The 144,179-nt window shown below is 32.4% G+C and overlaps 2 protein-coding genes across 2 annotated transcripts; both read right to left on the reverse strand.

The window, feature by feature from the left end:
- Positions 1-365: 365 nt before the first annotated feature.
- LOC129961729 (elongation of very long chain fatty acids protein 4-like) lies at positions 366-66,835 on the reverse strand. The gene is made up of 8 exons (XM_056075277.1): positions 66,783-66,835; positions 40,581-40,637; positions 37,203-37,384; positions 35,987-36,061; positions 25,834-25,893; positions 16,653-16,761; positions 8,400-8,536; positions 366-603 (listed from the first exon to the last, which is right to left on the reverse strand). Exons 2-8 carry the CDS (start codon positions 40,618-40,620, stop codon positions 442-444), a joined length of 765 nt encoding a protein of 254 aa, XP_055931252.1. The 5' UTR covers positions 40,621-40,637; positions 66,783-66,835; the 3' UTR covers positions 366-441.
- A 13,942-nt stretch (positions 66,836-80,777) lies between these two features.
- Positions 80,778-133,429, reverse strand: LOC129960727 (elongation of very long chain fatty acids protein 4-like). The gene is made up of 8 exons (XM_056074328.1): positions 133,339-133,429; positions 113,008-113,064; positions 110,622-110,803; positions 109,223-109,297; positions 105,306-105,365; positions 100,878-100,986; positions 85,269-85,405; positions 80,778-81,320 (listed from the first exon to the last, which is right to left on the reverse strand). The coding sequence occupies exons 2-8, from the start codon at positions 113,045-113,047 to the stop codon at positions 81,159-81,161; spliced, it is 765 nt and encodes a 254-aa protein (XP_055930303.1). The 5' UTR covers positions 113,048-113,064; positions 133,339-133,429; the 3' UTR covers positions 80,778-81,158.
- Positions 133,430-144,179: the final 10,750 nt, after the last annotated feature.

A 144,179-nucleotide genomic window follows, 5' to 3' on the forward strand; every position in this document is an offset into this window, starting at 1 on the left:
TGAATTTTTATTGCACTTACATCTAAGCTGTAACTGTACAAATAACAAGTGGAGGAAAATTTCTAAATTTCAAACTTTTTAAAGATTGTTACTCTTTGCTGTCATAAAATGAGTTCTATAAAAATACATCATCCATCTTATTGCTTAGAATTTATTTTCGTTTTGTCGTTAACTGAATTTTATTTTGAATCAGAGAAATTTTTCTTGAGTAATTTTGAATCGAAGAATCTAAGCTTAAAAATTCTCATTTGATAATTCTAAATGAACATTGTTATCAACATTATTATTAATTATTATCAACATTATTATTTAACATTTGTTAACTAATATGAAATAAGTTCGAATGAAAAATGAATAAATATATTCAGAAGGAATTTATTTAAGGAAATGGAAAGTTTTTATCAGGGATGATTTAATTGAGTAACATATTTATTGGTGTTGTCATTCAAGCTTCATTCTCTTGAAGGATTTTTGATAAAAGTTGATAAAGAGCACAAGCATGGTGATGACGAAAGCCGAATAAACAACTTCTAGAGTCTTCACCTTCTCGCAGCCGGTTCCAAAGGATATCGTCATATACGAAAGTACTAGAAGAAATTGCACCTGAAAAAAAAAAAAAAAGAGATTTCTTTCATTTTTGAAACACATTAAACACTTGACACTTTTCGAATATTAGCAACATCAAAACACTAAGTCTATAAGAATTATTTCACATTCTGTCTGAAGAATATGAAATAATTCTTAGATGTGTGGCGGAATGACGATCATTATGATCCGTGCAATGGAAGCAAGAGGACGTATGTTTTCGGGAACATTTCTTTAACGATCACATTTCACACAAACAAGAAAGACATGACAATTTATTAACGCGCGCACACCTTAACAACACAGAATCTCATCTCATTAATTACAATCGCAATGCACTGTCTGATGCGTACCTAATCAGACATCGCCATCTATTATCCAAAAGAGAAGATAAAGTAATGCAACTGCTGCATATGAAAGAAAATTGCATGTTCGTTCTGCTATATGTTTATTTGTATTTTACGAGGGACGATTTGTTTTTCAAGCTCAGATGACTGACTATAAAAAGAAGACAAAAATAGAGAATAAAATGAATTCAGCATTAAAAGTTATGCCAAAACAAAGTTAATAATTGGCATAGTCGTTATGAACATTGAGGCATTTGTCATTTCCAGGAATCAGTCACTGCAATGAGATACGAGGCTTCAGTCTTCTTTAAAGCTACTCCTTAGTCAGGAATTATTTCAAATTAAGATTGAGATGAAGACCACTGTGTTTTAAATCGTATTTTCCGTGAAGGGGGAAAGCAGGGAACAAAAACTTAAGTCCGTTGCATTAGGAGATCTTGTCCAACGAATTTCTCCTTCGAAGATGCTGAAATCCCAAGCAAAGAATCTTTGAAGTGTGACTGTTTAGACATTGCTGGGCACTATTTCTTCCTTCAAAGAAAATTCAAACCATCTCTAGACTAAGGAGGGTCTTCAAAGAAAATTTGAAACATATGTATGAAAGTATCAATATTTGGGCGAATCTTTTGATAATAGGGCCATTTTTTAATCCACGTATTTTTGTATTTTTTTTTAATCAATCGTAGCTTGAAATCATTATTCTCTTTTAAGGGGACAGTGGACATAGAAACAAGCAAAAATTATACGAAAACGTATAATTATCACCAAAGTGTATGTTTTTGTTCAACTAAAATAGTGTTATAAAAATGTATTGTTCTATAAAGCAGTTGCTTGAAGGATTAAGAATAAAAAAGTATATCTTAATGACTTTTCTCAAAATTATATTGTAATTAGATTTAAATATCTTTGAAATATTCCAGATGTCTTAATTTTTGAACGAAAATTGAATTCAGGAAAACATAATTCCTATGAAAATTCAGTAAGTGTGCATAAAAATATTTCTAAAAAATTAGCTTTTAATTGGAATTACAAAATCATATATAGTTTTGTTCCAGAAATTTACATTGGGTAATAATAATAAAAAAATAGAAAAAAATTAAAAATTTAAGTCGCCTGGAATATTTTAAAATTTTAAAAAAGTATATATCTTTTGCATTTTTAAAAATAATATATTTCATTTTAAAATGTTTTTTTTTAAATTTGACTTATTTACATTTTAATCGATATGCATAAGACTTTCATAACCCTAACTGAATAATTCCCAAAAGTGTCTAATAGAGTCAGTCCACTGTCCCCTTTATGCAAACAAGGTTAGCTTTCGGATAAAAGATTTATTTAATTCTGTATTAATTAAATTGTTGCATTTGTTCTACTGCCCCTTTACAGTGGAATTTCATTATCCAACATTCCGTTTTAATTATCTTTTGATAACATATTTAGAAATCATAGAAAAGCAGGTTTTCGTTAGATCATCGACTATTTAGTGCAGAGGTGGGCATGCTTTTACAGGGTACTTGCTACTTCTAATTTTTGCAAGGTGTTGTGGTCCACCCAATCGCGTAGCGGCTGTGAGCTGAAAAAAAATAAAAAGGTCTACAATATTTATTATAACTTAAAAATGATTACGTAATAAGTGTTTATCTACATAACTACAAACATAATAATAATAGCCACAAATATAATAATATCAAATGATGCATTTAATATCAAATAATTCAAAATACATTAGAAAATAAATCATTTTCATCTAAAGTTAATTCTTGTAGCTATAGTTAGTAGAATACTAAGTCTCCATTCTGTCCGCCAGTCTTGAATATCTCGGTATATAATTACTAACTGCCAATCTTGCACTAGATTCTAAATGGTCGTCTGTGAGACGGGAACCATTTGTTGTCTTTATTATATTCATCGTTGAAACTACAGATTCACACAGGTAGGTAGCACTAAACAACAATTAGATTCTAGATTAGATAGAACAATTAGATTAGAAACATTAGATTCCAAGAGTTATTCTTAGGTTCTGAACTTCGTGCTTTTAAAATTATCTTATTTTGAAGGAGAAAACTTAGTTTTTAACAAGAGATAGATAATATATAATATACTATATCAGTGTATATAATTTATATATGTGTATAACTTACATCAGTGTTCCATAAATATGTTTCCTTTAGTATGCGCGTCTAAGATCTTATTAAAGGCGGTCTCTCCAAAAAGTCTTGATGGTCCAGCGGTCGATCGCTATTGATTTATTTCCCACTCCTGATTTAGTGAGTGGTTGCTTTGACATTAGCAAGAAATGAAAATTTAATGGCACGCGATAACCTAGGAGGTGTATGGCAAGTGCCACTGGAGATGATTGATTTATTTCCCACTCCTGATTTAGTGAGTGGTTGCTTTGAGATTAGCAAGAAATGAAAATTTAATGGCACGCGATAACCTAGGAGGTGTATGGCAAGTGCCACTGGAGATGATTGATTTATTTCCCACTCCTGATTTAGTGAGTGGTTGCTTTGACATTAGCAAAAAAGGAAAATTTAATGGCACGCGATAACCTAGGAGGTGTATGGCAAGTGCCACTGGAGATTCCAAACGTATGAAATCACTATGGTAGGGAATATAGGTTTGATGGGTAGAATTCTTTCATACTTGAGAGATATGAGGACGCTGCACAGGAAGAGGCTGATGAATAAAGGAATCAATGAAATACTTGAACTTGTAAACAGCAGTAGGGATAAGTGTGAGGGCGCTGCTGATGATTAGAATCAGAAAACGAACTGAAGGGAAGAGTGGGAAGAAGGAGAATCGTGGGAGAGACGGTGCCGAGAGAAAAAAAGATGGATGTTCGGAGCTCTATGATGTTCTCGTGCTAAATTTTGTTATAGTGTTCCTGTGTGTTATGTTTCGTCCTACGTCAATTAAATGTTGTCAAAAAAAATTTAAATATGGTGTCATACCAATTATTTTCGTTTACATTTACTTACTAAAAGGGCAGTCTTTGCCTTATTAATTTTTCTGATGAGAAATAAAAATTAAAAAAGCTCGGCAGCGCCGACAATAAGCTTAAAGAAGAATCAAGTAACTTTAATGATGATATAACGGCTTATGAATATATACTAAACAGGACTGAAGCTGACTTGAAATATACTAAAGAGCAAGAAGAAGTAACAAATAAAAATCTGGTACATTCCTTGATACAGCCTGATGTAGCAGCAAGAAAACATTAATCTGCGGGTAAATAAATTATTATCTCAAAAGTTAAGTCATTTGTATTATATCTTACATGCTTTATTATATATCTGCTACTTCATACATGAAGTATAAAAAGAGAAATTATAGTAAATGGGAAAAATTCGATCTCCAAATTTTTCCAAATGTATCTGTCTCAGATCTAACTGATTTTGTAAAATACATTTTTTTTAATTATGTTTTGCTGCCTGTGAACACATTAACTCAAAAATGCTTTGAGATAGACAGATGAAATTCAGAATGTGGACATTGCAAAATATTTATCGATTTTTCTCAAACTATTTGTCTTAGAAGATCACCTTGTTCATCTAAATCATTTACTCTTTAGAGTATTAAATACTAATGAGGAAAACATATTTTTTTAAAAAAATTCAACTTGTTATCCGGTAAGACTGAAAGTCCTGAATTTTATTGTATCAGTCAAAACAAGTTATAACACATGCATATTAAAAGCTGCATATACTACGAAAGAAAAGAGATGGTAAAATCCTACTTTGGAATAAATCACTAAAGGACTTTCACTTTCAGGTATATGAAAATATGGAGAAAGTATTGTAATCGCCAAAATATTTGAATCTGAGATTTCGACGAATCACCAAGTTTTAGACCTCTCAGAATTCGAAAAACATATTTTTGAAAAATGTCGATATATCCGTTTATCTATCTATCTGTGACAAAAAAAAATGCTTTGAGGTAGATGGATGAAATTTAATATATGGTCTTTACAATAAATTTTTGAATTTCTGTCAAATTTTAAGAAAATATCTGTCTGTATCGGGCTGTCCCGAATGAAAGTTAGCTTTTTTATATACAGTACACACCCGAGTATCTGGTCTAATGTGGCGGAAGGGCAGACCGGATAACAAAAAGGTAGGATATGCTGTAGTTCTATGAGCTCATTTTTTTGCCCACCAATGCCAGAAGACAAAGTTTTTATACCAAGACACTCGGTTGTAATATATATTCTCACACTTATTGAATACTAAGCCCACCATTTTCCTCAAGCAAAGTAGAATTTGAACATGGCCAGGTAAGTCATTGAAGCAAGTACTGGTTTTGCTGTTATACCAGAATCTATTCACTGTATAACGCGTAATTTCTCCTCCAAAGTCATTGCAACTTTTTTTCTTTTGTTTATTACCCATTTTAAAACTTTCACTGTGGTACACTTAAAAAAAACATTAAGACACTGCGAGAACAATTTACGACTGTTGAACGCACTGTGCATCTATAATCGGGAACAGCGGCAGCAATTAAAATCCATTACACACTGACGAAATAATAACCAACCAGCCGAACGCTGCTCTTTTCTCGTCACAACTTGTATTTTGCGCACGACTCATAGGAGGATCGTAACAGACACCCGTTTCCAATGCCTTGACGAAGTTGTAAATGAAAATCTTGCCCTCCTCATTTGATTACAATAAAGGAAAACGAGGCTGGATAGTACGGAAGCCGGATAATCACGAACGGGATACTCGAGATTCTGAGATAAATCTATTCACAAGAAGTTTATCTGTTTATCCGAATGCACATCAACACGATAATAACATAAATCAAATGGCTAGGCAATGAACATTTTTTGCAGAATTTTATCATCTGAATTATAAATTTTTATCGAATTTTGAATCAAATCTATCTAGGGGTTGATCGTTTGTCGATCTGTACATTGGCATTCCTGTAATGCAGTAACTCAAAAATGCAAACGACTTATATAAATGAAATTCGGTAGACGGTCTTGCAACTAAAATTATAATTTTGCATCAAATTTTGGTTTAAAAAAAATTTCAGTGGGAAAAAATGTGTATTCGATTTTCTTCAATGTGGTATGATGCACGCGTGAGTCGGAAAATAAAAGTTTTAGCATTCGTGACCTTCAAGCATTGCTCAAAGTCCATGATTTCTATGCAGTAGGAGAAAAGCTGGATGATGCCTTCATCTGGGGGAATGTGAACAAGTTCTGGAGAAACAAAACTATCCAATGAAAACCTTATTACGTTCCTTAGATTTTACTTTCTTTTATACGAAATAAATAAATTAAACATTAGCATCCGCTGTTTCTAAAAGTGAATAATCTTTTAAAGATAGATGTCATGATAATAACTGAGAATGTTTGGGCTTTTATATAATCATTTAATATATTTAGTCTAGAATTCATTAATAGGAAGATTCGAGGAAGTTGGGAGTTAAAACGTCACTTATTTTACACACTTTTGATTAACTTGACTTATTTCATGTTTACAGAAATAAAATTTTGTAAATGGTTTTTCACTTTCTTTCTAATTTGTTGAAGCTTTGAAATCTTGTGCAGATGTGTGTTCCTGCTATTAATGCAATATTTTAATATTTTTATAAATTAAAATAATATTTTTACAAATAATATCTGTATAATATATTTTATAAATATTTTTACAAATAACATTTTAATATTTTTACAAATAATATTTCAATATTTTTATAAATAATGTTTTAATATTTTTACAAATAATAATAAATCAGCTAAACAATTGATTTTAATAAAGTTTTGTTTCTATGCAGAGGCGCCATCTGCAAGCGAATTTAGAAAAAAATTGTTTAGAACATTCTCTAATAATTGAAAGTATGAATTAGGTAATATATTAGTAGCTAATATGGCTGAGCATTAAAGAAAAAAAAAATGTATTTTTCTCTGAAAAATCTGAAAAAAAACTTTAATGACTACAAGAATGGAAACATGAAAGCATCCATTGAAAATTTAATTTCATTATTAATGAAATTATAATTCCAATTTACTGAATGATTTTTGAGATCCCTACCACTTTCACTTTTCTTTCAACCTCAGATTAAGGCACACATATACCTTCTACTTTTGTGTATTTTCTATTTTTCATTGCACTAACAGAAGCGCGTTTTTATTAAACATTTCATTGTCTTGAAATTCCATCACAATCAGTTATCTGTCTGTTGAAGACATTTATTATACATCACATGTAGGACATTCTAAATTTGATTCTACATATTAATTTTGTGTATTTATCTTAACCATTAAAATCCTTCTTTTATATTCTACCTAGTCATTCTTTGCAAACAGCTGAATTCATTGCGGTAACGGACTGCTGAGATAGAATCCCTTTCGAACACGGGGAGGTCGGCAAACGTGTTCACTGCTATGTCTGCCCAGATAAGTAAATCACCATCTTTGTAACGGTCCCTTTCGACGTTGTTTGGATCCCGATAGCGTGTGCCTGACTCTCGCCATATCATTGCCCTTCGGGAATCGTTCTGGATGTTAAATCGAGACTCTTCCGTAAAGAGTACGTGGTCCCACCGCGAACTGTGGCCAACTGTGACGGCCCAATGCAACCGCACTCTGAAGTGCGCTGGGGACAAAAGCACACAAATGAGAGGTCATCGTGCAAACATAAGCTTTCATGGAGTCTGTGCGGCACACTTTGGTGCAATATGGCCTTACTACAGCAGGCGAGAGCTGCGACGCCAGCTGTCGCACTGTTATTGTCCTCCGGCGCCTGACGCATTGCAACAGGTAGCGATCGTCTGACGATATGATGTTGTCCGATGAACAGACATATGTCTTCAACTGGTGTTTTGATCCCTTTGATAATGCTTTTACAGTCTATGGATGGCACTACGAGGCACATTCAGCTCTCTTGCAACGGCAGATTGTCTTACACCAGCTTGCAACAAACTAACAGCCCCCCCCGCATCTCATTAGGCAATTATTTCTTCTATCCATGATTTCTTCTTTAGTTATATCGTATTTCTGGGAATTGTCTCTGCTTGTGAACTGAAACATACGTCCGACAATCCCCTTTTTAAGGTGTTAAGGTGTGACTGCGGGATTGCGTTTTAAGTTAATTTTGATTACTCATTTTCATTCGGCGATGCAACCTCTATCTCACATGTAAATTGTGTGTGTTTTATTCACTGATTTGCTTGTGTACCTCATTTTTTCGTGTTTGTTCCTTATTGTTTGAGCAGGAGTGTACATTGCATCGATCGGCATTTTCAAAGACGAAAATTGTAAAGCGCCAATGAGCTACCAGGCATGTTTTGACAAGTTGTTTTTAAGGTTCATGAAACTCAAGTGATTAAACTATTCTAATAGTAAAACTAATGATCGATTCATGTTAATGAAGAGTATTATTTTATCAATCAAACTCAACACGTTTCTTTAAAAATCAAATACATTAATGAATATAAATATATCTTGGAGACACTTACGATTTGTATTAGTGTGAGATATCTTTTCCACCACAAATATTTCTTTATGGACTCCCCAAAAGCTGATAAGCCATAATAAAAGTACATGATAACGTGTACCAACGTATTCAGAAGTATGGTGATGAGGATAAAGAATGCTGAAATGAAAAGATGAGCAATTATCACTATATTGTGCGGACTACTACAATTTTTAGTTATTAATTCTTACATCCCTTTGAAGCGTAATACAGCATCAACGACAAGAAAAGCTTAATGCAAAAGGCAATACATGCTATAAATATGAGACAAATTCAGAATATTAATAATTTTGAATTCTCAAAACACTGTCCAGAAATTCATGTTCCACAGTGCATCGAAAAGCATTCAGGCAATTGCTTCTTATTCCGAAATTAATTGCCGCACAATAAAATCGTTAATTCCTGTCACTTAGAAATATATTTTCTATAAGTGTGCGAAATTTATTTCCATGGAATCATTTCCATACTTAGATTTATTCAAACTCAATTAATTTCGAACTGTAACAACCAATTTTGATTCCATATCTAAATGCATATAAAAATTTACAGCGTTAAATAAATTGTTGATAAGTTATAAGCAATAGAAAATTTAATTTTTAACGTTAAATGAGAGCTTCCATTTTTTAGATATTATTACAGAAAATGTAATCTGAAATCTGCAAAATTAACGGTAGAATGGAATGGTTGTACGGTGAAACATTTGAACAAAGAACGGTCCTTTATTCTATAGAAAGACACGAGCGCAAAGACAACAAAACACAGCAGAATCGTACAATAGAACAGAGCTTAAATTAGCAGCAATTCGATAGTAAACAACTATAACAGTACAAAGCACTCAGAAAAAACTCAACTACTCTCTCTTGTTACAACTTCTCCAGACTACATGACTCATCGCCTAACTCAATATAGTTTAGTGGCTCAATACGCGACTCGATGCAATCTCAGTAATTGACCGACTTCAGCTGTCTTTCCCAAATTTTTATAGTTTTCGTGACAGAACAAAGAAGATTTTAAAAAGACTATTTGTCATCGCTTCTTAATGGACCTACGCCAAAATTATTTCAGATCTTGGAATCTGAAAATCGCCAAGTTTGCCTCCAAGGCCAGGAATTATTGCTTCCGCATGATTTCAGCATCTATCAAAACTATCCCTAAACCTGTTTTTCTTACTGTGCTGAGAAGTAACATTATATATTCGTAATAATATAAGTACATTTTATATTTCTCAAAGATTTTTGAACTCGCACTTTAAAAAGTTTTAAACAAAAATTCACAAAAGTTTTTTTTTTTTTTTTTTTGCTAATTAAAGGAGGAAGACCTAAAGTTCTATTATTCCAAATTTTGGCCATTTTCATCTAAGTTTTTAAGATATATAGTGTTCAGTACTTTGCTACCAACGCGCCAAGTTGGCAAGCGACCATTCTAGGGTTGCTCCTTTTCGTAACTGCGCGGGTCATGACCCACCAGAACTGTTTTGGTTAGAACTTGGAACGCGATGCTTACCGTTGGTAGCGGGGTGACTCCATGCTCCTTCTCATAGAAATAAATCGCATTTTATTGAAGCATCGTTTCATCTCTTATAGATACACTGCAATTCCTTAGTGTATTTTAATTAGTTACACCGCATTATTTAGTTTATTTCCCAATCTCAATTGTGGAGCCATCATCGGCCTCCAAAACATTTTTGGTCCGTCGAAGCCGAGCGCACTGGATTTCAATTTGATATCCATCCAAATTAGTTATGGCAAGTGATTTAGTTGTCTTGAATAGAAAAAAAGGAAGTATTAGAGGACAGTTGACAAAACTGCGAACATTCATTGAAAGGAGAAAATTTAACTAAATCGACAGTGATTACCCAACTGGATATTCTTTCGAGAACAAGTACAAGATTTGAAGAACTGAGAAACGAATATTATAGGACTGTGTCGGACAATGACTTCGATCAAGTGGAATCTAGTCTATCCGAACTAGAGGATGAAATTTTAAAAACAGAGGCAAGCCTCAAATCCATTTTACATGATCTCAAATCTACTTCTGTTTCTAATTCTACAAATGGTGCTATTTTTAAAGAGTCCATAGATAAAGCTATTTCAATTAGATTACCAGAAATACCTCTTCCATTGTTTAACGGTAAAATGGAAGAATGGAATTCCTTTAAGCAACAATTCCTAAATTTAATAAATGATAATCCCAATTTAACTGAAAACCAAGAGTGATGCTGTTTACATTCATGTTTGAGAAATGATGCAAAATAGATAGAAAATTCTGAAGATACATATGATTCCCTTCTTAAAGCTTTAGTAGAAATATTGGAAAATAAACGCGTAATTGTAGACACCCACATCAAAAATATAATTAATCAAGAAAAAAAATTGTTCATGAATCCGCGATGGACTTACGCAATTTAATAGATTGTATTCTTAAGAATTTAAGAACATTAAATGTTTTAAAATGTGTACGTAATGAATTCTCAGATGCTATTTTAATAAATATAATTTTGCAAAAGTTAGACCGCGAATCTCGAAAGCTGTTCGAACTTTTCTTAGTAAACAAGGAAGTTCCTGATTTTGATGATTTCATAGAATTTTTAGAAAGAAGATATCAAGTTTTAAATGCCATTGGACACAATATTCCAAACAAATCTAAATATTCGGATGTTAGTGAACAGAAAAATAAAGCACGATGTCTATTTGTTAAGTCATCGGATAATCCCAAGTGTTGTATACTGTGTAGAAACGCCGATCATCCATTGTATAAATGTGATCAGTTTTTGCAATTCTCCCCGAAAAGGCGATATGAAACTGTACGAGAAAAACATTTATGTTTAAATTGCTTAGGTTCTCACATAATTGCTCAATACAAATCGAAACACTCTTGTTTCACTTGCCAAGCAAAGCATCATACTTTATTACACCGGATGTAGGTGTCGACAGAAAATGATGACTCATCTTCAATGAATTCAAGGCCGACTCCAACAGTCTCAAATTCTGACCCCTCTTCGTTGTGCAACCCTTTCCCCCTGACATCCTGTTTCGTTACGCAAAAGAAAAGAGTGATTCTAGCTACGGCACTTTTTATGTTTTGGATCATTTCGGAACTGTCAGAAAGGGTAGGGCTTCATTGGACTCTGGAAGCATGTGTAATTTGATGACATCTGATTTCACTAATGCACTTCGTTTAAAGAAAGAAAAAAATAAATGTTCCAGTATCGGGGATTTCCGATACTACTCTTAATGTGAAAAGAAAAAGTACCTCCACTATTTTGAACTCTGATGTTTCTTCTACTGCAACGCTAGATTTCTTAGTCATTCCGAAAATCACAGATCTAATCCACATCTATTGATTTAGAAGGAATAGAAATTTCGCCATACATCAAATTATCAGATCCGGAATTCTTTTCCCCCCAAAAAGTGGATATATTAATAGGGGCAGAAATATTCTTAAGTATCTTAAAAGAAAATAGATTTGATATAAATAATTAGTTAATTTTGCAAGAAACTGTATTTGGGCATACACTAAGTGGAGCAATTCAAGGTAAACAAGAATCACAGCATTGTGGTTCAATTTCTCAAATCGATAATTTAGATAATTTGTTAAAGAAATTTTGGGAAGTCGAAAATATTATAGATACACCTATATCTAAAAATAAAGAAGAATTAGCATGCGAAGAAAATTTCGTGCAAACTTATCGTAGGGATGAGCAAGGTAAATATATTGTTAACCTTATTCTTAGTAAGAATATGCAATTAGGCAATTCCATTCAAACTGCAAAATGAAATTTTATGAAAGATTATGAACAATTGGGTCATATGCAAAAATTAGATAATAGTGACAATGTAAAATATGTCATGCCTCATCACGGCGTTTACAAAGCTGATAGTAGTACAACAAAGTTAAGTGTAGTTTTCGATGCCTCTGCTGCATCTACTTCAGGTGTATCCTTGAATAACTGTTTGCTAAAAGGAGGTGTTGTTCAAGATGACTTGTTTTCAATCTTATTGAGATTCCGAAAGCATAAGGTTGCATTTACTGCTGATGTCAAGAAAATGTACGGGCAGATTTGGATTAATCCTGAGCAGTGTAATTTTCAGTGCATTCTTTGGAAAACTGGGAGTTTTTAGTAACCTTCATTTTATAAGCTTTTTACAATTACATACGGCACCAAATCTGCTCTCTACTTAGCTACGAGAGTACTAAACCAATTAGCAATAGATGAACAACACAAATTTCCTTTTGCATTTGCTGTAACTTTAAAAGATTTCTATGTTGATGATGTTCTGTCTGGTGCAGATGATGTTTCTACTGCAATAAAATTACAGCAAGAATTGATTTCTCTTCTAAAAGCTGGTGGCATGAATTTGTACAAATGGTGCGCAAACAATCAAATGCTTTTAGAATCTATTCCATCTGAAGATCAAGGTTATCAGTTTGGTGATTTTGATAAAAATATAATTAAAGCACTTGGTTTGAGATGGAACCCAAAAGAAGATTGTTTTAGTTTCAATGTCACTCCATCAACTAGCATTCCTACAAAGCGAGCTTTTTGACCCACTTGGTCTTCTAGGATCAGTGATAGTAAAGGCAACGATCTTCCTCCAGAGATTGTGGCTACACAAAATTGAATGGGATCAAGAATTAACACATCAGGAAAAACGCGAATGGGGCATATTCAGATATTGTTTAGGGGATATTACAAAAATGCAAATTCCACGTTGCATTCTAACTGATTCCATCAAGGAAGTTGAACTAAATTGTTTTGTTGACGCATCGAAAGATGCTTATGGTGCAGTCATCTATCTTCGTTGTGTTACTATACTCAATCATGTGAAAGTTTCCCTACTATGCAGCAAATCAAAAGTCGCTCCAATGAAGGTGATGACAATACCTCGTCTTGAGGTTTGCACTGCTGAGGTTCTTGCTAAGTTCGCTTCTAAAACTGTGTCATCTCTTAACCTGAAAATATATCAAATTTGCCTCTACTCAGATTCGACTATAAGGCTTGCCTGGATTAATACTTCATCGCATCTGCTTAAGGTGTTTGTGTCAAATAGAATTTCCCGCATCCAAGAGCTGACGAACGAATTTTACTGGCATCATGTAAAAACTTGTGAAAATCCTGCTGATATTATTTCACGTGGTATGACTCCTCATGAACTTATGAACAATCATTTGTGGTTTAATGGTCCACAGTTTCTTCAACAAGTTACTGTTGAACTTAGTGATGAAAGTAACATTCTTACTGATGAGGAATATTTTCATGAACTGAAAGGAGAGACTAATAAGACTCTGACTTAAAGTGTGGATGCTACATTTTTTAGATTTACTTTCATGTATTACTAACAAATATTCTAAGTTAATTCGTATTGTATGTTTTCTTTTTAGGTTTTGTAACAATTTAATAAATCCTAAGAATAGGTTGCATAGACCTCTTTCTACAGTAGAATTACAAAGAGGTAAATCATTCTTGTTTAAAACTGTGCAAGAAATTGCATTTCAGGGTGATATAAAGTTACTTCTTTACGGAAAACAACCCACAGGTAAGATTAAAAATCGAAATCCCTTTATTGATGAAGATGGAATTTTGAGAGTAGGAGGTCGTATTCAACACAGCAGTGTAAATTTTGACCAGAGACATCCAGTTATTTTACCTGACAAAAGTAATTTAACAAAAATTTTTGTTATGTATTTTCATTTGAAAAATTTGCATATTAGCCTCAAAATTTATTGTATTGTTCTCTAGAGAATTCTGGCCCTTAAATGGAAAGAATATTTGTTGAAAAATTGCTCACAGTTGTATTACCTGTTTCAAAGCAAAACCTTTGACTAATTAAAAAATTATGGGCAATTTGCCAAAAGAGCGTGTGAATGTAAATTCGCCTTTTAACTGCACAGGTATCGACTTCTGTGGACCATTTTTCATAAAGTATAAAGGTCAAAGGGAAGGTTCATATAAAATTTATATTTTTATATTTATCTGTATGGTTACTAAAGGTATTCACTTAGATATTGTTTCTGATCTAACTTCCGAATTATTCATTGCATGCCTCAAAAGGTTCTTTTCAAGACGAGGTAAATCGCAATTTAGTGATAATGGTAAGAATTTTGTAAGTGGTAATTCTGAATTAAAGAGATTAGCTCTTATGGTAACTAAACATGATGAATATTTATCTAATTTTTTTATCGGAGGAGAGCATTCAATGGAAATATCTTCCCCCCAGAGCACCTAACTTTGGTGGCTTATGGGAGGCAGGTGTCAAATCCTTCAAATACCATTTCAAACGTGTTGTTGGAGTTTCAAAGTTAACATATGAGGAATTTTTTACTATTCTGCATCAGATAGAAGGAATTTTGAATTCCCGTCCTATTACTCCTTTGTCTAGTGACATGGACGATCTGGAAATTCTGACACCAGGACATTTTCTCATTGCTCGGCCAATCACATATATTATTGAACCTAATTTAACAAACACGGAAAATAATAGATTGAATTTATGGCAAAAAACATCAAAAATGGTACAAGTTATATGGAAAAGGTGGCAAAATAACTATTTAAATACTTTGCAACAAAGATATAAATGCATAATTAAGAACCAAAATTTAAAAATTGGTGACATGGTTTTGCTTAAAGAAGAAAATCTGCCATGTTGTAAATGGATTTTAGGTAGAATTGTAAATGTATTTTATGGTAAAAACAATGTAGTAAGAGTAGTAAATGTTAAAACTCATTCTGGTATCTAATTCGATCCATTTCTGAAATTGCACTTTTGCCATTGGAAATCTAATTTCTCCTTACAAGATTAATTTATAAATGTGTACCGTGAAATCTGTAAGATTCTCTTTAATACATGTGGTGAATCTTATGTCTGAAAACTGCAATGTTAATTGTTATTTATTTTATTTGTATTTTCTTTTTCAGTGCTACTGCAACTAATTGTATTTGTTAAGACTTATTAATGTCATTTTGTTATTTTCATTTATTTACTGCATTAATTGTTTCCCTTGTTTTTATAAAAAAAATGTAATGATGTAATTGTTGAAATGTATATTTCAACGGGAGCGGCATGTTCAGAACTTTGCTACCAACGCGCCAAGTTGGCAAGCTCCCATTCTAGGGTTGCTTCTTTTTGTAACTGCTCAGGTCATGACCAGCCAGAACTGTTTTGGTTAGAAATCGGAACGCGATGTTTACCGTTGGTAGCGGGGTGACTCCATGCCTCTTCTCATAGAAATAAATCCCATTTTATAGAAGCATCGTTTCATCACTTATAGCTACACCTCAATTCCTTAGTTTATTTTAATTAGTTACACCGCATTATTTAATTCATTTCCCAATCTCAATTGTGGAAACATCATCGGCCTCCACAACATATAGCAATACCGAAAAGCTTTCAGAACAGCTTGATTTTCACTTTTTTTAAAGGACTCTCTAAAGATTTCTTTAAAGGAAGCCTAAGGCTCTTTCCAGAGGCTGACTATTCTAAAATTATTCATATTCGGAGTTTCATAACTTAGATTTGGTTTCTGAAAATTGAAAAGTTTTTTGATTTAAAAAGTTATATTGCATAGCGAATAATTTACTGAATTTGATTCATAGGGCAAAAGTACTTTTAGGCTTCATTTTTTTTAGAAAATTTAGACTAGATAATTTTTTAGATATGGATTTATTGAGTGAAAAAATAAAATATTATTTCATAATTTCTTCAAAAACTCATTTATTGATTGAAATAAAATAAAATATTATTTATGTCATTTAGAAAAATTTTTCATCTGAAAGTAGTTCTGAACAGTTTACTATTGGAACTATTTGAAATGATCTAAAAATATTTTTATTCTGCTCTAATTTTAAAGTCTTGGCGGAAGAAATACAGAATTTAACTTATTTTAATTCATTAGAATTCTAATCAAATTTTTAAAAAAAACTGTCTCATAAATGCCCATTCCCATCTTCCAAAGTACATATGTTTCTAGGTAATTCACTCTAGGTAAAATGTTTTTGTCCGTAGGGAACAGACACATACTCGCATTCATCGTTAATATTAGCAGACCTTGGAAATGTTTATGTAAGGTTTGAAACCAATTTAAGATTTTTGGAACACATTTTGACTTTCTAGTTGAGGCGAAGACATTTGGCTTATTCATGGAAATAAAAACAAATTATACCATAAACAAAATGCTGGATATCAGATTAAATGTAAGAATGATGAGACAAAGAAAACTGAAAGGGTTAAAAGAGTACCTGGGTCAGGAATTGTCACAAACCAAAGAGTTATACAAGCCGTGGCGACGTGGTGGAAAACGTGAAGAAATGATACCTGATTTTGTTTCTTACGTAGCACGAAGAAAATCTGAAAAATGGTATATTTCGATTATTTCATGTATTGGTTGGAGTAAAAATCAATATCAGTCATACTATAACAACCATATCTATTTTTTAAACCAGAAAAAAGGACTGCACATTAGTTTAATTTGTCTATTTGTTATAAAATACACCGAAAATATCGAAAAATAAGTAAAATAAAACTTACAGGACATAAACCAATTATGTCCATCATTAGAATGAAATCACAAAAGAGTTTTGTGAAAGTCTAGAAACTACAACGCTTTTAAAGACGACATTTACTTCATTAATTTTTATTGCTACTATGTATGACCTGCTGCTATTATGTATTGTAAGCAAGAAAGAACTGATTACGAGTTCCCATAATAATTATAGTGATGAAGAATGAAATGCACTATCAGTTATCCCTCTACATATACTGACTTCCATTCCAACTGAAGGCGGAAAATTGGATTTTTATTTTTTAACATCGTTTTTATTGAAAATATTACTATAAGAATATTAATATTAATATAAGAGTCTATAAACTACGAAAACTCAGTCTATATATACAATAATTAATTATATGTATATTAATATATGTTGTTATTGATGAGTCATTATTTGATGGAGTCAATTCATAAATGGATTTTTTGCAACTAACTAATAGTGAAACAAAAGCCCTGCTCCCCAGAACGACAGAAAAGGAATGCCAGTCTTGATACTATATTTCTTGAATAATATGCCCTCTTATTCTGATAAAATAAGAATCTAAATTCTTAACATGACATGCTTGCCGGGATTAGAGCTTATGCTTTAAAAATATGTATGATATATATTGAGAATATTGAATAATATATTGAATTTTGATTATATTACAGCACACTTAGTATCCGCGCTAATGTGGCGTAAGGACAGGCCGAATAGCAAAAAAAAAAAAAAAAAAAAAAAAGCCCCAGAAGCTGGATTTCTATGAATTCATTTTTTTGCCCACCAACACCAGTAGACAAAGTTTATATATCAAAACTCACTATTACAATACATATTTTCTCATTTCTTATTGAGTACTAATCCCTTCATTCATCTCAAGCCACGTAGAATGTGAACATGTCCGGGGCCCGGTGAAACATAGAAGCAGTTGCTGATAATGTGCCGAGTTAAAAAGAAGGCTCTGTACTGGTAGTTTAGTTATGTTAAGTGAAGTATATGTTAGTTTTCAGTGAAGTATATGTTAATACACTTCACTGAAAAAAATTATTAGAAAAGTAAGTTAAAGGATGTAAACTGTTTACATTTTAACGTAAATTCTATTCATTTCACTGTAGTGTACTTAAAAAAAACATTACGAATACCGAAAAAAAAACAGTTTTCGAATCCTGAGCGTACTGTGCAATTAACAGCAACAACAATCGAGGTTCGTTACACACTGAAGAAACAATGAAAAACGAGCAGAACGCTGCTCTTTTAATGTCACAACTTGTATTTTGCACACGACACGTAGGAGGACCGTAGCAGACGCCCGCTTCAAATGCTTTTGCCAATGTTTCCAATCCAATACCTTGCCTTCCTGGATGAATTACGATAAAGAACACTAGGTCGGATGGTATGGAAGCCAGATTGTCACGAACCGGATACTCGGGAGTGCACTGTATTTATAGCTGCATTAAAAATAGCTCATGAAAATGCTGAACACATTTATTTATTAAAAAGTGCAATTTTATGAACTTCAGTCATTAAACTTATTAATAAAATTGATTCTGAAATTCTGAGAAATGAAGAAATTGAAACTGAACCTTATATAAAACAATGAAACGAAAAATTCGAATCTTTTAAGTTGGTGGATTTGAATATAGAAAAGTTATTAGATCCCAAAGATATAGACGAAGAATGCCGTGAAAAGATCATTACGTGTAGAGTCAAAGCAAAGAAATACTGAAGGAATTTGAATCAAAATGAGAGAATTCACGAACCCCCCACCAAACCATTAGATGCATGAATCGAACCCCACATTTCCATCTCTGAATGTTAAATTACCTAAGATTGCAATTACTAAATTTTCTGGAATTATAAATGAAGGGCTAACATTGTGGAACACCTTTGAAACTTCAATACATAAAAATAAATCTTTAGATGAAATTAGCAAATTCAGTTACTTGAAAGCCCATTTATCTGGAAGAGCTTTGGAAACAATAGAAGGTTTCGCGAATTCTACCGAAAATTATAACAAAGCTGTTACGCTGTTATCTGAAAGCCCATTTATCTGGAATAGCTTTGGAAACAATAGAAGGTTTCGCGAATTCTACCGAAAATTATAACAAAGCTGTTACGCTGTTATCTGAAAGCCCATTTATCTGGAATAGCTTTGGAAACAATAGAAGGTTTCGCGAATTCTACCGAAAATTATAACAAAGCTGTTACACTGTTATCTGAAAGCCCATTTATCTGGAATAGATTTGGAAACAATAGAAGGTTTCGCGAATTCTACCGAAAATTATAACAAAGCTGTTACGCTGTTATCTGAAAGCCCATTTATCTGGAATAGCTTTGGAAACAATAGAAGGTTTCGCGAATTCTACCGAAAATTATAACAAAGCTGTTACGCTGTTATCTGAAAGCCCATTTATCTGGAATAGCTTTGGAAACAATAGAAGGTTTCGCGAATTCTACCGAAAATTATAACAAAGCTGTTACGCTGTTATCTGAAAGACCATTTATCTGGAAGAGCTTTGGAAACAATAGAAGGTTTCGCAATTTTTAGTGAAAATTGTAACAAATCTGTTACGTTGTTACTGAAAGCCTATTCATCTGGACGAGCTTTGGAAACAATAGAAGGTTTCACTATTTCTAGCTAAAATTTTGATAAAGCTGTTACGCTGCTAGAACAGAGATTCGGCAGAAAAGAAATCTTGTTAAATACTCATATGAATCGGTTATTAAAAATTCCCCTATTTAAACGCTCTAGTGATGCAAAAGTTAACAGTAGTTATTCAGTAAAATTCAATCACATGTTAGAAACTTAAAGTCATTAAGAATTAACTTAGATACTTAAAGCATTTTATTATATCCTGTAGTTTTAAAGTCACTCGCAAGCGATTTAATGCTTGAATTTAAAAAAAAAATTTGGAGAGGATTATTTTATTAGAGATTAATTGATTTTCTACAAAATCAATTGATCCCGAAGAAAAAAAACGAAACTTAGTTTCGTTCGCGAGAATAACGAGCTAGCATCTCTGCCATTAACCCTCTAAGGGTTCCACACGTATTTCAACGTAGCCCCATAGATGTCTTTAAAGTGCACTGCACGCATTTTAACGTAGGGTAAAGAGCGATGCATATTCGCTTTGGACGGAAAATCACGTAGGGGTTATACTGAACCGAAAATGGTGTCGACGTATTTTAACGTAGTTCTTTCCCCCTACAAGTTTCGACATCTTGATGAATTGGAGGAGAGACAACACAATGAAGTTTTACGGCCATTTAAGGATGTCACAGGATCTGAGAGCCCGAAGATTCCTTTAGGCATAGGGCATTGTGATGGTGCCGGCGTTATGGAGGAATGAGGGATGAGAAAGGAAAGGGCTCGCCCAAGAAAGAGGAACATGAATATTTCCCCAATTGTGTCTCCCATAATGGCTCTATGTAGCCTTAAATTTAAATTGCTTTTTGTTTCAATAGTTTTTGTTTGATATCGATAGGGATAGGATTTCTTTGATCTAAGCGTTGCCTCAAAGTTCCATTGAGTTATTTTTTCTTAATGCAGTTTTGTGCTTACTTGCGATTAAACATCACATTGAAGTACTAGCAACTCGAAAGGGATATATTTGAAAAATTGCTATCGATATATAGTTAAAATATTAAATATATTTTTCATTCTTAGTTCAACTATTATTATGATTTAAATTTATATTTTTATGCTAATCTCTACCTCCAATTATTTTTCACAAAGTAAACAGATGCAAATGAATTTTGCGTTTTAAAGCAGTCTAAATTTCAAAGACTATAATAAAATAGATTATTATATTGTTTTTCTTATCTTGTAAAAATTTGGAATAATGTGTCGTTTTTTATAATGCGACTCCTTTTCAAAGTTTTTTTAAAGAACTGAATAGCATAATTTCATTCAAATTCATAAAAGAAACAATAAAAACATTTTTTAAGAATTATGTCTATTCAGAAAATTATTAATATTTAGTCTTAATATACATTGATGTAGATGAAAGCAAATAGTAAAATAAATTTAATTTAGGGTTTGATTTATTTTGTTAGGAATATTAAGAAACGAATCACATTGTAAAAGTCCTAACATCGTAAACTATCTGAAGATATTTTTTCAATTTTATCAAATGAGATATATTTCTTAGATAAAATTATAGATATCTAAACACTTCTAAAAAATAAGTAGTTAGTTCAAAAATTATATTCTTATTTTACAGTTCTTTGAAGCAGTATTTTTTTGTTAATATGCTAATGAGAATTCTTCATTAAAGTCTAAAATCTGAGTGGATAAATGAGATAGCTTTTGATGAATCTTATGCAAAGTGCAGCAAGATTTTTAATTACATGTTTTTAAAGACGTTCTAATGCAAAATAATGCATATAAAGGCTTCAGTGGTGCACAGACAATAAATTATTTTTGAATATTTAAAAGTGTAACTTTCATAGTTATACCTTGAAATCACAACCTGTTATTTACTTGTGAAAAATAAAGGATTATACATTACTTCACTCAGATTTGTTACTGATGGGTGTGTTACTTATGGAACAAAATTTCATAAACTGCACACATTGGAGCAAGATGAACCTTAAAAGTTGTGGAGTCCAAATTGGAAAACAATTTTTATCAATACTTTATTATTATTATTGTTGTTAAAAGCAATCTAAGGATTTGCAATCAAGGTAAAGATCAATGCTATTATTTACCTCTCTACTTTCTCCTATGCATATGCTTATGAGTGCAGCGGTATCAGTATTTCTTCGCACATTTGAATAGATTCAAGTATGAATTATGTACGTCTTCCTATCCTTTTAGATTGGAGCAAAAATTCGATACATATTTGTAATAATGATGTCAAAGCAAAGAACCAAATTTCATTTATCTATTTTTATTTCTTGTAATTTAAATGATTAATCAAACACTCACGAATAGACAGACTCACGGATAATCAATCCTTTTACAAATTATATTCAAAAAAATTAATATAAATCTACATTTTGATAAAATTGCATGATACATTTAACTGATCTAGTTGCTTTTGTTTTCGGGTATCATGTTTACACATTCACGGTCAGATAGATTTCCCATCAGCCAGTTTCATCTAATATTTGAGATAAGACTATATTTAAGTTAATTGCAATTAATTTAAAAGTTCTCTCAAATACTTTGACTGGAATGATTCCAAGGGTACATGCTCTGCCTTTTTAACCCTAGCTATTGAATTGAGAGGAGGTTGAAAAAGGTTAATAAAGGGGTTTAAGTGGTTAAAAAACGGGGTTAAGCCATATCCAGTATGCTATATTAATTTGAAACTTCAGAAACAATTGTTTGTTTTTTAAGTCAATTATATAAATAAATACTTGTTATGCAAATTTTCCAAACATTTTAACAAGTTTCTAAAAAAGGCTGAATTTTTTAATCTACGTTATTACGTTTAAATATTACAAATTTTTAATTCTTAATCTGTTTTTTAATGTTTTTTTAAATTGCATTTAATTCCCATACATATTTCTTAATACATTTAAAGTCTAGTGTTTATAGCTTTTTGAATCTCAAATGTGTTTAACTTTTAAATTCCCAGTTCATATTGCAATATTTTCATAGTTCGGTGTTAAAAGAATTTTTTTTTAAATTTTTTCTTTTGTATAAAATTCTATTTAATCGGATTTTTTTTCTGTAGTGAACATTTACTTTATATAAATAAATATATAAAAGTCTACTGACTATGTTAGAAATTTTTTATACTTTCAAATCCGCTAATAACTAGATTTCCGCATGATTTCAAAATTTCACCGACGTATATATATATATAATTCCAATCAGCGCCAACTTCAACCACAAGACCAATTTCATTCATTTTTGCTTTATATGAGAGCTTATAAGCAAAAATACATCATCATCAGAGATCGCATTTCTCTCATCACCTTCCTTCAACAGAAATATTAAATATATATATATTTCTTCGCTGTATATTCACTAGATACGTCATATGGCGGAAATTTAAAATTCCTTTTCAAACCTTTTCCAAAACCTTTTTTTGATCAAGCTGCCCCAACCATTCGACCGATTCTGCCAATTTTTATTTCATATTAAAACTTTTATCCATTAGATATGTCATCAATGATCGCCTTCTCTCTATGATTTCCCAATTTCGAAATAATAATAATGATGATGATAAACGTTTGTGGATTATATTGTGGGTGGATATTATTTGTTTTCTTTCAGCATTTCTTTATAATTCCGTTTCTCTGAGTGCTGGGAAATATATGAATACATAATTTCTAACACTTTCGAATAAATTTTTTACATCAAATTTTGGTGATAAATCTGCGAAAACCAGTTGTGTGATACGTGTAATTTATAAATATCGTACAGTAGAAGATATCTTGAATTATTAAGTTTAAAACTTCTTAAATGAAAAGTATCAAACTAGTTTTTCAGATTAGACGAAAATTAGAAACAAAAATATATTTATGTACATTGTATTTTTTAAAAGAAAATTCTAAACATTATAAACGTATCGAAATTTATGAGAAATAAAATACAACTGCTTAATATCTTAAAAGAATTGTTTGTTTGTTTTAGCTGCCTTTGAATGTTTTTGTAGACGACAATATCATTGAATGTTAACATAAAATGGTGGAAATAGATGAAGGAAAATATTGTAATAAATGTCGATAGTTTTAAATTTCACTATCGCTTTAAAATCACTAGAACAGTATACAACTTCAAAACTAAATTTTAAATAAAAAATATTTGATATGCACTTACACTGGTGCAATTCATAAGGTTTTAAATTGTATATTTCATTATTTTGAATAATTTAAAAACGAAGATGCCACTATTTTTCAATAAGAAATAATAATTATAAACAATCTTGAATTCTGATAAAACTGCTACGAGATGTTTTAGGGCCTGGATAACTAATACCTAAGTAGCCAATTATGTGGCTCTAAAATAATATATTTTTTCAGCTGTCCAACCAATTTGCTGATTTGCACTCAAAAATTGTATGTTTTATTATAATAGAAGATGATGCCATTTCTTCTAAAATATAGTACATCAGTTCTATATTGTTATTTATGCATTTCAGTTAACAGAACTATTTATGATTAACTCTAATTTTAGACATATGCTACCATATTGCAAATGTTGATTGCTCGATACAAAAATATTGCAATGATTTATTTAAAAGAATAATAAGGGAATATGAAGAAAATTTTATCCTACATTGACTGCTCTGTCTCTCTCTTTATATATATATATATATATATATATATATATATATATATATAATGAAATGAGACCGAATATATAATGAAATTTTTATTCAACGATTCTGCTGTGCAAGGATTCGTAAAGTGTTATATCAGCGATCGGGGTTAAAAAGAAACTGAAGTCTCCCCATTCACTATTCTTAGAAACCCTCTGATTTTTGTAGCCGTACAATATAAACGAAAGCAATAAAATTTGACTTGAATGAGCGGGAACTTGTTCCTACCCTTAGGGACTCTTGACCACACATGACGTTTGGGGGAAAGCAAAAATTCGGCTAACGCTTTCAGTGCATCTCGTTTGGAAAACCGATGCGCTTTTACGACACATTACTAGTCTGACATCTCGCGCTTTTCAAAAGTTTCACACGTAAAATGAAACCACCCAGAGGGTTAAACACTAGTATTTCCATATGGCCCAGAAAAAAATAAAATAGAACACAATCAAGTTAGAAACACAATTCTAGCAAGTTATGCTTTCATAATGCCATTTCAAAGCCGAAGATTTTTTTTTTCTCTGGTGAAGCGTCTCATACAAATACAAATTACGCATATATGGGAGAGGCTTCTACAGAAAAAAAGAAATCTATACTGACTAAAAATGGTTCTTGTTTTCGTTGTATTAAGCCTGGGCATGTACGCTATTTTTGTAAATCAAAAGTTAAATGTACAATATGTGGTAGAAGATATTTAGATATAATGTGTTCCGAAGAAAACAAAAATCTCAATAAAAGCAGTTGGTATTATATTATTGTAACTTATTGGAAGTTATATAATGATAACTTATGTTTACCTTATAATAATCTAAAGAAAAATAATTGAATATCTTGATTATCAGCAACTTTCATTCTACATAAAACAAATTAGTTCACATACCAATGCATTTTCTGCTTTTATTCATTGCGCACTTGTTTGTGCATGGAACTAATTTATGTATTATGTAATATTTAATTCCTTAAACTTAGAACAAATTAAGTTGACGAATTTAAAGTTGATTAATATAATTGAATTAATACAAACCATAAGATATTCGTATCAGCTGATTACCTTAGGCGGATAGTATTTAACCCTTAACTGGGGACGTGCGGTCTGTGAGACCGCTAGCGATGGATTTTCTGTCACCCCCATTCTATTTTTAGCTCAATTGAATGAATTGATCCTGTAGCTTCCTGTTTTGTGACCTTCAATACACGTGCACTTTTTCAACCGATTTCAGCAGCTGTTTTTTTAAATAATTCAGCTGTTTCTTCGAGCGCGGTCTCAAAGACCGCATCTCCCTGTTAGTGTCTCAGTGATAAACAAGGCTTAGCAGATGGCGCTAAAATTTGGACCAGTTTTTGAAAATTTAATTTCTTGCTATTTTGGTAACTTAGTTTGTAGAGGCAAAGAAAATTCTAGCATTTTTCCATTTCTTCTTCCTTTCTATCTTTCATACACTATCCTGGGGCCCCATATTGTCTTATGGTGCCATTGGGCAATATATCACATATCTTCCTTGTAGTTTTTAAAAATTAAAGGGAATAAAAATTGTCAGATTACTTCTTTCAGGGACTGTGCAGAATGAAAACATTACAGTCATTAATAATATAATTTTGAAAATATGAATACTTACCGTATCCAACAATGAGAAATATTTTTCAAAAATTATATTCCATTGGATATACTTTTCACTCTGGAAATAAAAATTGGAGAACATTTTTATTTCGAAAACTGTATTAATGAAAATAATTGTTCTGATCACTTGGACTGGTTCATTAAGGAAACATTTGCGTTATAAAAACATTATCAAGCGTAACTATGATGAATTGTATTTTATTGCTGAGTTTTGAATACTTAAACATTGGGAAGCAATATTGCGCAATTCAGATTAATTGTAGTACAAGCGTCTGAGTTTTATTATTGTTTAAATGTATTAGTAGTAATGTAAAACATGCATTAGATCTTATCAGTCACAGTTACCAATCTATATAAAAAAGTTATTGAATTATAAAAGGTATATCACTTTATAAAGGTAATCTATAGGGATAGCGCAAGCGACCGACGTACGAAATATCACCCGGCTTTAGTAAACCCTTCCCGAAAGGTTTACATCTTTAACTAATAGTGCGCACGACAAGTATGCGTTCCTTCCTAAGGTGTAAGAATCAGAGGGTATGTTCCCAGAGTTGATTTTAATCTATTAACACATAATAAATACTTATTATTATTATTTTTTTTGTTACTGGGCATGATCCTTTTCCTTTTCATTTATATAGATTTAATATAATAACGAGTCCATTCTGCATCTACGGTGGTCTGGGGAATGCCGACCACTTCGCTTTAGGATGTACACTCACTAATCTTTATGACTTCACCCGCCCCTCTAGCGAATCCAAACACCATTGGTATCTTAGTGAACGCAGGAATGAGTCTTCTTTAAGAATGATGGGGAAGATTTATGAAGAAAGAAATTTGTGAGGAAATTCAAAGGAGGCTAGGATCACGGATCTGTGGACGGTTGTCTTGGGTTGTTTGCAGTCCTGTCTTAATGGATTCTTTATTTATGCAATTATTCTGGCACAGCTTCTATTTTTTTTTTTTTTTTTATGTAGGATTATAGCTATTAAAAACTGTACGTTTCTGCACATATTCTTGATTTACCTTCTAGTAATACTTTTTTTATGTGTTTATCATTCTAGATATGTTTTCTATTTCCACTTTGTATTTGTGTCGTTCACCTATTTTTCACCTAATATAATGAATAGATATGTGATTTTTGATATTGGTACATAGTTTGATATTGTTATATAACTATGTCCACTGTACTATATCTACTCTATATTCCATCTTTGGACATTGTGATATTTTTTATATGCTTATGCGCGTTACTCCCTTCTCTATGTACTTTTCAACTTAATCTCCTATATCCAGAATAGGTTTGCTAACTATTTAATTTTAAATATTTTATTTTAGTCAAATGAATTTATTTTTGTCAATTTTAGTCAATGTATACCCTTATTTACGGCCCACATTCTGGCGATGACTGTAAACCTTTTAATAAATTAATGGTTCTCTCTCCGGCGACCTCCAAGGTCTTACACCCTCTCAGGTAGGCCGGTCGTCGTGGGGTAGATCCAGACCAAGTATGCATTTCTTATAGTTAACTTTTTATGAAAAAAAAAATGTGATTGGTATCTTTAAAATGAAGTATTTATATATAATTTATACAAACAAAAATATTTCTGTAGTTAAAAAAAAATGAAACTATTGCGAAGTGAAAAGATTTTTTTTTATTGTTTAAGAACTAGTTTAACGATAAAATTTTAATTTTTTCGAATAATGCTGATTTTTTTCTCTTTTGGAGAAGAAGAATAACTGAACTCTTTAGAAGTTTCATAGTAAGGTGCGCAGTATTCCAATTCTCTTTTAAAGTATCCCTCCCGCCTCCCTTTTTTGAAGCAATAAACATTGCAAAATCATTATATATAGGGATTGCAATATTGGACAAAACATTCAATACCGGTATTCGGTATTTTTCAGATCTTAATACCGGTAGTAGAAATTTTAGGAAAAGAAAGAAAACACAGGCGTTTCTTTGTTTAACTTTCCAGTTTTAATAAAGAGTGCAAATATTACGAAAAATAATCTATAACTTATAAATTATAACAGTATATAAAGAATCACAAAAAAGTAAAGGAACATCTTACTTTATTAAATCACAAAAAAGTGTAAATATCACTATTCAGTCTGTGGTACTATTACAAAATTTTGAAATGTGATCTTATAAACATAATGCATTAATTGCACTGTCATTAAGGCTGGAACGTAATTTTGTGCAAACATTACCACCTGTCGAAAACACTCTTTCGGCATCTACTCTAATTGATGATACTGTTAGCAATGCGCGATATACTTTTTCCAAGTATTTACCTCTAAATCCCTCATCTTCAAATAAATCGATTTCTCGTCGGACGGTTTTGGATATAGCTGATTTCTGTATTGTATTTTGGTTCGTTGAAATTTTTGTATTTATCATTAATTCTAATTTTTGTTCAACAGACAATTCCTTTTCACTATCGACATTAGTGTCATCATAATCTTCGATAACCGAACCCAATTCTTCTAAATGTGGATAGGTTTGTAGGTAAAATTTTTTTAAAAAATTTACTCTAAACTGAATCAGATTTGAATTGTTTAGTTTCTTTTCTTCTTTTTCATTTTAATAATAATTATAATTATTTAAATACCATAAGACATTTTCTATTTCGGTATGCCTTTCTTCTGTGTGATTTTTCAATTTAATATATAATTCTTCAGATAGTGATGGGTGCTGCTGTTTCACGGACTGCAACAGGAAATTTATTGTTGCATTAGCTGTTAATAAATGAGAATCTCTCCGACATAATGCATCAATAGTCAGTTTTATTGGAAGTAGAGCGGATATAGTTCTGGATATTAAGTCGAATTCACTATCTCAAAAATTAATTTACAGATTTAAGTCGATTATTGTTTTTTGGATTGGATTTCTCAGTTTCAAAAATCGTTCCATTATTAGGTGTAAAAAACAGAAATTTTAAATTTATTCTTCATAATTTAATGTTTATGTCCCTTATATTAAATAAAAATTGCTCTGAAATATTTTACTGTGCATTAGTACAATACAAATTCTCAACTTCCTGAACCCTTTATCGTCCTAGGTGACATGAATGGTCACAGTCCACTCTGGGGTAATGAAGATGTTAATACCCGAGGCTTACAGATTGAAAAGATTTTAAATGATTTCAATCTCTGTTTATTAAATAACGATCAATGCACTTATTTTCATGAACCGACCAGAACGTTTCACTCTGTTGATCTTGTTATATGCAGTCCACCCCTCATGCCCTATTTTTCCTTACAAGTTGACAAGTACCTTCACAATAGCTATCATTTTCCTTTGATTATATCTGATAACAGACGACAAACCCCATCTGCCAGTCACACTTCAAGATATCATTTTAAAGCAGCAAATTGGTTTAAATTTCAATCTATGGCAAACATAAAAAAGGAAATAGTAATTAATAATAGTATAGATGCTGCAGTTAAAAATATCACCGATATCTTAATTGCCGCAGCCGATAATTCAATACCTAAAATCTCAAATAATTTCAGAAAACATAGGAAGGTTTGGTGGAATGATGATTGCCGAAAAGCATACAAGAGACAACGGAAAGCTTGGGACCTTTTTCGACGCAGTCCAACAACTTCGAATTTGGTCAGTTATAAGCAAGCTAAGGCTTATTCAAGAAGGATACAACGGCGCAGTAAACGAGAATCATGGAAACAATATATCAGCAGTATACACTCCTCTATATCCAGTAAAAAGTTATGGGAAAGAGTGGAAAACACATGCGGCATATTTAAATCTTCAAATATCAAAATATTGTACAATAATGGACTTCCAGTTTCATTTCTACAAGATATCGCTAACTGTATTGCATCTGCATTAGCTCATACCTCAAATAGCAATAATTATTCTACTCTTTTTTCACATCACAAAAGTGCAGCAGAAAAGCAAACACTTAATTTTAACGCTTCCTTTTACGCCCCAACACAGATTTCACGTTATTTGAACTAAAACAGTGTCTTTCCCAAATGAATAAAACCTCTCCAGGTCCTGACAACATTAGTTACATTATGATAAATCATCTTTCTAATACATCTTTGCACAATTTATTATTGCTTTATAACAGAATTTGGAATGAACACTCTTTTCCCTCCTCATGGCAACATGCTATTATAGTGCCAATTCTCAAACCAGGAAAAGAACCGTCAAATCCTTGCAACTACCGACCCATTGCTCTCACTAGCTGCCTTTGTAAACTCCTTGAAAAAATGGTTAATAAGCGTCTAATTTATTATTTGGAAACCAATAAAGTTTTTAGCCCCTTTCAGAGCGGGTTTAGACAGGGACGCTCCACAACTGATAATTTGTTTGCTTTGGAGACTGAAATACGTAATTCTTTTATTCGTAGACAGCACACAGTATCTATCTTCTTCGATATTGAACAAAGCCTATGATCGCGCTTGGCGATTGGGCATTCTTCGCGATCTCTATAACTGTAATCTACGTGGTAACCTGCCCCTTTTCATACAAAAATTTTTAGAACTTAGAAAATTTAGAGTCAGAATTGGAGATCAGTTATCCGACTATTTTATTCAAGAGGAAAGCGTACCTCAGGGCAGTGTTCTCAGCGTAACACTCTTTGCTTTAAAAATAAACGATATTTTGAATCATCTTCCAACTTCTGTGAAAGGTTTTCTTTATGTTGACGACTTGTGCATTTCATGTACAGGGGATAATATGAGTTTTATTGAAAGACAACTGCAGTTAGCAGTAAATAAGATACAAAAATGGTCCAACTTTAAAGGATTTAATTTTTCTACATCTAAAACCACATGTGTGCACTTTTGTCGTAAGCGACGACTTCATCCGGAACCTGAGATTAAGATGGACGGTCAACCCATCAGTGTTGTAAATGAGGTTAAATTCCTAGGATTGATTTTTGATAAAAAACTTACTTTCCGTCCTCATATTTTACATCTACGTAAGAAACTTTAAAGAGCTTTGAACATCTTGAAAGTCCTTTCAAATACGTCTTGGGGGGCTTCCAGAACATCATTACTTCGAGTCTACAGAACAGCCATACTCTCTAAGATCGATTATGGATGTGTGGTTTATGGTTCCGCAAAACAAAGTGTGCTAAAAAGATTGGACCCTGTTCATCATTCAGCTCTCAGACTTTGCAGTGGGGCCTTTCGCACTTCTCCTGTCGAAAGCTTGTGCGTTGAGTGTTGTGAGCCTTCTCTACATCACAGAAGGAAAGTTTTGACGCTTCACTATTATTTTAAAATTTCATCTCTTCCATCACATCCATTTTTTAACTACAAACAAAGTCGTTTCATACATTGCTTGCAAAATGCTAGACCAACAATAATTCCTTCATTTTTCTCAAGAGCTACAAACATTCTCAATAGCTTAGGTATGACTAATATTCATGTTATGCCGATTTTAAAACATCATCTCATCCCATGGAAATCATATGGTATAACGTATCTAAATCCATTCAAAACTTTTGACAAATCTAATACGACTCCTACAGCTTACCAACAACTTTTTGCGCACCACAGGGAAGAATATATGAATTTTATTCTATTTTTACAGACGGTTCAAAATGCTCTTCTAATATTTCTTTTGCATGTGTTTTTATCAATTCCAGTATCTCATTCCAACTTCATCCATCATGCTCTGTCTTTACTGCTGAGGCCACTGCTATTCTTCATGCTTTATCTCTACTTTCTAATAGTCCTCCTGATAATTATATCATATATTCAGATTCCTTAAGTGTCCTTGAGTCACTGACATTGCTACATCACTTAAGTCACCCTTTGACCTTTAATATTCTCGAACTGCACGAACATCTTACATATCAAGGATTCTCTATTCTCCTTTGCTGGGTTCCCTCTCATGTCGGGATAGCTGGCAATGAACAAGCTGACAGTTTAGCAAAATATGCCACTTCTGTTTTAAATTGTCCTGTCCCTTTCAATGATATAAAAAAATATGTTAAAATCAAGCTCCACTCAAAATGGCAAAGTCAATGGGACTTCTAGAATACAAATAAACTCCATTCAATTAAACACATTATTGATCACTGGCCCAGTCTACCTAACAGAAAGAATGATACAACTCTTACTCGTTTAAGAATAGGTCACACTCTACTCACGCACAAGCATTTCTTGCTGGGAGAACCCGCCCCTCAGTGTACAGAATGCCAATGCCCATTGTCAGTTCAACATATTCTAACTGATTGCCCACAATTCATTTCACAACGCACCCGTTGCTTTCAGTCTTCCTCTATCATTTTGAAAGACATTCTTCATAAAATGAATCATCCAAATCTTTTCACATTCTTAAAAATGATCGGTTTTTACCATTTGATCTAATTAAAAATGGTTCAATTATAAGTTGTTGTTTTTTTTCTGTTTACATAAACATTGACAAATCATGACAAATATTACGAAGTTTATGATTATATATTATTATTATGATTAGCTTATGATTATGTTTCAGTTTATTAACAATGTTACAATCAATACCAAACGTTTGGCGCAGCATAATCAAAAATGGCTTTTGCGCCACAAAACTCCACTAAATCAAATCAAATCAATCATTTCAAGTATATAAACCATAAAAAAAAAAAAAAACTGGGAGGCTTTAACTTGTTACACTTGCTATACTTAACAGTCACTTTACTTTAAAAAACATAGCCAAAAAATTAAAACCAATTATAAAGGAGAAGAAGCGAAATTATTTAAAATTCTTAGCTTCAAATCGAAACTCTCAAGAAAAAAAATCTCATCCATTACCCAATGCTGTCTTTAATATACTGTACAACACTCCATATGGACAATTGCTGCAAAACCCAGATTAAATCACTGCACAGACTACAAAATATGGCGGTTATTCAAAATAGCAACATGCCGCATTTGCCGAAGTAATGATAATCAAGAAGGCTAAATGTGTCAGCACTTAACGACTTTCATAAGAAATTGGCCACTCGGTTCTTTGAAAAATTGGACAAAAACGACAACGTCACTATTAAGGAAATTTACCCTATTACTAATTACTATCTCAGTAGAAGAACTTTCACTTCTGTTATTTTTTCGTCATTTTTAATTTGCAGAAAATAAATTCATTGAATTCATGTTTTTAATCGCATCAAACGACAAGGCGAAATTTTAAAAAAATCCATATTAATCCATCAACACCTTAAAAAGTCAATAATCTGAACGAACAAATTGGCGAGTTTAATATAAAACAATTACGCGTTTGTGCACAATAGTGTTAGGCAAAGTTGTATATATTTTAAAGTAATTTAATTGGAAATTTTTTGGGAATTTGGGAGTAATTTAATTGGGAATAGAGTTTTAATTCGAAATGGACCTAGCAATTTTTAAAAACTTAGTTGAGTGATTAGCAAAACATTTGCTCCAGCATCTTGTTTTTGAGGTTTCTATGCCATACTAACGAAAAGAATTGATGTACGCTAAACCTTCATACATTTCCGATGTTAAAGAGTATTGATCCCGAACCTTCTATCATCGGGTAATAAAACCCAAAGGTCATCCACTCAGACATTCCTAGTAAGGTGAAAAGAGTATGAATGTTAGGTGACTTGCGCCTTTACGTTTGACGTTAATCTAAAGCATAGCGTCAATCATATGCCACTAAAAGCTGACCCATAAACTTATCAGTTTGACATCAATGGTGGTAAAAAAAAAAAAAAAAAAAAAAAAATTCTTCAATTCTCCTATCAGTAATTTGTTTATTCTTGATCCAAACTCATGAAAAGGGGGAAGTGGATTCCATTCAATATGATGGTTATCGTTTTTTTTTTGGATGAAAGAATGGTGTTGAATTTATCGCCAATAATGGAACGTACTTCCCTTCAGGAGGGTGTGTGCGTGGGCCAATAATTGCTGTTTTGTGACAGCTCATAGTATCCATGCAACTCTTTGAGGTGAAATATTCATTAAAATTTATGGAGAAATTCCGATTGGACGAGAATATTATTTAACACATTACTTTGCTTTTGATTCATTCCTGTTCAGGTTTTAAAAATTTAAAAAGGATGGGATAGCCTGTTTGGTAAGGCGTTGAATTCGCATCTCTTGGGTTGTGAGTTCGAGCCCCGCCACCTGAAGACACTCCGTGTACATAGTGGCTGGTGCACGTATAAAACTCTTGTAGCCACAAAGTTCACCAAGTCGGGGAAAATGCCACTAGGAATACTGGAAAAGAGATGTTCGTTCTCTGATTCAGGTCTAAATTACGAAGTATAGATGAGTGAATGAAGTCTGAACCGTGAAAAGGGCTATGACTAGGGATTGCAATACCGGTATACCGAATACCGGTATTTGGAGCCATTTGTACAATTTTGTAATACCGGTATTCACAAGCTTAAATACCGGTTTTTCGGTATTTGCTAAAAATTTTAAAAATTGTCTCCACTATATGTTCAGGGATCGCGAACATGGCACAATAGTATAGGATTTTTTTATGTCTCCCTAACGGGCGAAATTAATTAGCTAATGAATGGTTTAATTAATTGCTTAAATCTAAATTAGTGAAACATGGATTATAACTGGAAGAAGATATTGTATCCATAACGACTGATAACAGTTATGAAAAAAAGTTGGAAAGTTGTTTGGTGCAAATCAGCAATTGTGTTATGCACATGAAATTCAATTAGGAGTAATAGATGCATTATACCAAAAAATAAAGAAGAGAAGAATCCAAATACTGTGGATATAGAAGCTTCGGATTCCAACTTTGAAGAGAGTAAGAGTAAGAGTGATATTGACAATGAAGATAATGACAATGTAATTGTTGAAGATATTGCTAATGAGGATGAAATATTAACCCATCAAGAATTGCTTCCCATAATTTATAAAGTTCGAAAAAATGTTCAGATATTTAAACGTTCCCCTATAAAAAATGACATATCAATAAAATATATACTAACTGAAAATAAAACAGAATATATGTTAATATTAAATTCTAAAACACGTTGAAACAGTTTACTCCTAATGATGGAACTATTTTTGAAACTGAGAAATCCAATCCAAAAAGCAATAATCGACTTCAACCTGTAAATGAATTTTTCAGATAGTGAATTCGACTTATTATCCAGAACTGTATCAGCTCTACTTCCAACTGGCTGTTAAGGCATTAGGTCGGAGAGATTCTCATTTATTAACAGCTAATGCAACAATACATTTCATGTTGCAGCCACTGAAAGAACAGCACACATCACTATCTGAAGAATTATATATTACATTGAAAAATCGCACAGAAGAAAGGGCATACCGAAATAGAAAATGTCTTATGGTATATTTACAAAATTATAATTATTTTAAAAATGAAAATGAAAAATAAAAGAAAATAACCAATTCAAATCTGATTAAGTTTAAATAAATTTTCTTAAAATTTCTTACCCACAAACCTATCCACATTCAGAAGAATTCAGTTAAGTTATCGAAGATTATGATGACACTAATGTCAATAGTGAAAAGGATTTGTCTCTTGAATAAAAATTAGAATTAGCGATAAATAAAAAAATTTCAACGAACCAAAATGCAATACAGAAATCAGCTATATCCAAAACCATCCACGAGAAATCGATTTATTTGAAGATGACGGATTTAGAGGTAAATACTTGGAAAAAGTATTTATAATTTATAAGTTACAAATTATTTTTTGTGATATTTACACTCTCTAATAAAACTGGCAAATAAAAAAAAAGAAACACCTGTATTTTCTTCCCTTTTCTAAAATTTCTAATACCGGTATTAAAACCGGTATCCCGGTATTAAGATCTAAAAATAACTAATACCGGTATTGAAATTTTGGTCCGATATTTCAATCCCTAGCTATGACGTTTGAGTAGCTAAGCCTTTTAGATGCTTTAGATTACGCTATTGAAACAAGAGACGCTTAAAATCGGTGACTTCGTCAGTGGGCTGGTCTATGACAAGTGCCACAAGCAACAGTAATTTTTTTTTTAAAATTATAACGCGTTTAATCTGGAAGCTCTGAGATGTGAAAATTCTTCAAAATCTGGAATTCTAATTTTTGAACGTTTACATTACTTTCTCATTGTTTAGTTTTATGATACAAAATAAAAATGAATGTAGCTTTAATAATAGACAAGAAAAAAATTTCATACTTTTCAAAATCTTACCTGAACCCTTTGAAGATACTCTGGAGTACCTCTTTGACATCTCACATCCCAGTTACCTGAAAGCGTTTTGTACAGCTGAAAGGAGAAAAAGTCGGAAAAAGGATTTTAAAAACATTTAAATGGATCAAGAAGCATATGTGTTACAACATGTCGCTGCACATTCATGGGTGTTGCACTGCGATATTTTGAGCTTTTCTTCTACAATAACAAAAGGAGAATCCCATTGTATAAAATAGTAAAGTAGTTGAAAATGTTTCGTATAATTTATAATTAGTATTTTTCAAAATATTATCCTATTATATTCTGAATGTTAAATGCAATATTTTTAAACCCATTGTTTAATGGTCAGTCCATGTCCAAACCGAAATCCAGTGGGCAAGTCTATAAAAACTGGAATTGTTTTTGTAACTTCCAACACGTCCTTTTCCACGCAACTTTTTTAATGGTCGTTTTGCGCCACAGTTGTGGATGGATTGAAGAATGGAATGTTCTTGCCAAGCGTTAATCGAAGAATTTAAGCTGAAGCTTGCTTCATGTTTCTGAGGTACCGGTTGGAACATTGGATTAATAAAAAGAAATTTTACAGAGTACCACCATTCTGCTGCCGGAATATAAAATGATCTTAAACGTTATAAAAATTTGATGCGCCTTATTGTACATCATTCATAAATCTATCGCTTAATGTAAGTAGAAGCTTTTCCTCTAAGACAATTCCATATCAAGAAGAAATGTAAGGATGGAATAAAGCAGAACTGATAATTCCATCGTCTTGTGAATCTATGCTGTGAACCCTACCATCACTGGCATTATCCTATGATCATTATCATAAACACATGCTATAAACTTTTACCTCTCAACAAAATTCGCATATCTTATTAAAATTAACATATTATTTGAACATTAACACGAACACATCCGCTAAACAATAATATATACACATATTAATATCAACATAGCGTATTAATTTTAACAGAAACATATCTTATGAGAATGAGCATGAACATAACCTATGAATATGAACATTAACATCTACTGGAACATATTCTATGGACATTTACATATTCTACGAATATTAAAATGGACATAACCCAGGAACATTAACACAATTATATCCTATTAACGGGATCATATCCTACGAATTGAAATTGAAAATTTCCACTGAACATTAAGCATATACTCTTAGTAGTCAAAATAGAATCATTGCGTTCATACTCACTTGATACACCAAAATTAAATTGAAGGCTGACGTAAAAAGATTGTACACGATCATTGGTATTTTTAAGTCGAACGGCTTCCGGGTTCTCATCCAGAAAGGGCCGAGCCACATCACGAAAAGGAGGTATACAACCAATATGCAATAACATTGATACTCATTTTCGTTCAAATATATTCCTATAGCTATAAAAGAATTCACATGTTACTAACACGAATATATTGTTTCAAATTTAATTTAAAAAATACAAGTTCTATGGATCGCCTTGGAAGGGGCTATAGGAAAGGATGACAGTAACTAACTTCAATCATTCTCAACCTCGAAGTTTCCGTAATATTAGCAGACAATTATAAGCAAAGTCATCCTTATGGAAATAACCAAGCTTAACGTAAACCCTAGAAAGCGAGTGTTTCGATTGATACTTCTTAGACGCTGCAGTAGGAGGATAGCCACAAGTCAGGTTGTTATACTGGGGTCTATCCGTTTAAAAGATTGCGCTGCACGTTCAATCCTTGGGATTTTAATTGTTAAACAGAAACGAGAAGTAAATAGAATGACAGCAGCTAGAGAACTCTGCCATTTGGTTCGAAGATTAGCTGACAGAAAATAAAGGCAGAAGAGGGAAAAGAGTGTTTGACACTAAAGAAATTAGGCACACGAAGACTAATAGATATACTAAGGAATTAATTGAATACAGCAGTCTTAGGTCTAATAAAACCGATATTTTTACTCACAATTTTTGTACAAATATCGTTTATTTTTTATTTTGACGGGGCCGCATCAAAACATTTCGATTTTGGCCAAATTCAGCTCATGACGGACTTTTGTAAAACTTACAAGTACTTTGTAATCTTACAAGTTAATCCTTCGAGAAATTAAGAGAAAGTGATACCCTGAGCATATCGCTGATATCTGTTTTACGGAAACCAGATTTCACAGGTTAATTAACTAGTACATTCCTGGTTTTCAATTTTATAAATAAACAATTTGAATTAAATAAGGGATTATAAAGTTTTTAAAAAAGAATATTTTATATTTAGAATCGGTTAAATGAAGTTAAATTTTCGAAAATATAGCTGCTGATTAATTTCTGTTATCTATTGTGCTTAAAAAAAATGTGCTTTAAGACGATACACCTGAGGAAAAAATAAGAAATGCTAGAAAAATTATGCTTTCTATGCCTTCGTACCTTTATAAAAAATTTCAAATACTTTTCCGTTTCATTAGATTTGAATTATTTTATTTTACTGATTTATCCGCATACTTTTGAAATCGGTTAATATTCTTTTCAATTTTCCTTAGAAGACGCCGGTATTCGATACTTCTCATTAAATTTGATTTGTTTAGCTTTAGTATAAATTTACGCAGGAATTAAATAAAAAAGATAATTGACTATCAAAAAATAATTTACATTTAATCCAATGTTTTGTTTGGGTATGAAAAGTAATTCATCTTTCTTGGTATTTCTAATTTTAATATAAAGAAGTCTCGAATCCTTTTCCCGAACATTGCAATATTATAATGTCTTAAGATCGATTCATCATCTTTCTGTTTCTAGTGAAAAGTAGCTCTTAATGATGGCTAAGAGGCTGTTTGAAAAAGAAATGTATAAATACCAACGAGACAATATACACTGAAGAGCCAAAACTTTATGATTATTATCTCGCCTGGTGAACTCGTCTGAATGAAGTGGAGAGCGTGTGATTAAGAGGGAATGACATTTTATTGCTGTTGAGAATGTAAGGAAGCATTCTTGCACTACACTTGTGTGAGGGATGTGAAAGGTTGCTGATGTAAGCGAATTTGATGGAGAACAGATTGTAATGGCCTAGAGACTCGGATCGAGTATTTCCGAAACTGCACGATTGGTTGGTTGTTCACGAGCTGCCGTTGTTAACATTTATGCAAATTGGATAAATGATACTGAAACCTACAGTAGACGCCAAAGTGTTAACATCCAGGAATCAACGAAGAAAAAAGACGGCGGAGACTGTGAAGCTGGGTAAAGCAAAATCGTCCCCAGACAGTGATTTAGTTGGCAGTTCAATACAACTCACTAACGAGCGTTGTATTGAATTGCAAGTGTGTGTTTCGAATGACACAGTTCGAAGTGAATGTGTTTCGAATGCAGTTCAGCAGATGCTGTTCAATATGGGACTGAGCAGGACTCGCCCCACTCGTGTTCTTCTGAACAAGCGTCATCGTTAACTACGCATACAGTGGGCCCGGAAACATCGAAACTGGACCATCGATAAGTGAAAAAGAGTTGCCTGCATGGATGAATCACGATTTCTCTTTCATTGCGTTGATGGTCGTGTCAGTGTATGCCGTCTTCCAAGTGAACAGTTGCTTTTCTCATGTACAGCAGATAATACACAGGTTGGTGGTGAAAAGGCTTTGCGGAATAGTATTATGCTTTAGGCGACTCTGGAACCTGGAGCTGTAATAAAATAAACATTGAAAGCTGTCGACAATCTGAACCAATTGCAGATCAGTTGTACCCTTACAAGACGTCTGTCCTCCAAATTAGAAATTTTCCAGCAGAATAAAGCACTATATCACAAGGCACTAATTTTGTTGGAGTGGCTCGAGGTGCATAGTGAATAAATCTAATTAATGTCCAGACAACCTACCTCGATGCTTTATCTCATTAAAATCCGATAAATTCGCTGTTCGATTGGATATTAATCCGATAGAGCACATGAGCAATTTTTGGAAAGGCAGCTCATACAAGCACCATATATCAAACACTTGAATTTGTGTGACCGCTTCGTAGACATTTGGTGCAATTTGTCTCCGGTGATCTACTAAGGACTTGCGGCATCTATGCGAAAGGGAATTGCAGCCATCCTGCGAGCCAGAGATAGCGACACGCTGTATTGAGTAGGTGGTCATAATGGTTTGGCTCTTAAGTGTAAAGCATTGCTGTAAAGTACGTCTAAAATATTTTGAAATATTTATTAAAATTATTGAAAATTTTTAGCGCAAATAAAGTTAGTATGAAAGAAAAGATAATTTTAAAAATTGTAAACAGGAGTGAAAGGGGATTATATGTAATAAAATGCTTCGAAGATTTTGCTAAAAACTTTGAGTACAAATTTAATAGCTTTGATTTAGCAATCTATCTTTTGAACGAACTTTTCATTACAAAAAGAAGCTTAACATGTCAAACAAATATATAGATAGCATTAAGTCTGAAAGATGCATTAAGAACAAAAGGCAAAATTTGAATATACATTTTATTTGTTTCTTGAGCTATTGATAAATAAAAGATAGTCAGATAAAATATATTAGTTCACGTTTATAAAAGACATTCTAATAGATTACTAATAAAAACTGTGAAAAATCAAGACAAAAATTGACATTATTATTGAAACTTACGGTTCAACCAGATAAAGTCGTATATCCTATCAATTAACATGGTGCTCAAAAGTGATTCTGCAATAAGTAAAAGTAATTATTCAAAACAGCAGCAAATACTTCACAATGAATCATTAATTTTTTCAGGTATGAAATAACATGGAAATTCATTCAATTTATAATCATAAGAATAAAATGTTTCTTTGAAATTAAAATGAAGAAACATTTCTAAGATGGATCTTGATTCAGTATTTTAAAACTATTTTTAGTAAAAAAAATGATTTAAGGATAAGTAGCAAATAAGTACAACACAGTCACTCTGAGAAATTTGTGTGCTTGCCAAACGACAAGCGAAGAATTATCTTGAAAAGGATTTGCAGCGTCTGGTATATGAAATAAAAACTGGGGAATTGTAACTTATATTAAATGGCACCAAATTTGTTTGAAAGTTGTTTGACGTTTTCTTGTAAAGTCTGAGAAAGAAGTAAGTAATAAGTGGTAGATTATTTTCCGCATTATCAGTTCTCTTTCTTATTTTATTTTCCGCATTATCAGTTCTCTTTCTTATTTTATTTTCCGCATTATCAGTTTTCTTTGTTTTTTTTTCTTTTAGAAAGAAAGAGAAAAAATTTTATGGGTTTGTCATTCTAGATATGCTTTGTTTTTCACATTGTATTTGTGTCCTTCACCTATTTTTCACTTTATATAATGGGATAGATATATGATTTTAGATATTGGTGCATTGTTTGATATTGTTGTACAGTATACTCTATCTTCCATCCTTTGGATATTGTAATATTATTTTTATCTTATGTGTGTTAGTGCTGTCTCTATGTACTTTTCAACTTAGTCTCTTGTATCCAGAATTGGTTTGCTAACTATTTAATTTTAAATATTTTATTTTTGTCAGATGAACAATAATGTATACCCTTATTTATGGCCCAAATTCTGGCAATGACTGTAAGCCTTTTAATAAATTAATGGTTCTCTTCCCGGCGACCTTCAAGGTCTTACACCATTTCCTACAGGCGGGTCGTCGTGGTGTAAACCAAGACCAAAAATAAATTCTTGTGTAAGGGAAGAAATATTATCTTAGTATATAAATACCATAAATTTTATTGATGGAATAGTATTTAAATATAAATAAAATAACTAAACTAAAATAAAATAACTTGTTTAATTTCACAACAATTTTATGTGATCATATAATATGATCCATTTATTAAATATATCTTTCACATTCCTAACAGGAAATCCACCTATTGCCAGTGGTTCTCATGGGAAGATTTCCGGAAATGTTATGCATTTCTGAATCGACCATGGCCCCTAAAATCAAAAACCATCCCGAGTTCAAACATTTATACATATACTAGCAGACCCGGCCACTCGTTGCTGTGGCTAAGGTTTTTGTTATATTACATAGTAGTAAACTATTCAAGGGAAACAGTAGGAGAACACGGTCATGGGGACCACCATGCTTTTTTTACACAGATGCCATTTGTAAAAAAACATGGGGACCTCCATGATTGATTTTCTACTACCGTTGATATTGAGCAAAAATCAATACAAAAAAAAATTTAAATTTCTTTATTTTTTGTATTCAAGTTTGTAACAAATGAGTACATTACAAAGTTGTTAGTAAAAAACACGCAACACTTAAACTTATAAATGAAGTAGGTAGGGCAGATGGTTTTAAATCCTTGACAATAATGTTTATTATTTTGAATTATAAATACTTTTAATTTCAATTTAATTTAGCACTAATCGATGCACAATATTTTTGGTTAACCTGTCTTTAGATAACACAAATAGATTTGACGGTTTTCCTACACGTGAACATGCAACATATAGTTGCCCATGAGAAAAACATGGATTTTCCAAATCTAAATCACAAATGGACATTGTTTAGCCTTGAGATTTATTTATAGACATGGCAAAAGCTAAACGAATTGGAAACTGTAACATTTTGAAGGGTATCGTAGATTCTTATGGTATCATCGGAATACGTGGCAACAGGACCACTTCTCCTTTAAACTTTCCAGTTAAAATGGTAGCTTCAAGTATATTTCCGGTGATCTTTTTGATGACCAAACGCGTACCGTTGCATAATCGTGGTGGATTCAAATTACGCAGGAGAATAATAGGTGAACCAATCTTTAATCGAAGGTTATGTGAATGTATATCTAGTGAATTTAAAAATTCAATTGGAAAATTTACCCTATCATTTTTATCAACAACAGTATCGATTGATTTAAAAGACATCAGATTGCCTGGTAACAACTGTTGTATTTGGAAGTTAATTTCGTCAACATCAACATTTTTGGCTGCCAAAATAGCCCGATCACTGAGCCAGTTATGATTCAAGTAATTACTCTGTATATCCGGAAAAATACTCTGAATCAATTCATTTTTTACCTGAAGAACAGTGCAGAAATTGTCTGGCAGTTTAATGCATTGCGTATTTGGTTGCAGTTCTATTTTACCGTTCCCAATATCTAGTAATTGTTCAGAAAATATTTGTGTTGATGGATCATTTTGGAATTGTACGCGCATGTTTATGGGTAATCGAAGTGTTTCAACACTTCGCCATAAGAAGGATTGTTTTAAACATGCATTTTAATTAAAGATTGTTGAACAATGAAGCACTGATAATTAAAAAGCAAGAAGAATTCCACTGTATTACTTTTACTATAATATGAATTCAATTTATAGTTCAGTCTAAATAACACGTGGTCGGCTTTGCTAATACCAAAAATTGAAAAAGTAAGAACAATAGAATTTCATTGTATTGCGTTTACTACGAAATAAATTTAACTTATACTTTAGCCTCAGAAACACGTGATGGTTATGCCACTAAATTGTAGCTTATGTGAAACGTTGGCACTTTTAACACAGCGCCATCTGTTAGAATACTTACTCAATCCAGTCAACAGATATCGCCATCTGTTAGAATCGCTTGGAGCTAACAGATAATTGTGACTGTCAAATAATGAACAAATAATTTGTTCCTTCTTAATACCTTCCTTCTTAGTATAAACCCTTTATGATGTATAATAAATCCTCTAACTTCAGTGATAGAGATTATGGCTTCCTCAGCTTAAAGGAAAGATTTTTTTTTTTTTTTTTTTTTTTTTTTTAAGTTCTATATTCCACACATGAAGTTGCCATGAGATTTATTCCGTCAATGATACATTTGTCTGTTGCAATAATTCAAAATTCATTTACAAAATGAAATCAGTTTCAGAAACATTTATTAAATAATGATAAGCATTGTAGCTGAAGTGAATGATAGCTGAGTTGATGATAGCTGACATAACTTGATACGTACATGCAGTTTATTAGTAAAGAAATGAAAAACTGAAACGATTATTGTAACCATTTTTTATTATCATATCTTCAATGATTTATATAAAAAAAGATTAAATTTCATTTAGCATACAAATGAGTTACTATTTTTTTATTATCCGATTAGAGGAACTTATTATTGGCAGTGTTATTGCCTTAATATCCTTAACAAAAGAAATAAAATCATTTAATTGAAAATTCAATGAAGGTAACAAATGTTATTGCCGTGCAACATTTTTCTTAGTAAACAGTCAGATAAAGAATCGGAATTCATTCAAAACGAAAAGTAATAATTATCAGTGTGCACCTCCAAGTATTTTTCCAAACTTCTTTATAATTAAAAAAAGCAGAATTTTAGTATGTTATATTAATCAGTGACCCGTTAAAACGTTTGTAATTAATCATTTTCAAATAAAATATCTTATTTCTGAGAATTGCCAATACAAAATTCAAACATAAGATCGTGATACTTTATCCTTTGCAACGTATCAAATTTATTGTATGCATTAAAAAATAATTGTGGAAAATGATATCTTATTCCTGAGAAACGTTTTCGGATAGGATCATAAATAATTCGAACATTCGGATTCGAAACGTAACGCAAATGCGTGAGTTTTTCTACGCCAGTTGGGGTAACGCTATGCAGATTAGAAATTTTTAATTTCCTTTATTCGGTTTTATTTTAATTCAAAAGTACTTAAGAATGAATCTGAAAGATCGATTCATTAACAATGTTTAATTTTAAATGCATCAAACATTAAGAAAATAAATAGAATCGTTTCACATAATCAGCCGAAAAATCTTAAGCCTAGCCTCATGACTGTTGGGGAAAAAAACTGAAGCCGTACTCATTTGGCGATGGGAAAAATGAAAAGATTTTTTTTGCGGGAAAGTTAGTTTTTAATTAATAATTAAAATTCTAATAAAAAATTTAAAAAAAGGGCTATCCTACCTTTTAAGTTAGATCAAACTGCACACGGTGTGCAAATTTGAATAAAATTGGTTAAGTAGTTTAGGAGTCCATCGCGGACAAACAACGTGACACGTAATTTATATATATTAAGATTGTTGGAATATGTTGTAAGACATATGGAATGTTAAAACCTCGGATGAGTTCACAAATGGGCCATTAAGCTCAAAGAGGTGGAAATTTAATTGAAAGGGGTGAACATTTAATATTGAAGATACAAAAATAAATCAAATTACACAAATCCTTAATTAAGACGCGCAACTTAAAAACTGTGTGTTGACTGTTCCGAAAGCTGCATTGCTTCGAATTTCAGACTAAACCGAAAAAAAAAATGAAATAAAACTTTACCTTCATTATATTTTCGTTTCTTTAAATTTTTGGACAAAAGATTAAAGGTGGACAAAGTATTAAAAGCTTGAATAAATCTCAATAAATAAAAATGAAGGAGGAGAAAAAATTAATGGCGGCATCACATGAAAATGATAGCTTGAAAGACGCGCTTTTTTGTTCTTTTGAATATATATATTTTTTTCAAATGGGCCTCGTTTTTCTGGATCTTTTGTAAATATTCAAGATCCTTTAATTTGACATCTGCTGTGTTACTTAAAGTATAATATATTAAAAACACTGAAATAAAAAAAAATCCACCATTTCAGCTTTAACTCGACTATGGGTACTTTTCTTTACCGCATAATAAAGATTGAACGCCAAAAAGGTCGCCAAAAATACCACGTTAATCTATTGACTAAGTTCGTCCATGATGTGCGGTTAAACTGAGCCAGTGGCATACATTTAAATTTATTGTTGCCAAAGAATAATTTTCGAAAGAAAACTGATGACAAATTTCTTAATTAAGAAAAGCAGATGATTATTTTTCCTCCAATATTAATAAGAAATCAAACGATAAATCCATTTTTTTATAATAAAACATTATTGTTTGCCTTTAATTGAAAGAAGAATAATTGCAAAGGACAGTTAATGTCATCAATATGTTTAAAATGCACAAAAAAATATTAGTATTTGCCGATTTATATAAATTTTTGGCACTTGTTTAAAAAAGGTTTTTTAATTATGTAAATGTAAGAAATATAAATTTTTGTATTATTTTTATAATATTTGTATTTTATATTATTGATTCTATAGTAAGTACTGATTTTATCGTATTAATTATATAAAAACGTTCCGTTTTAAAGGAACACTAGGGATATTTTGGGACCCAATTTGTAATTTTGAACAGCGGTCAGACGACCAGGACAACACCTGAGCTGGCAGCCCTTCCTAAGCTTCCACAGCCCACCAGCGGGAGGAGTTTTCCCCCGACGGATTTAACGTACACCAAACCACCTTGCACGACGGTTCTTCGGTGGAATCGGGTCTCGAAGCTATAATTTTACCATCGGGCCACCGCGGCACTGAATTGTACAATAGCAATACACAGATTGTTGTTCTCTCTTGGATTTGAAAATCCTTCCCACTTTTACGCATGCTTCAGGGTGCGTTTATTAAGTCAAAATACAGTGGCAGTCAAAAGTATTCGTACACCGAATTTTGAAGTGGTCATCGCTTCATAGTATTTTATTTATTATACTACGCCATTAAACACAGATACCAGGCCTTGTATCCTTTATTTTTGAGCAATTTCATCAAAAAAATTTTTTTTGTAAAACAATTACAGAAAAAAAATATAAAAAATAGAAATTAATTATCAAAACTTTTGTGTCAAAAGTATTCGTACACTTAAGAAATGTCTCTAAAATTATATAATTTATCACATTTTAATACTTAGAAGGATATCCCTTCGCCTTAATTATTGCTTTCATTCGACTTGGCATTGAATCTACTAACTTCTTTGTGATATCTGGTGTAATTGATGCCAATTCTTCCAATATGGCGGTTTTCAGCTGATTTTTATTTTTTACTTGTCGATTTTTGATTTTGTCGTCTAAAATACTCCACAAATGTTCAATAGGATTCATGTCTGGTCATTGTGGAGGTATATTGAGTCTTTCGGGAGTGTTATATAATACCCAGAGCTTAGCATTATGAGCTGTATGCTTAGGGTCGTTGTCTTGTTGAAATATGTAGTTAGTTTGAAGACCCATTTGTGAAGCGCTAGAATTCAAATTACTTTTTAGAATGTCAATGTACTTTTTGTGATCCATAATTCCATCAATCATGTGCAGTTTATCCACTCCATGTGCGCTCATACACCCCCAAACTAGAATGTTACCACCACCATGCTTTACTGTCGCACTCAAATTTTTTGGTTGTAGCTCTGCATTCTTTTTATGCCACACTATTTGTTTGCATCAGATCCAAACACGTTAAACTTACTCTCATCCGAGAATATAACCCTGTTTCAGAAATCAGGATTTTTATTAACATGTTGTTTGGTGAAAAACATTCGTTTCTTTCTATTAACTTCCGACACAAAAAACTTTTTTCGAGATACTTTTTTCGACCATGGAATCCTGATTCGTTAAAAGTGCGGCGTATAGTACTTACCGAGATCGAAATTCTCTGTTTGAGGAGTTCTGATTGAACTGCCGGGGCACTCAATTTTGAATTTTTCTTAATCAATCTTACGAGTAAACGTCTGTACTTACTGCTGAGTATTTTTGGGTGTCCACTTCGTGGAATATTTTCAACAGTATTGCGTTGGCAATGCCTATCTATAACACTCTGCACTGTAGATCGTGGTCTTCCAATAGCAAGTGATATCTTTCTTAAAGAATTACAGTTATTATGTAGATTCATCATCAGTTTTCTTTCAGCAAGAGAAGTTTCTTTTCCCTTCCAGTCATCTCAACTTAAAGCTGTATGATTAACAACAAACAATGCTAGTTTTAAAGCTAGCAAACATAAGAATGAAACAGATAACGCGGTAAAAGTAAGAATAACATAATATATCGCCAAATATATTCCCACAAACGATATTTGGCACACAAATTGTCTTAATTTTATTATTTTACAACTTGAAATGTGAATGTACGAATACTTTTGAAGCACGAGGTTTAGTGGTGAGATTCAAATTCTCACTCTATCGTAGAAACTCTTTATGACCAAATTAAAAAATTTCCTCTTAAAAATTCAAATCATTCATGCAACAACTTGAAAGACATTAAGATTTTTTTTAAAGTTCTATTAATTTTTGCGCAATTTCAAATTTTATTCACTTTTGAAGTTAGTAATTTAAGTGTACGAATACTTTTGACTGCCACTGTACATGTGAGAGGAAATATGAAAAGAGGAGATATTTACATCTATACTTTTAATAAAGCTCAATGTGTGTGTGTGTGTTGGCGCTCTACAGGCCAGACCATTCAACCTACAGCTACCAAATTTGGCATGTGTATACCTTGGATGCCGGGAATGTGCACCTGGGGGTTATTTTTTCGAATTTTTAATTAGAATTTTATTTATTTAAAAATTAAGCGAAATTTTGGCGTGTTTCTGCTATAACTTCCGAAAATATTACCGCACAAAAAATATTTTTACATGAAGCTAAAGATAAAAAATTTATCTTTTAAATGATACCAATGTTTTAAACTTAAAATTAAATTTCTATTTTTAATGAATTTTTAAATAAATATTTTAACTATATTTTTCAACAATTTTTTTCGTACAAAATAAAAATAAAATTTAAGCTGCACTAGCACGTTTCGCATTCATGGGAAAAAATTAGCTTTTTCAAAGTGTTGCCATCACATTGATTAAAGCTCCAATTAAAAATAAATTAAATCTTTTTGGAAATGAAATATGCAAAAATATAATTTTCGGCACGTGTCTGTAGGAAATGAAACAAATATGAAATATTATTTTTTCTAAAAAATAAATTCAAGAAAAATTATTTTATGATCTTTTACACTCTCTATATTATTAATCCAATGAATCAGTTTTATTTTAAGGCAAGTTTTGTTTAATATGAACAGGATATCCATTCAAATCAGGGCCACATAGGTAATTTGTAAACCTTTAGTAAGACACAGACCTGCTAAAATGGTCTAAATGGAAAATGATTATATTTTATGTAACTTCATCCAATAAATGCTCTAATAAATAACAAATTTTTGATTTTACATAAAGCTTCTGCTGCGGAAATCACGAATAATTTTACACTAATAACACTAATATTTTAAATAAAAAGAGTTAATTTCCAATCAACTAAATCAATCACTTAAACTGACTGATTTATGAAAATTTGAATATTACTATTCGATAAAAAAAGGATAATTTTAGATTTTCCATCGATCGTTTCAAAGAAAATACGCCAATCAGCGCGCAGGTTTTTCAAGTTTAATTGGCCTAAGACTATGAAATTGTTGAGTTTTTCTAAATTTTTAACATTCAAAACTTCATAAATAAGTCTTAGTTGATCGTGTCAAATAGAAACATTCATTCATTTATTTAAAATTTGGTGTGTCCAGAATATTTTACAGAATCTGATACTTTACTGCATTAAATTTAGACTTCATGATTTTTGAAATATATTTATAGGCCGGAACAAAATATTTTTATTGATATTTTTGAATCCTTTTGAAAGCAAAACTAAAACCTGAATTTTATGCTGAATCTGAGAAATTTTTGTTGAATTATTGTTTGAGACATTTCATAAATTATTAAAAATATTTTGTAGTTCACATAAGACTTAAATACCGAGCGATTCTGTTTGCAATACTCATATTCAATAATAATAATAATAAATAAATAACAATAAAGATGATAAATCTAATAAAACGCTTAAAAAATATCTTATATTAATTGCAATTTCATCATTTCCACTTTAAATTAAAGTTGAAGTTTTACCGGAAATGACAACAAATTAGCAAAATATATATAGTAAATTGAACGAAACAATTTAAACAACAGTATAAGTTTGGTATGACTATCAAAATTTGAAGATTAAAAATGTTTTGTTTGAGAAGCTATTAAGAGACAAGTTACTTAAAATATTTAATTGAAAATTGTAACGAGCGTTAATACTGGTGAACCGGCTGGTCGCCAAAGGCGGCTAGTTTAACAATAAAGTTAACAAATTATTCGCGTATTTTGGAGATGTAAAACTGCGGATAACGCTTAACATTGTCAGAAAATGTTACTAATTCATAATAAAATACTTTAAAGCAATTTTTATTAACTATAAAGAGGTCATAAACATTAAATTATGAGGAATAAATAAACGATTCCAGTTATTACAATTTCGTAATTAATTTTTTATAAAGTAATAAAAACTTTTATGTTAAAATACTTCTTTTGTTATCTGTTATTGAATTTTTTGATAACATTTTGAGATAACCTTTTTAACATTTAATGATATATAAAATTGCCATTTAACGATATTATATATAAGTTTTTTTTGCCACTTGAACTAAATATGTAAGCAATCAATAAGCAATTTTGTGTTTAGATAAAAAAAAAAAAAGTATGATCAATAATAAATTATTATAATGTCTTATCTCTGGAGATTGTAGTAATTTTTCAGAAAGCAATAGCAGAAATCGGTGAGTAAAATTACCAGATTGTAATAAATAAAATAATAACATGAGTAGTTTGCTAATTTATTTATTAGATAAAGGAATACAGAAAATGACAAAAAGTAGTATAAATGGTTTATGTCTGAAATACTATACATGTGAATATCTAAAAGAATAATTAAAATGTAACTTATAAAAGAAAATTTAAGTTCAATGTCATATGTATGCAAGAATTGTATTAATTATTATTTCAGCATGATATTCTCTTATTATAGTATCAAAGTTTTCATCTAAAAGCTGTATCTTTATTTTAATAATGTATGTTTGAAATCAATTCATATTTCTAATTTTCTAACAGATGAATATAGAATTCTTATTTTTACAACAAAATTGCGAGAATCTTAACATTGGGATTAACACTGGATTAACAATCTCAATTTGCTCTATGGCTTTAGAAAACTTTTCGTCCTGGTATCAGTCTTGAGAATATCTAAAAGAATGATTAAATCGATAAATCAAATTGTAAAGATGTTTTTAGCATTCTTAATGGCTAATTATCAGTTTCACTTAGGAAAAAGATGCGATTGCCTCATAAATAAGAGCCCTTAACAAATCAATAATTCCCCTATTAGAATAAGGAGCAGCTATTCTTTATAACTCCTCTAAATATTCATTAAATTCACATGTCAAAAGTTCCTAAACTCCTTTAAATCTACAAAGTTAAAAAAAAAATGTTGAAGAGTGACGCAAAAGAATTAGTTAAAGATAAACGCAAAAAAGACTGTACACACCTGCAATACGACTTAAAATTCCTATTATATTATTCGACTTAATATGCTTATTTTATACTTCAACAATGTCTATTAAATCTGGAATTTCCAGCTTATCTGTATAAATCTGCATGTCATGTTAAAGTGTGATTTTATGATTAAGATCGGCACTCCAATATTTTTAGAATTCATTTCCTCGATTTTGAAGCTGTATTGATAATCCCATAGTTAAACCTTGACTTGGAAAATACAGTCACGTATTCATACATCGTCAAATGGGAGAAGGAAGAAGCCTTCGTTGACTAGATGCGAGCAGTAAGCATTCATATGACTGAAATTGCCGGTAACTTAATAGTAGCTCCTTATATGCAATTTAAGAATTAAATATTTAAATTACATTATTTTGCATACATAAATAACTTACGTTTTCGTACATTTGAATTACATGAATTTTCATATATCAAAAATTCAACATAAATAACAAAAAAAAAAAAAAAAATCTTCGCTCAAACTCGAATGGTCGATCTTACGATCAGAACCCAAAGACAAATCCACTAGCCCAAGGCGGTAAGCGCAGATTTCATCAAAATGAGACGTTGCTATGCGACAACGCCACCCTGTCATACGGCAGATTTCCTTCTGGAAAGTGTTATGGCAATTGTGTACTTCGAATTATTTTTCTTAGGAGAATTATCATTTTTCATTGTCTTCCTGTAAGTCTGGTTTCAGTGATAATAGTAAAATATCTCCATTTTACGTATTCGTATTACATGAGCAATGTCTTTCTATTTTCGACTTTTCGATGAACATTCAAAGACTTTTTTGTCTTATAGGTAACATTGGAAAGTTGCTTTAATATTTGGTAGGATTCGAAATTCTTTTTGAGGAGCTTTTCTGGTAATCTTTCTTAAAGCATGGCATAAAGATCCATACCAAATCAGTAGGCATATACTTTATTAGACGATGTTTAGTAACATAAATCATGGTAGAGCTTTTGTAATAACTTAGAGAGTATAGTAATCAGTACATACAACGATGCACTGGTTTCCACCTAGAGATTTAAGAAATCTTTTAAGTAGATACATATTCAGCACGATGAAAAGGGCTTTTATTGGAGACATGGGCCACATGGTTTTTGGATAACAGACTTTCTTTTTTGGTATTCTTTACAGTGCATTATTGTAGCAACGTACACTTCAACAGAGGCCAGGCCTATAAAATATTTTTCGTAATCTATGGTAAGTCATTGAAAATTGCAAGTGAGTGGCTGTTGCTGCGCCATGAAAGTGTCAGAGAGTATCTAATCGTAAATGTTTAGGAATAATTGGCAACTACCTTTTACCTGAAGGATCAAAGTTTTTCTTGCTCATAATCCCCTCGATTATCTCAAAGTCTGATTTACCAGACTTTTTGACTTTTACCATGATGGGATGGTGGCAGATATCTCGAAATCTTTACAATGATCAATGTAGTCCTAGGTCGATGACTGAGTTAAAAGCACTTATTCCTTCAGATATGGTACCGTCTTCAATGGGGTTTCCAGAGAGCCTATCGGTATCTTGAGATTTCTTTCCACTTTTGCACGAAATAGTGATGTCATATTTTTGGAATCTTAAAGTCCATATCACCAATCTTCTCGATGGATCCATTAAATTAACTAGCTAGCCCAATGAATGAGATCCTTGACAATCGAAAATGATTTTCCAAACAAATAAGGACGAAACTTTATGATGCCCATACTGCGGCAAAACACTCTTTTTGAGTAGTGGAATAGTTTTTCCTCAACATTTGATAGAATTCTAGATATACGATGAAACTTTTTCAGCTTGTTCTTGTCGTTCGATTAATACGGTACCAATTCCTTAGCCACTTTCATTTGTGTATTGTTCAGTGGGAGTCTTTTCGTCAAATAAACTGAATATGGGTTTGGAAATAAGAACCGTTTTGAATCTTTTGTGGTTCCTCGTCGCTGTTGAGTACACACAAACTTAGAATTTGGTCTTTAATAAAATTTGAAGTGCCTGAATCCGTTGACAAAAAACCTAATTAAAGCGATGGTAGTTAGAACAAAATACAAGAAAGCTTTTAACATCGTGCGGTTAGGGAAATCCTGAGCCACATTTATTTTATCTCGATCTGGTTTTACGCCATCAGCTGATACTGAATGACCAAGAATCTTGATTTTCCTGGAACCAAATAGGCACTTTTGAGGATTTAAAATATGTCTAGCTTCTTAAATACACCGTAATTCCCAGTAAAAACTCTCGAGGTGTCCAGGGACTCTGGGAGAATACCACTATGTTATTTATCTATGTAACGTAGACCTATCTGTCACTTAAAGTTATGCAAATTATTCATAATTTGCTCAGATGTTACTAGAGCACGTTACATAAGCCGAGAGGCATGACTTTGAATTCATAAAAAAGCTTTATTTGTGACAAAAGCTTCCGAAATACTGTGCTTCACTCAGGCAATCTAGCGTACGGTTTTAATACTGGTAGAAGGAATTTTAGAAAAAGAAAGAAAACATAGGTGTTTCTTTGTTTTATTAGAGAGTGCAAATATCAAAAAAAAATAATTTGTAATTTATAATATAACAGTGTATAAAGAATCACAAAAAAGTAAGAAACATCTTATTTATTTAAATCCCAAAAAAACGTAAATATCGCTATTCTGTCTGTGGTACTATTACAATTTTTTTAAATGTGATCTTAAAAATCATAATGCATCCATTGTACTATCATTAAGCCTGGAATATAATTTTGCGCTAAAATTACCAGCTGCCGAAAACGCTCTTTCGCCATCTACGCTAGTTGGTGGTACTGTTAGCAATGCGCAATATACTTTTTCCAAGTATTTACCTCTAAACCCCTCATCTTCAAATAAATCGATTTCTCGTCGGATGGTATTGGATATAGCTGATTTCTGTATTATATTTTGGTTTGTTGAATTTTTTTTATTTATCGCTAATTCTTATTTTTGTTCAAGAGACAATTCCTTTTCACTATCGACATTAGTGTCATCATAATTTTCGATTACTGTACTGCATTCTTCTAATGTTGATAGGTTTGTAGGTAAAAAAATTTAAGAAATTTAATATAAACTTGATCAGATTTGAATTGGTTAATCTCTTTTCTTCTTTCCCATTTTCATTTTTAAAATCATTATAATTATGTAAATACCGTAAGACATTCTGTATTACTAATTATCTGCAATGTTAAAGTCTTATAAAACCGCGAGTCTTCATTGTTAAATCTAATTATCTCTTCCTTTCATCTTTCCTCTCATCCCTATTTTGTCGAATTAAACCCATCCTAACGCATCGTCAAAAGCGCTGAGGGCTTTACAATCCGTTGTCAAACAGTATTTTATCACTTATCTTGATTGTGCGATGCAACTTTGTATTCACAGTCTAATTAATTTCGCCCGTTAGGGAGACATAAAAATAAAAACGTATACTATTTTGCTATGTTGGCGGTCCCTGAACATATAATGCAGACAATTTAAAAAATTTCTAGTAAATACCGAAAAATCGGTATTTAATCTTGTGAATACCTGTATTACAAAATTGTACAAATGGCTCAAAATACCGGTATTCGGTATCCCGGTATACCGGTTTTGCAATCCCTAATGGTCATAAATGACAAGACACTCTCATATGTATAGCGGAAAAAAAATAATTTTATGTGGCGGAAATCAGGATCAAAGAATGACGAGAAATTCTGGAAATGGCTCATCTTTTTGCGTCTCGCCCCTTAGCGAGGTAGAATCGTTGAAAAGTGGTAATGACGGGATACTGAAATGAAGGGTACCTACGGTTGCTTCAATATATAATATTTCATTTTTACTTTTTCATAAGTGTATAAGAAATATCGTAATCGCCCAAAAAACACTTTTTGGTATTTTATCTGTCTGTCAGTCAGTCTATCTGTGAACGCGATATATCAAAACCACTTTCAGAATACGGATGAAATTTTGTATATGGAATTGCGATCCATTCGTGAATTGCCATCAAATTATTAATAAAATCATTCTCAGGAAATCTGTCTGCCTAGCTGTTTGATTATGGAAGAACTGCAAAACGCGAAGAACCATATACATATAATTTGGTACACAGATTTAGCTTCTAAAATATAGGGTTGTGTCATATTTTGAAACCAAATCTGTCAAGTGGTTAATCATCTGCCCTCCCGCTATTTCGAATGCATATAAAGGCGATCATTAATGAAAGCAATGACTTGAATTAATGAGTTTTGACATGTTTATTGTGACTACAGCTATAGTACTGTGACAAACTGTGGCGTGAATCGTTCTGCAAAATGGCGTCCAAAACCCATATCCTCAAGACAGATTATATAAAAATGCTAAATTCACGCTAAATATCTGTATTTTGTAACTATCTCTCATTAAAACCATGCAGGATATTTGCAGCTGACCCAAGATTCATAATTTTATCCGGGGGGAAAAAGGAAAAGTAACTGAAGGGCATACGAGAATGACCATTTCCGCTGAGGGTTGAAAATAATCATATAGACTGACTACTCCGGAAGGCGCACGGAAAAACTTGAATAACCGAACCGCCGAGACAGCAACACTGGCGGGAACTGTGGTTGAGTTCAAAGGACAATCACAGACCACGGTACAACCCTTTCCTAAGGAAGTATGTCCTGTCATCAGTGGGAGATAGCCACCCTCACCCTTTCACCCTCAAGGATGGCGTTCCTCAAGAATGGCGAGAACCAACCACCATAACAGAAACTTCTCAACCTCAATTACGAAGTGCTCCCCCTCTCCCCGAGAGTCAGGGTTGAAAGGTATTTAAAAAAACAATAATTTAGAAGATAAGGAATCTATCTTTGTCGTTCCAGTTTGCAGAAGGAAATTTTTTCAGTGACTTATCTCATGCAATATAGAAGAGGGATTAGAACTTTATTAATTATTAAGTTACATATGTAATTGAAAAGTGACAAACATATATTCAAACCTAATCCATTTAGACCCAACTGTACTGACTGTATGCGCCCTTTTTAACTCTTAAATTTTATTATGATCATAAATTGATTTAGATAGATTCGACAAAAAATTATTTACATTTTGGAAGTTTGAATTATTTTACTTCAAATAATTACTCCCACTCTATCAAGCAGGGTTGAAGCTTTATGACTATTTTTATCCTCAAATAGTTTTTGTACTTCGTATTAGAAATTTATCCATCAGTGTTAGTTTAGTTATATTAACATCTCGTTTGAAATCAGCACTATGGCTATTTTCGAACTGACCTCGTCATTTCGAGTCACTGTCAGATGACGAGGACGACACCTGCGTTGGTATCCCCCTCTTCAAACTTCCACACCACACTAGTGGGAGGACGCTTGGTCCTGACGGATTTAATGTGCACCCGACCAGCTTACAGGACGGTTCTTCGGTGAAATCAGGTCTCGAATTGAAATCCTCCGGTTTTGACAAGATTTCATCAACGTATCACTATTTTTTCGGTATACACATTCCAATATTCGTCACATGTAGTTATCATTCCGGACTCGGAGGGGGAGGGTGGGGTAATTAGAGAAGATGGAACCAAAATCTCATTCTCAATTTGACCAATTTAAACAAGCGAATCAAATTTCATATTAATCGGTTTATATGTTGTGTGCATTTAAATCATTAGCGTTCTCTGAAGATTTGAATCTAAAGTACCATCAGTCAGCTAATGGGATACTATTGACGTAATTTTAGCTGTAGTTATGGTTAATGAAGCTGGTTAATATACGAAAGATACATAACATGCATCTGTGACTTTTACCTTTAGAGTTTTTCAAACGGTATTGTTGTCTCTTATGGCACTTGCCACGGACAAGCCCGCTGTTCGTTGACAGCCGATTTAAGCCTGAGGGGGAGTGCCGCTTGTTTTTAGCGTAGAACCGCCAATTATGGCCAAGAGTACGACTTGACTACACACACGTCTCAACCCTTTTTACGGGGCAGACTTCATTCATGCATTTCATTCACTCATCCACAAATCGTAACTCAGACCTGAATCAGAGAACGATCACCCCTGATACAGTACCCCCCGATGGTATTACTCTCGACATGGAGGACTTTGTAATCACGATAGATTTATACGTGCGTCAGCCACCAAGCACGCGGGGAATCTTCGGCCGGCTGGGCTCGAACTCGCTGCCTAAGGGACGCGAATCCAAAACTCAACTAACCAGGCTATCCTGGCCTTTCAAACGGTATTATAGACATGAAGATATTGTTTCAAAAGTCATGTTCAACAGAGAGGATTATTTGAAAAGTTAACATACCACACATTTTAGGTATTAAAATTATGAAGATATGAAGCAAGGAAAAATACCTGATTTAAAAGAGTATATCATCTCTTACTCTACATTTGTAGACTAAGTTCTGCAAATACTATTTACTGTGTACTTTTATGTGCTTTAAATTTACTCGAGCAGGCCACCGCGTGGGTATTAGGCGCCCTAGTTCAAATTGAAATTTGGCGCCCCTTTATGGGGTTCCGTTGCACTCTGCTGCAAAATAAATGTGAAATACTCTTTTAAAGTATTCAAAATTTGACTTTCGAACTGAAAAGCTTTAAAATTATAATATTAAAATACGTTTGTCTTATTGTTTCTTATTATTTCAGAAATTTTAAAAACAAAATAATGATAAAACATTTGTAAAGTAAAATATAAAATAAGAAAATATATTCAAATATTGATTATCCTATCTTTAGCAGCTACAAACGCTCGTATCAATACCGTTATGTTTAATTTAACCGAAATTTCGCTCTCTATGGATATAATTGAGAGGTCTGATAATCTCTTCTGCGCCATGGTAGATCGCATGTAGTTTTTTTTATAATTTTAAGTTTTGAAAAACTTTGTTCTCCAGTAGCTATCGAAACTGGCAGGGTTAAAGAAATCCGTAAAGCTATTGTAATACTTGGAATATCGGTAAGATTGTTTTCATAAATATAATTTAAAACATCAATAGGTGATATATCCTCTTTGGTAAAACATCGAAAAGACTTTATTTCTTCGAACAAATTTAATCCATCAATGTCCTTTTCATTAACATTTTTAGTATCCGTTAATTATTGTTGTAATTCTTTACAATGTTTTAAAATTTCTTTGTCACTCCAGTTTTTTAAATTAAATATATAGTGTACTACCTTGAAGTAATTGTAATGTTCTTTTAATTGACCGAATCTTTCAGTAATTGAAGAAATGTCTAATATTATATTATAAAATTCAACCTTAAATTTTTGTCTTGGATTGTTGATTGGTTCGTCGGTTTGTTCATCTTGAAATAATTTTTTTAAAACCTGTTTCGACTTTGTGGAAAATCAGTATCCATCCCCAAATCATCAGCAACTATTCTTGCATTGGCAATTGCATGTTCATACGCTTCATCTGATCTACGATTATTTAGTTCTGATATAAGATTTTGTAAATTGTCAGTCACGATTTGTAAATCACATTTAGAATTTTGCATTATTTTATTTATCACATTTAATAAATTTAAAATATTGTGCCAGATGTCAAATTTTTTGCTTGAGTTCTTGATTCAATGTCTCTTGTTTGATCTTCTTGAATATTTATTAACGCTCTCAAAATTCTATTCAAATCGTTTTTCAACGCTTTTAAAGCTTGAATTCTACTTCCCCGTCTGGTGTTGGAGAGTGGCTTTAAAGTTAGATTTTCAACATACTGTTGCAAAATGCACCAACTTTTAACGGATGAAGAAACGTAGTTGTAAAGCTCCTGCATTACTCCGAAGAAATTAATTGTTTCGAAGGAAATTTTAGCTACATCATTTACAACTAAATTTAGAGAATGGGCACAGCAGGGGATATAGAGTGCCCTCGAATTATTTTCAATAATTTTTTGTTGCGATCCTTTATACTTTCTTCTCATATTAGCACAATTATCGTAAGATTGGCCTCGTAAATCTGATAAATTTAGTTCTAACGATTTTAAATGTCCATTTATGAATTCAAGCAGACCCTGTTCAGTAGTGTCGTCGACAGATTGAAATCCTAAAAAATGTTCTTCAATTTGGGCTTTATTGGTTTCCTCGTTCTTAAAAACAAATCGAATTACAACAGTCAACTGTTCGTTATGACTGACATCAGGTATGGTATCCAGAATTAGTGAGTAATATTTTGACGATTTATTCATATGTAATAAATGCTTTTTAATTCCTTCTGAAATAATTCTTATAATTTCCTTCTGAATTTTCTCCCCTAAATAATGAGCAATGTTCTTCTTTTGAGATGTTTGAATTTTGTGGAGATGTGCAGCAATTATTGGATCAAATTTTGCTATGCTTTCAACCAAATTCAAAAAATTTCCATTATTACTATGATACAACTCTTTCAAGAACCTCTAAATGCAAGGAATTGCCGGGCTAAATATTGAATAAAATAAATAAGCCGTTCAATAACCGACTGCCAGTAAACCTTTTCTGTATCATAAAGTCTTTGTGGAGCTGCATCCATGGTACATAAATTCCTCAAAGTCCTTTTGAGTTCACTGCATTTTGAACTATGTTTAAGATGAGATGCACTGCTTTCATGTGTTTTCAAACTGTGAGTTAAATGTGCCCAATCCTTACGTCCATCCTTAATAAGCTGTGAATGCTTCTCACTATATAGTTTACAAGGGAAGCAAAAAACTGCATTTCGGGAATTTGAATATACTAAATAATTTCTAAATACTTTTTCTCCATTCAGTAATGTTCTATAATAGAACGATTCTGAAAACTTTCTGCCAGAATTATCTCTCGGAAAATGTTTGGTTATCAAGAGGGGAGGGCCTTTTGATAATCTCTAATTTTTATAGAAATTGTATCAGGCCAGGTACCTGGATCGTTTAATTCAAAGTCAAAATCTCCCTCAGAACCTCACCTACTGTGTACGGGTGTCCCAATCCCGAGGTTCCTAGGGATCTTTACTCCCTCTCAGTTCACTCTCCTCTACGCCTTTTGCTTTCTGCTGTGTTTCTTCCTTCCCCCGGCAGCAACGTGTTGGCCGTGTGTGGCGACCCATTAGACAGGTGGTGCATTGTTGGTCCCCGGTGCATCAATTCGGCTAGTACCCTAACCATTTGGTTAGTCTGCTTGGGATCAAGCAAAAGGGTCATTGTCTGGAGCTTGGCGTTAAGGGGGGTAAACGTTCCTGGATGTGATTCTGACGGTATAGTATAGCACTAAGGTAAGTGTTGAGGCTGGGAATTCGAGAGCCAGTAACTGCCTACCCTTGTTAGGCTCCGTGGTGGGCAGTGCCGTCGGGGTCCGAATTACACTTGTTTCTTTGCATGGAACCTTTTGAAAACTTTTCTGGTGTGAAAGTTATGGAATTGGAAAGTTATAATACAGACTGCTTAAGTAAATTTGTAAGATATTTAATTCTGACACCAACTGATAAATCTAGAAATTTGTTTTCGTTTTCTCCTTTCGCTATACATAAAGGGATTACTGGTATTGGAGGAGAACCAAAATTTGTTAAAAAGCTAAAATCTGGTAATTTCTTCATAGAAACTTTGTTATCATCTCAAACAAAATCATTTCTCAACGCAAAAACCCTGCTTGATTTTCCCATCTCTGTTACTCCTCATAAAAGTTTGAATTCTGTTCGTGGAGTAATATCTGAACCTGACTTGTTAAATACATCAGATTCTGATATCCTTGAGGGTTTCTCTGACCAAGGCGTAATTCATGTTCGCCACATTACAGTTAAAAAAAAGTACAGAGTTTCAGCCTACTATTCATATAATTTTAACTTTCAACAAAACTCAACTACCGAAATCAATTAAGGCTGGATACTTTCATTGTCGTGTCCGCCCTTTCATACCAAATCCAATTATATCCTACAAGTGCCAACGGTTTGGACATTTGAGGACTGCCTGTCGAGGAAATATGGTATGTGCTAGATGTGCGTCAGTTGGTCATTCTATTACTGATTGTCAATTAGAGCCTAAGTGTACGAATTGTGCACAGACTCATGAATCCAGCTCAAAATACTGTCAGACTTGGAAACAAGAAAAAGAAATTCAGAAACTGAAAGCACTGAAGAACATATCCTACACCGAAGCACGTAAATGGTGTCTGCCAACAGCTGTTTCATCCTTTGCAAAAATAGTTCAACAAAAGAAAACTATTGACACTGTAGAAAAATTTACACAGACAGATTCAGATATTACTTATGTATCACTTAAAAAATCTGTTTCAACACTAATTGATGATAAGATATGCAACGTAACACAACCTCTGAAAAAGAAAAAAGCCCAACAGGATATCAGTATTCATTCTAATGGGAATTTAGCAAACCTTAACAATGTAGATTTTCATACACATTTTACAGCCACAAATGAAGATAACGTACAAGAGATCATGCAATCAACAGCTTCTTATAAATCATTGTCAGAATCAATGTTGACAGATAATTTGCTTCCTGATGTTCAAGATACAGCAGAATCCGAGGATTATATTGATTACGATCCATTAGAATCTATAGACGAAGATTTTATAGATGATCACCATCGACGGCAGCCGATTACTAGTCGAACAGTTGCTAATTCAAAATTCTATCTTACTCTTAAATCGACGTTTATGAAAAAGCGAAGAAGGAAAAAAAAAGCTGATATTTAGTTCAGAATTTACTATTATTTTCATACATTGACATTTGTGAAGTGAACTTTTTTTGTTTCTTGTTGGCTTTTATGATGATGTTTTTTAATATTTGTACCATGCATCTTACATTCCTAAACATTTAAAAAAATTTCATTATTTTATCATAGAAACAATCTTGTATTTGCTTATATATCTGATTTAAAATTATCACTTTTATGTATCGTACCCTTTATTTCAACTACACCATACGTTTGGCGCAGTATAATCAAAAATGGTTTTTGCGCCAATAATCCCACATTCACACTTAAAGTGAAAATCTTCGTTGTGAGATATTACGTTATTACCAGGCGAATTTTCAATGTCAACATCTAAGTTTTCAATTGGTACAATCATGGTTTTTTCTTGATCACATTCTGATGAATTTACATTTTGAGATAAATTTTTATTATGAAATTCCAAACCAGATGTTGATGTTGATGGTCTTGGTTCAATTGCTTGTCCATCTAATCCTATTGTGTTTCTGAGATATTTATTTAGAAATCCCGCCAGTTTCTGATTAGCCTCCTCTCGTTGCAATTTCCTTTTTCTATTTTATGTTCCAGACTTCTTCTTCTTTTTTTTGAGAACATGTTTCTAAAAAAATATTTATTGCACTAACTAAAAAAATTTTAATTTTCATTCCATATACAAAATGCATCAAGTGTTTTTCTCTCAATGTACTATTTGAAAGTCGAAAGCCCATTTATGACATTTGCTACTAAATAAAGATTCAGATAAATAAACTAATATAACTAAAAATTTAGAAACATTTTTTTTTTTTTTTTTGCGAAAAATTTATTTCTGAGAATTTAGAGTGAACTTTTTTCTTCTTCCTGCTGATTCAAAATATTTAAGTAAATTAAACCAATATTAATACAAATTACTAAAAAGCATTTGTTATAAGCAATTGAAATATTGAAAACATCCCAGGTACATAATAATTAAATAATTATAAACTTTTAATGAAAAAGAGCTATAATCATTAGTAATTTTTTAGAATTTTTTTCGATTATTTGGAAATTGTAATTGTATATCAGAAATAGATAAATCAAATTCTGCGCAATGAAGAATAAGATTAATCTGGGTTTTATAAAGATAAATAAAAAGTTACTTTTTGAATTATTTTGTTAATTTGAAAGATAAAAGTTTTTCTTAATGAATTGTTCCTTTTTATGAATCTTTACTGCTATGAAAATAATACTAATAATATATTTAGATTATTCACTTACCTCTAAATAAAAATCCTATTTTTTGGAGCAATTATAAAAAAACAATTAACAATTAATCACAGCAAACGATTAATCATAGTACTTTGATTGCGAAGCAATTCACAGAATGTACGCACTTTATGAGCAGCGATTACGTATATGATTAAAAATAAGGGTTATTCCCTGTTAATTCAAGGGCACACACGCACGGTGGTGTCGCCACCATCATTTCAAAAAAAAAAGCAAACTAAACAACGACGTTGAGCAGCAACAGCCTCACAGCACATAAAGAATAAATATATGCCGATGCAAAACATTTCCAAATCCTGTTGTTACATGTTACAAATTCTTAGATTTTTAATACGTTCTGTGTAGTAGCGCACGGAACTTCACACGGAACGTATTTCCATTGTTCGTATCGGCAATCAAGTTTTGTTTTACACAAACGAAAACAACCCGCAGAAACAAAAACAAAAGTAAAATAAAATTAAAATATAAAATTAAAATAAAATCTCATTTTATTGCTTAGAAAATATAAAACATAAAAAATTGCAAGCGTATAATTGACAACTTTCATTTAAGTAACATTAAATTAAAAAAAACTATAAGTACTATAAATTTCGGCGCACCCCGGTTCAGGGGCCTTTGTGCGGTGAACAATTTTGCTACCCTCATGCGGCGGCCGTGTGCTCGAGCAATCCTTTGTAATAGATTGATTCAACTGAAATCAGCTTTTCAAATTTCATCAAATATCCGATGAAATTCGATTCCCCCCCCTATTAATAGTAAAAAGTAAGGATAGATATGACTTTAATGATGATAAATAGTTTAAATTATTATGCGCATATTAAAGGATTTCATATAGCTAAGGAATTTTTACAAGAGTAAAATTAATATTGTTCTTATACGGGCCAATATTTAATATACATGTAATGCAACTTTTAAACAGGAGCTGAGAACAGTTCTTTTTTGTCCGACCAATGTCATTAAAAAATAAGCTCAAATGATATTACCCCATAAAGTGGGTAATTCCATCCACTGAATGGGGGCATTCCCTGCATGCGATATTTGGCTTGCATTTTGTGAATAAAGAAGGAAAATATTGCTTTTTTGAAACTTTTATATTTAGAAATAAATATATAAAACATAGCACCATTTTTTAGTCTAAACTTTAGTGTATTATTAAAAGAATGAACCAATTAAAACGTTTAAAAATTTAAAATAAAGAAATTAAGATAACATGTAATTTCAAATTATGTAAAATGACGAATAGTATTGGAACAATAGATAATAATAAAAGAATGTTGAATATAACCTTAGGTATGATTTAATGTTCCAATTTTTAATCTGTAACGAACAATTTTAATAACTGTTTTTAGTTCCTGTAGCCTCCCAGATACCTTATTAGTACTTCGATTATAACGTCGAGGCATCTATAAAATAAACAAGGTATCTATCATCAGATAAAATATTTTTACTGCATGGTAAAACCGCGCACTTAATTTGATATTGAATAATAATGTGCACCCTAGTCAGAATGCGGTGCCTAGAAATGCCTAGTCAGAATACCTCAGACAGAATCAATTCATTCGCCAAGCCAATTAAATTCGCTAAAATGATAAAAAAAATAGCCTATTCTGTTGAAAAAAGCTGGGATTTAAAACATTTGCAGACGGAAGTTGTTATTAATAACTACAAAAGGAATTTTACCTTAACTACTGAAGAGACGGTATTATAAGAGAAACATTTATTGCTTTCAGTATCTTAAACTGGTCTAATTAAAACGAGAAATTACAAGAGGCAAATTATTATTCTAATTCATATCTATTCAATCATGTATGCAAATGATTCGAAACTAATTCCGCGTTTCTTATATCAAAAACAGCTGCGCATAGAATTACCATAAAATTACCTTAATATGCCATAATTAGAACATGGAATTTTCATAATATTACCATATTCTACCATAATTAGAACATGGAGTTTTCATAATATTACCATATTCTACCATAATTAGAACATGGAATTACCACATTTTATTTGTACGAAAACGTTTGTATCTTGGAAATTAAAGAGAACAGCTAATAATTTATTAAATACATGATCAAACATATCTGACTTCAGTATTTGAAAGAGAATAGTAAAGAGCAGGTTTCAGCTACTAAAAGCGCAGACAGATAGCCATTCAAATTTTAAAAAAATGAAAAATGAAAAATTTTTCAGAGATATTTAATTCAATAATCTGGATGACATACACATGCGATATTCAAAACTCAATACCAGTAAGATTCCAAACAATGAAATGCTATCAGAAAGCACTAATGGAAATCTCAAGAGAACAGCAACGAAAACAACAAAAGGGGCCACTTAAATTTAAGCCTTTTTTTACCAAATTATTTTACCATCAAGTTTTCAATGTTATTTTTTTCATCATCAGCTGTGTTTTGTAGGGAATAAAACCAGGAAAGACGAAAATACTTTTATAAAATATATTGATTGATTTAATAATTAAAGATTTATAATGTTTATATTTCCTACCTGTTGTCGGAGTTATGCTGTTTGTATTCTTTTGAATTATACCAGAAAAGAATAGCCATATTGCGAAGATAACAGCATCATTTAAAAAACTAAAGTTTGCCATGATTTAAGTACCATCGGCATATAAAGGGTTAAACAGGAATAGCATTACAGCAATGTTTTGAAATTCTTCAGTTCTACAATTATTTTCCTAGACATTTTAAGAAAACTCATCTATTGTTGGATTTTGATATCATTGGATTATCGCATATAGTCCTTAATTTAACTCAATATATCAGTGAATAGTGAAAATTCTCCGTCGGGTAAGTAGACAAAAGGTAAGCAGGTATGGTATATAACTATATTTCAAATTCTACAAGGCTGCAACTGTTATTCTTCTAGACATTTTAAGAAAACGGATCGATTCTTGGATTTTTGCCATCATTACAGTAACCATATAGTCCTTAATTTGTTTCATCATAACAGTTAATAGTTAAATTTTCTGAAGTCCAAAGGCCTGTGCTTAGTAATCAGTGACATATTAATTGAGACTATTTTTAAATTGTTAATTTAAATTAAATATTTTTAAAAAAACTTTTATATTTATAATGATTTTTTATGCTAAAAAGTAAATCATATTTCAAATATTTGGAGATTAAATATTCATCAGATAAAAATGAGTATTACAATAATTAATCATGCACTCGAAAATCATTAATTCCTAATTGTAAATTGTTAATTTAATGTAAATAATTTAGAAGAAAAAATTAATAACAAGAAGGACTGAAACTTTAACTCAGGGATCAAAACCTGCACCTCGACAACTGCTCAACGCTCAACTATACACAACATTTTTTCCCCTCATAACCCATTCTTTACCTTTTAAGAACAATGTCGTCAGGTAAATACCATATTTGCTGAACAATTTCATAAGTGAAAATTATATCATAAATCCAACCAGCTGGTTATGAATCACTTCCTTGAGTCATTGAATATAACATTCAAACATTTCTTCTGCAAGATGAACAAGACTAATACCAAATGATTTGTCATCACTTGAAAATGAAATCAACTTTTATTTCCATTCATTTAGACGTCACTATTTTAAACGTTATAGACACAATTACTTTAAACGTTATAGACACAATTACTTTAAACAAATATAAAAAAACAAATGTAATTTCCTAATTTAAATGCATCGAAAATTAACATGAAATCGCTTGCAATTCTTTTTAGAAAAAAGGCAATGATATACTTACCTGTGAATAAAACAGCTGGAGACGCCGTAACCTAGAATAAAACACAATGAGTTGATTTTACTTTTATATGCAGATTTACATGAGATGACATGATGAAAAAGGGGAACACGATCCACTGTGCACTAATATGTTTGAACAGGCTTTCCCACTTAGAATAAATTTCGTACCTGAAATAATAAAATAATATATACGCTTTAATAATTCATATTGAAGTCACGTTTCTGCTTTTAAGAATTAATCAGAATTATGTTGGAGAATTATGAATCATTTCTTATTTCATTCTACGTAGTGTCCGCTCTAGTGTAGTGGAAGGATGTCGTAGAAACTTGATACTTAGGTTGTATGGATCATGGGAAAGAAAAATCTGCAATAAAAAAAAATTAGTTCAAATTCCAACAGCCAGGTGAGAAGACGGCGCATGAAAAACAAACAAACAAACAAAAAAACACAATTTGGAACTTAAAAACTTTATTTAATTACAATATATGTTCAATGCGCATTCCATTTACGTCAAGCACATGTTCAAAGCGTGTTTTGGCGTGTTCAACAATGGCACGAAAGATTTCTCGATCAATTGTAGCAACATGAAGTGTTATGCTTGCTTTCAATTCATTCAAAATCCGTATGCTTCCTCCATAGACACGATTTTTCAGGAATCCCCACAACCAGAAATCACAGGGATTCAAGTCCGGAGAACGCGGAGGCCAGGCAGTTCGAAAACTTCTTGAAATTACCCGTTGATCTTCAAAGTCGGCACGAAGCAATGCCGTCGCTGATCGAGCAATGTGAGGCGGTGCAACATCTTGCATGAAGACAGTAGTCCCTAAACATTCTCGTTCTTGTAACGCAGGAATGACTTGTTGCTGAAGGTCGCGGTAACGGGCTCCCTTAACGGAACACCTTTGAGGGCCATAAGGAGTGTTCTCCTCAAAAAAGAAAAAAAAAAAAAGGGACCAAGAGTGAAATTAGCAGTAAAACCACACCATACAGTAATGTAATCAGGATGTAGAGGCTGTTCATGCACATCATTAGGACTTGCAGTACTCCATATGCGACAGTTCTGAGTATTAACTGCTCCGTCTAAGGTAAAATAAGCCTCGTCCGACCACAAAATGTTCCAAGACCATGAATTGTCAACGGCTTTCTGGCTAAAAAAATTCTAGCAAATTGATTTCGTTTCTCCGGGTCTGCATAATTCAGCTCTTGCACATGATGAATCTTGTATGGATACCATTTTACAATGGATTGAAGAATCTCTCGTACTGTAGACCAAGGGAGGGACAAATCACGTGTCACCGCTAGAACACTGGATGAAGAATATTGGGAATCGGTCGCTCTTTCGAACATGGCAAGCGCGACTTCTTCCGCAGTTTCATTTGAAATCCGTTTCCGTCCTCTTTCTTGTACCACACTTCCAATCTCTTCAAATTTAATAATCAATCTTTTTCATAGCGTGCCTGGACGTAGGCCCTTTCCGTAAGTCTTTCAAGAGCCGATATTCTCGTAGTGCACCTGACAAATTACTGCTGTTCTGATAAAATAACTTTATCAGTAAAGCTCTTCCTTTTTTCTCTAACGGCATGGCGAAGAATGATTTTGAGGTAGTGAGTACTGGATAATTAAACTACTCTAAATTTGCATAGCGGCCTTTATCGTACAGGAAAACCGCCATCTATCGGCCGAAATTTGAACGAATCATTTTACATGGAGCAGTTTTCTTTTCCCCATGATCTGCTCCATTAACATGGAGCAGATTTCTTTTCCCCATGATCCATACAACCTAAGTATCAAGTTCCTTCCACTAGAGCGGGCACTACGTAGGTCTAAGCAGGGTAACTTTAATTATAACCACCCTGTATATATATATATATATATATATATATATATATATATATATATATATATATATATATATATATATATATATATATATCCCACGGAACTATTTTGTTTTGCCATCACTTGATTCTGTTGTCCCATTGTAGAACGTGACTCAAAACGAGAATTGTAAAAGGTTAAATCACTTCCCAGACGACGATAGTTTTAATTAATGCAGCATTCCAGATGAACGTTATCTGTCGAACTTACGAAACGCCGACACAACTAATATTCAGGCACATGCCTAACTAACTAACCCTTTCAATCAAGACGTTTCGCGCTCGTTAACTACGCGGTAAGTTGTTTCAGTCACATAATGCACTTTCTTTTAGATTTCTAACGTCCTCCTAGAGGGAATTATCTAACTTTCTGTTTCTTTCATATCTCCATGTTTTAATCCATTTCCTATTTCTCTGTAAATAATCCCCCTGTAAACTTTTCCCTTTAAATGTATATAAATTCTTTTATTTTTAAGAAGTCTCTTCATCCTTCGTTTGCATTATTTTGATCTTAGTTGTGAAACTGAACCCGTAAATATTAAAAGACTCCTAGACACCTCGCCACTAAAACCCCCGCTATCTGAAGAGTCTACTTTTTTTTTTGGAAGACTTGGTTAGACTTCCACAGAAATAATTGGGGGATAGCCCGGGATTGATTTAAAATCTTCTTTAAATATTGATCGGAATTAAAAATGAGTCAGATTAATTTGAATTCTTAGCCCCCCTCTTTTTAAAAATTTTTTTGGCTTCACGCCTAAATTGAAAAAAAACCGCGTGGCTTGACTCTCAACACTAATAATAACTACGTATTCCTGTTCAACTGGAATCATCTCGTCGTTGTTCAAGTTCTCCTGAAAACCCCTCCAGAAAGTCCATTAGTTTCATCGCCAGTGTATACATCCAATATACTACATAAGTTCTTCTTCCAACAGCGACTATCAGCAGTGTCACCGTCGGAACGTCGATATCCAAGGGGAATTAATAACTAAAATATCTTAAAACGTTTCCAGCAACACCAGTGAGAGATCGCTATATCAGGTACTGTGTTTTGTTGCTTTCATTAAAAGAAAAATCTGGAAGAAAGACTTCAGAAGAATTTCAGAGCCGCAGTCTTCTTGTTTATAAAATTGCTTTTAATTGAGTTAAAGGAATAATTCATATTTTTAAAGTATGATGTGTTCATATTTTTGAAGTATGATGTATTCATATTTTTAAAAGCATCATGCAAGTTTATATATTTTTTTAAGTACTATTTTTCTGTTTGTGTATACATAATCGCAACTATCAAAATGCCGTGCAAGTATATCTTTTAAATATTAAGAAGATCGAACGTAATATCCAAGTTGTTTTATTTGTATATTTTCATTTAAAAAACGAATTGATTTATCTTATTCTATATGTTTCTTGGTTGGCACTTACAAAATCTGCAAAGCTATGCAATTTCGTTTCTGTTGCGTCACTGATCTTCGCTGAGGCCTCTTAGCTCAATAAGAATTCATCTACATCTATCTGTCACTCTCAAGCGATTTAGTGCAAAGAAATGCTGATCGAAGCTTATTATTTTTTACGCGTGACAATTTCGTTAATTCCTTTAGTTACTAACTAAAATTAAATTTTAATTTTAAAATGGCTTATCTCGGCAACGTTCGACGCGAATATTTCTTCGTCTTAGCCACAGAACTAAATTTTAAAACCGATCAATCTATGACCCTCGCAACACTCAAAGACCTAATAACTGGCAGTGAAAAATACGATGAAGACCTAACCGAAAACCTGCATACAACGATTGTTGAAGATCGCAAAGCTAAGGAGAAACAGCAAGAAGAGCAAGAAGAAAAATAATGTAAAGAAAGAGAAGAAAAACTACATACAGAAGAACGAGAAGAAAAACTGCGCCTCTAACAGTTGAGGTTAGAGGAACAAAAACGGCAGGACAAACTCTAAATCCGAAGCAAGTGATACTAAATTTCTTCAAAATTTCTACATCGGTTCGACTTGAAAGACGACATCAGCCTTTATCTAAAATGATTTGAACGTCAAGCACAGAATTGAATATTAATCAAGAAAATTGGGTTTCTCATCTGTTAAGTTTATTACCTCCGGAAATATCTCACATCATAGCGAGAGAGCCTGATGACAAAGCTAACTTTTACGAACATGTTTAAGACTTACTGCTGAAACGTTTTAAACTCCAGAAAAATTTCAACAACTATTTTTCACTCATAAAAAGGCACCTGAAAAAACGTGGACAGATTTTTACCATGAACTAAACACTTACTTTAAAGGCCTGATAAATGGATTAAAGATAGATATTTTCGAGAAATTATCAAATCTAACCATAACAGATCAACTAAAACGAAAAATGCCTTTTGAATTTAAGGAATATTACCTTGATGAATGGACAAATAGGAACTCCCCTGCCCAATTAGCAGAAAAATAAGAAGAATTCGAAGACGTTAAAAGGACTCTGAAACAAAATTTGAGCTGTGAAGAAACAAGAATTCAAACCCACAGGGAAATATCGCCGATATGAAGCACCGAAAAAATTCGAGTATAACAGGACAGATAAGAGGTTTCGAGCCTCAACAAATTACAACAAACATCATGAAGCTCCTATCACCAAGTACGAAACTCATCAAAGAAATCAAGAAGGGGTATTACAACAAAAATTACGAGAAACACTCGAACTACAATGCTTCCAAGCATGCTCAGACGAACTATTCAAAGTCGCAGAAATTCAAAGAACCTCCGATGAAAGTAAATAAATTCACTACAAAGAAACCAAACGCCAAAAAAAAAAAGAAAAAAAAGAAGAGATAAATGAATCAAAGGAAATCTATACACTCATCGTTAAGGAAGGCTTACGTACTAAAGAAATATTTTTCGGAAAGAAGAAAATCACAGCGCCTATAGACAGTGGTAATACCGTAAGTTTGCTACGAGAGAACACAAGCAGAAGAATAATGGATCCAACAAAATTATAGAAGAACAAAATGCTTCTCACAGGTATTCGCGAAGCCCAAGTGACAACTATCGGTTCTTTGAACATGAATTTGAAATGGACAATGAAAGTTACTCATTCACTTGGCATTTTGTACCTGACAATAAATTAAAATTCGAAGCAGTTATTGGGTCAGGCATTTTGGAACAAGCATCCATAAGTTTCAACAAATATGAGAATCAAGCACTGCTTATGCAAATATCTGCTGAAAATCTTCAAGAAGAACTAGATCTGCGTAATGTCAAATCAAGAAGGAACTTCAGAAGTTAATACAAGACTACAAGCCAGAAAAAGCAGTATCTGCCGATGTCACAATGAGAACTATCTTGAAAAATGAAGGACCAGTATGTCAACCGCCTCGTCGACTAGCGTTCACAGCTAGACAAGAGGTAAGCAAACAAATAGAAGAATGGCTCAACGAAGGTGTTATACGTCCAAGTTCATCGGAATATGCAAGCCCAATCGTAATGGTGAAAAAGAAAGATGGATTCTACACCTTGCAAGAAGCAAGGGTATATTCTACATTAGATTTGCATAATGGTTTCTTCCACGTCGATATTGACGAAGATTGCAAAAAGTATAAGTCCTTTATTGTTCCAGGCGGACAATTTGAATTTAACAAAGTTCGTTTTGGACTAAACACAAGTCCTGGAGTTTTTCAACGCTATGTATCAAGTATATTTAGCAATCTCACCCGGAAAGGAATTGTAATCAGTTATTTAGATGATCTCGTAATTCCAGCGAAAAACGAAAAAGAAAGTCTAGAAAAACTTAAAATTGTGTTCGAAGTTGCGAAGAAATACGGATTAGAAATTCAAGAAATGCCAATTCTTAAAAAAGAAAAATCGAATTTCTAGGTCACATTGTGGAAAGCGGAATTATTAAACCATCTACCGCAAAAACACTGGCTGTCCAAAAATTCCCAGAACCAACAACAATAAAGCAAGTACAAAGTTTACTTGGCTTAACTGGGTATTTCCGCAAATATATAAAGGACTATTCAAAGATTGCTAAACCCCTTAGCGATTTAACGAGAAAAGAAAACCTCTTTGTTTTTGGGACTCAACAAAAAGAAGTATTTGAGAAATTAAAGAAAATCATGTTTGAAGGCCCACTCTTGTATATTTACAAATATGGAAGAAGAATAGAAGCTGCATACAGACGCTTGTAAACAAGGGTAGGGCGCAATTTTATTACAAGAAGCCGAGGACGGAAAATTACACCCAGTTTGCACATGTCGAAGAAGACACATACAGCAGAAGAAAAGTACGACAGCTATGAACTAGAGGGACTTGCAATTATCAACGCATTAAAGAAGTTTCGTGTTTATCTTTTAGGACAACATTTTAAAATTGTAACTGACTGAGCAGCATTTCAGAAGACTGTGTATAAAAAAGATCTAATTGCTCGCAAAGCCAGATGGGCACTTCAATGGGAAGAATTCGATTACGAAATAGAGCACAGAGCTGGAAGTCGAATGAAGCATGTTGATATCCAGTAATGATAATCTGTGATGACACATTAACTTCAAAGTTGAAAAAAACACAAGAAGAAGATGATAACATCCAAACATTGAAGTCGCTTCTAGTGAAGCAAGAATTAAAAGAATGTTTTGAGCTGAACGGTATACTCTACAAATACTTAAATGACCGAGAATTAATCGTAACCCCTAAAGCAATGGAAGCTGAATTAATTAAATTGGTTCACGAGAATGGTCACTTCTCAGTAGCGAAAACAAAAGAAATTTTGAAACAGGAGTTTTTAATTCCAAATTTAACCAACATCGTTAAAAAAGTAATAGTTAATTGCGTCCCATGTATCTTAGCTAATAAGAAAACTGGCAAAAAAAGAAGGATTTTTAAATCCTATTTCTAAAGAAGACATACCTTCACCATGTCGACTTCATTGGCCCTTTACCTTCCACAAATAAAAGTTATCATTATCACTGTAATAGACACATTTACCAAATTTACTTGGCTATATCCCGTTAAAACTGTGTATGCTGAAAGTGCCTTGGAAAAGTTAAACTTATAACAGAAAACCTTTGGCAATCCCATAAGAACTATCTCTGACAGAGGTTCAGCTTTCACTTCAGAATTATTCAATAACTACTGTACTGAAGAAAACATACATCTACAAATAGCAACAGGTGTTCCTCGAGGAAATGGCCAGGTTGGACGAATATGTTACGGCCGAAGCCCGAAATCGGCCAATTCGCGATCTGGCCAACGTTGCTGTAAACTTACCGGCTAATAATGTCCGATCTTTTCTTGATTTCGGGCTTTGGCAGGCCAATTCGCGAAATGGCCAAAGTAGGAAGAAAGGAATCAAGAGCAGATTGTTTTACACACTATTAAAAAGGAAGTATTTAAAAATGAGTACTTCTGTGTACTGTTTTTTTTTAAGTACAATTGTTTCAGAAACGAGCTCAAATATAAGTGACACCTCTGAGTTAAAAATAAGATTGTAATATATAAAAAATATGATATCGTGTTATTATGTTCTCATATTAAAGCCATAATAGAAATTATTCAGTGAACGTATATACTGTAACAACGTGATAGCGTGAAGATTAGATTTGCGCCCTTCAAAATGAACGAATTATATTTTGAGCAAAGGCGTTGCGTCTCGTGTATGAATACAAAGGCAAATTGAGTATTCAGTTTTCAATTACCTTTAAGGGTGATCCTTAGTCTTTTTCTGCTCCATGGACCTAATGTTAAAGATCCCAGATCACATTGTCTCCAGAAATGTCGTTTAAAAAAAATATGAAATTTTTTGCAAAGGCAAACAGCAAAAATAAGGGCTAATTAAAACAAATATGAAGGAAAAATAGTTTTTTTATTAATATCATTTAAAGACATTTCTTTGTTGGCGCCGACTGTCGAATTTTACCTACAACATGTCCTTATTTATATTTTATACATGAATGTCATTATATTTATTTACAACTTGTCACCTTTGGCGACCAGCCGGTTCACCACTATTAATGATCGCTAAATTTTTCAATTAATGTAACTTGTTCTCTTAGTAGCTTTTCCTGCAAAATATTTCTGAGCTTCATATTTTGGTACTTATATGATTCAGTCGTACTTTTATGTTGTTGTACTATTGTTGTTGTCGTACTTTTATGTTCAGTCGTACTTAAACAGTTCTGTTTCATTGTGCTACTTTCTCTAATGTTCTGTCAGTATCCATAAAATTTCTACTTTAAATTAAAGTGGAAATGTTAAACTGCAATCAATATAAAAGCTTTATATATTTAAGCTAACCATGTCTTTTTTTAAATATGAAAATTGAAATCCGAGTCGTTCGGCAGTGAAATTATATGTGTACTGCAGAATAATTTATATAATATCTTAAAAAATTATTCAACAAAAATTTCTCTGATTCATCGTAAAATTAATTTTTTACTTTCAAAAGGACGATTCAAAAAAAAATATTTTATTTTATTTCCGTCAATAAATGAACTTACGAAAAAATTACGAATTTTAAATTTTACACAATCTTTTGGTCCCAAGGAATCATATTCTGCGAAATACTCTTGACACCAACTTTTAAATAAATTAAATAAACGTCCTGCGATGAATCTGACCGATTTATGAAGTTTTCATGCATCAGTTTTAGAACAATCAACATTTTTATAATCACAGGCCAATTACTGTCGAGAAACCCTGCAGAGGATTAGCTTATCTTCATTGAGACAGTCGGTGAAGTAGTCTAAAATCGTCAGTTTTTATAGAAGAGTGATATTGAAATTTCATAAATCAGTCAGTTTTAGTGATTGATTTAGTTGGCCGGAATTCAACAATTTTTATTAAAAATATTGATGTCTGAAGAATATTTTGTTAAATATGATTCAAAGAACAGAGGACCTATGTAAAAAATTAAAATTCCTGATTCATCGGAGCATTTATTGACTAAAGTTATATTAAATATAATTATTTAGTTCCTTTAGACCATTTTGTTAGCAAATGTATGCCCAAATTAGCTGGTGGTCGCTGATTAGAATGATTATCCTAAGTATATTGAACTATGTTTGCCCTAAATTAAATTGTTTTATTGAATTAATAATATAGGTATTGTCAAAGCTCATAGAAAACGTTTCCTCCTTTTACTTTTCAGAAAATATCTTATTTCATTTTTTTTTCATTTTATACAGACACCTGCCGAAAATTACAATTTTGTTTATTAAATTTGCAATAATAGTTTATTTTTTAATTTAAACTTCTATCAATGTGATGGCAACACGTTGATAAAAGATATTTTAGCGTCAACACACACACACAAACATACATTGAGCTTTATTTATAAGTATAGATTATCACATCGGGGTTTGGCCAAGGATTCCCTGCCACTTCGCGAAATGGCCAGCCAAAGTAGAAATACAATATTAATTGCAAGTATTTCGAACTTTGGCCAAACCTCTTGGCCAGTTCGCAAATTGGCCAGCCAATTCGCGAACTGGCCGTACTTCGGGCTTTGGCCGTAACAAATACACCGAACCATTCCAGTCCTCACCAAGCTATCGTTAGACGACTCAACGAAATGGTACAAGTCGACAGATTACAAACAATACTTAACAGCACTACACGGAGAAGCACGAAATGGACACCGTTCGAACATTTAGTAGGAATCAAAAGGCGTAACAAGGAAGACATCCGAATGAAAGGCCTACTGCTAGAAGAAATGGCAGAAGAATTACAACGCGAATTTCTAATGAAAGAACATCGAAACCATACAATCTGAGAATCGAAAGACGTACAACAAAAGAAGAAAGAGAGCTTCAATATACAAAGAAGGTGATGTAGTAGCAATATCCAAAGGACAAATTTGGAACTGAACTAAAACTAAGACCGAAGTTCTTAGGTCCTTATGAAATAATTAAGTGAACTCTAAAGATAGGTATGAAGTGAAAAAAGTCGTGCTTTTGAATATTAGTTATTATTTTTAATCTTTCTCATGTTATATCCCTTTTGAGAAACTAATTGCAATATATGGTAAAGGCCGTTTCAGATAATTATCTTATATTAGTCTGCAACAATTATCGTATTTTCATATCATTATTTATCTTTCAACCTATTCGAAAGACTTTTCGTGATTAGATATTTAGTTAATTGTAGGTCACAATATAGAATATTTTGATATTTTTATATGCTTTATTTTATATCCGGAATTGTTAATATTGGGTATACATATTTTCATCTGTGATATTTTATTTTATTATCTTTAAGAACAGTATTATTCGTGGTTATTGCATAAACATTCCTAAATCCTCAAGTTCATGGTTGTAGCTCAAACTAGTTTCTTAATAAAATGCAAGTTTATATTAAAGTTTGTATTAGATCTCAACATTCTGTAAGAGCTGAGAAACCATCTCTATCAGGAGAGGGTGATTCTGTAGGATATCTCATGGAACTATTTTGTTTTGCCATCATTTGATTCTGTTGTCCCATTGTAGGACGTGATTCAAAGCAAGAATTGTAAAAGGTTGAATCATTTCCCAGAGGACGATAATTTTAATTAATACAGCATTCCAGATGAACGTTATCTGTCGAACTTACGAAACGCCGACACAACTAATATTCAGGCACATGCCTAACTAACTAACCCTTTCAATCAAGACGTTTCGCGCTCGTTAACTACGCGGTAAGTTGTTTCAGTCACATAATGCACTTTCTTTTAGATTTCTAACGTCCTCCTAGAGGGAATTATCTAACTTTCTGTTTCTTTCATATCTCCATGTTTTAATCCATTTCCTATTTCCCTGTAAATAATCCCCCTGTAAACTTTTCCCTTTAAATGTATATAAATTCTTTTATTTTTAAGAAGTCTCTTCATCCTTCGTTTGCATTATTTTGATCTTAGTTGTGAAACTGAACCCGTAAATATTAAAAGACTCCTAGACACCTCGCCACTAAAACCCCCGCTATCTGAAGAGTCTGATTAACAATTTTTGAAGTTAAAAAAAAATTTGATGTAGAAAATTGAATTACTTAGCCATGGAAAATGATGTTATTGAATATATAATCAGAACCTTGTCAAACCAGCTGGTTAACAAAGGCGGATAGTAACTCAATAAATCATTTGAAATCCACCAAAAGCATGTGTATGGTTTCTTTGAAATTTATAATAATACTAAGCACAAATGCAATAAATTATAAACAGCAGAAAATATTAGGAGAATTTCACTATCCTCCTATTTGCTCTTTGTATCTGCTGTGGACTCTTCTGACGAGAGGCACCACCTTGTATGGCAGTATACACCCCATCGCGCAAACGCTCTTTGAATGTGTCAGATGAAATTTTCTATGTTCTTGTGACTGGTGTTTCCTCTATGTCCGTGTCCACTAATAAATCGGACTTAAACTTACTTGCAATTTTTCTTATCAATTGACTTTGCACAGGATGGTATTCAAACCCGCTTATTATGCATGATGTTTTGTATGAAATTTTTTAAATTCTTAGCGCCTTATTTCATCGTTTTTTATATAATTTATTACATACTTTCAGTGACCTATTTGAAAGCAGTTTATATCAAAGAAACAACTGCAATATAAAGTTTGTACAAATTCTAACATAAGAATAACAAGCAAACCGTTAATATTTGTGCATAATCATTACTTATAATAAAGATGAATATATGTGTATTGGTAATCTACAGGTCAGACCGTTTGACCTAGCTCTACTAAACTTCCCACACATATAGACTTTGGAGCAAAAGAATAGGCGCTTCGGAGCGAATTTTGAAAAACAGAAAATGTTTTCTATTTAAAGTTCAAGCCGAAATTTTGTATGTTTTCGCGATAATATCCGAAAACATTACAATGCGAAATCATTTTAACGTTATACTAAAAATAAAAAAATAAATAAAAATTCATTTTCAATGCTAATAATTTTTCTAAAAAAAAATAATTTTTTAATTTTAAGCAATTTTTAAAAAAAAATATTTTATGCATATTTTTCAACAATTTATTTCACGTAAAATAAAAATAAAATTTAATTTGAAGGAGCACGTTACGTCTGGACACATCGAAATTTTTTTTCATCAACTTATTCATCAACATAAGGCTGACAAATGAAATAAAGGATTAAAGGCCTGAATTTAAAAGATTAAATAGCCCATATGGGAAACTAAGCCCAGAAATATGCAATTTCTAGCATGCGTTTGCATAAAATGAAATAAATATGAAACATGGTGTTTTTTTTTCTGTAATAACAGCATTCTGTATAAATAAGAAATAGGTTTCTGTGATGTTTTAAAATATCTAGATGATTGATTCAAGTATTCTATATTATTTAAGGCAAACACTGTTTATGTATATACAGGTTATCCATTCTAATTCGGTCTAACAGCTAATTTACTATTTATACTATTAGTTACTGAAAGTAACTATTATACATATACATCTAATAAGAAAAAGTGGTCTAAATATAATTAAAAAAATTACAAATTTTGCAGTTTTGATAAGTGTTTTGTAAATGTCGAATGCCTATGTCTCAATAAAATTGAAAGAATTGTTAAAATTTAAACATGACTTCCTTATAAAAATACTCGATTTTCGATCACTCCATTGTCCATCTTAAAGTAGTTGCGACTATCAGACCTCGGAGTTTATCAAAGTCTGATTAACCTAAAATTTTGAAATAGCTACTCATTCAAAATAGTCATATTTAAAGCTTCACAACTCATTCGGATTTGTTCACAGACAATAAAAATGTTTTTTTTTTCTCTTTCATTTAAAGATTGGAGGTGTCAAGAATATTTCACTGAGTATGATTCCTTAGGACTAAATGACATCATAAAAAACAGACTATATATATATATCGAATGAAACAAAATATAATATTATTATATATGCTTTTTAATTCCTTTTGAAAATAAAATTAAAAATAGATTTTTTAATGAATCGGAGGGGGAGACCTGATTTCACCGAAGAACAGTCGTGTATGATGGTCTGGTGCACGCCAATTCCGTCTGGGCCAAATCTCCTCCGCCTGATGTGGTGTGAAAGTTTTCAGAAGGGGGCCTACTCAGGTGTCATCCTCGTCATCTGAAGGCTGTTCAAAATTACGAGGTCTGTCCCAAAATAGCCCTAGTGTCACTTTAAAAACGGGAAGTTAATATAACTAAGCTATGACGAAACGGAGAAATTTTTGTTGAATGATTCTTCGATTTATTATATTAATTATAAAAGAATATATTCTATAAAACAATGACACTAAAATGCTAAACGATTCTATTATCTATACTCATATTACAAAAAGTATTTAGTTTCAGCAAAAATGTTTTTATATTATTTGAAGTTTCTTAATTTTAGATTCAATTTAAGATTCAGATTTTACGGGAGCAGACAGAAGATTAGAGAAAGATACATAATACAATGAACAGAATGTGTACGGTTTCTATAACAGTATGGGTTATATGAATATCGAAATTTGATGTCTAAAAATATTTTGCTAAAGAAACCTTTCAAAGACCAAGTTACATAAAAAATTTAATATTTTATATTCGAACTTAAAATTCAATTATAAATATGAATTTCAAGCAAACCGAACAAGTTTGTTCCCTAAAGTGGTTAGACTCAACTAATGATAAAAATGAACTGTGTGTAAATGAGTTTTGGCACTTTAGAGGCCACATTGTTTGATTTAGAGCTACAAAATATGGTATACATATAATTTGGAGAGTGGAAGTGTGCATTTTGGAAAGAATTCTTTGAAATTTTAATGAATTAAAAATTAAGACTAATTTCGAAATTTTTACTCGATAACTTTCTAATATTTAACAAAATAATAAAAAATAAAAATAATAATAATAATTACCAAAAATACAAAAAATAATTTTCACGTCATCTTAAAACTAAAAAAATATTTTTTTTTTGAATAATAATAATGTAATATTAAATCAAAAATTTTGACACTTTTTTAAAAAAATATTTTTTACCACTATCCAAAAATTAGTATCTGATAATAATATACAATTTTTATTATCCAATAATTGATTACATTGCTGTATTGGGATTCAAACCATTTTTGCTGATACATAAAAAATTTAATAGTGTGATTTTCTTCCATTGTTGAAAGCAAAGGAAAAATGATTTTGTTTTACGCCTGCGTAGATTTCATGGCGTATAAAAAATTAAAGTTACAGTTTTGTGAAATTTATATGACAGATAAGCTAGATCATCTGCGTTTTTAATTGTGCCATTAAGTTATGGGATTGGTCTCCAATAGGTAGATTCATGAATGCAATGAACAGAACATATGTAAGACAAATTAAAAGCACAAGTTTAATGTCTGATTATTTGATGTAATCATTTACAAGAAACCATATCTAAATGATTTCATTGAAATGAACTCAAAGAATTTATTTAAACTTGTATGGAATAAACTCTAATGAAAACAGAATAAAAATATTTAGAAAGAATTTATTTAAAGAAACGAATAAGTTTTTGTCAATGATTAATTTAATCTAGCAATTTGTTTATTGGTGTGTCATTCAGTCTTCATTCTCTTGAATGATTTTCTATAAAAATTGATGAAGAGGGCAAGAATAGTGATGATATAAATAGAATAAGCAGACTGCAGGTTCGTAATTTTCTCGCAACCGCTACCAAAGGTTATCAATGCCCAGGAAAGCATCAGCAAAAATTGAACCTGAAAGAAAAAAAAAAACGACCGAGTCACAAACTTTAATTTTTCATATTTGAATCGTTTTAAACACCTTTCTTTGTTTTTAAATATTAACTGAAACCTTTATGTTTGGAGTATCAAATAACTGTTATGCAAGAAGCTCAAATGTGCTTTCAGGTGCCATGACTAAAAGTAAAAAGAAAAAAAAAAGACAAAAGTATAGAACAAAAATGATTTATTACCGAAGCATACGTATAAAAATGGTTACTTTTCGACATAATCGGCATGGAGATTCAGATATGTGTCAAGTGAAAGGATAAGGCATTCTATCTTCACTTCGATTTAGAAGACCTTTGTCAGCAGTAAATTGACCTCTTACCTCTTCTTTGAAGATACTCACAAGATAAGAATTATTTTGATAACCCAATGAGTTCTTCATTCACTAAGAAATCAATAAAGATAAAGAAAGATAGAGTACACTCCCGAGTATGCGGTTTGCAACTGTGCAGCTTCCGCACTATCCGGCCTATTTTTCTGTATCGTAATTAATTGAGGAAGTCAGGACATTAGAAGCGGGCGTTTGCTACGACCCTCCATCCCTACACATCGTGTGCAAAATTCAAATTGTGACAAGAAAAGAGCAGCGTTCTGCTCGTTGTTCATTGTTTCCTCAGTGTGTAATGGACCTCAGCTGTTGCCGCTGTTCCTGATTATAACTGCACAGTACATACAGGATTCATAAATTGTTCATAGCGTAATGCTCAATGTTTTTTTTTTTTAAGTATACCACAATGTAGTGTACAGAATTTATTTTAAAATGTGAGCAGTTTATATCCTTTAACTACTTTTTCTGTAATAAATTCTTTCAGTAAACATTACATTACATTCTTACATATAAACTACCAGTACAGAGCTTTCTACTTTAACTCGACACGTTACCGGCAATTACTACTATGTTTCACCGGGCCACGGCCGTGTTCACATTCTATATGGCTGGAGATGAATGGAGGGCTTAAGCCTTCCTTACATTAGGCCGAGCTCATACGAAAATACGTATTGTAACAATGAGTTTTGTAATAAACACTTTGTCTTCTGATTTTCATGGGCAAAGAAATGAGTTCACAGAAGTCCGGCCTATACGTTTTTTTTTTTTGTTATCCAGCCGGCTCTTCCGCCACATTAGGCCGGATACTCGGGAATGTACTGTATTCTTCAATGAACTGCTCAAATAAATTGAAAGAAGTGTATGACGCTGAAATTCCATGCAATGAACTGGCTGAGGAACATCCAAAATTGCATCTTCGAAGGGTGAATGTTAAAACATTTCTGTGACTTATCTTTGCATTTCACGAGGACCTGTATGTTTTTTTCAAGTTCCGAGATTGTTTGAAAATAAGACAAGAATAAAGAACCAAAGAGATTTATTATCGAAAATTACGTACAAAAACTTTGTACAGTTTCAACATAGTCGCCATTGATATTTAGGCATTTGTCAGATAGGTGGATCAGGTTTTCCTACTTTGAAAAAAAAAAAACTTTGTCACCATTAAATTGACGTGAGCCTTAAATTTTCCTCAATAATACTCATAAGTTTGGAATTATTTTGATAACCTTGCCAGTTCTTCATCCACTAAAAACAATGAATATGAAAAAAAAGATATTTTTCAATGAGCTAATTAAGTGGTTTGAAAGAAGCGCGGGATGATTAAATATCAGATAATGAGCTGGCTGACGAGCATCCTAAAATTATGTCATCGAATAGAGAATGTTCAAACATTCAGAATAAAAAAGGAACTTCAAAGGAATTTTAAATTTAAACTCACATCACTAACAGCAAGTATTCATGCTTCTACGGGTCTTTGATAAGGGAGCAGTTCTGCAATGTACTCTAATGCTTTTTTCTGGTTCCCCGAAGCTTGAAATCACTATCCTCGTTTAATACTAAAGCGCAAACAAGTTTCACTTTTTGATGAAAGTTTATTTAATGCTGTTTTAACTTTGTTGTTGCATTTATTCTATTGTAGCATTACATAAAAGTTTCATTACATAACATTCTTCTTTAACCAACTTTGGATTTACTTTATTTAAAAAGCATGCTTTAGTTGTCATTGTCGATTGTTTGATAGACTGTTTACTGAACATTTGCTTTGGCATTAGTGGGACGTGAAAGTTGATTTCTGAGAAGCCATATGATAAATGTCATTGGAAACTGGAAACGCATTAGATCCCCTTGGTAATGAATACATGTCTGGAGTTGGAGTTCATTCTTCCGTTGATAAATCATATTTCTCTATATGAGGACACTGAAGAGGAAGATTCTTGGGAGCGCTAATGAAAGTGTGAAGTATATGGCAATGAAATAGTTTCAAACAGAAGTGGGAACATTAGTTGAAGTAAAGTCAAGTAACTTGGATGATGTTCAAGCGACTAACGAGGATGGGCTAAGCGTAATTGAAACAGGATTGAAATGCATTAAATAGCACGATGAAGCCTCAAATAAATTCCTGACACTTTCCATGAGCAAGGAAAATCAATCTGTGGGCAATCACATAAAAAATAGAAAACTTATAAAAACACTTAATTCACCTGTATCATATCTTGTAACAGTTTCATAGATATCTTCTTTCTCATATGTAATGTATTCAAATGTATATGTCTCAATGCTTCCCGATGTTGTAAAAACATTTTTGGAACTATGTTTGTCTGCCCTCTCTGTTTCTAATAAGCTGCAGTAAATCTTACACAAATGTGTGTTCCTGACATTAATAAAATATTTTAATATTTTCAAAAAATTAATTTTGAAGGAATTAATTGATTTTAATAGAATTTTGGATCTATAGTCAAGCACCACCTGCAAGTGAATTTAGAAGCAAATGTTTAGACGATTCTGTAACAATTAAAACTATGAATCGCATAATCTATTAACAGCTAAAATAACAATAAAATGATACATTGTGTATGGAGCATTGAAAATTTTTTTTATTTTTATATCAACATTCTGGAAGTACCTCAAATAATACAATAATGAAAATTCAAATAATTTCTTTAAAAATTAAATTATATTACAAATGGGATTGAAATCGCAATCCGATTATTGACTTAAGAAAGCACTGACGCACGCACACACACACACACAAACACATACATTAAATAAACACTATGTATTGGATCTGTTTCGATTACATTCTGCGTTTAAGTCGCAGTCGAAATATTAATTACAAGTATTTATCCTATCCTTGAAAATCTTTGCTTTATTAATAAGTGGATAACTTATTAATAAAGCATGTTTTGTAAATAAAATCGAAATGCGAAATCATATAAAGAAAGTAATGAATATAGAAAAGTATTTGTTCATTTTTAGTGGGATGAAAATTTATGCCATAAAATTTTCATTTAAAATCCTAGTATTCTACTTTAACAAACATTCTTTCCTATCATTTGAAAATGTATCTGCTCTCTCAGTGGAATGCTCAAAATGTCTAATTTTCTGATATGAATAAATGCAAATTACTTTACTTATTTGTTTTGTTGGTCTCCTTTTTCCGTTAATTCATTAAATCAAACAAATATTTATTAAACAAATAAGTATTTTTCTCCTCTAATGATTTTGTATAAGCGTCTGTTTTAAAACTGCTTATTTCAAAAGATTAAAAATTTTTTTTATCTATTTGGTGGGATATTACAAAAGTATGTAATATTTTTAGAGACTTGTATGACTTATTTTAAATTTACAAAAATAAAATTTAAAAATCATATATCAGCATCAAATATCACTATCAGACAGGTTTTAATCAGTTTTGAGACTGAACTAATTAAAGTATTTCAATGAAAGGGAAGACTAATGGAAGGTAGATATGGAAGGTCAATCCATGTATTAGCAGAATTATTTTATCCATGGAATTATAAATGCTTCTTTAAAAATCTAATATATCTATGAATGTAAGCAAATAGAGTTTTGAGACAGATACTTACAATTTGTATTATTGTTAGATATCTTTTCCACCACAAATATTTCTGCATTGACTTCCCGAAAGCTGATAAGCCATAATAAAAGTACATGATGACGTGCACAAACGAATTCAGAAGCATGTTGGTAAGAACAAAGAACGCTGAAATGAAAAGAAGAACAAATGTCATTTCATTATGCCGATTTTTATAATTCTTTTGTTATTAATTCTTATGTTCTTTAAAAAATAACATAGCTTTTGCATCAGAAAACTTTACCGCAAAAATCAACACATGCAACAATGCCAGACAGATTTAGGATGTTAAACTAATATTTTAAAACATTCAAAATACGACACTGAAATTGCGGTTATACAATCTTTTAAAGAAGTTGGCGTACATTATTTCTTATTCCGATACTAGCTATCGTATAATATAACAGCAAATTGCATTCGTGAAAGAAATATATTTTCAACATTTCTCTATTCCCTATTTTAATGAATTCCCTATTTTATTTCCCTATTTTAATGACAGGATTTAATTTTAATGATTTGGATATGCTTCAACGAAATTTTTTTCAAACAGCAAACACAATTTCGAATACAAATTTGAATTCTCCAGACTAAAATAGCTAAAAATGTATTTACTATTTTGTAGTTTTGAGTAAGCAGTTCATGAGTTATATGCAATTACAGTTTGAATTTCTAATGATGCATGCGAGTTTCCATTTTTTCATTATATTTATTGCTATAATGAACCTTTTAAATTATTATTAATCTGCATTAAAACACTCAGTAAATGAGACAAAAATCATGAATTTTTAATATATGAAAGCATATTTTATATTGCTTATTAAATTTTAAATTCTAAAATTAAACATTTTTGAATAGAAATATATAAAAATTTGATGACACAAGATCTAAAACACCGGTTTTTCAAATTGTATTTATTTCTGTTACACAATTTTTAAGATTTATAACAATGACCAAAACATTTAAGTGCAATATGATGTTTGTATTTTTGGTGCGACATCGCGAAAGGATTCCCTGACAAGAATTATAAAGAATATCTTTAAAATGGAACCATTAAGCAAAGCATTTCTGCCATCGAAGCTCCATATTAAGTCATTTTTTTTCTTTTTATAATAAATGCTGTGGTGTTGGAAAGAATCTATGAATCTACACGCCAATCTGTTCCGGACACTTCCCACGGCTAATTGGTCCAAAATAATGAAACTGTTGATTATTTTAAATAAATAATGTTAAGAACAAGCTCAGAGAGATTTTTTTTTTATTTAAAAATTATTGCGTCAAGTATTCTTTACTAAATATGATTCATAGGACCATAGAACTGTATAGAATTTAGCCTTCATAATTTTTCAGTTATGCATTTATTGATTACAGCAAGATAAAATATTAATAACGACATTTAGAATATTTCTACAACTGAAAAAAATACACATAATCTTAGATTTCTGAAATGAAGTATTTTGAAGTTTCAAATGATGTAAAAGTCTTTTCATGCTGCAATAATTTAGAAATCATAGTGAAAAAAGTTCAAAATTCCGATTTTTTAATTAATTAAAATTTTATTCAAAGGTTTAAAAAATGTTTCTTAGACGAACATTCCCATCTTCCCAAAGTGTATATGTTTGAGACTAATTTATTCCAGATCAAACGGTCTTCCTCGTAGGGCACCAACAGACGCACTCACATTCACCTTTATTATTAGCTGAAATGGATGCACTGTGTGTGCGTGTTGGCGCTCTACCAAATATACAGCATAATTAATGCCACCACATTTGGCACAAATATATCTGGGAAGATTAAATATGCTCTCTCCAACTATCTTTAATTCTATTTAAAATCATTTATTAAAAAAGAAATGAAATTTTAATGATTTTTCTCTAAAATTTTAGAAAATATTAAAAAGAAAATCATTTCTACATTATCTAAAATTTAAAATTTACTCTTTTCGAAGATTTAATTTAACTGTAAATCAAATAATTTATCTATTTATAATTAATTCTGGAATATACTATGTTAAATAGATTAGTGTTTTAAGCGTATTTAACAACAATATATTTAACTATTGCGAAGATCTCTCTCTCTGTATATATATATATATATATATATATATATATATATATATATATATATATATATATATATATATATATATATATATATATATATATATATATATATATATATATATATATATTTACGAAATTTCCGGGGTTCGTTTGGATAGTGGGAGCTATATGGTGTGGAGAACACTCAATCAGCAGGCGGCAGTAGAAAATGAAACAACGACGTTTATTTACACGAAGACAGACAGGACAGCACAAAGACGACAACTATATACGGCACAGAATTATTTTCAGCCCACGAGACGTGCAGACAACAGCACACAACAGACTCTAATGCAGACCGTAGGGCACAACTTAATTCAGCACTCGCTTGACTCCGTCGCTGATCCGCTAATCTCCGGAAGGCCAATTCTTTCTGTCGATTCCGACTACTCTTCGACTCCACTGGTTCGCAACCCAATTCACCACTGATCGGCACACAAGGACACAAGGAAAACAATTAGGAGCGCTGGCGCCATCTCCGATCGACAAAAAACTTTGAGCAGAGCGAAAGATGGTTTGAACAGAAGTGTGGCAAGGTCTTGAATGAGGTTGGGTCGATGATGGTAAAGTTATCCGGAGCACCCGCCTTGCGTAGCAAGGCTATCTCCATGATCCTGGTAATGAAAGCCTGGCGTTATGGTATGCCCTTAACTTCGGTAATAGATGGTGAGCTGTAGCAGGGAGCTGGTCGGGTAGTCGTTAGCATGGGTCTGGATCGGAGAGTGAAAAGAGCAAGAGTTCTCTGTTGACGCTGTCCCATAGTTCAAAGACAGGGGAGTAGGAGCGGGAGTGAGCCTGGTCAGCCAGTAGAAGAGAGTTGTTCCAGCAGGGGGCGGAGTCAGTCTAATGCGCAGTGAAAAACCCAGAGAGATGTTTTTTGCAGTTTAGTTGTTCGTTACCGAGGCTATGCTACTGTTCCCGGTTAGCGATTAGGAATCGTTTCTTGGCTGGGTTTGCTGGCCGTGTCATGAGTACTTTAGGCATTAGTGTGGGGTTATTGAAGGAGTAGCAGATTTCGGGGTCTTTTAATTTTAATATCTGGGGTATATTTACTAATCTGGGCTATTGCTTCATTTTTATTATTGTCCATACTATTATAAAATTTAGTTGAAAGTTGTTTGATGGTTTCGGTAAAGGTTGGGTAATTAATTGCATTGCAGACATCGACGGTTCTCATGAATCGTCTGGCTTTGCATATTGTTCTGATTACTTGGTTATGTTGCTGCTGAATTATTTTTAGGTTTGATTTTGCAGCATAACTCCAAACGGGGCATGCATATGTGAGTACTGGACGCAAATAGGCTGTAAAGATAAGCATTTTTGTATCCCTATGCATTTTTGAGTTCCGGCCTATTAAGGGGGAAAATTTACGCGACTGAGCTCGGAACTTGTCCCTGACATAATTAAAGTGTTTTTTCCAAGTTAATTTCCTGTCAAGTATTACTCCTAAATATTTAGCTTCCTGAGACCACGGGACGGGATTATTTTTAATGGTCAGTTTGGGAAAATCCGGTTGCTTTTGGGATCTGTGAAACATAACCGCCTCCGTTTTGGAGGCATTGATTTCAATTTTCCATTTCTGGAACCAATCCTCCAACTTGTGTAAGTGTCTATTGAGTGCTATGTGCACGTATTTAGGATTCTTGTTCTTGGCCAGTATTGCTGTGTCATCTGCGTACAAGCACAACATCGTGTTGAATTGCTTGGGCATATCGTTAATATAGATTGAGAATAACACAGGTCCCAGTTTTGAGCCCTGCGGTACTCCTGCACTTATGAGTTTTGTATCCGATAGTTCTTGTTTTACTCTGACTTTAAAGGAACGATCGGTGAGGTATGATTCTAATATACGAATCAGATAGCCTGGAATCTGATTCTCAATTAGCTTATAAATAAGTCCATTGATCCACACACGATCGAACGCTTTCTGGATGTCTAGGAAGACAGCTCCTGATTTCTGTTTGTTAACAAATCCTTCAGTGATGTATTCGGATACTCTGGCGAGTTGGTGTGTCGTAGAGAGGTTCGGTCTGAACCCGAATTGTTCCGGACACAGTATGTTGTTTTCTACTAGATGTGTATTTAGTCTTTTTAAAATGACACTCTCAGCAATTTTGCTTAGCGTTGATAAGAGAGAAATTTGTCTGTAGCTAGAAGGATTTGTGGGGTCCTTTCCTGGCTTAAAAATTGGGACCACCGTTGCTGTCTTCCATCGTGTTGGGAAGTGTCCTACTTCCAATATCTTTTGTATGAGTAGTGTGAAAATAATAATTACGTTAAGGGGGAGTTTTTTAACTGTTTTATTAGTGATATTATCGTATCCTGGGGCTTTGTTGTTACGTAGGATTTTCATTTCTTTAATGATTTCAGATGGGAAGATAGTTTCAAGTTTTGAGTTTGTATTTGCTAGTGGCGCCATCTGTGTGTTGTGAAATATGCTAAGAACTTTCTCGACCTTGGATTCAGTTTCCTTGTGTGTTAGGTTGTTGTTTTTAAATTGTGTCTCGAGACTCTCAGCCAAGCAGTTTGCTTTTTCCAGGTCGGTTTGCGCTATACTGGCCGAACCTTTAAGGGTCGGAATGTTGTAACTCTTCTTTTTGAAAGGTTTCACAAAATCCCAAATGTCCCCGTTTTCATTATTCAAATTCGCTAGTTTATTTGATAATTCACTCTCTTTTAATTTCATGTCTAGTTTATTTATCAGTTTGTTCATCCTATTTAATTGCGTTTTTAGAAAAGGGCTTCTGTTTTGCTGGTATAATTTTCTTATTTTATTTCTATCTTGGTTGAGTTTTTTAATTTGTGGGTCAAAATAGGGTTGTTTTACGGTTCATTAGGGAACAATACTTCTAACCCTGCATTATCCACAAAATGTCTGAGATTTATGCCTCTTTGAGAATTACTTTGGCAGTTCCAGGATGTGTGGTGGGCATTGTAATCTCCACAGATGATGTTGTTAAGACCTAGCTGTATGATATTTTCAATGTCGAAGAGAAATAAATTATGATCTGATTTTGGGGGGATATATAGTGATGTGACATTTATGGGGTCGTGATTTTTAAGTGTTATCCTAACTATTGTTGCTTCTACTTGTTGAAGGGTGGGTGGTATTATTTGATGATGGGGTATGTAACTTCTAATCAGTGCGGCTGTTCCTCCACTGGCTCTGTTTTCATCCTTATTTTCTCTATAGGAATAATATGCTGTATAGTTTGCGAAAAATATTTTCTGCCCGGGTCTCAGGTGTGTCTCTTGCAATAATAATATATCGGGGTTATGCTTATTGATAAACAGTTTTAGCTCATTTAATTTTTGCCTGATCCCGTTTGCGTTCCAGTAAATGATTTTGAGACACCCAGCCGTGAATGTTTACTCAGAGGTAGCGCCATCTGGGGTGAAGAATGCTCTGATGAGTATTTGAAGTTTGTCAGGTATTGACGTGGCTCTTTTTAATTCTTGCGCCATATTAATGATATTTGGTATATTTTTGAATATTTCTTTGACTTGCGCTATAATTTCGAGCATAGCCGTAACCTCAGTGGCGTTAACCTGCTCTTGGTATGTGGGGACCTGTGCGGATGAACTCGGGGTAGTCACTTGTGGCGCCATCTGTTGGGTTGTTGCGCTTTGAAAGTGTTGAGCGTAGCTGAAGTTAGGTTTGATTTTACTTTGGCTGGGATTGAATGTATTATTGTTTGTGCGTTGTGGTGGTTGATTTCTGTTGTTCTGGTAAGTTTTAGGGTATTTTTCACAGCCTCTGTAGGCAGCTGAGTGGCCGTGTTTTTTACAACTGATACAGTATGGATTTTCATCTTTTCCCTTTCCTTTTGGGCAGTCTTTTGTTTCGTGGCCCTGTTCCCATTTAAGGCATCTTGGCTTAAGGTGACAATTGGTGGCTCTGTGGCCGAATTCGTTGCATCTGTAGCATTGTGCTACAGAGTTCCTGCCTCTGTATTCCTCAATTTTCACTTTTAGGTCTCTTATGGTGTCGAGTTCATATATTGCTTTGACATTAGGCGTTCTATTTAGCCCAACCAGGTAGAGTGGCAGGGGAATCCGGGTTTTGGCCTGGGTCATCCGGATAACATTGTTTACTGAGAAGCCTCTTTGGTTCAGTTGTTCTGTAATATCCTCAATCATGTGCTCGACATGGAGCCCTCTAATTACCACTTTAACTGGCCTGGTTGCTCTTGGGCGAATTACATAAAATTCAAAGTTGTTGGCTTTGCATATTTCTTGGATTTTTCGGTGGTTTTCTATTGTATCCGTAAAGATCTTAATGAACCCGTTCCCTAGCCTGGCCTCGGTAACGGTCGTTTGTGATTTGATTATTTCGATCGTTCTGTGGTAATCGGATGCAAATCTGAGCATTATTGGGGGAATTTTTCCTATTTTTTCTTGTTCATTGCTACTTTCTGAGGGCGTTTCATTTAAATTTTTTAGTTCCTGAAATCTGTTTGTGGTGACAATCGGGGTCTGCACGGGTGTAGTTTGGGGGTTCCTGGCTGTTTTCCTTTTTGGGACTGTTTGGAATTTATCTTGGTCATTAATTGGGGAGAAATTTTCTAATTGGGATGCTTTACATCTCTCGGGCAATTCACACGCGGGTAAATCAAAACATAGACCTTTAAGGTGCTCCACTTGTCTCGAATATTCCATCCTTTGGTTTTGATGAGCCAGGTAGAATTCATCTCTTGGTATTAGGTTGTTGTCTATCGCTCTATCCATCACTTTCAGCCTCTTGGTGTCGCACTCTACTAGTTCCTGGAGCATGTCGATCTCTAGCCTGTAATGCGTTCTTTTTTCGCAGTTTCCGCAATATTTCCTGATGTCATTCGTTTCGACATCTATTGCCATGCCGTCTTCCACGCAAAGGCGTTTCGACGGTTCCTCGTCTTCACTCATTCTGTCCCTTCCACAGGCCAATCCTGAAAAGGACGAGTCGGGACACTTGTTGAAATTGGTGGTTTCGGGGTTTGCCAGCGTTAACAGGAGCTCATTCGAGTACGTCTACACTGAACGAATCTGAATGAGGTTGGGTCGAGATTTGGACGAGATTTGGGATTATGGAGCACCCGCCCGGCGAAGCCGGGCTATCTCCTTCCTAACGGCATACAGACTTAGCAGCGGATGGTGCCTTGAACTGATGGTAAACTGTGGACGAAATGACGATCGTTTACTGAGGCAAGGAGCAGAGTCCGGGAGTGGGAGAGGGGGAGAGTTCTCTTGGCCAATGGGAAAGCAGCGAGTCAGTGGAGTAGGTGCGGGTGAAGTTTTCAGAATTTCCAGAGTTCCAAGGGTCAGGTGGTGGATAAACTATTGTTCGAGTTCAGCGAATCAGGATCTTGCTATTTGGAGGTGGGCGGGAGCGCTGAGGTTTATTCCAGGAGAGCATTCAGGAGGATAAGTTTTCGTTCCTCTTTGGACTTCGATTCTTTTAATTTTGTAGCTACTGTCAGGAGACCAGGGAATTCTTCTATGAGTTTCTTAATTTCTTTAAAAGCTTCAATAATATTATAAATATCTGAGACTTCCGGGATGGTTGTGTGGGCTGCTGAAGTTGGGTTGGGCTCAGGTGGTTTTCTTTGGTTTCTGGGTCGGTGTTGCAGTGCAGCTTGGGTTGGAATTTGGGTTATTTCAGGATTATTTCTTGGGTCTCTTTTTCTGAGGGTATCAGCATAGGATCGTCTGGGTTCTGTTGTTGTAGATGGGTAGGCAGGGCACCCCTTCCAACAAGCTAGATGACCTGTCTCTTTGCAGTTTATACAGACTGGGTTGGGAACTTTTTCTTTGATGCTGCAGTCCGCCGTCTGGTGTTTTCCATTGCATTTAATGCAGCGTGGATTGCATCTGCAATACCGCGCGCTGTGAAAGAATCCGGCGCATCTAAAGCACATCGTGGCTTTGGCTGGTTTCCTATAAGTTTCGATCTTCACTCTCATGTACGACAGGTGTTGAATGTTGTAGATGTTATTGTAGTTCCCTACTTTTTTGATTTCTATCAGGAAGATGGGGTGGAAGGTCTGGGTTCTGAAGTTTCTTAGTTGAGAAATCTTTCCGACTGTAAACTTTAATTCTTCAAGTTCCCTTCTGAGCTCGTCTTTTTCATGACTTCCTGGCAGTCCTTTGACGATGACTTTAATCGGTCTATTGGAAGGATCTTCAGTGATTATGTACTCTTTTTTCTTTTTATCGAGGAATTCTATGATGCCCAGTCTGTCTGCTTCTGAAGTTGTGGTTATTTTAATGAACCCGTTATTCAACTTGTTGTCGGTACCTGGGTATTTTCTGCAAATCTCTTGTAAGATTAAATTGTAGTCTTCTGATAATTTCAGGTGGATAGGGGGAGAGTCTGCCGTTTGCTGTTGAGGCTCGTCTTCCAGTATTTGAAACTTGTTGGCTGTGTCTATTGCTGAGTTGTCTATTGAGTTTTTCCTTTTAGCCGTGTGCTTTTTATCAACTGGCTGGAAGGGCAAGTCCGTTTCCATCTCGTCATGACTACCTGGATGCGTTGGACTTTGGTTATTTACTGCCTGCGTAGAATATTTTTTGGCATTATGGAGTGAATCTAACGAGCAACGTTGATTGTACCTACTAGCTAAACCCAAAGATGAGTCCATCATAGCTCTCAATTTTGGATCTGTAATGAAAATTCGTGATTCTGATGAGCAACTACTTGAGCGTCCGCTCTCACTACAACCGTCCTCCTCCATGGCTGAGGACTCGACTTTGATGAAATGACTTTGGAATGGAATGCGGTTGGGTGAAAGGAGCATCGTGTTAAATACTATTGAGGAGAAGTAGGAGTGGGCGAATCAGGAAGCTTGGACTCGGCGGTGGGCGTGTCTAGTTGGGTGCTGGATCTTCACAGAGTAGTGCGTCAAGGATGATGAGAAGTTTTTCTCGTTTATTTTTCGCTTTTTTACTTAATTGGATGGCCTGGAGGATATTTGGAAATTCTGTTAGTAGTTCTTTAATCTCTCTGATGTCCTTTAAGTGACTCTGCATTTCTTTGATGTCTTCTATTTCGCTTGCTGAAGTAGCTTGGGAAGGCTGTGGGTGGCTGGGTCTATGGCTTTTGGAGATGATTTCTGGCACTCTTGGGGTGTTTATTTCACTATTGTAGGGTTTCCTCCTGGTTGTAACGTCTGCGTAAGATCTTTTTGGATGTATTTTTGTGGGGATCAGGATTCTAGGGATTGCTGGGCATCTTTTTCAGGCTGCGAGGTGTCTGGTTTGTTTACAATTTATGCATATTGGATTTTCTATCTTCTCCTTAATATGGCAGAGTCTTGTGGGGTGATCTCCGTTGCATTTAATGCATCTTGGTTTGATGTGGCAATTTCGGGCGGAGTGGTAGAATCCAGAGCAATTGTAGCAGATGGTGGCTGTTCTGTTGCTTCTATACGGTTCGACTCTAATTGATAGGTAGCAGAGGTTTTTCAGATTGTAAATGTTTTTGAAGTTGCCGCTTTTCCTTATTTCTACTAGGAATAGGGGGAGGAGGGTTTTTGCTCTAAAATTTTTCATTTCGATAATTCTCAGTATTTGATAGTTATTGGATTCGATCTCTCGTTTGATATCTTCGGTGCTTGAGTAAATGGGGAGGCCTCTAATGACAATTTTAACTGGTCTTTTCTCGGGGGCTTCGTTCATGATGAAGTCTTGCTTTTTGGTCTGTAGGAGTTGCATGATTTCTTGCCTGCATTTTCTGTTTTTGGTTTGATTTGGATGAATCCGTTTTGAAATCTGTTTTCCGTTTCTGGGCGTTTTTTCATAATTTCTTGAAGGATGAGATTGTAGTTTTCCTTAATAACAAGGCTGATTGTTGCAGGGGTTTTGGGAGTTTTATCAGTTTCCTCTTGAAGATGGGAGAAGGAGTTTTCCGTGCTCAGTTGGAAGTTTTTCTCTGTGCGGGGCTTTTTTGCTACTTTCCTGGGTGGAATGGGTTGGAAGTCGTCTTGGGAATATTTCTCTTTTTGTAATTTTGGAGATTCCATGTTGACATCTGAATTTGGAGTTGAGGTTGGGGTGTTCTGTGACTTTCAATCGGAATTGGACTTGTTAAGATCGGTGTTGAGGATCTGGAGTTTGAAGTTGATGTTGTGATGGATCTGTCTGCCCAGTTTTTATGGCTGTCTTGGGTGTCCATGTAGATTTTAGGTGGTGAGCTTTCGTGTTGCTTCGTGAGAGTAGCGAGTTGTTGTAGTAATGACTGAGGAAATGGTGCGTGGCATCTCTTGCAGTTTCCATTACTAAAGTAGATCAGGTTTTCATGTCTGGACAATTCTCTCTGCGTTTAAGATCGACATTAGGGTCATCAGGAATCAAATCCAGTGTCATCTTGACTGACAATCTGTATACCTATCGAAATGTGACATCAATCAATGAACCGCTGCTCGGCAGTTGCGGCAGCTTCCTTTTATAGGTCTTAGGAGGCGGGGCTAGAAGCCTCTCAACCAATCAGGAACGTTCGAGGCGTATCTCCGTTCCTACTGGAGGAATCGAGAAAATTCTCGATGTTTCGGGTATAATCTATTTTGGTGCCAATTCGCCAAATTCGTCGCCAAGTTTGTCGCCAAGCTCTGGGACCTCCTATGGAACCCACTATGCTGGAAAGCTGCATCGCAGATTCGTAACAATATATATATATATATATATATATATATATATGAAAATGAAAATTTTTTGTAAACTTTTCTTTTCAATTTTTTAGCGAGCAAAGAAAGCAATGAAAATGTCATAGTTCTACGTCAACCGTTTAAAAATGCATCTGCTTTCAAAGAAACATACGTAATAATAAAGCAATACTGGTAAAAGCAGGTCAGCGTTTTAAAAAGGCATCTACTTTCGAACAAGCATACATAATAATAATGCAATGCTGGTAAAAGCAGGTAAAAAAAATATATGCGATTAAAAGGTGATGTTGAAAATTGCCATTTATGCTTTATTCATTCCCTACGCGATTTTGAGCTTCAAAACCCCCTAAACAAAACAACATCATGTTATCACATGATAACAAGTGAGTTTAAAAGAGAGATACAGTTTTTAAAAAAATAATATGCTATATTCCTATGAAGACATAATTTTTATTACTAAAAGCTGTTTAAATGTAAATGTTTCTTTTAAAAATGATAAGGCTTGTATAATATCAATAACACATGTACAAAAAAACATGAATGATAAAAAAAAAAAATTACCGAAAATGCTCACCAGGAAAAATAATTGAGCTAAGGAAACCAATATGGCACGTAGTTAATTCATATTATAAATTCTCAATACAAGAGCGTTTCTTTCTCTTTTTTTGATATTTCATGCCCCCCTTCCCCCTTTTTTTTATCTATAACACAAATAAAGTGCAACGAATTCTGTTTTCTTTTCACCGTTCCCTCCAAGTGGCAACCCCGTCAAAAGACGGAAACTTTTCTTCCTTCAAAATGGCGGGCCCGTCTATAGACGGAAACAAAAAAACCCCTAAAAACAGCTGCCCGTATTTTTACGGGTTGCTGTTTTTCTCTTCCCCCAATCTCAAGTTGTGAGATAATGAGAAGGGAATGTGAGATAAGGAAAAATGAATCGTTATCAGTTGACGATATGATTGACGTCTTCCTGCTCGCGTCCTTTTAATCGTTTTAAAATCTCTCTTACGTTCTGAGCCTTTACTTTTGAGATTTTGATAGCAAATACGTATCCAAAATGAGTTTTAAATAAAGGGAATAAAATTGAATGTATGAAAATATATACCTGGAATGAATACGTATTATTAATATTAATTTGATCAATAAGATCTTAAAGCTTTCCAGCATAAAAAAAAGTTTATCTAAAAAATAAATAAAAAAATATTTAATTAAAATTTACAAGTTTCTCTTTTATAGCGTGCTTTCATTTAAGGATTGCTTATGCAATTTGTTTTTGAAAATAAGACACTAAACTTATGTACAGAACTTACTTAAAGAAAGAAACTTTTTAACTTTTAATGAATTTTTTTTTTTTTTTTTTTTTTTAGTATTCATTAATAAGTGTATTTCAAAACGGGGAGGTATATAGAACCAATATATTAAAGTGGGATTTTTCGGTAAGATTAGCATTCGTTATAATAAATCGTATATTTTTATAACGTAATAATCTATATATGAAAATTGAATATTTGTTTAATTCTTTAAACCGTATAGAATTTCACTCTCCTTGAATTCGAACAAAAATGTAAACATTGTATAGATATAAGTTTCATTGCTTTTATATTTTTCTCTGGTTTTTAATAATATTTTCAAAGTTAATATAAGCGCAGTTTTTATAGGTTCTATTTTTTTATTGAAATTTTAATCTTATTTCACTGCTCAGTCTCATATACATCGAGCGGTTTTGTTAATGTTAAACTGGTTTCTACTGACATTTTTACTTATTCTTTTAATGTTGAGTAATTTAATCCGCGTGAAAGCAAATGAATAAGTGAGTTAAAAGTGAGCATTGTTTTTAATTTAATTAAAGTTAAATAATTATACTATGTGTTTTTTTAAAAATTGTTACCATTGTTTTAATTCCTTGATCTAATTTTATCTCTTATCTTAGCATTTAAAAAAAATTTAATGCGTACAACTGACATTTAATTTGTGACAAAATGTTTTTAGAATTGAGATTGACCTAGGAAAAGAGATTCACCTATTAGATAAATTTAATCTGATTTATTAATTAATTTTGTCAATTAATAATTAAGAAACAATTCAAGATACATCATTTTATCTGAGATAAACAAATGAAGCCTCTTTGTCTTACAGAAAAATTCGTAAGAATTTATGCCAACTTACATAACTTTATTCAAAGATTAATGAATTTGGTGATGAACGTAATTCCCATGCCCTTAGAAAGAGTAAATTAAAATTTTAAAGAAATGAGTTCCACTGTCCAAGTATGTAGTTGCTGATTTTGGTAATTCTATTTCATACTGTGATGTCTGAAGATCAGCAAAACATACAGACAAATAATGACGCACACACTCATCCATCTTTATTATTAACAGAGACGAATGTTTGTGCGTTTTGGCACTCTATTAGATCTTACATATTAGAGATGGAATATACATCTTAGAAAAGGAAACTGTGCATTGTAGATACCATTTTTTTTACTTCTGAAAATTTTAAAAAATTATTAATTAAAAATTAAATGAGAGAGAAAATTATTAATTAAAAATTAAATTGACGAGTTTTTTATTACAATTTTCGCAATTATTACTGTATGAAAAGGATTTTTGTTTTGTATCGTCTTAAAATTCAAAATATTATTTTTTTAATGATTCATTTGTTTTGTACTTCATTTTTTTATTTATTTGTAATAAATTCTAGAGCATATATTAAGCCGTTTTAATAGCAGCAGAATATTTGACTGTTATAAAATAATTCAAGCCGTTTACATCATTGCTACACATATTTGACATTTTTTTTCTATTGTTCAAGATCAAGTTACGAAGACATGGCTTATATATCCATAATTAGTAAATTTATGTTAAATCTTGCATTTAATATACCTTTAGAATTTTTTTTGTAATTGAACTAAAGTTTAATTTTACAACTAAGCAGCGAAGAAAATTTTTAAACGTTGCAGTCCTTCTTAAAATATCTTTCTATCCTGTAATATAATAAAAATATAGAATATATGATTGTTTTTATCACTTGAAAATTATATTATTATTATAATAAACTGAATTGCAGTTGAATCAGAAAATGTTTCACTGGATAAGATATATGATAGATCATCTGAAACATTTCAAAAATTAAAAAGAAATATTCAGTAGTATACATGAAATTTTATTGCTGAATGATTCTATTCTCCGAATTTAGTAATTTAATAAGTCTAATTGGTTTCAACAAAAAAAGTTTTGCATTAATTGAAGTTTATGAACTCCCGTTTTAAATTAAGGATTTACGGTCGTGCAGCTGACAGGAAATTCAAAAATTATATAGTATAGAAGGGTGTCTGAAACAATAGGAGTTATATGATTATCAAAACTTAAAATTCCAAGATGTTTTGCTGAAGAAACCATTTAATTAAAAATTTTATATTGACCAGCAATCTCGGCACATGTGTTGGTCGCCAAAAGCAGATAGGAAGAAATAAGTAAAAAAAGATCATTGCAACTGCATTTGCAAAGATATTAAATTCAGAAATTTTTTCAATGATTCGTTTACCCCACGATATGTCGTTATCCGATTGCAAAATAGTGAGAGCTTTGATTCTAACCCGAATAACTTAAAGTTGAATTTTTTTAATTGTAATTTATTTTAAAATGGTTCTTAATATTTTGTGGGAGCTTTCTTTAGAAGCATTCGAAAAATTTCAGTTGCAAATGGTTAATTATAATCTAAATAACCTGTATTATTTAAATTACTTTCCAGGCCAAATTTGTATCAGGGATATTACAAAGAAATATTTTGACAATTACTTTTATTTGTTGCTGTCATAAGGTGCATCAACTGCATAATCCAGTTATTTCAGCATTACTGAATTATTGTAAAATATATTTAACTACAAAATTTTAATCAGGCAGATAAACACTAAAAATCGATATCTCGGAAATTGAAATATCATATGAAATTCCATAATTATATAATTATTTTCTAAATATTGAAGAAGCAAAATTTTAATTTGATGTTATTTATCGCAATTAATGTTTTGAACGCGCATTTTAAAATATTAAAATACATTGGCAATGCGCTGAAAGGAAATTTTTTTTCAAGAATTAAATCGCTTGTACGTAATTTCGAGAAATAATTTCACAGTAAGAGGGGATAAAAAATTTTGAGAAACATATTACAGTGAAAAAAATATATTAGACGAACACTTTCAATTGATAAAAATTAGATACTTATCAAATTAAACATAACAATGATTTATTCCTAACGCAAATTTTATGCGGTGTTTTATGAAATAATCGAAAAACCTCTAAAAAACAATCACACTTTCTGTATTTTCAATCTATGTTATTGTCACTCTCTTCCTAACCACTAAAAGAAAAATGCTCTTAAAAATCGAGAGACAGAGATAAGCAACACCTGCCATTCACACCATGTGGTCTGCTAATGACTGAGACCATGTAGAGCTGAACTGACCGCAAAAGGGGAAAGCAATCCCTCTGTCCAAACACTGACACTTTTAAGAATAAGCCTGTTATTGAGACGTGCCACTTTTCGGTAAGTATAGCAATCTGAACGCCCCCGACAGGAGGGTTAAGCTGGTTAATAATTGCACGAGACTAAAGGACTAATAAAAATGTGATTTTTTTTTCAATTTTGGCATAATATACACTTATAGAATATGGATGAGAGGCAGTATATACCAGTTTAAACCTGGTTAAGAGTTTTGGAATAAATATTGACTTATCAGTTAAACCAAAATCGAAATTTTGAAGTGCGCACTGTGTAGCCTTGAAAGTACAAGGTAAGGATACTATAGACATAATTCCGTGAAAGAAATCAAAACTAAGAAAAATAAATTAGTTAATAAATTACTTAGGTCTTGAGTTACTGCAAACCAGAGAACAACTAAACACGTGACGGTGTGATGGTAAACATGAAGAAATGTTAGCTGATTTTGTTTCTTCCGCAACATGAAAAAAATCTGAAAAATGGTAAATTTAAATTATTGCATATTTCTTATTAAATTATTTCATATTTATAATTAAAAAAAACAAATAGTCAGGTATAATAGATCAATAATGTCTATTTTTTTTTCAAAACCGGTTAAAAAAATGAAAGCGCAATATTTCTATTTTCTAACTCCATTTTTGTATAAAAAAGTAACTAAAAATATCGTTTGAAATAGAAATCATTTAAATTTATTATTAAAATGAAACTATGAACAATTTTGCAAAAAGTTTAGAAACTATAAATTTTAAAGGCAACATTCTGAATAGATCATTTTGCACATTTGTGTTTAACCATAATGGAACATTATACATTTAATTTACTCATTCTTACCTCTTTCTTGAGTGCACAAGGTTTTGAGCAGGTTGAGGTGGTTTTGAGCAAAAATATCCAACATATGCTTTCTATCGTATTATAACCGTCATGTGATTTAAAATTCTCTCTCCAAACATTTCACTTCCAATATCATATTTTAAGCAGACTAAACTTTCGTACGGGATAGATTATTTTAGGGAAAAAAAAACTTTGAATATGATGTAACTTGTACGCAAATCCAACACCTTATCATTTCGATCCGATTTATTTCAGTTCAACTGGTAACAACTTGTTACTTTTTGTGCAGTAGAAGGTACAAAAAACCCAGAAGAGATATCGCCACCATATATAAGCATTGTATGTATTACAGTGGCTTTCTGTTTTCGAAATATGAAAAATACTCCTTTCATTTTTCATTCAGGAACTGGATTCTCATTTTTATTTCGTTCTTCTGGTCGGAGGAAATTGAGATGATCGGAGAGATTTCAGTTTATTTGAATATGCATTAAAAATGTAGTGACATCAAAGGAGCTTACATTAGTTGAAAATTTAGCAATCAATATATTAAATCTGACTACTATTTACGAGATCTGATGCGATGTAGTATTTAAGATATCCGACTAGGTTCGGAGACATATTTAAAAAAAATGCTACATAAGGATTTTTTATTTACCAAATAGCTAAAACAGACATCGGAGGTCACTGTTAGAAGAAAAATACACACTCATTGCCTTTAGTTTTTGAAAAAAAAAAAAAAAAAAAAAACTTGCGTATTTAACGAAAATTTAGCAAAATTTAGGACAAAGAAAGTTAAAAAATAATAGAAATATTTAATTTTGCACCTATATATAACTCAAACTACATAAAATGTAACTGACAACAAGATAAAAATTATTTGAATAAATAAAAATTTTATGAGCATTTGAAGGTGCTGTTAAGGATTTTTTGTCAAAATTTGTCTGTTTTGCACTTAAAGTGTCTGTGAAACATGCCTTAAAGAAGCTACCTTAAAATCTGCGTTCTATCATACTCCCAAAGGTATTGGATACATACTGTTGGAAACGAGATTATATCAAATATTTCTGTTGCGTAGTTGGCAAGAGCTGTAAATAGTTAGTTGTGTTTAAAAATAATAAAGTAATGTGTTTTGATACTTTCAGTCTAATTTAATACCGACAAAACCATACATTTTGGTGCCGAAATATACTCGAGTAAGTCATACTAAACTTGTTTGATTGCGACCACAGTTTAACCCCCTGCTTGGCGCAATTTTCAAAAATCTCGAACTCGTCAACAACGGTCTTGAGCCTTGGTTTTCAAAATGTTCAAAAGCGAGGGAGCAGATGTCCAATCATAGCGCAAAAAGTTTCGAGACCTTCGTTAATTTTATCCCTTAATTTATCAAAAATGAGTAGACAAAATAAAATGCTTATTTACACTACCTACTTGCGTCCAGTATTAACTTATGCCTACCGTGTGTGGGGCTATGCTGCCAAGGCTAATCTTCGAATTATTGAACGCCAGCAAAATAACTTAATTAGAAATTTCTGCAATATGAAATACTACATGGCCAGTACAAATATATACCTATGCCTAGACTATCCCCCTCTTAAAAAATTCATTAAAAAACTAGTCACTAACTTCTTTTAAAACATGGATAAGAATGAAAATAAAGCAATAGTTAAAATCCCTAAATATAAACCAACTGCAAACTCTAGAAGACCCCGTAATATACTACTTTGATGTATCTCACCCCTCAAATTTTTTCTTCCTAACTTTTATTATTTCAAACTGAAATTAAACTGTACCTCAATAGCCAATTCTAGCTCACAAGCAGTAAAAACTCACTAAGTCCAACGGCAGCGTATTCCACCTATCACCACCCTCACCCACCTATCAGGCAATCACTATGAGTCCTGACAGTCGCCATCTCCAAACCTCGTCGAAGACAGCCGCGGTAAAATATTGACCCTCAAGCTCTGTGAAGTCTCTCCTTACCGGGGATAAGCCCCTGCAGGAGCTGGGCGGCCCATCAACCCAACCATCTCCAATCATAGTGCATAATAAAGGCGAAAGATAATGGGTTTACCAGTCTGGAGTTTGCCAGCTTTGGCACGTAAAAGAAGCGGTCAGAAATTGAGAAAGTTGCATGTTGCACAAGCTAGTAAAAGTGGAATAAAAATAAGAAAAACTATTCACATTCTATGTGGTTTGAGATAAATGGTGGCTTAGTACTCAATAAGAAGTGAGAAAATACGTATAATAACAGTGTAGTTTGGTATTAAAAAAAACTTTGTCTTCTGGCATTTGTGAGCAAAGAAATGCAATCATAGAAATTCTGCCTATCCGGCCTTTTTGTTATCCGGTCTCCCCTTCAGCCACATTAGGCCGGATACTCGGGAGTGTACTGTATATACATTTTTTTTAAAATTTTACTCAAGAGTTACAGATTCTTAAATGAAAATTTACAAAAATTTTGATACAAATAAAGGAAACAAGACAAAAAAAATCAGCCGTTAATTTTATTAGATTTTTATTTGTCTAGTAAATTTCATGGTATATATATATATATATATATATATATCTGTATTTAGAAACAAATATTCAGAACAGTATGATTTTCAATTTCCCTGGTGGAAACTTACAAATTTAGCAAAAAGATTCTACATTCAATTTTTTTTTAAAAAAAAAATCGCTAAAATGGAAATTAATTTTTTTTTCACCGTTGCTTTAGATCAAGATATATTTTCATGCGAGACATATTTCAATGTAAAGGCAAGAGGAAATATTTATTCATTTAATACATTCTACTTCACTTACATTTCAGAGAGTTTTGTTTGAAACAAACGTGAGCCTATTGCAGTTTTAGAAATTATAAATATAGAAAGCGCCCAATTAAAATTCCGTAATAAATGTGAGCATATATTGTGTCAAACATAAAACAGAACACAGATGTAACTCCTTTTGTACCATTCAACTTTGACAAAAAAAAAAAAAAAAAAAAAAAAACTAACGTTTAATGACTGTTTAGTAGTGGTAAATTAAATATTTTTATTTTATACTCTTTCTGGTAAAAAGGTATTATGTACGACCATGGTTTTAAAATGATTTGCCTTTAGTTTAAACACCAAATGGCATAATATTGTTGAATATAAATCAACAGCATTATGCCATTTAGATTTCAATTATAAAAAAGGAAATATTTCAGGCAATCAGTAATACTCTTTGTATTTTGAATATAAATCAACAGTATTATGTCATGAAAGTTTCAATTATAAAAAGGAAATATTTCAGGCAATCAGTAACACTCTTTGTATTTTTCATCTGCTTTCAAAACTTTTTGATTAAAACTTGTTTTATTAATATTAATTATTAAATTTATTTTTGATTATTTTAAACTATATGATTGTATAATTTTATTTAACAGAATTATTTGCTTTTTGCTATTAAATATACAAATCAAATGATCTATTTTGAATTCTTGTTTAGTCATATTTCGTCACTTCTAAAGAACCCCAGAAATATTTTTTTCCTCTTAGAGAGAAGTTATATACAATTGAATTACAATATACATTGAATTACAGACTTAAAGAATGGAATATATGAGTTGAGGGACATATATGCTGTATTTGCATATATTGAAATAAGAGTTAAACTTTTTGTTAGCGTCTCCAATTATTTTATTTCGAAGTGAATAATCTTTTATCCCGGGATTTCTCATTGCTCAGAATTCTTTCTAAAATGAAAAATGTGGGATTGGAATATTTCAAGCTTATGCAAAAATAAATACGTGGGTGGTTCTTCGATTTGATTGCAGTTTGCATACTTTTCAAGCGGGCATGCTTCTAAATAGAATGGTACATATTCCTTCAAGCTTTTATAGATTATGGCAATAAGAATTGTCCGAAGAATTATTTGACGAACTGAAGAAAACATTAGAGTCAATGTTAATGTGATTTTAAGCATATAAATACTCACCGTATCAAAAAATGCGAAATGTTTTTCAAAAATCGCATTCCATGGTATAAACATTCTATCCTGAAACAAAAATTCCTTGATGAAACGTTTTATTAAAAAAGTTGTATTAATGAAACAAGTGATATATAAGAAAAATTAAGTGAATTCCTACTTAGGTCAACAAAAAAATTTATTTTAGTTACTTTTTATTAAATAATTACAATTAATATAAATATGTATACACATATGACAGAATTACAATGTTAAGTGGCAAAATAAAGTTTGGCGACCAAATAGAAATTATTGGACAAATTTAATTAATTAATTAATGTTTGAAAAAAACTGTATTAACATCAAGTGTCATCGACTACAAGTTTTAAAAAATGTATTTGAACTTGAGTGGATGAACAAAAAGTATTTTATTAACGATTGAAAATGTGAACAATATATATATATATATATATATATATATATATATATATATATATATATATATATATATATATATATACAGAGAGAGAGAGAGAGAAAGTTAATAATAGGAATGGAAAAAAAGGCGTTCTTTTGTGCACTAGGACTAGAAGAAAAAGTATTTGCGCCATAAAAACATTGATCTGAGTTACAATGAATCTTAGTGCATAATGTTTTCCTGCACAGATTTGAACACTTAAACACTAAAAGGAAGAATTTTTTTTATATAAGCATTGTTTTTTTAAAAAATAAACTGTTGATACTGACATGGTTTTTTTTTGTTTATATATATATATATTTGAAATCATATAATGTATACAGTAGATTTTATTTTGCGTATCTACCAATCTATATAAACATATTTTAAATTCTAAAAGGTATATCACTTTATAGACAAGAGATGGCACCCTCGAAATGCGTTTGGAATAAAGCCTACCTTTACTAAATCCTTTCCGATAGGCTAATTCCTTTATAAATAGAGCGTACGGCAAATATGTGTTCTACAAATTTAACTTTCTATGAAAAAAATATGCTATCAGTAGATAAATTAAATAAAGCACAGGTTAATAAAAAGTTAGTTGCACTTCTTAGTAAAAATTTTCAATCAAAGTCGATTTTGATGAAATTGCGGGGAAACACTTCAGACGTATGTCTTAATCGTGTGACGTACCGGCCTTCATGCGGCAATTTTAGTTTTTCTGATTATCAGCCGTAAATATGTCTCGAAAACTGCAAGTGGCGTACAAATTGGAAATGCGTGCAGTGATTCCTTTTTTTTTTTTTTTTTGTGAAGGAAAGAATTGATTTATCGGTTGTTGTTCGAAGTGTTTGTTAAAAATGCAATGTCACTCAAAACTATCGCGAAGTAGTGTAATGTGTTTGTGAATGGACGTGCAGATAATGACGACGTTGATCGCGAAGGAAAATCAGCAACTGCGACAAATCCTGAAAATCACTGCTCGCATGAATGAATTCATTCTTGCAAACAGACTGGATGAGCTGGATATTTCGCATGGAATTACTGGATATTTGTGCCTGATGGGTGCCTCGTCTATTGAGGGAAGAAGATGAAATCATTTGAGCGTTTGAGATGGAAGCATTTGAGACGAGCAAGCATTTTTTGAGTTTCAATTTCAGCAACTGTATCAAATAGAAGAAATAAGTTTTGGGACAAAATTGTGACCAAAAACGAGAGTTCGTTACTTCTGACCTAAAACGAAATGGAACTCCCTCTAGTGGAAACATTCCTCTTCCCCGAAAAAAGTATCGAAAGAAAAGGTAATGATGACAGATGATTTTTTTCGGCAGAAAATGTTTGGTGCATACAGATTTCACGAAGAATGGTGCCAAAATGAATGCATCTTTTTCTGAAACACTAAAACGATTGCGGTAATCAATTTAAAATCGACGGCCAAGTAAACTGTCGAAAGGCATTGTGCTCCTGCATGACAATATAAGATTACATGCACCAAAACAAATGTGCAGATTTCCGAAAAGGCTTAGGGGGGGGGACTGTGGGATCACCTTCCTTATAGTCTAGACTTTTTATCTTCTTACTTCCATATTTTTTTTATCCAGTGGGGAAAAAAATTAAAACTACGATGCGACTCGGATAACGAGGTGAAAGATGCAGTTCAAGAATGGTGAATGGAAATTGGACGAGGTTTCTTTGCAGAAGCCATCGGAAAACTTGTATCACGCATCTACAAATGATTAAATAACTGAGGTAATTTGAGATTTGGAATAAAACAGTAAGATACCAAGAAAGTTTTTGTAAAATTTCTACCATGTTTTGTTTTTTTAAATAAATGTTACCTTTTTACTCACCCTTGGATTATATAGTTTCAATAAACTGAATATCTCTGTTATTAATAGGAAAAATAGAATAAATGTTAATTAAAAATTTTTACTGCATTTTAGGTAAGTAAACGATAAACCTGTATTTTAAAAAGAAATTGATATTTTTTTTATAGGTGACAATGGCTAAGCTCTTCAAAAGGTTCACAATAACACTCACAATTTTCCAGTGCCAATCTATGCATACATAAAATGTTAAAGTACGCGGTACAGAAATCGCGTTCGACTGTTGCCATTCAATAGTGAGAATAGAAATTTCTCACTATTTCTCACTAACAGTCGAAAATAAACAAACTATCATATGGATTTGTATTTACTTCATTGAACGTTTCTACTGCAGCATTTTATTCATCGTTTCACTTAAATAATCATTTAAGCCTTCAAATGTTTTTAAAATTGCTCATTACAGGATTCACTATGTAGCCAAATAATCCGTTCAATTGAAATAAAGATGGTGCTAAAAAGCGGATGATTGAAATCAAGTGCGAAAATTAGTTGAACCGTCTCCAAATGAGTAATTGCTGCGAACTCCGAAAAGAAAGTGATGTTCATATCTCTGAAACTACAGGGGTTGTCCATAATAAGAGGAAGCCCACTCAAACAGATGTGTTTTGCACCTAATATGGTGTGGGTGTACCTTCAACATTTAAAACCGCTTGAATCCTCCTTGAAATGGACGTATGTAACTTCTGTTTGACGGTAAGTGAGATCTTGCACCATTTCCCATGCAAAAACTGCTCCAACTCCCGGAGAGACGCAGGAGGTGGATAATGGGGTTTCACTCTTTCTTCCGAAACGGACTAGAGGGGATATATGAGGTTCAAGACCGGTGATTTGGCAGGTCACGGAAAGTGTGTAACTGAGTCCTCATGTTCCCAAAACCATGAGTGAATAATACGACTTCGGTGACTCAGGGAATTATCATGATAGGTGCAATCTCCAGACGGAAACAATGTATGTGCCGTAGAATACAGTTGGTCGGCCTAAAGAGTGACATAGTCATTTTTATTGGCCTGTACATTTAGGGTGAAATGTGTGTCTAGTCCAAACCCAGACAATGTGCCCCAAACCGTTATGGAACCATCCTCATGCTTCAGTTTAGGAAGGAGGTAGTCTGCGTTGTAGGCTTCTGCAAGGGTTCGCCACACGTAAACTCGTCCCGTAGTGAAGAAGACATGTTTCCATTGATCTGAAGTTCAGGTTTTATGGTCCTTACACACTGTACTCGCCGTTTCCGATTTCTGTCACAAAGGGTTTCGCAATCGCAGCTTTGCCCCAAATATTTTGTTTATGGAATTCCCTTCAAACTGTACGGGTCGACACTGGGTTCCGTAGATGTTCATTCAGCTCACCAATATCTTTTGTTGTCGTGGTCTTCCTTCTGGTGGTGACAATCCTTCTTAATGTCTGTCTGTCTCTTGCAGTTTAATAGATACTTACAACTTTAATTTAAAATACATATGTAAAATTTTATCCATTTAGTTCAAAGTGATTTTGAACTATGGTGTTCACAGACAAACAGACACTGTATAGTTTCTATAAAAGAAAGTAAAAATGAATGTAGCTTTACTTATAGACAAAAAAAAGTTTGATAATCGTCACTATCTTACTTGCATCTTTTGTTGATATAATGGTGCATCTTTGCTGCATCTCACATCCCAGGTATCAGCAAGGTGTTGATACACCTGAAGGGAGAAAAAGTTGGAAAAGATATTTTATAAGCATTTAAATGGATCACGAAGTATATGTGTTAAAACATGTGATTGCACGTTCATGTGCGCTATGCCGCGACATTTTGGGTTTTTCTTCTCCTCCGATGTCAAAAGAGGATTACTACAGTAGAATGTTGAAGCAGTTGAAAATTATTCCTATAGTTTACACTTATTCGAACCGACGTCCTGGCATAGGGGTAGCGCGTCTTCCCCGTGATCTGGGCGTCCTGGGTTCGTGTCCCGGTTCGGGCATGGTTGTTCTTCATCTGTTCTATCTGTTAGATGTGTGAGTGTGCCACCCTGTAAAAAGGGGTTGTGCAAGCGAATGTGATGCGTGAGTGGCTACGACGTACTCTTGGCCCTTGTTGGCGCTACTAAAACAAGAGACGCTCCCTTGGCTTAAAATCGCTGACTTCGTCAGCGAACTTGTCCATGGCAGGTGCCATTATAAGCAACATTTATTCGAAATTTTTGTATTCTTTAAAATATACCTTTATTATATTCTGAATGTTAAATGCAATATTTTTAAAACCATTGTTTAATGGTCACTTGAATGAATGGAAACATGGAATGCTCTAGCCAAGCGTTATTCGAAGGATTTAAATTGAAGCTTACATGATGTTTCTGAGTTATCGGTTGAAATATTGGAATAATAAAATGAAATTGCAAGGAATACCATCACTCTTCTGGCGTTGTACAAAGTGATCTTAAATGACTGTACAGCCTGACCGTACATCTTTCCTAAATCTCTCATTGAATGCGTTTTCCACCAGAAACAATCCAATATCAAAAAGAAATGTAAGAATGGAATCAACGGGAACTGACAAATCCAGCGTCTTTTGAATCGATGCTGTGAACCCTACCATCACTGGCTTTATCCTATGATCATTATCATGAACATATGCTATAAACTTCTTTCGATAACATTCACTTATCCTTTTAAAATAAACATTAACATATTATTTGAACATTAACACGAACACAGCACGTAAAATAATATACACTCATATTAATACAAACATAGCGTATTTATTTTAACAGGAGCATATTTTATGATAATTAACATGAGCTTCACCATGAATGTGAACCTTAACACCAAATCAAAAATATTTTGTGAACATTAGCATATTCCTATGAATATTAAAACGAATATAACTTATGAGCATTAATACGGTCATATCCTATTAACACGAGCATATCCCACGAGTTGAAAATATTCATTGAAAATAAAAATCTCGTGTGACAATTAAACGTACACTCACTAATAATCAAACAAAAAAATCGCGGTCATACTCACTTGAATCATCAAAACAAAATTTAAGGCTGACATGATAAAACTGTATAGAATCATGGGTATTTTTAAATCGAACGGTTTCCGGGTCCTCATCCAAGATGGGCCTAACCAGATCACAAAAAGGACATATCCAACCACTATACAGTAACTCTGATGCTCATGTTCAAGCAGATACTTTCCGATAGCTGTAAAAGAATTCGTGGGTTACCAAAAAGAATTCTGTTTATAAATTTTTGGAATTTAAAATAAAATAAAAGGCTTTTTTTTTTTATCGTTCTTTGATTCCTCTTCTCAATGTGAAATGAATGATTTTAACGCCGTTAAAGTTGTTTTCCTAACGTAAAATAAATAAAAAAACCTTCTTCCTCCAAAAGAGCGGTAACATTAAAGAGGAAAGTGTGGTTCTGCAACAAATATATTTAATGAGATCGTCATTATAAAGAATTGACACTTTAAAGGGTATAATTCCGGGGCACTGACAAATAAAAATTTTTTTGGGTTATATCGTGATAAACCGATGATGTAAATAATAAAACCTCAAAAGTTTGTTGATTCACCATTTAATTTATAAAATGAGGGGTAGTAAATATACTTACCAGAGATCGTTCAGGGGAAATTAAAAGTGGTAAGCATATTTACCACTGATTGTTGAAGGTAAAAATATCATCGAATGTTCATTGGTAAGTATACTAACCTCTCAATTTTATGTAATTTAAAATAACTTTATACAGTTTTTTTTTTAGTTAGAAATCATGGAATTCAAATTCTGTAATGTTTTACATTAAAGTATGAAGCCCATTTTGCATTTATTGGGCTGACTGGGCGGATTACTACATTGTATAAAAAATAAAATTGTTGCAATCTAATGCAATTTTATTAATAACATCTTAGACACGTTTTTCGTTAAGAAATAAAGTAAAATGCCGTAAACTACAGTATTAAAATAATCAGTGCATCAAAACTGAGGTCAAAATATGCATAAAATCATTAACAGGTAGATTCCGAATTTTAAGAAATTCCAACTACATCAACAGTTTTTGTTCATTTTTTCAAAGTGAATGTTGAATTCAAATTAAATAAATTCAACAACAAATAATGATAATTAAATATAAGGATATTTTAGACATAAGGTAAAAAACGCAGGTGGTGTTTCATTAAATTTTAATTTACCTAACTCCTAAAAATTTTAATTTTAACTCCCAAAAACTTTTCAGGAGTTAAAATCTAATGGCTTAAGGTCACTATGAAACCTTTACATCGTGAGCGGCAAAGTAAGCATATTGACCAGTTTGGAATTTAAGTCATGTTTAACTATAGATTTGATGCATTTCAGAACTATTACAGTAGTTTATTCAAATTTTAAGCATCTGATTATCATATTTGTCATTTTAAATTACTTTTTTGAGCCCTCATAAAAACTCCTTAGCAGGTGATAAGAATATATACCAGAGATTTATAAAGTGTTAAATGCGTTTAAATATATGCATATTAAACATAAGGGCAACTAGCCAAATTTATTTTCCGAGTGTGCATTTTAATGGTAAGCAATTAAAATACACAGCCAAAGGTTCATTTTCAGAAAGTTGCCGACAGACAAATACTCCTGTTTGGAAAAATATACTGAGATATAATTATATTTTTGGTTTAAATCAATAAATATATTTTCTATAATATTACGAAGCATAAATTCCTTTACAAGCTTCGTATTCCTTGGATTAATTCCTATCTTCTCGACGTTTAAGTGATATTTCATAATATAATATATCATTGAAACACTAATATTTTATATAAGAAAAGTTCTATAATCTTAATAAGACAAACACCGACTGCCTGAGTCATAAAGCTTTGAATTTTTTCATATACTACATTAGACAATATAGAATCAATACAACACCCGTCTCGAGATCTGCCAAATAATCGTTGATAGTTTCAAATAAAGAAATTGAATATTTCATTTCTATGCAAATTTTCATTGTAGTGGAATGAGCGTTTTTTAACTGTTAGTATGTTAAGAGAATGTTATATTAAATATGATTTAAATAATCTTTTTGAGATGTAAACATTTAGTACTTTTTTCCGACAATAAATTTATTTTTTCAGAACAAAATAAGATATATTCCTTCAATTATTTAAAGAGCCTTTTTAGTTGAAAATACAGTCTTGGAAAAAGAAAATAAAGCCAGCAAAAAAAAAAAAAACATTTGTAAATTTTCAACTAATGTAATGTATTCTAATTTATTTAAATTTAAGTATACAATTTATTTGATTATTGAGCTAAAGCTAAATAAAAACATGTCAAATAAACATTTGACGTATATAAAAGACACTCTGTTATGATAGTATTAAAAATTGTGAAAATAGTGACAAAAAGTATTATTTTAAAACTTACAATTAGCTGCGAAGAAGTCGTATATGGTACTACTAAACATGGCGTCCCAAAGTCTTACTGCAATAAAGAAAATTATTTACTCAAAAAAAGCATGAAATACGTCACATTGAATCATTAATATATATTCAGGTATGAAAAAACAGAGAAAGGCTAAAAATTATAATCACAGCTATAAACTTCTTCATTGTAATTTAAATCAAGAGACGTATTTAGGGTGGACGTTGATTCACTCTTTTAAAACTGTTTTTAGTGAAAAATATTCTCTTATGGGAAAGAAAATAAGTACAACACAATTATTCTGAGAAACTTGTGTATTTCTGAAAAGACAATAGAAGAATTATCTTAAGAGACTTGCAACGTTTGATATATGAAATAAAAATTGGTAAATTGTAACCTATATTAAATGGCACCAAATCTAAATGAAAGTAGTTAGGCATTTTCTTGTGAAGCCTGAGGAGGATAATAAGTGACTGTAATGAATGACAGAGTATTTTTTGCATTATCAGTTCTTTTTTCTTTTAAAAAGAAATCCTTGTTTAAGGGAATAGATGAGATTGTGATATATAAATAACACAGACTTTTTGTATGCGCTATTTTATTGAAGGAATAGTATTTAAATAATAAAATAACTAAAAAATAAATTTTTCTTGTTTTATTTCACAGAAGTTTTTGGTGATCATACAATTTGATCCATTTATTAAATATATTTGGGTATATTCCTTATAGGAAGACTACCTATTGTAAATAGTTCTTATAAGCAATTTCCGCAATTCTTAACCTATCATGGTCCCTAGAATTAAAAACTACTATCAGTACTAATGTTTATATATATATATATATATATATAGGCAGACAAAATTAAAAGTATTCGTACAGTTAAATTTTTCACTTTAAAAAATGTATAAAAAGGAAAATGAGTAACGGATAGAATTTTTTAAAAGGAGGATAATGTTGTTCATATAGTTGTGAAAATTATTTTCATTTTTGAGAGAAAACCTTATAGTATGATCATAATATATTGCTCATCAAATAAACAATTTCAAACTCACTATTATTCTCGGGTTTCGAAAGCATTCGTAGATCCCCATTTTGCTTTGTAAACCCATAAGATTGATTCAATCTGCGCGTGAAATATCATCTGAGGGACTAACTTGTTTTTTCTTCTTTCTTTTACTGCGAGACTTTTTTTACTCTAATGTCTACTAACTCAATCTCGCGTTAAGCCACGTTCTAACGACCTGTGCGCGTCTTCAGACGCACACATTTTCCCCTCTTCCCCCCTCTTTCGATTTTCCGGGGTTCTTTGATGTCTGTTTAGTTTACTGACAATTTGCAGGAAACTCCGGATCACGTCCACAGGCGGGGTGGTCTAACAACGGGTCAGGTGGCAGATTTATGTCATATCTGTAAAGGCCGTTGGAAAGCGGCTTTACTCGTTGCTAAACGTGCAACCTTAAGTGGCTCGAAAGGGAAAAGAAATGACTCTGTAGAAAGAAAACTCATAATGAGACTTCATAACTGTAACTCTCTATGAAAGATATCGCGGGTTATTAGAATACCACTTTCTGCAGTGCGGTGTGTGAGACAGTGCCAACGCAATAATGTCGGAAATATGTTATGAAGTGGTCGCCCAAAAATACTTACCGGTAAGCATAGACGTTTAATCATAAGATGGATTTTAAAAAAATCCGAAATGGAGTGCTTTAGCTGTTTAAGAAAAGTGCTTTTACCAAGAAAGTTAACAGAAACAAGCGTTTGTCATTCGTTAAAAGACAATTTAATAAAAGTCCTAACTTTTGGAACAGAATTATATTCTGGGATAAGATCAAACTCAACGTGTTTGGATTAAATGACAGATAAATTGCGTGGCATAAAAAAAGATGATCAGAGATCACCAATGAATCAGAGCGCAACAATAAAGCTTGCCCGCTGGTAACATTCTAGTTTGGGGAAGTATAAGCGCACATGGGATGGATAAATTGCACATGTTTGGTGAAATTATGGATAATAAAATGTACATTTACATTTTGAAAAATAATTTAAATTATAGCGCTGCACTAATGGATCTACAAAATCACTACATATTTTAACAAGATAATGATCCCAAACATACAGTTCATAGTTCAAACATATAGTTAAAGTTTTGGGTATTATATAATAATTCCGAAAGACTTAACACACCTGCACAATCACCCTACATAAATACTAAAGAAAATTTGTGGAGTAAGTTAGAAGAGAAAATCAAAAATCGACATATTAAAAATATAAATCAGGTGAAAACCGCTGTATTGAAAGAATGGGCATCTATTTCTCCGGATATTACAAAGAAATTAGTAGATTCATTGTCAAACCGAATAAAAGAAATAATTAAAGCTGAAGGATATCCGAACAAAGTATAAAAAAATGTTGATTTATATAATTTTTAGAACATTTTAAGAGTTACGAATAGTTTTGACACAAAAATTTTGTTAATTAAGTGCTTTTTTTAGTAATATATTTACAGAATCGTTTTTATAAAATTATTTCACAAAAAAAAAAAATGCGAATTACCGTATTGGATGAGTTTGTAGATAGAACATCAAGGATAAAGGGTGGAAATAGTAGGGAGTGGACATTTTCATTTCGCGGTAACTTCCTTAACATTGAAGACAGAAAAATTAATCAAATTAACCGAATTAGTTCCTCATTTAGACGAAGAATTATGATTAAAAGGTTTCGATAGCTGCTATTGATTCGAAGTAATGCCTAAAAATGGATTTTTAGCCCCTAATTTTGACTGTTTCTTACAACAATTTATGATGCCAGCTTAAAAATGAAATGATACTTTTAGCTTTATTTCATTTCCATACTTGAAATTTTTCAAATGCACTTGGACTAATGATTTAAAGCTAGAATAAATCGAATTAAATGAAAATAACGGAGGAGAAAGCTTTAATGGTAGCTTTATGTGAAAATGATCAGTGTAAAAACTGCGTGTAATTTGTATTTTTTGAATGAACCTCGTGAAGCTTTTATTAATTTCATGATAATTTATCACTACACTTAATTCGATGATTGGCTTAATTAATTAATGTCACTGCAAACTTCTTTATTTGATATCCTAATTGGAAGCCTCGCCGTGTCGTCGAAGATACAGAAGAAATTATTATGATAGAAATATGTTTCAAACAAAAAATTTAATGGGGAGAAAATGGGTTTATTCTTCGCCAGTTAGGTATTGGCTGTGACATGGTTTATGGAAACTTTTGTTCATATTTTCCAAATCCATTATATCATAAAAATAATTTTTTCGTTTTATTATTAATTATTTCACATTAATTTTCTCTAATCATAGTTTCATTTTCGAACAATTTTTTTCTTCGTTTTCAATAATTTTCAATACATATTTATCTATTAAATCATTAAATCGCAATTTAACCAATGTTAATTTAACACTAAAATAGTTATTTTCTTTGGACATAAATTTTGTAGTAGGATTTTCCGATTTTATTCCGACGTATATATATGTTCTTTTTAATGCGTACGAACAATAATTTATAATACACCGATTAACTTAAAATCAGCCTTTACAGTTTTATCAACTAAAAGATGAACTTCAATTTTTTTGCCTTATTAATATTTTGACTTCCTAAAATTCGAATAATCTGGGCGAATCATCCCAAATGGCTAGTTCATTAAATTTATGTAAAACTTCAGCATATTATTATTTGATTAAAAACAGATCCATGTGAATTTTAGGAATTTTTAAATATTGTCATATTTTGATGATGTCTGCGATTGCTCCGTAGCCTAGTGGCTGCATTTTTGATTTTCTAGTCGTCAACTCTAAGATTCTAGCTTGAGTGCGGACCTTTGATTGTTTATGTTATTTATGTTAAATTTCCGATCTTTGTAAACTTATGCAATTAAAAGGTATGAAAATTCATTATATGCTGCAAATTAACTTAATTTGAATATCGAATTCTTCAGTTGCATATAAGATATGCTATCAAGCTGATGACAGTTTAAGTTATCTAAATGTTTACTTCGCATTTAGGAGATAAAGGATTTTTTTCTATCTTCAATCCGACTGTGCAAAATTCTACATGACATATTTAGTGGAGACGCCGGGTATTCAATTTATTCTGGCAGGAAAAGAAATTCGACGAAGCAGCTCCAACTGGAATATGGAATTTACGATTAAGTTGCTAAGAAAACAAAGAAAATGCTGAATAAATCAGAGGTAGAGCTCTCAACCAGTGCTATGTTTGAGCCCAGAAAGCCAACAATCCTTACATGCGAACACGGGCAGGGCCCAAAGAAATGGCTACCATAGTATCTCAGAGTGTCAAAATTCAATCAATTCTTTCTCTTGCTGTAAATGTTCACGTCTTTTTGGATGGAATTCAAATTCATCAAAAAAAAGATGGTATGACAATGATGAGGACTTGCTCGAATCATGCAACTTTTTTGAAACGGAGCTGAAAAATACTTTTGATGATACTCAATTATATGTAAGAAGAACGAAGGAAAATCTTAAATACCGTCCTCAAAAGCCCGATAAATCAATTCAATCTTATATCCAAGACTTTTTAGGACTTTGTCACCAAATAAACTGGAACATACCAAAAGAGGATAAAATGTCGCATCTGATGATAGGAATTGCAAAGCATGTGTACCAGGTGTTATTAACGAAAGAAATTAAAACTACAACTGATTTTCATAAATTGCGTAATAATATTGAAGGAATGCAGCAACGGCCTATTAGGCGTCCGAAGATTACTGTCTTGCCTATTCTAATAGCCTCAGACGACGTAGAAAATGGCTCATCATCATTGATTCGTAAAATCGTTCGTGAAGAAATCCAAAGAATAAGTGATGGATCCTCAAATGGACATACAATCAATTCAAACCACTGTGAGAGGGGAAATTGAAAGATCTCTTAATCCCATTTCCAATGAACGTGTTGAAACTGTTTTTTTTTCGAGACCCCAACGTTGTGCCAGTCAACATATGGTAGATCAGAGATCAAAGAAAGACCGATTAAAAGAGTACTATCAATAATCGTCTAATGTGCGCTCACTGTAACGTCCTAGAATGTCATACGCTATTGCCGAGAGAGTGAAGCTGTCTTCCATATCTATCACCGAAATCACGGATGTGGTTCTCCTTTATATTTTAATGACAACCACAACACCTAAAATATCAGTCGACAGAATCCCACAGCGACCGTCCAAAACCCATTCGAGGACATTCGCCGGCCCACTGTTATAGATCTCCATCGACAAGTCATTAAAGCAATAAACTTTTTTTTAGTGAGACAGGAAGTTGCCATTTAACCTAACATTACCACTATCTTTAATAAAAGCAGAGAATTGTGGATCTGTAATGGACATAATCAAGTTCGGTGCATTCCGAAGGGCATACACATACGCTGTGCTGAATTGGTTAATTCTATTTGTTGAATGTTTTATCTGACAGGGACATTTCGAAAGAAAGTGTACCCATCAATTACACTCGGTTGTTAGCGCCGACTCTAAGCAAAGGGCAACAGAAGAAACTATTAGATCTCTTAAATACATTCCCAAATGTCTTCAAGGAAGATCGTAAGAACGTCAACACCAAAATAACATTGAACACAAAATTGATACTGGAAAACATTCTCCTATTAGCCAAATGCCCTATATAATGCCGTCTATTGACTGCAGCGTTATTCAAGAGCAAGTTGAAATGATGCTACAAAAATGAATAACTAAGCCATCAGAAAGTCTTTAGTCTCTGCCTGTCGTTCTAGTTAAGAAAGGGGAGGACAATTGGCGTCTTTGTGTGAATTGCAGCCGTCTAAACAAAACTACGAAGAAAGACGTTTACTTCACCGAGTCTTGATGACACTCTGGATTACTTGAGTGGAGCGCAGTATTTCTTTTCACTGGTTCTTTATTCAAGATATTGACAAATCGAAGTACATGAAGAAAAGGCGGCTTTTGTCACAAATAAAGCTTTTTTTATGAATTCAAAGTCATGCCTCTCGGCTTATGTAACGTGCTCTAGCAACATCTGAGCGAACTATGAATAATTTGCATAACTTTAAGTGACAGATAGGTCTACGTTACATAGATAAATAACATAGTGATATTCTCCCAGAGTCCCTGGACACCTCGAGAGTTTTTACTGTGAATTACGGTGTATTTAAGAAGCTGGACATATTTTAAATCCTCAAAAGTGCCTATTTGGTTCCAGGAAAATCAAGATTCTTGGTCATTCAGTATCAGGTGAAGGTGTAAAAAGAAATCCAGATAAAATAAACGCGGCTCAGGATTTCCCTAACCGCACGATAATAAAAGCTTTCTTGTATTTTGTTCTTACTACCATCGCTTTAATTAGGTTTTTTTGTCAACGGATTCAGGCACTTCAAATTTTATTAAAGAGCAATTCTAAGTTTGTGTGTACTCAACAGCAACGAGAAACCGCAAAGGATTGAAAATGGCTCTTATTTCCAAATCCATATTCAGTTTATTTAACGAAAAGACTCCCACTGGACAATACACAAATGAAAGTGGTTAAGGAATTGATACCGTATTAATCCAATGACAAGAACAAACAGAAAAAGTTACAGCTTATATCTAGAATTTTATCAAATGTTGAGGAAAAACTGTTCCACCACTGAAAAAGAGTGTCTTGCCTCAGTTTGGGCATCACGAAGTTTCACCCTTATTTGTTTGGAAAGTCATTTACGATTGTTAAGGATCATCATTCATTGTGCTAGCTAGTTAAATTAATGGATCTATCGAGAATATTGGCGATATGAACTTTAAGATTTCTAAAATGTGACATCACTATTTCGTACAAAAGTGGAAAGAAATCTGAAGGTACCGATAGGCTTTCTGGAAACCCCATTGAAGACGGTACCCTATCTGAAGGAATAAGTGCGTTTAACTCAGTCATCGACCTAGGACTACAATGATCATTGTAAAGATGGCGAGATATCAGCCACCATCCCATCATGCTAAAAGTCAAAAAGTCTGGTAAATCAGACTGAGATAATCGATGGGATTTTGAGCAAGAAAAGTTTTGATCCTTCAGGAAAAAGGTAGTTGCCAATTTTTCCTAAACATTTACGATTAAAAATTCTCTGACACTTTCATGGCGCAGCAACGGCCACTCACTTGAAATTTTCAAAGACTTACGACAGATGACGAAAAATATTTTATAGGCCTGGCCTCTGTTGAAGCGTACGTTGCTACAATAATGCAATGTAAAGAATACCAAAGAAGAAAGTGTGTTATTCAGAAACCATGTGATCAATGCCTCCAATAAAAGCCCTTTTAATCGTGTTGAATATATATCTACTCAAAAGATTTCTTAAATCTCTAGGTGGAAACGAATGCATCGTTGTATGTACTGATTATTATATTCGCTACGCCATTACAAAAGCTCTACCATGATTTATGTTACTACACATCATCTAATAAAGTATATGCCTACTGATTTGGTATATATCTTTACGCCATGCTTTAAGTAATATTACCAGAAAAGCTCTTCAAAAAGAATTTCAAATCCTATCAAGTATTAAGGCAACTTTCCAATGTTACCTATAAGGTAAAAGTCTTTGAATCTTCATCGAAAAGTCGAAAATACGAAGACATTGCTCATGTAATACGAATACGAGATATTTTACTATTATCACTGAAGCCAGACAATGAAAAATGACAATTCTCCAAAGAAAAATAATTTGAAGTACACAACTCCCATTACACTTTCCAGAAGGAAATCTGCCTTATAACAGTGCGGCGTTGTCGCATAGCAACGTCTCATTTTGATGAAATCTGCGCTTGCCGTCTCGGGCTATTGGATTTGTCTTCGGGTTCTGATTGTAAGATCGACCATTCGAGTTTGAGCGAAGATTTGTTTTTTTTCATTTATGTTGAATTTTTGATATATGCAAATTCACGTAATTCAGCGATTCTCAACCTGTGGGGCGCGCCCCCCTAGGGAGGCGCGAGAATATCCAAGAAAAAATATTATTTAAAAAAAATGATTAACTGACTGAAAGGAAGGAAAGCACACATACACATAGAAAACAAAATACATTGCGACATATTTAATAACTTATTAAAGTAAAACAACTTACTAAATCAAAATTTATTTAATCAAAACATACTAAATTAAAACAAATTTAATAATTATTAGTGATTTCCTGAGGCTTGTCTTGCAGAGCAAAGTTTTTCGAAGGTAGGCTTACTATTAGAAATAGCCACTCTCAGTTCTGCCGAGATCTATATTTTGTCTTCAAAGTAGCCACAGCAGAAAATCCAGTTTCACAAAGGTAGGATGTTGAAAATGGTAATAGAATGCGAAATGTCCTTGTTTTTAGTGCAATTAAAATCATCCTCTATTCCTGCCCAAAATTCAAATAGTGATTTATTACTATACTAGCCGACTTTGGCGACCAGCCGGTTCGCCAATCTTAATGTTCGTTTAAATTTTAATAATTAAATATTTTACGCTACTTTAATAGATTCTTCATCAAAATATTTAAAAACTTCTAATTTTGATAGTCATATAATTCACTCATAATATTATAAATGCCTTCAGTCATAACGTAATATTATCTCTCTAATTTTCTGTTAGCTGCCGTAGAATTTATGCTTTAAATTAAAGTGGAAAGAATGAATCTGCAATTAATATCATAATATTTTTTACTGAAACAAAGCATTTTTTTATAATATGATTACTGATAACAGAGTCACCGAGCGTTTAAACTTTATGAGCACTAAAGAATATCTTTTTTAATTTATGTAATATCTCAAGACTTTGTCAACAAAATTTTCTGAAATTCATCATGAACAGATCGATTAATTAACAATGTTTCATTTTAAATGCATCAAACACTAAGAAAATAAAACGAATCGTTTAAATAATCGGTCGAACACAGGTTTAAAAAAAATACTTAAAAAACGATATACTTAAAACTATAAGCATATACAAAAAATATATAACTAACATAAATACAATTTACTTACAAAAGCATGCAACTAACCTAAAAATAATTTAAATCATTCTTTGGTTGTCATGCCAACAGTCAGAACTAATGCGCATGCGTGAATTTTCTTCGCCAGTTACGATAACGCAAATGCATGAATTTTTCTACGGCATTTGGGGTAACGCTATGCAAGTTATACATTTTAAATTTCCTTTATTCTGTGTTATTTTAATTCAAAAGTACTTCAGAATGAATCTGAAACATGGATTAATTAACAATGTTTAATTTTAAATGCATAAAACATTAAGAAAATAAACAGAATCGTTTGAAATAATCGGCCGAAAAATATTAACCCTAGCCTCATTACTGTTGGGAGAAAAAAACAACTGAAGCCTAACTCATTTGGCGGTGGTAAAAATAAAAGATTTTTTTTGGCGGAAAAGTTGGCGGTGGGGAAAATGGAAGATTTTTTTGGCGGGAAAGTTAGTTTTTAATTAATAATTAAAATTCTAATTAAAATTTCAAAAAAATGGACCCCAGGTGTACATTCCCGACCTCTAAGGTATACATGTACCAAATTTGATAGCTGTATGTCAAATGACCTGGCCTGTAGAGCGCCAACACACACACACACACATTGAGCTTTATTATAAGTATAGATATAGATATAGATGGTCTTCTAGTTTTGCCACTTGTCATGAAGTCTATAAATTTTTCTTCCTCATCAATTGAGAGTCCTTCAGGAGTCTTATGAAATGGATTCCTAACTCACTCGTAACTTGCTATCAGTTTGTCGTCAGCGAGAAAATACTTTTTAAAATTCTTTGCCAGCATGGCTAAATGATTTTAGGTGGTTACAAAAACAACTTTTACATGTTTTTCTTCAGCCTTGTAAGTTTTAGTACAATCATCCACATTTGCAAACATTGTTAGATTTCTTTGCTTTAAATTTCTGCTCCACAATTCTAATTTTCCACAAAAAGCATTAACTTTATCACTCGTATCCAACATATGTTTATTTGCTCCTTGGAGTTGAAGATTTAAGTTATTTAATTTCTCGAATATGTCGAGCAAGTAGCTCAATTTCATCACAAATAAACCATAGCGGAAATTCTCGGCCACAGATCTGTTTTCTTCTTCTAGGAAAATGGCGATTTCTTCTCTTAATTCATAAACACGATGTAAAAATTTCCCACGCGATAACCATCTTGCCTCGCAATAAAATAGTAAAGCTAAATGAACTGAACAAATGTCTTTACAAAGTGCGGAAAAGATTCTAAATTTCAGGGAGTCTCATTTTTATATAATTTACTATGGTTACAACCGTAGTTAACACAATATTCAGACCAGGAACTCATTTCTTTCGAAGCCAAAGCTTCTCCGTAAATCATGTAATGTGTCCAGACGCACTGAGGTGATTTTTGTTTTACAAGTGCTTGTATACCTTGGAATATTCCGGACATTGAACCAGCACCATCGGTGCATATTCCGATGCAATTTTTCCATTCTATGTTTGCCTCGTTCTTAAAATCATTTAAAATAGCAAAGAATGTCAGGGCCGTTGTTTTGAGTTCTATTGGTTTGAAGAAAAGTAGTTTTTCTACTACTGACATATTATTACCAAATCGAACATAGGCAATTAAATGAGCATCTTCATTACTATCCGTTGCTTCATCAAGTAATCAAATTGCTTCATCATTGAAAACAATTTGTCACCCAACTTCGAGAAAAGCTGACACTGTACATCTTCAGCTATATCACGAATTAGACGAGCAACAGTATAATTTGAAACAGGTACAAACTGCAATTGTTTTGAAAAATTATCTCCAAACATAGTTTCTACAATCTCAATTGTTGCTGGCAAAATACGCTCTTCACCAATGGTGTGATGTGTTTTTACATCTGGCTATTTTATATGAAACTTTGTAAGATTCAATTAAAACTTTTTTATTCACAGACAAAATTATTTCTTTATAAAATGATTTTCCAAGTCAAGGTTTAACTATGGGATTATCAATGCAGCTTCAAAATAGAGGAAATGAATTCTAAAAAAAGCGATTAATCATAAAATCACACTTTAACATGACATCTAGATTTATACACATTAGCCAGAAAATTCAGATTTAATAGATATTGTTGAGTATAAAATAGGCGTATTAAGTCGAATAATATGAAAGGAATTTGCAGGTGTGTACAGTCTTCTTTGCGTTTATCTTTAACTGTTTTGAGTCACGCTTCAACAGTTTTCTTTAACTTTGTAGATTTAAAGGTATTATTTTGACATGTGAATTTTGTGAATATTTCGAGGAATTATAAAGAATGGCTGCTCCTTATTCTAATAGGGGAATTATTGATTTGTTAAGGGCTATTATTTATGAGGCAATCGCATCTTTTTCCTAAGTGAAACTGAACATTACTCATTAAGAATGCTAAAAACGTAATTACAATTTTAATTACCGATTTGCTTTCGTCCTTAAGACAAATTCCAGGGCGAAAAGTTTCCTTAAGGGATAGAGCAAATGGAGATTTTTGAGTATTAAGTTCAGTGTTAAACCCAATGTTAAGATTCTCGAAATTTTGTTGTAAAAATAATAATTCTATATTCATCTGTTGAAAAATTAGAAATATGAATTGATTACAAGCATACATTATTAAAATAAAGAGACAGCTTTTAGATGAAAACTTTGACACTTTAATAAGGGAATATCATGCTGAAATAATAATTAATACAATTCTTGCATACATATGATATTGAACTTAAAGTTTCTTTTATAAGTTACAATTTAATTATTCTTTTAGGTATTCACATTTATACTTCAGACATAAGCCATTTATATTATTTTTCGTCTACCTTTTTCTATTAAATAAGTTAGCAAACTTCTCATGTTATTATTTTATTTATTACAATATGGTCATTTTATTCACCGATTTGTGCTATTGTTTTCGGAAAAATTATTACAATCTCCGGAGAGAAGACATTATAATAAAAAACACATTTTCCCCTCGAAAAGTTGTTATGATATTTAAATGTTCCCCTATAAAAAATTACATATTACTAAAATATATACTAACTGAAAATAAAACAGAATATATGTTAATATTATATTCTAAAACACGTTGGAACAGTTTACGCCTGATGATGGAACGATTTTTGAAACTGAGAAATCTAATCCAAAAAGCAATAATCAACATAAACCTGCAAATTAATTATTCAGACAGTGAATTCGACTTAATATCCAGAACTGTATCAGCTCTACTTCCAATAAAACTGACTATTGAGGCATTATGTGGGGGAGATTCTAATTTATTAACAGTTAATACAACAATAAATTTCATGTTGCAATCACTGAAAGAACAGCACACATCACTATCTGAAGAATTATATATTACATTGAAAAATCGCACAGAAGAAAGGCATATCGAAATAGAAAATGTCTTATGGTATTTACATAATTATAATGATTTTAAAAAATGAAAATGAAAAAGAAGAAAAGAAAATAACCAATTCAAATCTGATTAAGTTTATAGTAAATTTTCTTAAAATTTTTTACCCAAAAACCTATCCACATTCAGAATAATTCGGTTCAATTATCGGAGATTATGATGGCACTAATATCGATAATGAAAAGCAATTGTTTCTTGAACAAAAATTAGAATTAGCGATAAATAAAAAAAATTTCAACAAACCAAAATACAATACAGAAATTAGCTATATCCAAAACCATCCGACGAGAAATCGATTTATTTGAAGATGATTGATTTACAGGTAAATACTTGGAAAAAGTATATCGCGTATTGCTAACTGCACCACCAACTAGCGTAGACGCCGAAAGAGCGTTATCGGCAATTTATAATTTTTGCATAAAATTACTTTTCAGGCTTAATGAGAGTACAATTGATGCATTATGTTTTTTAAGATCACATTTCAAAAATTTGTAATAGTACCACAGACTAAATAGTGATATTTACACTTGTTTGTGATTTAAATAAATAAGATGTTCCTTTACTTTTTTGTGATTCTTTATATACTGTTATAATTTATAAGTTACAAATTATTTTTTGTGATATTTACACTCTCTAATAAAACTGGCAACTAAAACAAAGAACGCCTGTATTTTTTTTTTATTTTTCTAAAATTTCTATTACCGGTATTAAAACCGGTTTCCCGGTATTAAGATCTAAAAAATACCGAATAGCGGTATTGAAATTTTGATCCGATATTGCAATCCCTAATTATAATGTCTTAATATATTTATTAATATTTGATTTAATGCTTTAAATAAAAATTTTAGGGCAAAATTTTATGTTGAGTTTGATATATTTCAATTCATGAATGAATGCTTTTGAAAATTCTGCAGATCAAACTTTTCATCATATGTTAAATAATGGAAAAAAAAATTTGAATGAAGGATTTGATTAAACATAAAAGGGGGTTTGAACTAAAATCCAAAAATGAAGAGCGAGTTACAAACTATATATAATTTTTAAATTGATCTAAAAAATATTTTTAAAGAAAGAATTGTATATAATGTAATAACAAATATATTTCTATTTGAGTGAAATATGCAGCGTGTCTATATAACAGCATTCTCTGCTTGGCGGCATCTGCAGCTAAAATGAATGAACGAAATGAAACCACATTTGATATGCAGACTGCGGAAAGCATGGAAAATTGAATTCAGCTGAAAAAAATTAGTACCAAAAATTGCCGACAGGGAAAATATTGGCGTTGTAGGAGTTCTGCTATGAATGTATTTGTGAAACTACCAGAAAATAATATTTTATTTATCGGCATTAGGGTCCCCTGGATTCCGGCAACATTTTCAATATGCTGACCTTCCCTGTGCACGTCATATTTCATAAGTATTACAAACAAACGCGAGTGTTTCCATTCCATTTAAAAAGGGACCCAAATATTTGTACAGCTGTTAAAAATTCGCTTGCTGAGAAGGAAATTGATTTGAAAAGAATTATTTCAGTAATTGACGGCGCTCCAAATATAGTGGGCAAAAAAATAGTTTTATTAGTTTATTTCAAACAGACGTGGGACATTCGATTCTTGAACTCCATTGCATTATTCCCCAACAAGCCTTGTGTTCTGAGAGTGGTTTAACATCTCTTGATAATGTTGCAGCGTTAGTCACAAAAATAATCAACCTAATATCGTTCTAGGCTTTAAATAAGCGAAAGTGTGAGGCTTTGTTGGATGAAGTCAACTCGATGGATAATGGCTTACTAATGTATAATAATGTACGCTGGTTGAGCCGCGGGAATATACTTCAAAGATTTGTTGACTGCTTGGAAGAAATCAGACGGTTTCTGCAAAATGTACGGGGAATTGAACAGTATCCACAGTTGTTGGATGTTATGTGGCTCTCAAAATGGATGTTTTTCCACAGACATATGCCAATATTTCAATGAATTAAACGTAAAGCTTCAAGACACAAATAAAACAATTATCGTCATGATTGTTCTCATTCGTGCTTTTGAAGCTGGATTGCATGCTTTAGGAACGATATTATAAAAAAAAAAAACTACAAGTACTTCCTAAATGTGAAAATATATATATATATCAAAGATTTAGATGTACATGAGAAACCAGACGTAGAAAAAGTTATTGAAAAATTTATTTCCGTAATTAATTCGTCAGTCAAGGAATTTTCAGCCTGATTTTCTCAGTTCAAAGAATTGTCGGAAACGCTCAAGTTTATTATGTATCCTGAAGTGATTTCATTTGATAAACTGAACTTGTCCCATTTTGATTAGTTTAAAATTGAAGAATTTGAAATGCAACTGATTGATTTCCAGTCTAGCTCAATATGGATTCAAAAATTTACTGAAACAAGGAAAAAGGCGGAATTGATTGAAACAAAAAGATTAACGTGCAATATAAGTAGAAATGCCGGCAACGAAATTTTGGAAACTCATACTCATGCTATTTTAACCATATTTTCATGTACCTCTACCATTAATCAAACCATATTTTCATGTACCTCTACCATTAATCAAACCATATTTTCATCTACGTAACATTCAAGACTCTCTTAGAAACCGTTTGGCACATGATTCCAATTCAGCATGCATTCTACCAAAAGTAATATCTTGCAATCTGAATATAAGTTATTTGTCATCTAATTTCCAACAAAAGAAGTCACACTATTGTTACTTTAATTTGAATTACACGTATAATTAAAACCATTACTACTATAGAGCGCAAAATGTATTTGCGCTCTATAGTAGTAATGGTTGCGCTAAATACTCAAGAGTTTTGAGTATTTAGTTTTATTATTTCCCCCATAATCATAAATCAAAATTATTTGACGGCACGTCTATACCTCATTAAACATTTCTTTAGAAAAAATGGCACGTTAAACCATAAAGTTTCACCTCCCCTGGCATACGGTGTATGACGTTTTCTACAAGCTGTCAATTTCTTTGTTCATAACAGCCCGTCTTATGTTCTTTTTCAAGACATGCAGGTTTGGAACGCCACCAGCGTACACTAAGGATTTCAGGTACCCCCACTACTGAAGTTACATGGAGTGATGTCCGGACGGAGCAGCCATTCCGTCTGAAAATATTGACTGATAGTCTGAAATACTGACTATTCCGTCTGAAAATATTGACTCTCTCAGTATCCGAAACACCGTCGTAAAATACTCTGTATTGAATGACGAATATATTCCCATGCTCCATTTGACAGAAAATTTATTGAGTCCAAGCATTGCCTTTGCTGTAATTGACGAATAACAAAAGTCTGCAGCATTTGTTCATATTTTTCACAACGGGGCAACTTGCTGCTTGAATGAGATTCCCCGAAAAGTATTATGAACTTAGCCTTGAAACAGCACCACATAGTAATATTTTGGGGAATGCAATGGCATTTCTTGGATCACTGTGGGACGTTCAAGTGCCCCAAAACGGCAATTCTGTGCATTGGCAGACCTATTCAAATAAAAATGAGCCTCATCTCCCCACAACATTTTCCAAGGCCAGTCAATATCGACCTCCACTCGGGCAAGAAGCAGTAAAGCGAAAATGAAGCGCTTTTCATGATCTGTGAATTTTAATGTTTGCCACGATCAACAGATCTTATATGGATAGAAATGCGACGTTTTGCATAAGATTTTCCATACTGCAGCATAGGGCATATCAGTTTTTCCCGCAATTGCATGAGCGCTTGAACTACTACTAGTTCCTGTGTCGTCGAACACTGCTATAGCAACATCTGCTATTGCATCATCTGGCACTGTTTTCCGTCCTCTGCTGGATCTAAAGTCTAGTCTTTATATGAAATGTGGTTTCATTTCTTTCATTCATTTTAGCTCAAGCAGGGGAAATTATTTTATGGCGACACTGTATATAGATTTATATATAAACAGAGTGAGATCAAAAAATAATGTCAACAAGAATTACTAACACAGAATATTTTTTACAGCGTTTGAATTTTAGGAAAACTAAAGCGGTAAAAAGCAATACTATGAATGCATTTGGCATTAAATGCATCATTTTAATGAAATCTCGTTTTATTTACGTCGGGTGAATAACTGAAAACAAATTTGTTGATTTTTAAGAATAGCAGTTTTTACTAAATATTGTTGAGTTGATTTTAAATTAATTATGAACTGATAATGGAAACAAAATTGAAAGATAAAATTCCTAAAAATTGTTTTTTTTTATATTCTTACAAGGCTATTTATGAATTAGACAGAATTTTGAATTTTTGGATGAATTTTAGGAATGAACTTAATTTATTTTTTATTCATCCATACTTGTACATAATTATACAATGTTTCCTTCTGAAAATTTTCATATTTCAGTTTGTCTAGTCTTTTTTTTTAAAGCGAAAGCTTTCAATGATAGCTCACAAATATGATTTTATCTGATTTTTCAGATATTCTAATATCATTTTTTATTACATCTGAAATTAAATGTGTAATAAATTCTCTGGATTGCAGTATTTAAAATACTTTCTTTAAAATGCAAAATTACTTCAATAATAACGGTTGTGTCACTGATAGTGGTGAGGTACAGGTTGTAAAACTGATTTCTGGATGATATTTAGCATAGTGATAGTACATCTTTATAATGCTCAGTCATAAAATTTATTACGTGTAAAAATAGGTAGCTCCATGAAAATAAACTTCCAATTTTTGATACAACTTACATTCTAATATATTGTTTTGATCAATGAGCGGCCGATCTGCACAGTTCTCAAGTAGTAAGATTTCTTCTAATTGTATGAAAACGTGTCTGGTTCAGGAATTAAAGCTCATAATTAATCATTATTTCTGATAATTTATTAAATGCATGACCAAACGTTTCTGACATCTGTATTCCAAAGGAAATAGTAGCAAGCAAATGTTAAATTATTGAGAGCGCTAGTAGGTAGCCGCAAATTACAATAAGTGTTCAAACCTGAATGAAGATTTGGGGAAGAAACTTTTTTTCCACAAATATTTGTTTCTCCAATCTAGATGCACTTGCATACGAACATCAGAAAACAATATCAGCATAACTCCAAACGAGGAAATGTTATCGGAAAACATTAATTAAAACCTGTATTAACAATAACTAACAATAACAAAACAACAACAAAAAATGAGCAACCAAAGTTTAACCCTTCTTTTATGAAATTATTTTACTATAAATTTTTCGATGTTATTTTTTTCATCCTTAAGTAGGTTTTATAGAGAATAAACCTAGAAAAGAATGAAAAACTTTAAAATTAATTAGAATATCTTGATTAATTTATTTATATTTTTAATTTCTGCAGTCAGCTAATATTTGCTACTTGTCGTCGGAGTTGTTCTATTCCTATTTTTGGAATAATGCCAGAAATAAATAGTTGTATTGCAAAGATATCAGATGATTTAAATCTCACCTTTAAGTATCATCAGCATACAAAAGGTTAAATAGGTATGGCATTACAACTATATTTTGAAATTCTTCAGGGTTATAACTCTTATTCTTCTAGATATCTAAAGAAAACTCGTCAATTCCTGGATTTTATCATCATGGGAGTATCGAATATAATCCTTAATTTAATTTGTCATAACAGTGAATAGTTAAATTTATTGAAGTTGATATGCATGTACTTAGTACTCAATGACATGTTAATTGAAACTATTTATAAATGAGCCGGCATCCTGGCCTAGGGATAGCGCTTCTTCCCCATGATCTGGGCGTCTCGTATTCGAGTCCTGGTTCGGAAATTGTTGTTCTTTACCTTGTGCTCTGTCTGTGGGGTGCGTGAAAGAGCTCACTTGTAAAAATAGGTTTCGCAAGTGAATGTCATCTTCATATGAGTTAGAAGTCAGACTTCTGTCCTCGGGTGCTCAGGGGCATTTTCATTCAGAAGTTACTGCACAAACTCGGCTTAAATCGATGACTTCGTCAGCGGGCTTGTCTATGTCAAGTGCCATAAATAACAACAACAACTATTTGTGAATTTAAATTAATTTTTTTTATTAAAAAATTAAAAGACCTATATTTATAATTATTTAAAATATAATAAATTGTAAATTACAATTCAAGTGTTTGAAGAATATGTATATTCATTATATAAAAAGTGAGTAATATAACAATTAATTATGTACTCACTATAAATCGTGAAACCCTAACTGTAAATTACTAATTTAATTTAAATAATTTACTATACATCAACAAACCCTAAATGTAAATTACTAATTTACTTTAAATAATTTACTATATATCAACAAACCCTAAATGTAAATTACTAATTTACTTTAAATAATTTACTATACATCAACAAACCCTAACTGTAAATTACTAATTTAATTTAAATAATTTACTATAAATCAACAAACCCTAACTGTAAATTACTAATTTAATTTAAATAATTTACTATAAATCAACAAACCCTAACTGTAAATTACTAATTTAATTTAAATAATTTACTATAAATAAACAAACCCTAACTGTAAATTACTAATTTAATTTAAATAATTAAAAAAAAACCCAAGAAGGATCGCAACTTTAACCTCGCGGATCTACAACTGCACCTTGACAACTGTGCCGTTCGGATGCTCAACGATCATGGTAACTTTCTTAGTATATAAGCAATACCAAAAGCTGAAATGCTATTTTCTTGGAATTAGCTTGCTGTTTCACGTCAATATTTTCATGACTGAGCGCCCTAACGGTATAATACAGTTGTACTAAATCTCATCCTGGAATCAATTTCTAAGCTGTTCCCTCCTCTTGTCAAACTCCCTCATTATAATAATTTGCTCATATTCTCAAATTCTTTCAACAGTATTTTTTCTTCTTATAACACATGCTTAACCTTTTAAGAACAATGCTGTCAGCTGAATACCATTTAACTACATTTGCTGACCATGTCATAACTAAAAGTTAAACCATCAACCAAACCAGATGGTTTATGGCTTCCTTGTGTCATTGGATTTCAAATCCAAATCTTTCTACTGTAAGATCAGCTGGTGCAATACAGCATTTATCTTAAAAACTCCTATCATAAGCTTTGGGCAGAAAATTTTTGATGTTTCTCTGATAATGTATTTTGTTTGTTATATTTGTTATTGATAAAAGAATTTGAAAAGTCAGCCAGCTCAACTAAATGATCAATTCCGAAAACTGGTATCGAAGTATTCTTACGATTCCAACATAGCAAAAATAATATGGAAAATTATTATTATTATTATTATTATTATTTTGCAATTGCCAGTATTTCAAATCAGAAACATTAAATTATCCTGGCACCGCATTTAAGAGTGTTTCATTTTAAATCTAAAATATTCTTTGATTTTACATTTCAGGCAAAGACGTGAGATTCTATCAGAACAAAATTTTCAAAAAAATATCGAAACTATTCTCACGCTATTTTTCAAGTACTTTAAACTAACTCTTCTAACTTTATTTTTAAAGTATTTTAGTAAAATATTATTATAAATTTCAAGAAAGCAAATTTTCTCTCTGAAGGTATAACAACATGTTACCGTTTTGTTGTTTATCTTCAAACAACGTATGAGATATTAGTCTTTTGTTAAAATATATGATTGATAATATCTAAATGTGATTATTTGTGTTTATTTGGAGCTACATAACGCTTTTTAGAAAAAATAATTTCACAAACAATGTTTGAATAATCATGGCATTAAATTGCTTATTTTATGACCTAAATAATCAATGTAATTGAGGTTACGATAAAGGTCAATGTATACGATGGTTTAAAATTAAAAAAAAAATCTTTTCTATAGACAAGAAATTCTGAAAAGAAAAGAGGGGAAAAATAATTCTAAAACTATATGCAATTTTCTGGTTTACATGCACAGATTGGCAAGAAATCATTGACATTTTTTTAAAGAAAATAGGTAATAATTTCCTACCTGTGAGAAAATATTAGCTGCAGACGCTCTAACTAAGAATCAAACGTTATGAGCAGATTATGCTTTTATATCTAGGCTTACCCATTCTTTGATAATGTAAAGAAACTAGGTCGACAAAAGAATGAAAGCATGATTAAATGTTCACAGATATGTTTGAACAGGCTTTTCTACTTAGAAAAAAATTCAGATCTGAAATAATATAATTGTTTTCAAAATTCCAGTGCTTCTATATATAATATTTTCGATGTTAAAACTATTCTTTCATGAATTGTTATAATTTTTCTGCTCTACTACATTATTTATTATACTTGGAACTTTGCCTCCCATGTTCACTTGAAAAATAAAAACATATTTTTTCTTTCTGTTCTATTATACACGGTTAAGTAAGTACATTAAATAAATGTGAAAATTTCAAAGAAGGCAAAAGAATAATTTCAAAACATAGTTTTAGAATATATGGAAGTCTTTTTGTAATTGTATTTGAAGTTAATAATTAATAATAGTTGAATAAAAATTGCAAACATTGGAATACAATATAACTCAAAAGACGTGGCTCTGAAAATTTTCTATGGTATTGTAATGAATGCCTATCATAAATCATATATGCCTATTATAAATCCTATATATCTATCATAAATTATATAAATCATATCAAATATCTGTAAACTATAGGCTCCGTCGAGGCTGTGTGTGACATAATTGCCGCGCCGCTCATCATCGGCGTAATTATGACATAAACTAAATATACGGGAAATCACATGGACAATGGTGGGACGGTTACAATAACCAAAAAGTTGAAACCATTGATGAATTCTACTCCTGATACAGTAATGGTGACCTACTGAGATTACTTGACAGATATCCACTGAAAGTTCTAATAAAAGGATCCTATGTGGAGACTAACAAGAAAAAGAATTAGAACTTGTTGCAATGTAGTAACTTTGTATGGAACATTAAACGAGAAAACAACTACAACAGTATGGAATATACTTCCAAGAGCTGAATCTGATGGATGGGAATGGAAAAGCATTCCTACAGTGTTATACGCACACATGTCTAACGTGGTGACCAGAAACTTGTTCAACACTTACAAGTATAAAATGCTAAAGAAGATTGTCATCACTCTGAGACAAGTTGGAAGAGCATACGACGTACAACAAGATATGACAATAACAGGAGAACCATCAAAATCCAAAATCAATGGAAAAATATCTACTTTACGCTCAACACTCATGCCGGGCAAGGATCTAAGTTTTACACAGAAAAAGCTGGAAGAGGAAAAGATCATCATAACCTCGACCTAAAAGGGCAAACAAGGAACTTCAAGCAACAGAAGACTTTCAAAAAATACACATACGCATGGTATCCAGGATGCAAAAACACAATCAACCAAACATATGATGAACTCGTCAACAAGCCACACACATAACTCCTTGGATTAATGACACAACAATGTTCTATGGACTTTTCAGTGCTTGTGAACTTGGCATCGTCAAAGCTCCAATACAACTGTATTGCAAACAAGTGGAATTTGCTAAAACATTTATAAAAAAAATTGAAATAACTGTTAAAACTTACTGGTCATTGTGGACCCTATTGAAAAAACATGTCGATGCCAGTGTGAATTTTAAACATTTGACAATAAATGATAATGAAATGTATTCTCCTTTTGGTATTGTTTTTCCTTATCCAGGCGCTGCTGCCATAGAAATCAGAAAAATTTACATTGATGCTGATGATTTGGAATTAAAAATGAGAGATGCAGAAGAAATTGCAAATACAATTGGAAAAATGACAATAAACAGAACGTAAGCAATTTCTGGTCTCTTTATTTACACTAGAGCAGATGTTACAGCACTTTTTCTTTTCAGGTGGCGAATATCTTGGAGAATAACTTGCGCCTCATGGTAATACTATTCCTTCGGCGCTGACATAGCGAGAGCTAAACGTTGGTGTTTCACCTTGAACAACTAATCATCAAAAGCTATTTTCTCTTCTTCTCCTCGGAACGCTCTAACGCGCACTGCCTCGATGAAGTTCATAGTAAAAGTCAAATGTTTAATTTCTATAGTTAAAATGTATATAAAATTATTTTTTTAAACTTTGCAATAAATGGAATCATAACAAAACGCATGCAATAATAATTAGGACAGTATTAAAATGTTTTTTGTAAAATAATTTGATTTAAAGGTACTATAGAAAAACTTTAATTAATTTAAAATTAATTGAATATGTAATTAACTTTTGCTCTTTGGAGTATTGATGGTATTTATTTTCTTTTCCTAAAAAGTAAACACACAAATTATAATTGAAATCTATCAAGTCGTTAGGAAGCTACTTGAAACACACTTATATACGTATGCTGACATAATCTTGATGATATTTATTTATTTAAAATTTAGCTTGCCATCATCCTAAGTGTATTTTAAAATCTTTCAATGAAACGTAATTATTGCAATTATTATTATTAAAAGAATTTTAGGACTAAATTGGAAAAAAATAACTTTAATGAAAAATGCTGTAAAATAGCAGCATGTGGTAGAAAACTGATAGATTTTAAAGCATAAAGCAGATGCAATTTTTAGTTTTTAGAATTTTTTTGGTTCATCGCCCTGTCGCTTTTCCAGTAGCATTGTATTATTTCCCCTATTTTATTTCAATTATTGTTTTTATCATTTATCGTCACACAATTTATGGATAGCATACCAGCTGTCACTAGCAGGTCAAAAATTATGCATGGACGCCGTTTTGCACTCACTCAAATGAACTCACAGTTCTACAAATGAATAAAACATACTAAAATTCTAAAAAAAAAAAAAAAAAAAAAAAAAGAGAAAACATCTTCTAGCTACCATGAGCACTACAAGTATTTATTTTCTCTTGTTTTCAGTTAGATTACAAAAAACATTGCCCTTACTAGAAAACAAAACTTTTATAGCTGAGTTAAGTTGTAAACTCTGCTCATTTTACTCCAGCCTAAAAGTATTAACATTTAAAAAAAAGGCTTAAGAGTATCATGTAGATTTACAAAAACATTTTCTGTTCTCTCACGATTCTGACCTTTACGATTTTCTGTATTTGATCAAAATATGCTCCTGCTAAACCTCTTCGTTTAGAACTTTGGATTCGTTACACTTTACAAGTCTCCTTTCTTCGACTGATCGAGTCTAAATATTGATAAGGAACAGTTTAGGGGTCGAAACCAGAAATTAAATTTCATTTCTATATCATCTTGCATTTAAGTGTGGTTATGTTACAACACTTAAGGAATAGATAGATTGAGATGTATTATCTTCTAAAAGAAAAAGCATTTTAAAATTTGACGCAGGAACAGAAATTTGAAGAAGCCTGTACATAAATTCATCCATTTATTATTATTTGATTTTTTATTTATCTACTTACATAAATTTAAGCGTAATGACAATCCAAAGATGAATTTAGACTTAATAATTCAGAGAAAATGCTAATTTAGAATTCAATTTCAACTTCCCCTCCTTTTCTTTCAAAATTGAAAATTATGATACCACTTGATGCCTCTCCTTTCCGCTCTAATTTGGTAACATATATGTGTGCAAACTTGCATTTGTTCTGTAACATGTTCCAGGATTGTTTTGAATAGATAACTCATCAATGTACCCAATAAAGTTGTTATATTCTCTTTCTCTGTGGTTGTTATTATATAATTTTTCTACATTTTAATGCTTTTTATGACCATTTTATTAGATTACATTCCCAGAAAACCGATAATAATCGTGATAGTTGGTTTTCAATACATATAAACATTTATAATCAATCGTTTTTATGTTGACAACTGTGATGATAAACAACAAAATTTAATCTAAAATTAAAATGTGCTAAATGACTTTTTTCAAGTCATGGATTTGAAGTAGCACGCAGATTCAAATGACATTTTTTAAACTTCGTAAATCCTTCATATTTAGGTTTGTGGATTATAAAAATAAAGATTTGGACACAGACTTTACTATTTCCTTTAATATTAAATGTAAAGCCATTGATTTAAAGGAAAGAACAGTTAAAAAAATTTCCTATTATTTATATTTTCACACACACACACACACACACACACACACACACACACACACACACACACACACACACACACACACACACACACACACACACACACACACACACACACACACAAGGTGATCAAAATTAGAACACCCCTACTCTGAGCTCTCTATACTACTCTCTCTACTCAGTGTAAAGACTCCAAAATTGTTGTGCATATTATTCAAGACATGATGGGGAAATGGATTAATTATTAAAAAATAGTTCCAAAAACATCGATAGATGAAGCTATACAACAGAAAAAATGCTTAAATGATATAAAATGCACATTTGCTGCACATTTTATATGAACGTATCAAACATTTAATCGCAAGTAACTTATCGGTGCAAAGGAAAATGCTCAATATGGTTCTCTTCTTCCAGATGTAAAATCTGCATTCTGTGGACAACTTGTTTAACTGTGGATTGCAATTAATCGATTGAGATGTTTCTCACATGCAGAATGATACTGTGTTTCAAATCTCCCAAGGTTACCGGACGTCCTTGATTAAAAAAAAAAAAAGTATCCCCAAAGCCAAAATTCACAGGGTTTAAGATGTGTAGAACGAGACGGTTAGGTTGCCGGAAACGCATGGCTAATTCCTCTATCATTAGTAAAATGTTGCCGAAAAGGTACTATACACTGAGTCCAATATGTGGAGGTGATTCATCTTGCATAAAGATAATTGAATCAAGACATTGACGTTGTTGCATTTGGGGTACAATCAAATTTTCGAGCATGCTTTGGTACCTGCTGGCCCTTTGCGTAAATTTTCTAGTCGACGAAACTCTCGAAGTGCAGCTACAGCATTTCTTTTGTTTTGTTTTCTTAAAACAACTTCACAAGCAAAGAGTGAAGCCATCGCTGATAAGAATGACATTTTCCAAGCTTTATTCATTTTATGCCTAGAACAGTAGCAGTAAACCAAGAGTTTACGCAAATTTTTGCTTACAGTGCGAAATCACAGTTAAAATGACAATTTAAGTTTCTTCACTTTTTCATCTTTTTTTTATATCAGCAATAGAAATTAAAAAAGGAAAAATTCCATACCGCATGTTTTAGTTTTTGATGGTTATTTGTATCTTTTCGAATATTTTTTTTGTTCTACAGCGCCATCTGTCGTTGCTTTAGGAACTAATTTTTTTTAATAATTAATATCCGTTTTATAAAAAAAATTCACAAGTTGTTTATGAGGTTAGCAAGAAATAAGTTATCCAGTTCAGACAACTTTAAAATGCGTTCTATTGACGAAAAAAAAAAAAAAAAAAAAACTTGTCTTCCAACATTGAAAGTGTTTCGACCGCGCTCTTTGAAACCAGCAGACAGTCGCCGCATAATAGTGTGAGTTTGCCAGTTCTTTCCTGTGTTCTGGATATGCCGCATATTCAACTGTCCGAAAAAATCGTACGGCAGATTTTGCATTTTTATCCGTACTAAATCAAGTCTGTGCACTTACTGCAGGACGGGGACTTAGATGGCGGTAAAACTTTTGCACTTCAGTTTCTTGCTCGAATGGTGGTTGATACAACTTGACCATGGAACATTCTGTGGTGTGATGAGGCCCACTTTTGCCTCAATGACAAGCTAACATCCACAACTGTCGAATTTGGGCAGAGGAAAACTCTCACGTTATACAGGAATAATCCTTGCATTCTGAAAACGTGACAGTATGGTGTGGTTTTACAGTTACATTTATCATTGTACCGTATTTATTTGAAGAGATAACTTCAAATGGAATAGTAACTTGTTTTGTCACAGGGCAATGGTACCATGATATGCTGAGGGATTTTGTGATGCCAGCTCTTCAACATCGAGGATGCCTTCAAGATATTATATTCATGCAGGATGGTGCACTACCTCATATTGATCGTCGTGAAAGGCGATTGTTAATACAGCATTTACAGAAGCACGAGTTATCAGCCGTCATTTACCAATAGCATTTCCTCCTCGTTCGCCAGACATCACCCCTTGCGACTTTTGGTTGTAGGGTTATTTGAAGGACAATATCTACCGTCAAAGGGCATCATCTCTACCAGATCTGAAGGACAACATTCGGTGCCATATTGTTAATTTTCCGTCAAACTTACTCTGATCATCTATAGAAAATATGCTTATCCGATTAGAGAATATTGTTGAAAATAAAGGAGGGCATATTGAGCAATTTTAATTTTTATTTAACAATTATAAACCATATTGTATGGTTTTATGTGTATTACAACGCCACCTAACGACCAACGCAACCTGAAGTTTTGTATTAATTCGTTTTAATTTAATAAATGTAAAGCGCATCATCTTAATAATCTGTAGTTCAAATTTTATCTCATTTGGATCAATACAAAGTATTTTAAAAGCCCTCTGAAGTGGGTAACTTATTTCTTACTAATCCTGTGTATATAAATTTTGACACCTTTCCTCTCTGCTTCGCTTTCATCCCATTTTCTTCTCTGTGCCTCCTTCTTCAGACGAAAACAGGAGAATTGAGTACATGATGGATATTCGCGTCAAGTTGTAACTTTTTGTTGGCGACAAGTCGCCAAATGTGACTGTCTTCTAAACCATTTTCTAATAGTGCAAGAAGCGAAAAATTAATATCTCAAAAGGTGATAAATCGCCAATTTTTTCAAACTACGTAACTACGTGCATTTTGAGGCTTCGAAAACTTTAAACCAAAACAATATCATGTTCTCAGATGATAATACTAATTTTGCAATTTTGATAAATGTCCTGAGAATAACGAATTTTATATTTTTATGCAAAGCGTCGGTCTTAATAAAATTGTATGAGTTATAAAAATTTGAACATTACTTTCTTATAAAAACTTGAAATATTAGATTACTCCATCGGACATTTCAAATTAGACTTACCAGTCAACGTTCGGTGTTTCTTAGGGCCTGATTAACTAAGATTTTGAATTTGTTGCTTATCCAAAAAATGCTCATATTTAAAGCTTTACTACTCAATCGGTTTTGGTCGCAGACAATAAAAATGTCTTTTTTCTTTTAATTTAAAGATTGGAGGTGTGAAGAATATTTCACTGCATATGATTTCGCAGGACTAGGGCGATCAGAGAAAAACTGGTGCTTTCAGCATGGTATGGTCGTTGGTAGTTTAAAAAGATTTCATAAAAAAAAGCTTCATAATTTTATTCAGAAGCATATTTGCTGACTAAAACAAAGTAAAATATTATAACACAAGTCATTTAATGTCTTTTGAAAATAAATATAAAGCTGAATTTTATGATGATTTGGAGAAATTTATATTGAATAATTCTTCAATATATCACATAAATTACAAAAAAATATGAGAATTCAATACTAAACGACGCTGTTTACTTTACTCATATGTATAAAAAATATCTGATTCCAGCAAAAATGTTTTAATATGCTTGAAGTTTAATTTTTTCGATCATTAAATAAATATATTATAAAATGAAAATAAAATCGTGTAAGACTTCGATAATAATATTGGTTTATGACTATCAAAATTTGATGCTTGAAATATTTTGCTGGTGCAGTGAAAGTTCACGGCGAATAAACTGGGTCTTTAAAGCGGTTGGAAGAATGATAAAGATAAATAATGTGTAATGGAGTGTTATTCACTTTACAGGCCAGATAGTTTGATCTAGATCAAAGAATGTGCTATACGTATAATCTAGAATGTGAAAACATGCACTTCAGAAAGAATTTTTTCAATTTTAATTTATAAAAATGGATCGAAATTTCGAAAAAAATACAAAAATTGATTTTTAGGTCTTCTTAAAATTAAAAAAGAAAAATATGTTTGGAATAACAAAAATTAAATATTCGTTCAAAGTTTTTGAATCTAGTTTTTAGTTCAAAGTAATTGGCTTCATAAATATTTAATAGCTCGATTTTCATCCACTCTTGAAAGCTAAGGAAAAAAGGATTCTTTTTAACACCTGCGTAGTCTTCGTGACAAATAAAAAAGTGAAGTTTCAGTACTGTGTAATTTACGAGATAGTTGAACCAGATATTTGATTTTTTAATTGCACCATGAAGTTATGGAAATGATACCTATTAGGAAGGTTCATGTACACAATGAACAGAGCATATTTAAAACAAATGAATTAGCAGACTTTTAATGTCTGTTTATGTGATGTAATCATTAACAAGAAATTATATCTCAACGACTTAACTGAAATGAACACAACTAATATCAACAGTGAACTAGTTGGTCATGAAAAGCTACATGTGCGAAATGAACTCGAATAAAAACAGAATATTTAGAAAGAATTTATTTAACGAAATGAACACACTTTGTCAGTGATTAATTTGATTCAGCAACTTGTTTATTGGTGTGTCATTCAATCTTCTTTCTCTTGAAGGAGTTTCTATAGAAATTGATGAAGAGAACAAGAATGCTGATGATGAAAAAAGTATAAAAAGCTTGTAGATTCGTCACCTTCTCGCAGCCGCTACCAACGGATATAATTAAATAAGCAATCACCAGCAAAAACTGCACCTGAAAAAAAAGACCCAAAAAGACCTTACTACAATTTTTAATTTTTGAAATGTATTAAAAAATTTTCATACTTTTCAAATATTAACTATAATCTATACCTCTAGAATATCCAATAACTGTTAGAGTTTGAAAATACGTGATTGCAATGGTTTACTTTTGATAAAATGAATAATCTTCACTGTTTCCTGCAATGAATAACGATGCTATTACAGTTTTTTGAAACATTTTTAATCCATGCTACAGCACCACTCACTTTTCTTGTCATTGCTTTTGCTCCATCGCTGCATACTTTAATACATTTTCCCTATTCCCTCTCGTGGTGTTAATGTTCACACTTCCACATAAAAGCAAATCTTCATTTCTTTTATTAAAATCATACCGTACGAAACACAGGCAAAATTGCTAATCCAGCAACGTCTGTGGACTCATCTAGTTGTAATAGATAAGCGTTACACGTCTGCAACCGTGAAATAAGTTCTATTTCAATGTCATCGGCAACACCGTTAATACGCCTTTTGACAGTATTGTTAGAAAGAGAGACACTTTCTTTTACTATACCTTTCGCCGAATACACACGAAACGATATCTTGAACACAAGGTTTAATAAGTGATTCACCAATAACATGTGCCTCGCCTGCTAGAGAAATATGGTAAGATACTTTATACGACGCTTCCGTTATCTTTTGATTATCTGTATTGAATTCTTTTTTACCATAAAACTCTTGCTTTTATTATGGTTTTCAAGTTTTCTTTAAAAAAAATATCTTTGCCTTTATCTGTTGGGGGATTTTTTTTTCAAATGCCTCAGTAGTTTTGCTGGTGCTTCGGAGCTGTTTGACAACATTTTTTTCAAAGCAAATAAATCGCATCTGGGGTCTCCTCGTCACCAGTACTAGTAAATCCAAACGACAGGTAACTAGTATCATATTTACGTCTTTCCGTTTATACCATCTGTCCGAAATTGGAAGATGGTAGAGTTGGAAGATGAGGCTGTAGCTGTACGGAACTGGATGTTAACGGCTTTGCGGGTTCCAGAATGCCTGTATCTGTAGATTCCGAGATTTCTATATTACTACTAACAACGTCAGTTTTCTTTAACGACCCATTTTCTAACGAACGATCCATTACAAGGGCAATTTTTATGTTTTAAATATTACGGTATTTCTTTTTATATTGAAACTTCGTTTACTATCTGAATTATAGTTACCGTTAATAATACAAGGGCACAATAGCATTGGCGCAAATGGGTGGTTAACCGACTTTGTTTACAAACAAACTACACTGCGTAAAAAAAGTAGAAGGACACTTGATTTTGTAACAATAACCGAAAAATATTTTATTTTTACTAAACTTTTTTATAAGAAACATTTAAAAAATATTTCAAAAATACAATTTTAACATCAGAATTATGATGTTCAAACATAAAATATTAATGGCAACAAAAATAGTTTCTCTTTTTTGAAACTTTGTAAAAAAAGTAGAAGGACAGCATTATAATGAATGAAAAAATAGTGACTTTAATAAGGAATGGTTTTCCCATTGGCCTTTATAACTTCAAATATTCTATTTGGAAGTGAATTGTATAGAGTTTGAATTTCAGTTTGACAAAAATTGTCCCACGAGTCATTCAATGCTTCTCGAAGCTGAGTTTGGGAATCAAATTGCCTTCCATCAGCATAAAATCGACGAACTAGCATTGCCCAGATGTTTTCCACTATATTAAGGTCAGGACTTTTGGCTGGCCACTGTAAAACATCCACATTATTTGTTAGGAACCAATCTTTGACTCCAGTCGCGGTGTGAATGGAAGCTCCGTCTTGCTGAAACTTCCACTCTTCACCCCCCATGTCAGAGGCATTTAGCACTTGAATGTAGTCTGTATATTTTTGCCTACCATTTAAGAAAACCAGACTTGTCCTTCCTCCGTATCCAACAGCCAACCAAACCATTAAACTCCCTCCTCCCATTTGTCGTGTTGAATAGTATTCGCCTTCAGTCCCCACTCAATGCCAGTAGTGCTGATATCCGTCTGGACCGTCTAAGTTAAATTTCTTTTCATCGGAAAATATCACAGAAGTCCATTCTGTAGTCCAGGACATGTGCTCCTTAGCCCACGCTAAACGGTTATCAATGTGAGCTTGTTTCCACTTAGGATGATGTTTCCGTTTTTTGAAAATGAATTTTTTAGATCTTTTAATATAGTTGTAAACTGTTTGTTTCGTCACATGATTAAGTCCTGCTTGATTTCTTGCCTTTGAAACACTTCCTTTGTTCTTCTTCAGCACAC

The sequence above is a fragment of the Argiope bruennichi genome, chromosome 2, assembly GCF_947563725.1.
Source record: "Argiope bruennichi chromosome 2, qqArgBrue1.1, whole genome shotgun sequence".
NCBI classification, from domain to species: domain Eukaryota; kingdom Metazoa; phylum Arthropoda; class Arachnida; order Araneae; family Araneidae; genus Argiope; species Argiope bruennichi.

Coding starts and splice junctions, on each gene's coding strand:
- LOC129961729 (XM_056075277.1), bottom strand. CDS start 40,620: ATGTTAATTGATAGGATATACGACTTTATCTGGTTGAACC. Junction 25,894..35,986: donor AGTATCTTCAAAGGGTTCAG/GTAAGATTTTGA, acceptor TTTTATTTCCAG/AGTGAAAAGTATATCCAATG. Junction 8,537..16,652: donor TGTGACAATTCCTGACCCAG/GTACTCTTTTAA, acceptor TTTTCATTTCAG/CATTCTTTATCCTCATCACC.
- LOC129960727 (XM_056074328.1), bottom strand. CDS start 113,047: ATGTTTAGTAGTACCATATACGACTTCTTCGCAGCTAATT. Junction 110,804..113,007: donor CGACTTCTTCGCAGCTAATT/GTAAGTTTTAAA, acceptor ATTCTTTTACAG/CTATCGGAAAGTATCTGCTT. Junction 85,406..100,877: donor TGCAGTAACTCAAGACCTAA/GTAATTTATTAA, acceptor TTTTCATTTCAG/CGTTCTTTGTTCTTACCAAC.